Source organism: Arachis hypogaea, chromosome 5, assembly GCF_003086295.3.
Source record: "Arachis hypogaea cultivar Tifrunner chromosome 5, arahy.Tifrunner.gnm2.J5K5, whole genome shotgun sequence".
Taxonomy (NCBI): Eukaryota; Viridiplantae; Streptophyta; class Magnoliopsida; order Fabales; family Fabaceae; genus Arachis; species Arachis hypogaea.
The window spans coordinates 114,747,222-114,882,346 of NC_092040.1; the positions used below are offsets into that span (position 1 = coordinate 114,747,222).

At 30.3% G+C, this 135,125-nt stretch overlaps 11 protein-coding genes, 2 non-coding genes and 1 pseudogene across 19 annotated transcripts in view; 6 read left to right on the top strand and 8 right to left on the bottom strand.

Annotated features, from left to right (window-relative positions):
- Positions 1-9,613: 9,613 nt before the first annotated feature.
- On the bottom strand, positions 9,614-12,624 carry LOC112803013 (uncharacterized). Of its 2 annotated transcripts, none has more exons than XM_025846459.3 (2): positions 11,469-12,624; positions 9,614-10,684 (listed from the first exon to the last, which is right to left on the bottom strand). In XM_025846459.3, exons 1-2 carry the CDS (start codon positions 12,067-12,069, stop codon positions 9,843-9,845), a joined length of 1,443 nt encoding a protein of 480 aa, XP_025702244.1. In that variant the 5' UTR covers positions 12,070-12,624; the 3' UTR covers positions 9,614-9,842. The 2 variants fall into 2 exon arrangements, with proteins under 2 accessions (XP_025702244.1, XP_025702243.1); XM_025846458.3 differs by having other exon boundaries at positions 9,614-10,687; positions 11,469-12,488.
- Positions 12,625-34,235: 21,611 nt separating this feature from the next.
- Positions 34,236-37,330, bottom strand: LOC112803014 (5-formyltetrahydrofolate cyclo-ligase-like protein COG0212). 2 transcript variants are annotated; one of them, XM_025846460.3, is made up of 6 exons: positions 36,738-37,330; positions 36,393-36,483; positions 35,886-36,112; positions 35,653-35,728; positions 35,002-35,127; positions 34,236-34,782 (listed from the first exon to the last, which is right to left on the bottom strand). In XM_025846460.3, exons 1-6 carry the CDS (start codon positions 37,122-37,124, stop codon positions 34,628-34,630), a joined length of 1,062 nt encoding a protein of 353 aa, XP_025702245.1. In that variant the 5' UTR covers positions 37,125-37,330; the 3' UTR covers positions 34,236-34,627. The 2 variants fall into 2 exon arrangements, with proteins under 2 accessions (XP_025702245.1, XP_025702247.1); XM_025846462.3 differs by having other exon boundaries at positions 34,236-34,801.
- Positions 37,331-38,987: 1,657 nt separating this feature from the next.
- Positions 38,988-43,301, bottom strand: LOC112803016 (polypyrimidine tract-binding protein homolog 3). 3 transcript variants are annotated; one of them, XM_025846463.3, is made up of 15 exons: positions 43,106-43,301; positions 42,626-42,692; positions 42,228-42,299; positions 42,057-42,133; positions 41,804-41,882; positions 41,355-41,478; positions 41,014-41,078; positions 40,865-40,914; positions 40,728-40,769; positions 40,568-40,619; positions 40,399-40,456; positions 40,270-40,286; positions 39,874-39,981; positions 39,627-39,770; positions 38,988-39,550 (listed from the first exon to the last, which is right to left on the bottom strand). In XM_025846463.3, the coding sequence occupies exons 2-15, from the start codon at positions 42,680-42,682 to the stop codon at positions 39,161-39,163; spliced, it is 1,335 nt and encodes a 444-aa protein (XP_025702248.1). In that variant the 5' UTR covers positions 42,683-42,692; positions 43,106-43,301; the 3' UTR covers positions 38,988-39,160. The 3 variants fall into 3 exon arrangements, with proteins under 3 accessions (XP_025702248.1, XP_025702249.1, XP_072092577.1); XM_025846464.3 differs by having other exon boundaries at positions 40,408-40,456; positions 43,106-43,299; XM_072236476.1 differs by lacking the exon at positions 43,106-43,301 and adding an exon at positions 42,978-43,001.
- An 11,492-nt stretch (positions 43,302-54,793) lies between these two features.
- Positions 54,794-58,399, top strand: LOC112803020 (SPX domain-containing membrane protein At4g22990-like; annotated as a pseudogene).
- Positions 58,400-64,119: 5,720 nt separating this feature from the next.
- On the top strand, positions 64,120-66,278 carry LOC112803019 (uncharacterized). Its single transcript, XM_025846468.3, has 2 exons — positions 64,120-65,503; positions 65,610-66,278. Exons 1-2 carry the CDS (start codon positions 64,462-64,464, stop codon positions 66,155-66,157), a joined length of 1,590 nt encoding a protein of 529 aa, XP_025702253.2. The 5' UTR covers positions 64,120-64,461; the 3' UTR covers positions 66,158-66,278.
- Positions 66,279-72,057: 5,779 nt separating this feature from the next.
- LOC112803018 (uncharacterized) lies at positions 72,058-73,835 on the top strand. The gene is made up of 2 exons (XM_025846467.2): positions 72,058-73,480; positions 73,579-73,835. Exons 1-2 carry the CDS (start codon positions 72,400-72,402, stop codon positions 73,659-73,661), a joined length of 1,164 nt encoding a protein of 387 aa, XP_025702252.1. The 5' UTR covers positions 72,058-72,399; the 3' UTR covers positions 73,662-73,835.
- Positions 73,836-76,771: 2,936 nt separating this feature from the next.
- On the top strand, positions 76,772-82,661 carry LOC112803017 (uncharacterized). The gene is made up of 5 exons (XM_072236477.1): positions 76,772-78,207; positions 78,307-79,227; positions 81,067-81,147; positions 81,307-81,408; positions 82,321-82,661. The coding sequence occupies exons 1-2, from the start codon at positions 77,088-77,090 to the stop codon at positions 78,870-78,872; spliced, it is 1,686 nt and encodes a 561-aa protein (XP_072092578.1). The 5' UTR covers positions 76,772-77,087; the 3' UTR covers positions 78,873-79,227; positions 81,067-81,147; positions 81,307-81,408; positions 82,321-82,661.
- Positions 82,662-88,333: 5,672 nt separating this feature from the next.
- On the top strand, positions 88,334-88,406 carry TRNAR-UCU (transfer RNA arginine (anticodon UCU)). The gene has a single exon. It is a non-coding gene; the product is annotated as a tRNA-Arg (tRNA).
- Positions 88,407-97,273: 8,867 nt separating this feature from the next.
- LOC112803023 (light-harvesting complex-like protein OHP2, chloroplastic) lies at positions 97,274-98,653 on the bottom strand. Its single transcript, XM_025846471.3, has 2 exons — positions 98,048-98,653; positions 97,274-97,515 (listed from the first exon to the last, which is right to left on the bottom strand). The coding sequence occupies exons 1-2, from the start codon at positions 98,458-98,460 to the stop codon at positions 97,401-97,403; spliced, it is 528 nt and encodes a 175-aa protein (XP_025702256.1). The 5' UTR covers positions 98,461-98,653; the 3' UTR covers positions 97,274-97,400.
- A 361-nt stretch (positions 98,654-99,014) lies between these two features.
- On the bottom strand, positions 99,015-102,305 carry LOC112803022 (uncharacterized). Its single transcript, XM_025846470.2, has 3 exons — positions 101,218-102,305; positions 99,637-100,262; positions 99,015-99,303 (listed from the first exon to the last, which is right to left on the bottom strand). Exons 2-3 carry the CDS (start codon positions 100,179-100,181, stop codon positions 99,234-99,236), a joined length of 615 nt encoding a protein of 204 aa, XP_025702255.1. The 5' UTR covers positions 100,182-100,262; positions 101,218-102,305; the 3' UTR covers positions 99,015-99,233.
- Positions 102,306-107,763: 5,458 nt separating this feature from the next.
- LOC112803025 (UDP-rhamnose/UDP-galactose transporter 6) lies at positions 107,764-111,722 on the top strand. The gene is made up of 6 exons (XM_025846472.3): positions 107,764-107,961; positions 109,415-109,660; positions 109,764-109,948; positions 110,024-110,224; positions 110,481-110,642; positions 111,055-111,722. Exons 2-6 carry the CDS (start codon positions 109,531-109,533, stop codon positions 111,343-111,345), a joined length of 969 nt encoding a protein of 322 aa, XP_025702257.1. The 5' UTR covers positions 107,764-107,961; positions 109,415-109,530; the 3' UTR covers positions 111,346-111,722.
- Positions 111,723-112,677: 955 nt separating this feature from the next.
- LOC112803026 (protein GIGANTEA) lies at positions 112,678-119,333 on the bottom strand. 3 transcript variants are annotated; one of them, XM_025846475.3, is made up of 15 exons: positions 118,975-119,333; positions 118,280-118,426; positions 117,876-117,947; positions 117,736-117,790; positions 117,467-117,609; positions 117,017-117,273; positions 116,722-116,780; positions 116,272-116,512; positions 116,036-116,186; positions 115,726-115,935; positions 114,081-115,616; positions 113,919-113,987; positions 113,561-113,779; positions 113,388-113,480; positions 112,678-113,157 (listed from the first exon to the last, which is right to left on the bottom strand). In XM_025846475.3, exons 2-15 carry the CDS (start codon positions 118,364-118,366, stop codon positions 112,867-112,869), a joined length of 3,483 nt encoding a protein of 1,160 aa, XP_025702260.1. In that variant the 5' UTR covers positions 118,367-118,426; positions 118,975-119,333; the 3' UTR covers positions 112,678-112,866. The 3 variants fall into 3 exon arrangements, with proteins under 3 accessions (XP_025702260.1, XP_025702258.1, XP_025702259.1); XM_025846473.3 differs by having other exon boundaries at positions 118,280-118,491; positions 118,975-119,253; XM_025846474.3 differs by having other exon boundaries at positions 118,280-118,533; positions 118,975-119,253.
- Positions 119,334-126,409: 7,076 nt separating this feature from the next.
- On the bottom strand, positions 126,410-131,881 carry LOC112803027 (uncharacterized). Its single transcript, XR_011882465.1, has 6 exons — positions 131,557-131,881; positions 131,332-131,477; positions 130,605-130,843; positions 129,617-129,914; positions 127,578-128,655; positions 126,410-126,810 (listed from the first exon to the last, which is right to left on the bottom strand). It is a non-coding gene; the product is annotated as an uncharacterized protein (transcript).
- Positions 131,882-132,284: 403 nt separating this feature from the next.
- LOC112799872 (tryptophan aminotransferase-related protein 4-like) overlaps positions 132,285-135,125 on the bottom strand; it is a 4,978-nt gene continuing 2,137 nt past the window's right edge. Inside the window, exons 3-5 of the mRNA XM_025841864.3 lie at positions 134,864-135,125; positions 133,668-133,951; positions 132,285-132,790 (exon numbers count right to left, since the gene is read on the bottom strand). The exon at positions 134,864-135,125 is cut by the window's right edge and continues 34 nt beyond it. Coding sequence (XP_025697649.3) covers positions 132,597-132,790; positions 133,668-133,951; positions 134,864-135,125 — 740 coding nt within the window. The 3' untranslated portion in view covers positions 132,285-132,596. The remainder of the gene's footprint in view (positions 132,791-133,667; positions 133,952-134,863) is intronic.

The following is a 135,125-nucleotide window of genomic DNA, read 5'->3' on the forward strand; positions in this document are numbered from 1 at the left end:
ATAACCGATTTTTTTAAACAAAATTTAGACAATTCAAATATTTCTTTTCGATTAAATTTCAGATAAATTTAATTTAATATAATTTACGTATTTGAAACAAATCTCATATAAAATAAAAAATATTTTCACACAAATTTTTTACAAATTTAATATAATATTTTAAATAATTTTCATACAAAATAATTTACTATTTAATATTTAAATATTTAAAAAAATAAATTGTATACAATTTGGTTTCTATATTAAGATCATTATAATAAACAAATTTTTTATATTATATCATTTAAATTATAAATACATAATAAAATCATAAAAAATTTATTCAATAAAAGATTTAAAAAATATTTATTATTAAAATACTATTGTCCATAAATGTAATCAAATTAAAATAAGAAAAAAATAATTAAACTAAAACGAAGAAAGTTTTTAAAAAGGTCGCAAATCATGAATAAATTAAAATATATTAACTAATTCACCTAAAAATTCCTTAATCTAAATATAAAAAAAAACATATACTCCAGACTTCAATCACTCATGCTATCATTCTTATCATCACTAAAATCTATTCCAAACTCATTTTTCGCAGGATCAGATAAGGTTGAAGAAGAAAGTGGGAGATTCAACTTTTTATATAAAGTATGAAGTGTCTTTTCATCGGTAAAACCAATTCTTTTCTGTTGAGCTTTTAGTTGACGTCCTTAATCTTTTAACTTGTGCGCCGCGTCATTAAACTTAGCATTTTGCTCTTCATTGATCATTTCTTGCTCATTTGCCTTTTCTTTTCGCATGTAAAGTTCTTGCTTAATATTTAGATCATCTTTGGATGTCTCTGAACAATCTTTAGAATATAACTTTAAAGAGAAATCTAAACTAAAAGAACCTAATTGATAACTAAATTAAACGTCCTTCTAAAATTCTGAGGAACCATGTGCTTTTGCTACATTTGACATAGAGTCGTTACTTCAAAACTAAATTAAATGAACACACGAGAATATTGAATAGAACAATATGGACAATGGACACTCCATATTATAAATTTCATCCCACCACCTCCCTCCTCCCCCACAACAACATCCCCAAACACAAATACAATGAGAAATGCAATGTTAAAAGTATTTTTGGGGTTTCCAATCTTGTTGAGTCTGCAGCGGAATTTAGACTTGTAATAGATATAAAGTAATATGAAATTGAACACTATCCACAATAATGCACTAATTATAATAAAGCCAATATGAGAAAATATGATGTAATTACTCTATATAATATGATGTGAATTAATCTTCTTTCTTATTTTTGATGATGTTTCAATTACAATGCTACAGAAAATATATATAGTATCATCTATGCTATAATTTCAATGAATAAGAATAAAATCCTCCTATAAAAATTTTCTACAAGTTCTCTCCTATTAAAACTCCTTGCAAACTTTATTTTACTTCCTAAGTTTGCTCTTATCCTTCTTGTATTCTCCCAATTCTCCAATTCGGTCACAATTTGAAAAACCGACTCAAATTTTGAACGAACAAATTGTAGTAGTCGTATTCGATTGCATCGTCTTAACAATGACTGCTTACATACCCTTTACCAGGATCAAACGAAATGTATTTCCTTTATTCGCCATGTAATACTTAACATGGAATAATGTTGAGCAAATCCAAGTAATGCTGGAATTTGTTTTCCGACACTACTTTAGTCAACATGTCTGTTGGATTTTCATTTGTGTATACCTTCACGAAAGAAATGTCACTTTTCTCTATAACATCACGCACAAAATGATACCTAATATCAATATGCTTGGTACGAGTATGATGAACCTGGTTTTTAGCCAAATGAATCACACTTTGGCTATCACAACTAAGATTCACACAATTTTGCTTAAAACCTAAATCATCTAGAAAACCTCTTAACCACAATATCTCCTTCACCCCTTCTGCTACTGCCATGTACTCAACCTCTGTAGTAGATAGTGCTTGTAACATCGATCGCCAACTAACCGGAGCACCATATATTTTATATACATAACTAGTTGTAGATCGTCTCTATCTAGATCACCAGCATAATTAGAATCAACAAAATTGCGAATTTGACATGATGATTTACCACCAAACCATAAACATGTGCCAATGGTACCCTTTAAGTATCTTAATATCTATTTGACTGCTTCCCAGTGTGTCTTCTCTGGATTTGCCATAAACCTGCTAATAACACTGACTGCTTGTGAAATGTCTGGGCGCGTGCATACCATAGCGTACATTAGGCTGTCTACAGCACTTGCGTAAGGTATATTGTCCATGTAAGTCTTATCTTCTGCTGTTGTAGGAGATTGTTTACCTGAGAACCTGAAATGTGGAGCCAATGGAGTCACCACCGACTTAGCATTTTTCATCTCAAACCTTTCGATAATGCGTTCAATGTAGCTTTTTTGGCTCAGGAACAATTTTCGACTTAATATCTATCTTCTAATCTCTATGCCTAAGATTTTTCTCGCAGCACCCAAATCACAAACTCTTCACCAAGTTAAATCTTGAACTTATCTATCTCCACCTTGCTCTTGGAAGCAATGAGCATCTCATCCACATACAATTACCTCCAAGAAGCTTATAAATGTATATACAACAATCTTAGTTACTTCTAAAGAAACCTTGTTTTAAAATAAAGAAATCAAATCACTTGTACCACTGTCAAAGAGATTGTTTCAATTCATAAAGTAATTTTTTCAAGCGACAAACCTGACTTTTTTTACCCTCAACTTTGAAACCCTTAGGTTGATACATATAAATTTCTTCTCTAAATCATCGTGTAAGAACGCTGTCTTCATATCTAGTTGTTCTAACTCAAGATCGCCATTAGCTATAAGACTTAAAAGCATTCGAATAGAAGTGTATTTTACTACAAGAGAAAATATCATCATTATAATCAACTCTTTCTTTCTATGCGAATCCCTTGGCCACTATCCTAGCCTTGAATCTTGTACCATCTGATTTAGTAGAATCTTCTTTTCTTTTATACACCCACTTATAACCAATAGCAGTCTTTTTCACGGACAATGGGACCACCTCCCATGTCTTGTTTTTACGAAGAGACTACATCTCTTCTTCCATAGCAACCAACCAGCTCTCACTATCCTTGTCCTTGATAGCTTGTTTGAAGGTGACTGGCTCATTTTTCTCCACCGAAAGTGCATACTCTACTAAATTTAACTGTCCATAATGCCTCAGAAGCTTGTCTGACCCAAGCTTCTGTACGAGTTTGTAATTCTTCTTTGGCTTAGTGGATACCAAAGAATCCTGTTGTTGCTGTTGTCATACATGTGTATTTTCCTGCTGAATCTTCTCATAATCAAGTTCATTGTCCTCCTCATCTTCGTGAGTAGCATTAAGATGCTCCACCTGGACATGACTAGAGTCTATTGGTTAGTTTTTAGACTCTATCTCTACCACTTGAGTGTTTATAATTTTTTCAACATCACCATCATCTGCCGTCATAAATTTTTGACAAAGCTACCATGGAGCTTTCATTAAAGGTTATATCCCTACTGATTACAAACTTAAAATCACTTACGCTCTAAAGACGATAGCCTTGAACCCCTCTTAAATACCCCAAGAAAATTCCCTTCTTAGCTCTTTCATCTAGTTTATTGTCTTTGATATGATAATAAATCGTGCATTCAAAGACTCTGTGTTTCTCGTAATCTCCATGTTTCTCTAACCACACCTTATAAGGTATATCTCCATCTAAAGAAGAATGTAAAAATCGATTTACTATGTAGCACGTTGTAGCAACTGAATCAACCCACAATTCTCTGTTTAACTTAGAATTAGAGTGCATACACCTAGCTTTCTTAAGTAGTGTACGATTCAGTCTTTTTGTGATTCTATTTTTTTGTGGTGTGTCTCTAACTATCTAGTGTCTCACAATCTCTTCCTGATCACAGAAATTATCTAACATGTGGTATTAGAATAAAATTATTTCTGTCTTGCCATTTCAAAATTTAATTACTGTGCATTATTTTGATTAATTATTTTCAAAGAGAAAATGTATAGTGCAAATTTAATATATAAAAAAATACTATATAAAAAAATAATATAAAAAATATAAAAAAATTAAATATACTTAAAAAAATAACATTATAATTTAATATTATATTTTTTATTAATTAACTAATTATTTATCTAAAAGTGATTTTAATTAATATTATCCAAATAATATTTATTTTATCAAAATTAATTTTAGTATAAAATTGCCAAACATAAATCATGTTGCCATAAATTTATATCTACTTACAATTAATTCTATAAAAATCACTTTTATTCAAATTTTAGTTTGACAAACATCAATCTAAATACATACTTAATGTCGTTACTAACGCTTAAATTTCGCCACTTATCCTAAATTATTACGAAACAACAAAAATAAAAAATTCTAAATTTTTGACTCAGTTTTTTTCACTCAAATTTCACTATTTATTCATGTACTCTATTATTGGAAATGTTTAAATTATATTCTTCAAATTATATTAAAATTTTTAATTTTAAATTATATATAATTTTATTTTATTATGTACTAATTTGAATGAGATGATTTAAAAAAAATGTAATGACAGTTTTAAATTACATAACTTTATCGTTAGAGTTTAAATAGAACATTTTAAATTATGTGTTTAAATTGACCATTTTAAATTATATCACTTGAGTTAAAATCCTCTATTAATACGAGCTGAGATAGTTAAATTGATTTTTGAAATTGTTGAATTTTGCTGGCAAATTCAATCGCCACATGTTTGAAAGATCACACGACCGAAAAGACTTGAAAAAGAGCTTAACCTCGACTAGATATCACTATAAGATAATAAAAGATGAATAATTTAAAAGTGTTTATTTAAATATATAATTTAAAATTATCAATTTAATATAGTAAATTATATAAATTTTGTATGTACTCTATTATTTAAAATATTTAAATTATATTGTTTAAATTATATTAAAATTTTTAAATTTAAATTATATATAATTTTATTTTATTGAGTACTAATTTGTTGAGAATTAATTTAAATCATGATGGTTTAATTTTGTTTAAGGTAATTTATATTTGACCATCTTTATATTAAAATGAATTATAGTAATATAAATATTGTTTGGATTACATTACTTAAAATCACTTTTAAATAAAAAAAATTAATAAAATAAATATCAACTTAAATAATTTTTTATATTATTCTTTCATTTTAATTTATATATTTAAATAAATCTTATTAATTAATTTTATAATATAATTAATATTTACTCACTAAAATAAAAAAAACATATAAGAATTAGCAAAATATATTTTTAATTGAAACTAAAAAATATAAATTATATATATATATATATATATATATATATATATATATATATATATATTACATTTTTCTTAAATTTTAAGTATTAACGTCAGAACATTAATTTAGTATTCTTTTTACATCATACTCTTATTCTAGTACTCTTACTAATCTTATTTTTAATATTATTTTGGAATCTAATATTTATGATTATTATTATTTATGATTAATTTTTTATTTAATTTGTCTTATTTAATGGGATCATAATTTATATTATAAAAAATTACACAAAAACATAGTATACGAGAATTACAATAATAAGAGAGTACTAAAAATAATTAACAATTACATATCTAAGTGACGAAAACAAATCTAAAAGTTTTTGACAATAGTTTTTATATAGATATTCTTAGTATTCTTTTTTAATACACTATAATTTTATTTTTATTATTCCATATAACAAAGATAACAGGTAAAAAAATCATATAAACAAAAAATAATAATATGCATGAGAGAGTATTAGAGAAAAAATATTATAAAAATAATAACAAAATTAATTATATAAACAATGAAGGACAAAATTAATAAATAGAAAATAAATTTCAATCTAACTTATGAAAGTGAATACAAAAATTAGAATTTCTATCTTTAAATAAACCTAGGTAGAATTACGTTTATTTTTAGAAGAAGAATAAATAGCCAAACAACAAATAAAGCTTTCAAAAAAGCTAAATGTAACTTGATGGTTCAAACGCTTAACTAAACATATCCTAAAACGTTTTCATATTAATTTGAAACGTTGCATATACAGAAATATAGGAATATACAGGAGTGGTTATAAATATTTTTTAGTTGAAAAAAATATTGAATTTAAGAGTTTGGTAATGGTTATGAGAAAAAAAATGACGAAAATTTAATTTCACTATATTTAAATAGACTTATTTAAAATACATTATCTTAATTATTATAAATTAAATAATATTTATACTTTTATCTTGAGACAATAAATTAAAATGAAATATTTTTTTTACAAAATTAATAAAAAGTTTGAGGACAAAAGAGTTCAATTGAATTTTGTTTGATTTTATTTTTATTTTATTTTATTTTATATTTTTATGTGCATTAAAAAATAATGTTACTAATATATGAATAATGTTAAAATATATTAAAACAATTTTTGTAAAGACAAAAAAAATTTAGTTGCTATAAAAGACGGGTGCATAAATAAGTACTAACATATCTATTAATCTAATTTTTAAAATATGTATAACAATAAATAAAATATTAATTAATATGATGATTATTTCGTATTTTGATCGATATTTTGATCGAGAGGTTTTGAAATTGAGTCTTAGAAACAAAAAATGTACCTTTTTATAAATTATATATAATTAAAGTTATTTTAGGAAAAAAATTATTTTGAAATAGTAAAAATATTTGGGATAAATTATAGACAAATTTAGATATAAACAATATTTTTATACTAAATGCTAAAATTTTCAATAAACATTTGAAAATTGATGCACTTTTAAACAGAATTTACAAATGATGTTATTTTCGTCTCAAATTTGTCGGAAAGAATTTTGGCTACTTCGAAGGGTTAGCTATAATAAAAATATTTAAGATTAATTATAGACAAATTTAGAATAGAATTCACATTTTTCAAAATGCGTGCCAAATCTGTATGAATACGGATGAATTATAGTTTTTGTCCAAAATGTATTGCTAATCTGTATGAAAATTTTAGCGCCATCCAAAAAAAATTTAGACAAATTTAGGACATAATATATTCTTTCATAACCTCCACTAAATGTTGTTCAACATTTGTCCCAAATTTGTCCAAAATTAAAAAGTCATTCAGACGGAATAAATTTCATTTGAAATTTTTGTCTAAAAAAAAGTCCTATTTCTAGTAATGTTTTACTTGGGGATGGCAAATTGACAATGGGTAAGGTAAGGTAGGGTTTGGATCTAACTCTAATCCTATTCGCGGGTTCAAAATGTCCCAACCCTAACTCTACTAGTTCTGAGTAGAGACTATATCCGCAGATTACTAAAAAAATGCAACATTATTATATAACTTAATAATAATTTAAAGTAGAACTGACTTTTATGTAAAAAAAAATGTATTATATTATTAATTAATAGAACTGATTTTTTTTAGTGGTTAAGAATTTTTTGCATTTAGTGAAAAGTTTTTAGTGCAACATCTATATTAACTCGTACCTATTCTATCTATTGTGAATCGAATTGACAATCCTATCCGACCAACGTTGGATTGAATTTTAGAATGAGAGTTGTATATAAGTGAAGATATTCATTAAGAGCCAATGAAAAATACTAGAGCCATAGAGTTAAGTTGGAAGGAATTTTTATAACGATATTTTGTTGCAATTTTAAACTTAGATCTATCATTTGAATGAGTATTTTTCTGTTGAATCTTCTTTTTTTAAACCAATTTCATACCCTGAAAAGTTTGTTCAAATTTGATAATTTCATAAAGAAACCTTGAAACCTAAGCTAACTTTAAATTTTAGATAAGCCTGCCTTTTGACAAGGTGATTGTTTGAACAAATAATAATAATGCATAAAGTCCTTCATGTTCTTAAACTAAATTTGGTTTGACTGGTCTGTATCTCTTGGACTTCTCATCTTAGAAATTAACACAAAAATCAGTTACATTTTCACACCATCAATCAGCCAAAGTTAATAACTAACTACCCACTTCAATGGTGGGGTGGTCTTGGATTATTTTAGCCAACTATTGAAATTCAAATTCCATGCATGCCTTTGGCAAGTGGAAGATGCATGTGTTGTGACAGAGAACTAGGAGTGGAAAAAGAAAAGTTGACCTAGTAGAAGCATACACCTGTATTTAATCTGATAATTAATTTAAGTTTAAAACTATTTTAAAAATTTAATAATGATTTGAATTTGTTTTTATGCTATTTAAATATTTTTATCATTATATTATGTATACATCAAAATCAACCATCAAAATTAGTTATCAGTATAAAATATATGTTAAAATATAAATATGCATTGAAAATAAATTATATCAAATATATATATACATAAATACATTGATGATTGATTTTAATAATTAATTTTAGTATACGAATAGTGTTTTTAATATTTTTATTCGTCAAACTACTTATTTCTTTATTATATAACATTTTTATGTTTTAATATCTTTAATTTTATTTATTTATTTATTTGTTTATTTTGCTATTTTAATTTTTTTAAATTATGAGACATTTTGTTAGGTTTAGTATTCTTTAAATAGTCTATTACAGAACCGTAGACTAAGCTTATATCAATTAACTTTATTGCAAATTTAGCATGTTAAATGCGAAGTTACCTGATTACTATTTCTACTCCTGTATTAAATAATTTACATATATTGCCTTCAATTTAATTAATATATACCAGAATTTCGTATTTATTAAATAATAAACAAGTTGGCGTTAAAAGATTAACTATTATTATCTGATAAAATCCATTCTCTCGTATAAGAATTAAAATTGTGAATATAAAAATATAATTACTTTTGTTAATATAACTTTTTAAACATCATATAATTATGCATTATAATATTAATAAACTATTATTCAATTTTACATTAATCATTATTTAATTCAATAGTAATCTTTTAGGAAATATCAATTAAATTACTTTTCATGAAAAATCTGAGTTAATCCAAACAGTATTGATTGTATCAAATGTATATAGTATCACTCTTAATCAGTAAGATTAGAATATATCAAATGTATCACTATAACACACAAAGATAAAGAATAATCATCGTGGAATAATCATCATGATGATAACTAAGTCATAACCAAATATATTACTAAACAAAAAAAGATTTAAAGTATACAAATAATTTTTTTTAATAAAATATCTATGGCTGTAGAGTGGATAGCAGACAAGGTTATATAAAAAGCTATGGGTTTCTACATCTTTCTACGGATAATTGAGAAAAAAAAATGTTAACATCATATATTCATATCCATCTTATACAATACACAGAATCAAATTAACACCTTTGAACCCAAGTGCTGCTTTGTCTTTTCCTTCAAACTCTTTATCATACAAATACAAATACCCAAGTACTTTAACAATAAGAAAATTTTTTTTTTTATACTTCTTATTTTTATTTTTTTACTTCTATATTTATTTATTGTTTTCTATATTATTTAATATACAAATCATATCTCTATCTCCAACCTAATTTGTAAAAGGTGGCAAACAACAAATATATTAAGAAAATAAAATTAAAAAAAAAACTCTTAATAACCTTATAATAATCCCATCTCATATTTTTTTCAATAAATTAAAAATTTTAAAAAAAAACTCTAAACCTAAAAGCAATTGTTCAAGGAATTTATGGTCAATTTTTTTTCTCAAAAATAAGAAAAGAAAAAGGAAAAAGGAAAACAAATACAAAGTTATATATTTTAATAAACAAAGTTTAAAATTAAAAATTAAAAAAAAAAAAGACAGAGTAACAAGAGATTCTATATCAACCAGGTGGTGGTGGATAGCCACTGGTATCTGACCAAGTTGAAGGGAGAAAGTTTAACCCGCCGGCACCGTCTCCGCCGCCGTGAGGTTGGTTTCCCGGTGGCCGGAAAAACACCATTTGCTGACTAGGAAACAGGGGAAGTGAAGCAGAGGACGGTTGAGCAGAAGCTGAAAACACCGAAGCTGGTGGCACAACTGAAGAAGAAGAAGATGATGATGAAGAAGATTGAAGCGCCGCCAATTGTGAATTATAGTACAACTGTTGTAACAAATTCGAAGGTTGTTGATTAATTTGTTGTTGTTGATGTTGTTGAAAATCACCAGAACTCTGAAGAAGCAGAGAATATTCCAAATAGTCTCTGATCTCATTGTTTCCCTGAAACTGTGGCTGCTGTTGTTGAACCAATGGTGGTGGTGGTGGTGGTTCTGGATGGTACATCTGCGGCGGAGGGTGGCGGAAATGTGTGGTGGCGGTGGTTGTGGCGGCGGCGGCAGAGAAAGGTGGTTGAATTGGGCGTGGCACTGCTCTTACATTCTCTGGAAAATTGAGTTTTGCTCTGTTTCCTCTGAATCTCAATGCGGCTTCGTCGTAGGCTCTTGCGGCGGCTTCCGCCGTGTCGAATGTTCCGAGCCACACTCTTGCCGCCTTGTGTGGATCTCGAATCTCCGCTGCCCATTTTCCCCATGGCCTTTGCCTAACTCCTCTGTACCTTCTCCTTCTCTCCCCTGTTTCTTCATATGATGCGGCTTCGCTGGACGGCGTTGCCGGTGTCATGGTGGTTACGGTGGCTGCCGTGGCTGCCGTGGCCGCCGTGGTGATGGAGGAAGCTTCTTCTGTCACTGCTTTATAAGAAAAAAATATATATAAGATTATCCAATTTTTTCCTTAAAATTAATTTTTTTTAGAATTATTAATTAATAATTTAGTAAAATTATTTATGAATTGGCTCGAGTTTAAGTTTAATAAAGTGATCATGAAATTGCACCACTATACGTTTAAGTTAATGCTTTATTATATTTTTAATAAAACGTGTATGAAATGAATTAATGAAATAAGGTAAGTGTGAAAGGTGATTAACATGCAGCACCACTAACTTCATTAGCAACTAATGTTAATCTTAACGGAATTTATCAGAAAATGCCATTGTTCAATTAGTTGCATAATCATGTTCTATAGTTCATTAATCTATTCCCAGTATTAAAAAATGGAAGAAAACAACAATTCATGAGAAAAGTGTTTATGCATGCAATATAAACCATGACCTAAATGAGAGAGAGAATTGCAATATATATAACCCAGTGTTATCCTTCAAGTATCCGTAATATTAAATAATAGACAATATCTAAAATTACATAATATTAAATTAAACAAGTATTCTAATGCTAATTAATAAATATTAGATAAAATAACTTTAAACGGTGCAAGCTAATTTTTTATTATTTCCAAACATTATTGTTCATATATATATACTCATTAATGGTGCAATAATTTTTTTGAACAAGTTGCCAAGTCTTTTAATTTCCTTTAAATATTAAAAAATGATAAAAATATAAACTGAAAGAGAGAGAGAAAAAAAGATTTTTTAGTTTTGATAAGAAAAGAAGTGAAGGAAGTGAATTGCACCTGAAGATGATTCTGGTTGATGAGAAGGTAGCACCTTGAAGTCACCAAGATTGGTTCCAAAGAATCTAGGAACAGGATGTTGAACCAAATTCTGATGATGTTGATGTTGATATTGATAAGATTGAGAAGAGGAAGAAGAAGATGAAGATGAAGCACCAATCATGTGGTGTTGTTCTTCACGCCCTCTCTTTTGGCCAACCCATGAAGAGGAAGCAGAAGCAGAAGAAGAAGATGAAGAAGTAAAAGAAGACAAAGATGACACGTGTCCAAAATCTGACGTCATCATAGGATGATGCTGAGAAGCAGCAGCAAACCAGTCGGTGCCGCTTTGATGAGATTGAGAAGAAGAAGAACCTGATGACACAACATTATTTGTCAGCGCCGAAAGCATGATCTCACTCAATTCCATTGAACCTTGCATTGTTATTCTTTCCACCTCATCTTCTTTCTTGTTACCTACTTCTTGTTCATATGATCTGCTTCTTCTTCCACCACCGCCGCCGCCGTGTTCCTCATCTCCGCCGTCACAGCCACGCTGCGCCGTGAACCGGATGAACTCACCTGACCCCCTTTGATGCGCCACCGTTGTTACTAAGCACATGTAAACAATAATATGTTCTTATTTTTTTGGTCTACTTTTCTTTTTTTTTTTTTTCTATTTTTGGTGATGAATATTTACCCTAATAAGGTCCACCAAGAAATTTATGATTTTGATTAGTTTCTCGGAGACCCTTTGAGATGTTTTGAAGAATGAAACGGTTTTTATATAAATAAGGTGTGCTAAGCTAAGAGAAAATCAAACGTGGGAGTTATATAGCCCCCAATTAAATAGTACTATACGTACTACTAGTTACATGGCATCCAATTAATTCTTTTCTTTTCTTTTTTAATTAATTTAATAATATATTTCGCGGCTCATCAAATTCTCTTTGCTATTCTAAAATACAAAAAAAGGAAAAGATATCTATTGGGGTACTATTACAAATACATGAACCCAAGCTTTTATATTTAATTTAAAAACAAAAAAAACAAAAAAGGGGAAGAGAGTAGTAGTATATAAGGTTGCTTAGCTAATTAGCTTCCTTGGTATGTATGTGTATGTTCACACCTAAACAATGGATTTTAATTTGACTGAAATAATAAAAAGATTGAAGATATGCAAATTAAAATGGAAGTAACTAGTTAACACCTATAGCGGCAGTCTTTTCATTTTTGCATCTCCTAGAGCATTGTCGGCGTACTTTTTAGAGAGAGAGAGAGAAACATAAAAGACATAAGAGTTCATGTTTGAATTTGATTACTAAGAATTTTGATTACTATACTAGTCTATAGTATAAGCAGTCAAATTTTATTTTCTTGCGTATAAAAAGCTAGTTTTAACCGACTTGGCTACTTAGGAATGGGTTAATGCTTAATAGTATTATTTTGGGCTTAGGCATGTTGATTAGCCCATGATTAAGATTAATGGGTCCGGCATGTGTAGTTTCAACTTACATTATTATTATTATTATTATTACAACTAACACAAGTTGATTATATTGAGTTTATATTACAACTTACATTGATGGGATTTAATTTAATTGATATCTAAAAGGCATAAGCTATGAAGCAATTGTGGGTTAGGCTTGGAATCATTCATGAGGAGGTGTAAAGGTGTAAATTCATATACTATCTAATAAAGGAAATTTGCCTAATTATTTTCTAGAAACATGCATCATATACCTTTTTCATTTAGAAATGCTACATTATATTATGATATGAACTTGGAAGAGAATAGAATAGAATAGTTTGATTTGGAATTTATTTCGGAATATTATTATTATTATTATTATTATTATTATTATTATTATTAGATGGGTGAGAAAAATTAAAAACGAATTCATGTGAATGTATATGGTCAAAGCACGTCTCTGATATAGGTATGTAGTTGCCAAATTGAGAAGAGTGTGTTTTTTGTGCTCATCACGAACAAGAACACTAGACCCATAAATGTAAAATGATTTTGAATTCTTCAAATTCAGTGGAATGTTAATGTTGATTATTTTGTACACTTGATAGTTTTTTAGTTACGCCTATTCTGAATTTTGACTCTTCTAAAATGTACAAAATAATAAAATATCATATGCAATTAAATCAAGTTATTATATGTGAATTTTATTAAACAATTTAATGGTACTTTAATATTATTAATCTCTCATTTTCGCATTTTTTACAATTTTATATATGTGAATATTATTATTCACCCTTTGAAGACTATCACATAGGTCAAATAGTTTACTGGGTCACCCTTTCAGTCGCCACCTTCCATAATAATGAACGTGGGGGTGATTCCTTTCACATTGTTGAATAATATTCTATTTTTTCATAATAAGGTATAAATAACATTGATCTTATTTAACTCGTTCATATAAAAACAACGGAAATGGATAAAACGATTATGGTTAAATAATAATTTTCACTTGTGTTTGTTTGTACCGTGCCCTAATTATTAGTAGGGTAAAGTGTATGTGTTCTTGAATTTTATCAATGATCTTTAAAATATTTTTAAATTTTATTTTGTTTTAATTTTATTTTTAAAAATTTTTATTTACATTAAATATATATCTAATAATTAAATTTTTAAAAAAATTAAGATTAATTCATTAATAATATATAACAATTATGTCTAATTTATTTACATTGAAAGTTGTTATTATAAAATTATCATTAAATTGTTTTTAAATTTGTTAAAAAATTAACTGTCAAAAATATATGTGATATAATTTAAAATTTTTTAACAAATTTTAAAATAAAAAAACGTTATTTCTATTATTATTATTATTATTATTATTATTATTATTATTATAGCCTCAGCATCCAAATTTTTTGTAAGTAGAAACTAGATAGAGAGAGATTAAGAAAAAAAGTGAAGAGAGGCTCAAGCATGATGAGATAATGACAACGCAAATCATAGAAACTTTAAAAGAATGAAAATGTCAACGTGGCCGTGAGTCAGATCATGAAATGATACACGTGTGGTTAGAAGACAAATGACAAATAACAATATTATACATAGACTTTATTAATACAAATTAAATTTTGAAAAAGAAAATCAAAATTTCTTTTTTTTTAAAAAATTATTATACACATACGAAATATATTTCCCGAAGTAGAATTTGATTTTTATTTTTTATGTTATAATGACTTCTCATAATTTTTTAAAGATACTATAATTACTTAGTGATGTTATATTTATAAAAGTGTATTAATTGTTAAATTTATAAAATTTAAATTATTGTGTTTCTAACTTCCACTACAAGAAAATAGAGTTATTTTAACACTTTATTTTTTAACATCATAATTAAATGTCAAAATTAATATATATTTTTGATAAATATCACAAATGTCAAATTTTTTATGTTTTTTTGATGAATAATTTGACCGTAAAAAATTACTCTTCAATTTTGACACTCATTTGTTTTCAATTTACTCCACTATTTTTCTTCTTCTTTGCCTCTGTTAATTTTGACATCACACTACTCTTAGTTTAGGATTATACTACTCATTCTTTATCTTCAAAATCTCAATTTATTCTTTAGTTTCAAGATCTCATCTCACTCTTTGTTAAAATTTTTTGTTGAGAATATTTTATAGTCAATAAGTATCAAAATAAATAGTATTTTTGACAATTAATAAGTATCACAGAAAATATGTTCTCAAAATTTTCTAACAAATTATTTTTGACAGCCAATATTTATTAAAATAAGATTTAAATTTTTTTCACAATCACTTATATGTTAAAAATACTATTTTTAACAAAATTTTTATTAACATATTTTTATAGTTAAAATAGTGTCAAAATTTTTTTTTGATAAATTTTAATTTTCTTTTACACATTATAACCCTCAAAAATAATCTATATTGTTGCAGTGTTCTTTGGTGAAAATGAAGACGAAGAAGAATTTTAAAAGTATAGGTCCACTTAATTAACATCCGTTAATGAATTTCGAGTGGGATCCCATCCGTTATTAATTGTGCCAATTAACCTTTTTAATGAATAAAACAATATGATTTGTGTATAATAATTATATGAATTATTAGGTTAAATTTAACAAGAACAATGTTATATGTATGTTAAAATCAGTTATTAAAATTAATTATTAATATATAATATATATAGAAATATAAATTATATATTAAAAATAAATTAAATTACGTATATATTTATATATAAATATATAATATTTAATTTTAATAATTAATTTTATTATATAAATAATATTTTTTATAAATCTAATTAATTTAACTGTTATATTATGTTTAGAGTTATGGAAAATAAAAAAGAGCTAGCTCATCATCTTCATCATCATTAAATAATAAGATTGTAACTTAAAATTAAAGTTTTAATTAATTGATTAGATCTAAAAATAATACAATATTTGACTGATTAATATAGTTATGACTTGGATTTAAAAACGTTGGCATAGTGAAAAATCAAGGTCAATATTATAATTTTCAAAGACATTTTTCACAAATAATTAATAAGTCTAATAAATGGTGTGGAAATATATATATATATATATATATATATATATATATATATATATATATATATATATATAATAAAATAATAAATTTAATCTTAAATATGAAGGGATAAAATCATATGGAGTATATAGTTACTTGCTGCTTGGGGATATTAGATTTTTCATTGTTATACGTAAACATTAAAACAATATATAATAGATTGGTTAGCGCGCCATAAAAAATTCAATTACTTGTAGTTATAGATTTCCTTTCCTTTTCTTTCTTTTTCTCCAATCTATATCTCTCCTTTTAATTAAATGAGTAAAAAAAGTTGTTTTCATAAATCATAACCAATATCCAGCCACTTTAATTTGCCTCTCTTCGAGTTTTGTTTCAAAATAATTTGAATTTAGAATTACGATCATTTGATGGCAAAGAAAATGGTATTTGAATTGTTATACTACTAAAAAAATACTTTAAGTGATTATTTATTTTGTTTTTAATGATAATAAAAAATAACTGCTAATAAATTTATTCAATAATTAAATATTAGTCATTTTATATTTTGTCATTAAATTTTTTTAATAAAAATTATATAATTATTAATAAAAATATTTTAATAACCATAAAAAATATATAATTACCAGGCCAGTCATAACATATAATAATATATAATATATAATAAACATATAACTATCGTAAAAAATATAAGTTAAATAAAATATATTATAACTATTATATTATTAGCACTCAAATTTTGTCATTAAATAATTTTTATTGTAGTATTATTAAGATAACTTGAACATAATCTCAAATATTTATCAAAAAACAAATTTAAAAGTTAAAATTTTAAAAATTTTTTTAATATATTTAAAATATTAATATTATAATAATTTTAACGGTTAATTTTAATTAATATATATTATATATATTTTTTATAATTAAAATTAACTATTAAAATTATTAAAATATTGATATATTTGACGCACTTAAAATTCTTCCAAAACTTTATTATTATATAGCAAAATATGTTGGGGACAATAGGTTTGGTATGTAGCTATGTACGTAGAGGCGTAGAGCTATTCTATTGTCATATTTCAAAGCATAGGTTGGCATAGTAGAAGGGAAGTACTTCCTATTAAACCCTAAACATATCATAGGATTTATTGGGAAGTGTGTCACCTTTTTTTTTTACTTTTTAAAAAAATGGAAGTATAATATGATAAAATCTAAGGGCATGTTTAAACTTAGTTGATGTTTTTGTTTTTATTTTTATTTTTTGTTTTCATGAAAATTTTATGAGAGAAAGAAAAACTAGTGAAAACAAAAAATATTTCTGTTTTTATCTTTTATTTTTTTTATAAAATTTTAAAAATAAAAAATATAAAAAACAAAAATAGAAAATAAAAACTTAAAATAAACGCATCTTAAATATTTAAAAATGGGGCTTAACATTTGTAAGTTTCATCAAAGGTCGAAAACATATAACACCAAAATTTAAGAATATATAGTAGAATGGTGTTGACATATAGAATGGATCAATTGTTTGATTTAAATGTTCATAAAATATTTTTGATAAGGGAAATAGTGTAACGTATTTGCATCGATTAAGGCCGCGTTTATTTATAAAGATAGAATAAAGTTATGTTTAATAAATGAGACATAAATAAAGATATTATGTTTAGAGATGTTAAATTAATATATTTTATATTTATTATGACAGAAATGACATAAAGACATTAACAATAATAAGGGATATGATTTATTTTTATTTTTTTATTATTATTTTTATTAAATTTTTATAATTATATATATTTTTAATTTTTTAATAAAAAAATAAAAATAAATTAAATTTTTATAATTTATTTTAATTTATCACTAAACATAATATAAAAACATAAAATTTTGTATTTCTATTTTTTATATTTTATTTTCAATATCTTATCTTATCCTATTTTAAAAAAACAAACCCGCCATAAGAGAACAAACAATTAGGTTATGGCAAGGTACATTATATATTATTGTTAGTCTGCCAACCTGCATGCCTTCTATATATGAATTAAGACAAGGATATCTAATTTCTATTGGAATGATGTTGTCTAAGGAGTTAGAGGTATATATTTTGGAACCAAAATTGATCATAATAACTATTTGTATCTAACTTCTTGTTGTAATTAATTATAATTGATTAAATACAAAAATAAATTAAACTAATTATTTATCTTCATATAACATATCAGTTATTAAAAATGTGAATATTTGTTTTTATATGTCTCTTTATGAAGTAACTTTTTGCAGTATTTGGTTTTTAAAAAATACTTTCTCTTCAACTGATGATAAAAACAGTCATATTTTTTAAATTTTTTAAATAAAAGATAATTTAACATAATTTTTAATTAAAAATGATCCCAAGTAAGATAATTATCTTCATATGTTCTTCAAATTATCTTTTAACCAAGCTCTATTAAAAATATTTAAAATATTGTTTGAATTGACACAAATTAAAAATTAAATGAACTAAAACTAAAACTATATGAATATTTGAAAATAAATGTACATAAAGTGAAATTGTGATTTAAATACTTAAAAAATAAAATAATAAAAGCACACTTAAAAATTATTATGCAAAGCACAAAGTTAGTCATCCTTCACAAACATTTCAATTTTAGTTAGAGGTTATAAATTAATATTTATTTTCATATACAGAAAAATGAACTTTTTTTTCATATATTATATGTCACATGCTATCACATCCATGGATGGACACACTTTACTCTTCAAATTACATGGAAAAAACATTCCTTCTTCCAACCAATTCTTGAAAAAAAAAATATATAAATATATAAATATAAAACTAATTTTAGAGAATGCTTTCCACTTAAGGTATCTCTCTTTCAAAAAGAATTCTGACCAGCATTTGTTCTTAAATTTCAAAATATATATCATTGACTCCAAAATATATACATTCAAACCATCACTTTAATGGCACCTACGCTCCCATATTGTATTTAATTTAGCTATATAGTCATGGAACATATATATTATATTATTCAACATTCCACACCACTAAAGTTGGTAAAAGAAATAAATTTCTCAAATTAATTTCTTGATATATGTTACATGTGGGCTAGGTGAGAACTGAGAAGTGTGATCTAGATGGTTTGTCACAAATATAGTTAAAGGATAATATATATAATGCTTCTAGGGTTGATAAGTCGATTGACATACACCAACCTAATAAAACATACTTTTTAGAGGAAAAAAAAAACATAAATTCCTAATTTTTTTAATTCGAAGGCTCATAACTCTTTAATTAATTGAAAATATAAAAATATTTTTAATTTTTTTATTCAAAATATATAAGGATAAATTAGTCTTTCAAAGAGATTTAGATGTCTCGCATTTTAGTAACTAAGATTGCGTTTGTTTATAGAGACAGGACACTGAGACAGTGATACAGAGATACAAAATTAAATCGTATTTGACAGAAAAGACATACACAGAAATAATATATGTCTAGAAATACTGAATTAGTGTATTTTGTATCCATCCTAATAGAAAAGACATAGAGACACTAACAACAGACACAACTTATGTTTTTCGTCTCAAAATTTCTGAATGAAACAAATGAGAATGAATTAAATCTTCATAATTTATTTTTAGTTTATCACCAAACAGAATATAAGAGCACAAAATTTTGTGTCTTTATCTTTTATGTTTTGTTCTCAATATCTTGTTTTAATCCAATCTAAGAGATGCTTTTGTATTTTTAATTAATTAATGACTTATTTATTATTTATTGTTTACTCTAGCTAGTTTCTATAATTATATGTGTATGTTATTTTTTAAATTTGCCAAGACTTTAGTGTATGTCTCAATATATATAGCTTATTAAAAATTATAGTGTAAATAAAACCATATATATAATAATAAAATTAAGCTCAAAATCTAATTGCTAAAACAACAATAATAGAGATCCTGGCACAAAAGAGTTTTAATAATTTATAATAAGTCCATGCATAATTCTTGCTATATAAAGATTGAGACATACACTAAGATAGAGAATTAGAGGTCAACCTCAAACATGATCATCACAGTCAACTTTTTTAAAAGGTAGAAGAGTTGGGTTGGTGTATGTTCATTCAAACACATGCATTCTAAGAGATCACTTTGTTGGTTACTATTACAATTTGAAGAAAATTAAAGTATCGTGACCTAATTTATGTATAGATCCTATATTATTTTTAACTAACTAGGTCATTATTGTTTTATTATAGCTAATGTATAGCTACTAAGTACTAATAAGTAGTGAAGCAGAAAGCAAGGGATTTAAGTTACAATTAAATATATATTAGGGTAAAGTATATTTTTTGTCTCTAAATAAAGTTTGACAACAATTTTAAAAATATTTTTAAATGTTATTTTATTTTAATTTTGTTCTAAAAATTTTTTATTTGTATCAAATATATCCTTGACAGCTAATTTTTCAAAAAATTTAAAACTAATTCAACAATAATTTTATATGAACAACCCTCAACATAAGCAAATCAAACATAATTTTCATACATTATATCGGTCTTAAATTTTTTGAAAATTTACCCATCAAAAACATATTTGATGCAAATCAAAAACTTTTGAAACAAAATTCAAACAAAATAAAACTTAGAAGTATTTTTAAAATTTTTATTAAACTCCAAAAACAAAAAATATACTTTACCCTATATATTATTATAATTGTTATCCAGAAAAACTTGAACCATTGAAGCATTTCCAAATTTGTTGAGTCAATAACTTCTTTGAAAGACGGTAGCCAAACTATCCTATCCAAATTGAAATAAAGAGGAAACAAAGCATTTGGTATAACTACCATCAAAATTATTGAAACACTCGCTGTCTATGGTCATGCATGCATTACTATATTATTTACATCAACCATACTAATATAGCATATATATTAAAATACATATTAAAATATAAAATAAATTATTAAATATATCATATATATTTATACATAAATATATATATGATTAATTTATTAATTGACTTTTTATAATACATAATATTTTTATATTTACATACATATAATGGAAAATAATTAAAGTAGTTTAATTATATATATATATATATATATATATATTATTAATTATTTTTGGTTGAAATTTGAAACTCAGGTGCAGTTAACTTCATATAAAATTAATAGCTGAGAGTCGTTTAATAATTTGACAGGTCTGACTAAATTGTCATCTAACGACTCTCAACTATCAACTTTACATGAAGTTAATAAGTGCAGTTGAATTATTTTAATTTAATTATTTTATTATAAAAATATTTTCTAATCCATACTTTTTGAAAAATTTAAAATTTGTGGTTAAAATTTAAAATAAAAAATAATTTAAAAAAATTGACTAAAAATAAGTTAGTTCTTTATTATATTATTCTATATGCGGACTAATACCTACATACACAAATAAATTAAATAAGGTCAATATCTCTTGACTCTGACCTTTGGAGGCATTAGGGGTTGCCATTTGAACCATCAATAGTTTCACACATTCATACACATTGCCATTAATCCATTATGGTCTTCTCTATGGCCCTACACAAAAAAATTCCAATGCTTAATTTAAATTATCTTTCCTTTTATTTGCATGTTACTTATCGAGTTTGAATTGAACTCGTGCATTATGCATGTTTGGAATCCTTCTTCATATTGTCAAGTACTCTTTGCAAAAACCTAATAGTAATCAAAGTAATTAATTAAGTGAGTAGTGCATGTTTTGAAATATTAATTAGAATAATATGTCAAAAAATATATTAGGAATTTAATTAGAAACAAATTAAAATACCATACTCGTTAAAACACGTATTATTAAGATTTTGTGATGCGATTTTATTTCCGCTGAACAAAGTATTAAAGTATGCCTGTAGCTAGGAGTAGTAGTGAAATCAAACTAGTTGTTACACCTACCTAACCTAATTTTTTTTTTACGAAAAAATTAAACAAGAAAGAAAGAAAGAAATTTAAAAAAAAATCAAGGTAAAGAGAATCAATATGATTGCCTGAAAATGTTTTTTTTTTTAATTTTTTTTATTTTTTACGGTATTCCCAATCTAGCATGTTAAGAACTAATTCGTTGCGAACCTAAACTTTATTTATAGGTTTGTCGTTGGCTAATATATTGCTACATGCATAAAATGAAATTCAAATACTAACACTTGTTTAAGCGGACAAAAAAATTAAATTAATAAATTAACTAATAAACCAATCAAAATTAGTTTCTGAAAATATAATAATTCAAATAATGGGTGAGTAGTTTTTAATTAAGAGTTTATTAATACACCAAACTTTTGACATTGTATTAGTTTTTGAATAATTACTCTGTTATTTTCCGAAAAATAAACGATAATAAATTATTCTCTCTCTCATATATATATATATATATATATATATATATATATATATATATATATATATATATATATTATTTGAGTTTAGAATATTGTGTTTGAATTAAATAATGGATAACTAATGTATTGTATCATTTACATTCTCATAAAACTATATATAAAATTTAGAAAATATTTGTGTAATTTTAGAATATATTTAATACATATTCTAAAAGAATATTTTCAGCTAAATTATAACTATTTGAATTAGTTAAATGTGTCACTATTTTATATTAAATACATGAAAAACAACCCTATTACTATATACAATAATAATATATGAGAGAAGCAACAAAAAAATATTTTAAAACTTTTAATTATTTTAGAATTTTTATTACTGACCGTCTACAATTAGCACAATCCTTTAGAATTATTTTCTTCTCTCATGTTAATTAAGAGATCTAATCGTTTAATCCTTATTTTAATTCAATCATCACTAGGTGGATAAAAGAGGCTACTAACAACATCTATAATTTGATTATCTTTTTGACATTATAAGTTTTATTCATGAATGATTAACTATCACACTTATCTTAAAAGAAATATAGAAGAGAACATAACTTATTTTTTTATTTTTAAAAGATATCAGAATAATTATTTAATTTTACACACATAAATAAATATGTATAATAATTTACATACATATTATACAAAATCTATACATATATTAATAAAAAAAATACACATATGAAATATTTTTTTACAACTCTTTTATAAGGTAAAAACTAAATGCAGTCGACTTTACGTAAAGTTGATAATAGAAAGCCGTTAGATAATTTGGCTGATTTGACTAAATTTTTATTTAACGATTTTCAACTATCAATTTCAGGTAAAATCGACTGTATATAAATTTTCCTCTAAATATGAATATTGGATAAGTATTGACTAAAATCCCGTACGATTAAAGCTTCAGTCCAAGGCTCCACCTTTGATGTCATCAAACTTCTTTGATCCATAAATCGTTGCTTTTTAATATTTAATTTCTATCATGAAACATGTTTGTGTTTGCATTTATTTTTTTAATTCATTCATTCTCTTAAAGATACATTGTTATTTTTGTTTTGGATAACTCTATTATATATAAATAATAATGTTTTTCTTTTTTTTTTTTTGTCGGCTGCTTTGATTAGTGGAGGAAATTTTTAAATCTCACACGTGCAGTTGCTAATTAATTAGGGCTTAATATTACATTAATCGTTCCCACCAGAATATTTTATAGTAGTATAGTATGGCATGACCTAAGCAATTGCCATTAGAATATAAATTGTTACACATTGAAAATTGATATAAACATTATGGCTCCAAATTGTAACGTGAATATGTAGGAAAAAACTATGCGTGCATTTGAGTTAAATAATTTTATTTTTTATGTAACAAAGAAAAAGAATTAAATTCATAATAGATTTTTGTTATTGAAAGAGACTTTTTATATATTTTGATAAAATAATTTTAAGTCAATATTATTAATTTTAGTCAAATATTTTAAAACTATTTTTTTAACTATTTTTTTCTCTTAACACTAATTTTAACACCACCATATTAATTTTAGTCAATTATTTTAAAATTATTATTTTTTATCTATTTTACTTTTTTTCTTCTTAATACTAATTTTAACCCCATCATAATTTTATCATTCACCATAATCACCATAACTATCGATCGCTATTTTTAGTTATTCAGTCAACGCTTTCAATCATTCTAAATTTTAAATTTTATACCATAAATTTAAGCTTCTAAATTTTAAATTTTAAATTATTTAATTTATTTTTCTCTTAACCTATTTTAAACTTATGAAAGACAAAAGATTAAACATGTACACATTAAATCTTTCTTCCAAGTTTCCTTTAATTTATTCTGTTTTAAAATAGTCTATTTTATTTTCCATACAACTTGTAAATAGACAATAAGTACTAGAGTATAGGACAACATATAAAATAATTAAAAATTTCAATATATAGCAAACAAAATTGTATACAAACAAAAAAATCCAAAAAGAAGAAAATGAGAATGGGGGGATATAGAGATGTAGGTTTGGTGGCTAGAAAGAGAGAGATTGAGGTCAGGTTCAATGCCTTATTATGGCTACTAGATTTGAAAGGGCCCCAAAATACACCGTTGAAAAGTGAAAGAACATAAAAAAAAAAAAAAACAATTCATGGTTCATACTCATCGACAGTGATTAAGAATTTAAGATCTTTCTTGGCTCCGATTTTGACGATCTCGAAGTGTTTGGACTATTAAATACTTTTAATAATAAAATATATTTTAAAATTTTTTTAATAATCATCAAATAATATTTTTTTAATAATTTTTATATGTTATTTAATTTTAAAATTTATTATATATTTTAAAAATTATTATTTTATTATTCATCATTTATCTTATTTTCATAATTTTATTATTAATAATTTGATATTTTATTAATATTTATTTTTAATTTTTTTTATGTTTAAAATTTTAGTCTTATTTTTTTATTTTTAAAATTAATAATTTCATAATCTATCATCATGCAATATCTTTTTCAGTTGTCAAATTTTATAATTGTAATTGTTTATATTTCACTGTGATTAACAATTTGTTTTTAGCGATAGATCCTGATAATCGATTATCAATTGTTAGGTATGCATTCTTTTGTAATAAGAAAAACTATAATTTACAAAATATATATATATATATATCGATTTTTTTATTTAAATAATCAATTGGTTAGCGAATAAGAATCCTTTCTTTTTTTTAAATTTACAGAAAAATAATTAATTTTTTTATTTAAATAATCGATTGGTTAGTGAATTATTTTTCTTTTTACAATAATCAATTGTTTTACGAGCAAAAATTGAATTTTTTTTTCTAGTCGATTAATTTTATTATCTATCTAATTGATTAATTAAAAAATCTAATTAATTGGTTGAATTATCCAATTAATTTGCCGGAAAAAATAATTAATTAAATATCTCCAAAAACGTGGCGGCGTGCCAATCACCCAATTCCAAGAAAATGTGAGAAAGAGAGTGATCTGATGAGTGTGAGTGATTTATTTATTTTCCTAAGCAAACTTGATCAGACTTTTTTTTTTTTTTGCGGCGGTGGACATGGAATTATAGGAAAATAATCATAATTTCCATGTAGGAAGAAATGTTGAACAAACGTAGAGTTATTTATGCAATAATATTATGGTAAATTCTAGCCTACCCTTCTTATAATAACATGTAATTTACCCTCTGTGATATGTCATCTTTTAATTGGTTGCTATGTTAACTATGGTTAAATTATTAGTAATTAAATTATAGCCCAAAGTGGGTGATTATGTAATTAAATACCTCCAAATTTAATTTCAATGCCATCCAGAAATCCCATATCATCATCACCATCACTATCATTATCATCATCATCATCATCATTATTTTCATCTTCTTTTTCGTCTTTCCCTTCTACACTATCATCATAAAAAGCCATCATAATCGATTTCACGTTCTTAAATTTTAAGATTTTCTGAATTTTGCAAACGTAAACTTAGTCTCACCTGAGCTAGGTTCACAAAACAAAAGCAGTTTTTATAACTAAACACAAAGAACACAAAACACATAACACGACCTTATATAAAAATATAACTTTATTTTTTAATGTTTATAGAAATTATATATTTATCCCTCTTATAAAAATATTTAATTACAAAATTACCCTACTTTAGTTAACATATTAACTCTTATCGAGTTAAATTAACTCAAACTAAAACTAAGTATCCAATTAAAACATGTCACGTTACGAGAGATAATTTACATGTTGAAATAGAGAGGGTTGGGTAGAACTCACCATTATTATTTATACGACAAATATTTCTGATCCCTGTATAAAAATATAATTATTATTAATTGATTATATATTTTAATTAAATTAATTTTGAATTAATAAAGCAAAAAAGTATGATGATTATTAAAAAAGATATTGATATCAAAATAGTAGTGTCTATTATAAAAATAATTAGGTAGATGTAGTAGGTTTGATTATTTATTATTTGTTGTCTTTTGTGTAACTAACGTTAATCTTGATATCTTCAATTAATATAAGATTTTGAATACATTCGTTTTATGTTAGAACTAAATAAGTAAATATTTGTCATTATGTTATATATATAACTAATAAGTTGTTGTATAGAAATATATACATTTAGTATTTGTAAAAAGAAAATTGATTATAATATGGTTAAAAGTTTAATTTTTCTAATAATTGATTATTTTATTAAAAATAATATAAAATAATATAAATATATTATATATATGTAGTTAATTTGTTGACTAATTTTTTATATTTATAGAATATTTTTAAAATATTTGATGATATAAAATTCATTTGACTACATACATGGGGACAGTCGAACAAACAAATATAAATTTAAGAAAATTTGATTTAAATTAACTTCAAAAACTAACTAAAAAATAATGAGAAATGCCTAGTTAATATTCAAAGACCAATTGTTAATATAATTAAGTGAATTATATATATGGATAATGGGTCCCTCATAGGCTCATACCCAACGCAGGATCCAATTTTGATCCTCAAGTGGGTTATGTCATTCTTGTTGGGATTGATCTAAAAAGTGTGCAATTGTTCTGAATAAAAAACAAAGCAAATATGGAAGGAATCACTTAGCTTTTTCTCTTCTCTCTTTGTCTCAGGCGAAAAATTATAAAAAACTAAATAAAAGAATCAAATTAACAACACATGTTTTTTAACTAAGTCAGATTAGTTTAGTAATTAGTTTATTAGTTTATTTAAATAAATGTCGGTGATTCAAATTTCATTTTATGCATACAGCAACTCATCGACCAATTGTAAATCTTTAAATAAAATTCAATTCTGTGAAGAATTAGTCATTGATTTACCGGACTGAAAGCAAAAAAACAACACATATTTTTTAATTTATTATTATTCAAATATTTTTTAATATTTTTTTGTGTTCATTTTGTTTGGTGAATTTCTTGAATTCTTATTATTTTGAGCTTATTTGATTCCTTTCCCTCTCAGTAAACTTGATAGAATACAAAGTAAGATAAGAAAGCCATATTACAAAAGATAATGGCTACACTTGGTACATCCACTTTATTCCAATCCTCTCCACATAATTTAAGGATTAAAAAAATAAAAAAGAAATATCCAAAACTATAATATAGGCTTTTAGGATAAAACAAAACTACTACACCCCCCAAAATATAAGATATATATCTTAGTTTATAATTCATATAGAAAAGAAAAAGAATCATATAGGATTATTTTAGTACTATTACTACTGTTATATATATATATATATATATATATATAGATGCATCTAAAGTAGAGAAAATCGAAAATTTTAACAAGATTTAAATTATAAAATCGTTATTTCTAGTAAAATTTTTATAAAATTGATTGACTCATTTAAAATAATAATATCTGAGTTAAATTGAAATTCTAACTATTATGTTGCATCCCATTCTCATGTGGTGGTGGAGAAAGAGCCTCAGCCCTCAAGTAATAATCACTATAAAAATTAAATTAATAATATTATCATTTAATTTCCATGAAAGAGAAAATGCAATGCATGATACGATAAGATACTTTGAAGAAGAAAAATAAGATTTTTTTTCCCAATGATGGAATGAAAGGTAATAAAATAAGGTACACGAGTGTGAACTAATAATAGTGCACGCGAGAGCATATAACACCATTGAAGAAGCATGCTTGTGTTTGTGTGTGCCTTTTTTGAGAATAATGAGGAAATAAAATCTTTAGGGATACATACATATCTATATATCTTAGTATTGACTTGAATGTAGCCGTTGTGTACCACTTTCTACAAAGAAAATGTTCTCTCTTCATTCACTTTAAGATCTTTATCTAGAACAAAATCATAGCAATGGTGAAAGTAAGGTTATATGGATAGATATTAATCAATTTGATGGTATATATGACCCTACGTACGATATTGTTAGTAAGGAAAATTCTTAAATTCAATTCCTTCATTTATCGGAAAATTCTTAATTTATATTTTTTAACCTCCATTATTTTATCTATCTACCTTTAACTATGTTCGCTTATAGAAAAAATGTTCTACACACTAAAAAATAAAAATCGGTTACTAAATTAATTACTATATATTTATTTATAAATATATTTACAGTAATTAATAAATATTAAATACGATAAATTTTAATTAATTTTTACTAATTTTTTTTGTTATTAAACATTTTCGATTAATAATTAGTCGATCTTATTAATTAAGGTCAAATTAAATTGGAATAATCTAATTGTTTGTTTCGGATACCATTAATTTAAACTAAAATGAAAAAAGAAAATTTTAAGATAAATTAAATACAAACAACAAACACATGGATATAGAGTTCAGTTAATCAAGCGTGAAAGTACACTTAAAGAAAGTTAAAAGCAATGTGAATGGAGAACCAAATGTTAATCGATAGTGAGGCTGCAACACATGCATGAACCAAAAAAAAGTGTGAGACAGATTAATAAAGAATGGTGATAATGGATACCAATGCAATTATGCTAACGTAAGTCATATTTGGATGGAGATTAGAGAATAAAATATAGTTATAGTTATTAGAGTTAAGTTAAGGACTAATTTATCACGAATCAGAATTTTATTTAAAAATAAAATTTGTCGTTGATCAATGAATTATTATATACATAAAACTAGATTCGAACATCTGACACTTGTTTAAGCAGACTAATAAACTAACAAAAAGGCCATTATCATTATTTACTTATATATATTCATGGGCCCTATGAAAAGTACTTGGCATAAAGGGCAAACATGATGTTAGAACTTGGAAACTACACTCCAAATTTTTGCTGCACAAATTTCCTAATTTTCGAAGAATGATCTACTTCATATTGGGGCTAAAAAATTTATTTATGAATAATTTTAATGTGAAATATAAAAATATTTTATTATTTTAGTGTTTTACATAGTTGTGGTGGTAGCACAAAACGTCATTGACATTTTGTAATAAAAAAAATTTTTTAATTATAAAAAAACAAAATATTACTGACGTTTTGTAATAAAAAATATTATTTTAATTATTAAAACACAAAACGTCACTTAAAAATATATTGTTTTAATTGAAGAAACACAAAACGTCACTAATATTTTGTAAATGACAATAGTTGTATTTAACACACAGTTTGATTCATGATAAAGAATTTCACCTTTAATAATACAATATTAAAAAAAAAGGTTCTCATATTCGAGTTGTCTTAATTATAACCTTATTACTTTTATTTTCTTTTTTTGGCATCACGTGGAAGACTGAGCATTAATAATACATGATTTATGATTCGAAGGCACGTGTTATTTGTTCCGGTTTTCCGGGGACCTTGATTAGTGCTACACTATGTACTGGCAACATTAATCATTAGAACAAATAATGCCATAGTAATAAATCTTTTTATATTTAGATTTTCTAATATTTTTTTTCGTGTATATTTTCATAAGTTTAATTTTAATTCCTACATTCATATATAAAAGAGTGAAAAGATCACAAATTTATACTGATAGTTCTTATATAAATGGTTAAAATTATAACAAAAGATTAATGAGATTTCTTCTTAGAATGATCATAAAATTAAAAGTTTTTTTCACAGAAAAATATAAATAGACAACGAAAATACTAAATAATATAAACAATGAATATATTGAATATTCATTTCACTAGGTGTACAAATAATTATTCTAATATTAAGATTTAGATAAATAATTTAAAAGTGTAATATATTTTAATTTAATTAGTGATTGTTTATATTGTTAAAAAAATTATTGATTAGCTAACATTATCCTTCTTCATATAAGCACAATTTTTTCACTGAATATATCCACTAAACACACACTCAAAGGTATAATGATTTACTCAAAGTCTAAGCATATATGTGTATTACTAAATTTTGATATTCAAATAAGATCGATCTTATGCATATCTTTGAAATCTTTTCATGATATAATAGTCCCTTTTTTTTTTGTGGGTATAATGGTGTTTTCATTTTCCTTTTTTAAATGGCTAGTAGCCTCGTCTAGAAGGAGCTCCTTTCAATTAAGCTCACTCTTTTTTCACTCGTGAGTCGTGATCTTCAAATTCTAGCCTTTTCTATTTTAAATAGCCAAATAACTATCATTCTCCCTCATGTTATGCTAAGCTAATGTGGCCCATGTCTACTTCCACCTAGACCACTAAACACCATATTAAAATCGATTGCATATTCAAACCAAAAAAAAGATGATTGCATATGCATCCAAAGAACTTAATCATGCCACTTAATTATAAGAGTAAAGTCACAAATAAATCCTAAAGATTTATATTTCAAACAGATTAATACTTAAAAAAAATACCAATAAAATCTACCAAGATAATAAATGACTAAATATAAACAAGTTAGATGAAATTAAGTTCTTTAATCCTAATCATAGAAACTAATTTGAAGGTAGTATATTCACATCTACTATCTTAAAAGATTTTATCGGTACTTTTTTTTTAGAGACTAATCTGTCGCAAATATAATAATTCTTCAAGAATTTATTTATTACTTTAATTATATTCTTATAACGTAACCAAACCCCCTCCCCCTCCCGGCCTCCCCCCAAAAAACCTTTTTTTTTTCTCTATGATAATAATAAAGAAAAAAAAAGAAATCATACCCCTTATAGTTCAAAAGTCCACAAAATGGGCTAGAATGTGACAAATATTGTACAAAATTTGAGTGGAAACCAACCTCGTACACAATAAGAGTCTACTAAGTAATAAATTTACCACTATGATTAGACTAGAGCATACATAATTATATGAAGGTTTCATTTTGTTATATTTAGAAGCGTGCTTTTGGGGATTTTTTATTATGTTTGTCTCATTTCTTTTTCTCATTCAAAGTATCTATCCCTTTTTTTTCTAGAAAGGAGAAAAAAATGTATGTACTATAGTTAACTGTTCTGTCCTATATGTAGAAATGTGCACAAGATAAGGTCAAGCATGAACAAATACAACAAAGATAACAATAATAGTATAAAATATCACGAGATCCTGTCGTGAGACAATTCATATTTTGTTCAAAAGTTGTGAGTTTGTACATACCAAGTTATTTAATCATAACATTTAATAAATAAACTATCATATTAAGTTGTTCTTAGAACTTTAAGTGCATTTAACCAATCTTAACAGAAAAAAACAGAAGGTTTTGGCACCATAAACAGAAAATGGAAGATCACAGTGACAGCAATTCAAGATATGCTTCAAAGTAGTGGTGGGGTATCCACAAAACTAGAGAGCCAGAAAACAAAACAAGGAGGACAAAAATCAAGTAGCTTTCAAGTTTCAAGTGATCAACCAATACAATGCAAAAGCTCAAATTGAACACTTCAACATCCATGAAAATTCAGTCCACATTATAAAGTCATTCAACTTGTCCTTTTCTGTGTTTTCTTCACATTTTATCAACTATTCTAACCCTATTTTAAATCCACTTCAAACAAGTACTACAGTAACTACGTTACCCGTTATTATATAATTGAAGGATCACATTCTTCCAATGGAGCATACTTTATCATATTCAGAAGTACAAACCTAGTTCGGGGTAAAATATATTAATCCTCCTGTAAACTCAGCATTGAGTTTGAATGATGAAAGGAGATCTACGTGTAATAGTTTTACTATAGACATGATAGGACTTGATGCGTCGTTTGATCCATGTAACCAACTGCACCTAGTGGATAAGGCTTTGTTGTTGTTGTTGAAATAAAATCAAGCTATAATTGAAGTTGGTAGACAGTCACAAATGTAAATAAGGGCTATATTTTTAGTTTAATAGTGAGACGACATTTCATCTGAATAATGATGATGTTACTTGGACACTTCTGTGTAATTATGAATGCAAGGGTAGTTTAAATAGTATAATTCTTATTGACGGCTGTCCATGCGTTTGACCAATATACATGCAATTATTGGTCCCATGCACAGCTCAAGATAACTAATCTAACATCAGCAACAACGACGTTTATAAAAGTGAACAAAATAAAATGTAGAAGTAAAAAAACTAAAGCATAGAGACTCCTATCAGATGATAGTGTTAAATTTTCAGACGAGCAAGTTTCATGGAATATAGTTGAACATTTGACATAGATTTTGCATTTGACATAGATCTTGTATTATTTTGTCAAAAAAAAAGAAAAAAAAAAAAGAGAAAGAGAGAATTATATGAAGCAGTACGTATCATGATAAATACTTATATGGTGGCTGAGAATTCTCATATGCCCAACAAAATATATTTTGATGACCTACCAATGCTAGAAGTAAATCTTTCTAAAATAGCTTACTTAAATTTCAAAAGGAGCAATGGTGCAGGGTTAGCACAATTTATTATTTTTGGCCAGCAGTTAGCTAGCAATATTTAAAAGTATTGGGTAAAAGTATGGTGTTGGGCTACTGGGCTAAGAGTATTGAGCTAGTGGCTAAAAGTGTTGGCTAATATAAATTAAAATTGCTGGTCCTTGAGACTTTCTCATTCAAAAATATGAGTGTTTCACATCAGACTATTGTTACTTCTAACAAATGAAAGATGATATCTGAAAAGGACTTGAAGAAGGACCCTCAAGCTTTTGAACTCACAATGTGAAAACATTTAAATGATTCTCAAGCTCACATGCACACTACATTTGACTACAGCAATAAGAATTTAGAAATCAGATTCCTTGAAAATAAACTAGACAATACTTCGGAGTGGACGTCGGAGGAGAAAAAAGTCATCATGTTGAAAGAAGTTCCTGTCATTATCAAATCTTGACGATGGTTGAACCCACCACATGTCTATTTGGACCCCCCCCCCCTCCCCAAAAAAAAAAAACCAAAAGAAGCTAGCAACAAAAAAAAAGCAATTAAAATGAAGGGAAAAGCAACATTTGAAAAAAGCAAAATAGAAAATGGAATATAACATACCTTTCACAGGGGAGAAAGGAACCAAGGAAGAATAGAATTTAATGCATAACTGCCCTCATTTGCGTTCTTGACAAAGCCGCATTCTTCACCAACTGTTCTTGTCCCCCCAACTGAAGTTGGGACAGAAATAAATCATGAATTTTTGGCTGCTCTAATTTAAGTCTAAAGCATTCACACTAACCAAATTATTATGATAACCACTATTTCAAGGATAGATTTAGAAAGCTCACTTCTTGAAAACAAAGGCTCAGTTATATATCTCATAGCACGCATATAAAGCACAATGAAAAGAAAAACGAAAGAGACAAATAACAAGACAGAAGTAACCAATTAGATGAGATAATAGATACATGATCATGTCTAGGTTACCATTAAAAACTAATAACCACAAATATTAGTTCAAGACATATTAAAGAAGAGAAATAGATGAATCTTTAAGAGGTAAAAAGAAAAAAAGAATCCTTGTAAAAGAACTGCTATTAGTTATTAGACTGATAACATGACTAAGTATAAAAAAAATTGGTCTGAAAGCTACATATCCAACAAAGAAGCATAGTGAACATCATTAACCATGTTACTGTCATATGACATTGACAAGTGACAACTAACTCTTGAGCAGAAAAGGGAATTTGCATTTAGCGTCTTGTTCTAAGAAAAAGTCAGTACAAAATTTCTTTAATTCCCCCTGAATAAAATACAGCAGAGTTTGCCTTTGCTTTAAAAACATATTAACTCCCACAAACTTAGGTTCTAAATGAGCAGTTCGCTGGTACCATATCATCCCTATGCTACAAACGCAGATACATGCATCAAATATTGCATTTTATATAACAGTAAGATCTGAGTATGGATGGAAACAATATAAACAAAATAATATATATCATCATACAAAACACCAAAAGGCGTACAAGTCATCATATCATAAACTAAATATGACAGTTGGGGAATTTCAATATTAAGCTAGAAAGAAGAGGAGAAAGTGGTGTTTTGACTTTTGAGTTACCACCTATGAAATAAAAATACAAAGAGGTTTCATATTTGTGATCCCTCTTGCACGTTAATAAGCAACATTTACTAGTAGTTCTTTCTCCCCAAACATCATCAATGATAGAAAACAATAATTTCAGAATAATGTATTGAACATTTCTTTTTCTTTTCTTTTTTTTCCCCCCTTTATTTATATATAACTTATTGAAAAAATTTCTTATATACATATCCATCAAAAACTCACAATCCCAGTTAACCCCGTTGCCCTCTTCGTGCAGTAGGGGGCAATTTCTCTGAAGGGCCAGTAGGAAGCTTTTGTCCAGTCTCTCTTTCAATCCTCTTCTTGAGCTCTCTTAGTATACGGATTTGTCCCAACTTCTCAGGAGACAATTTATCCCAATAAATTCCTGTAGTGAACATTTTAGTCTGTCTCTTTGAGAAAACGAAAAATTTAAGTTATGCATCCAATAGATAGGAGGAGAAAAAGAAAAAAAGAAAAACTACGTTGTTCAAGGTTGAACACTAGTACAGATATTACATGTTTTCAATGGCATTACAATGATTAAAAACAAGGCACGGTTAGCAAAATGACAATACTAAATCTGGATGGCACTGTTCTAACCAACCTTGAGGCTTTGGAATAGATGTGTTCGTGAAGATGACTTGGGTTGGTGTGCAAATGATATCCACCGGCACATCATGGATTAACAGCTTTTCAACTGGAATATCATCCACTAATTGGCAATCATGCACTGCAAGGGTAGTTATCACTGATGTTATATCCAAGTATACATTATATTTTAACAAAGAGAAATTGTAATCCATAAGTCTTAAGACATCAAGAATAAACTGGTAATGCATACCACTAGACATTATGATATCATTATCGTAGAACTGAAAAGATTGCATCATAGGGTGAATATAATCTACTTAGCAGTTCAGTGTTTGTGCAATCAAATGACTTCACTAATCAAAGGTGCTTCACCTTCCTTAATGTAACTTCCTCAAAACAATAGGATATCATAGAGGTTAGACAACTATTTAAAAAAATACAAATAATATGCAATTATGTAAATTAGCTCTTATAAAGTAGAGAAATGTTTCCTTTTGTAAAAACAAAAATTTGAGGTTTTACAAACAAGTTTTTGTCATATTCATGCTTGAATCATGAATATGAGCTAAGGATATACATTAATTTACTCTTGTCCTCAATTCGTTTTAGTTTCACAAAATCATATTATGGCAAAGGAAAGTTGAGTAGTAAGAATCAAAATTACCAGAGGTGACAACTGGGGTTGAATCATCAATAGCTCCCATATACCGCAGCATACCATATTCAAGTTCTGCAAATCCCTGCACTTCATACCTTTCCCATTGGAATTCACAATCATATATGTTGCCAAGGAAATATACTTTACTTTTATAGCTCTAGCCTTTAATGGATAAGCAACCCAAATACATGGAAGAATAAACATGACATAATAAGAAAGTTAAAAGACATGAGCCGAACCTCTCCTTTCCCCAGTCGAGCACCTGTCTTTGGATCAACAGCAACGGATCCAATAACAATAACATCTACTTTTATCTTTTCATCTAACCCAATTGGCCGTCCGTGCTTGGCAACCCCAACAGAAGTGCAGGCTTCCTTGATGGTACCCGGAGGTAACATATTGGATTCAAGTATAGAGAAAAATCCTGTCCTTAAGCGTGGCTGAGGAGTTAACAACTTCTTTCCATCTGCAAGTGAAGATCCAATTTTAACTTTGAACTGCTCAATGTCCAACATGACAAGTTCTAAGCTGAGCCATTTTATGCAATCATGTATAGTTGAACATACAACTGATGATGCAAGCATCACACTTCCACTAACGATGACCCTATATAATTTTAAAATCCATTGTGCTTTATCACCATTTCTCAGCACCCTATAATATATACCAAGACATCTCAAGCTGTGAAATTAAGCAACAAAGTAAAGAAGACACCCATGAAGCAACTTCTTCTTATGGTATCAAACCTGAGAGAGTGAGAAACCTGACTTGTTTCTGAGGAGAATCTGGATTAACCTTGACACACTGCGCAGCTTGAAACACATCTAGCAACCTCATCTGTCAAAATTGACAATTCAGCTCAACTCATAAGAACACATTCAGTTCTCAATCACTCTAAACGGAAAGCACTTATGAAAAGTTTAGAAATTAACCACTACTTCACTTAACTACTCAAAAAAAATATAATTTTGGAACTATAAACTAAATGCCAAACAATTGTTATTATCACAATAGGATGATATAGAACACTAAAATTAACATAATTTACCTTACAACAACAAAGTATAAACGGAAAAGAGAAAACATTAAACCTTATCAGCAGCAGAGGAAGCGCCAACGAAATTGGGAATGCGGTGATGAACAGGCCTTGGATTCTGAGCAAAGTTGTGAGCTTCCATGGAATCCCAAATCCTCTTTCGGATGATCCATTTCCAAGCCTTGGGATCGTTGCTGTCAGAGATGGAAGCTTGGCCTTGTTGAGCCATGGCGGAGCGAGCTTCAGCGTCGAGGGCCAACCTCTCCGCCTCGAAAGCAGCTTCGTCCAAAGCGGCGCCGTTTGTGTTGGTGGCTTCCAGCTTCAACCACCGGCGACTGCGACGATTAAACCCTAAAATTGTGTTGCGGAGAGAGAGAGCGTTGGTGTTGGTGTTGTTGAGAATGAGGAAGGGATGCGATAAACGGAGTGCATGTAAATCCATGTTTGTAAGCTTCTTCACCTTACAGAGCTACACGTTACAAGTTACAACTTTCTATTCTTAGATTTTCATTTTTATCTTCTTTTTCTTTTTTGGTTTATTATATACTTTATTTATTTTATTATTGAATTGTGTTAGGCGAATATGTTTTAATTCTTTTTTTCAGTGGGTTAAAGTTTGAATTCTGAGTATATCAAAAAAAAAAAAAACTTATGTCACTATATTTTCTCAATGTGTACTCATTAATCAACATTATAACCAAATTGAATTGGTTAAGTGATTAGCTTATTCGCTATTTAAGTAACTGTTGAGAGATTCAAATTCCATTTGTGTATACAACTATACATCAAATAATTGTTGAGAGATTCAAATTCTATTTGTGTATACAACTATACATCATTAACATTAGTCCTTGGTTTGTTTGGCTATAAATACTTTGAGAAATAAAAAAAATCATTAAGCCCGGTCCGACCGGAAGATCCGGCCCGACCCCAAACACTTTAGAGGTTATTTTGGTGTGATTTTACCGGGTCTAGGGTTGGGTAAGGGTCTCAAAAATAGATCCGTTCATTATTTTGGGTCGGCTTTGCGCCATGTTTTGGGTCACCCGAAGTCGGCCCGGTAACCGAATCATCATACACAATTAATATTTTGTGTTATTAGTGATGGATGATGGCTATTCTTATGTGGAAGTTAAGTATTGTAAACATTAATATTTTGTGTTATTAGTTATTATAAGACTATAAGTTAATATTTTATGTTTAAAATGCATAAAATTTTAGACTAATGCATAATATTGTATTATTTATATTGATTTAAATATTTGGTGTTATTAGACAATATTAGTATTGATTAGGGTTATGCTTTAATTTTAAGAAGAGTTGGTTCTTGTTATATTTTTCTAAGTAAATTTTACCATGTCAAATAATGGTTGGAGTCTTGGAAATTTGGATATTTTCACATACTAGCTTATAAGAAGGTATCAAGGTAATGTAATGTTAACGGCTCGATTTTCACCCGGTATAATCGTGACTCGAAATTATATAGATTTCATCAGGTTTAGAGTCGGGTTCGAGTCTAATAAATATGTCCAGTATATATTTTGGGCCGGGTCTGAGTCACATCAAACCCGGTTTCACCCGGCCCATGCACACTCCTAGTGGCGAGATGTTCAAGTGTTTAATATCAAATATTGTAATAAGCTTGTTTTCATATAATCCTAAGTTGAAATGATAGTACATCCATTCCTATTGTATTTCATCATATTTGGAGTTCTTATGACCCAATTCACTTTCTTTTTCTTCTAGTTTTAACAATTATTCACATAATTTAAGATAAAAATGATGATTGAATACCCATTTTCGAAGATGACAAACCAACATCAAAAGTCAAAACTATTGAATTGCATGAAAAAAAGGAGCAAAGATACAGGGTCCAAGCAAAGATTCATTCCTAAATGCTGCTACGTTCTTCATTCTTTAAATGGAGGTTGAGACCTGAGGGTGAGGGAAGATCAGAATATCACACAGAACATAAGATGATATTTGAACATGATCTCAATCCATGTGCATCTAAGGAAGAAAGATGTGGCGGGAAAAGGTAGGAGGAGAAGGAGGAAGAGAGGAAAAGGTTTGTTTCTTTTTCAGTTGTTGGAGAAGGAAAATTGACATGGATTGAGAATACAAAAGGAAGAGGCCTACTTAACATAAATTAAGAACATGTACAACAATAATTTCATAAACATAAGGTAGTAGATTTGCCCCTCTCTATGTAATCACAAATCTATCCCCACTCCCATTATGTCAGAACCTAAAGATCTAGTATTAGAGGGAATGAAGATGAGAAGAGAAATGATTAAAAGTGAAATGAGAAGTGAGAACAGGTTTTATCTGTATATTAATAAGCAATTCAACCATTACAAGACAATGAAAGTGGCATCATCTGCATAAATATTATCCTTCCCAAGTTCAGAATCCTTGTCCCAAATAAGCTTAAGAACCGTAAGACGGTAGCGCTCGAGTCGGTAGCAAAAGTCTCGATCAAATGTTCTGCAGCTGAGAAAAGGAGATTCGAATCACCGAGCCAGAAAGTGGGCTTGCATGCTTGCAGACAAGGGCCTCGGTAGCCTGCTCCTCAGTTTCAAACTGAACAAGAGCCTGCTTTTTTCCATTCATCTCAAAGACCTTGCTGTTGACAATGGTTCCGTGCTCCTCCACAAGGCTTACAATGTCCTCTTCAGTGATGTCTTGTGGGAGGGTTGACAAATGGATCATCTTGGTTGGCGAGCAGCAATACCGGTAGTTTTTAGCAGCATTGCGATTGAACCGGTTGAGATTTGAATTCACATACTCGTGTGTTTCGGCACCTTGGGTTATATTCGGATGCTTCGAGAAGTTGACCTCCAATCGCTTCCCGAACAACATAGCTCCCTACATTGGAGAGATAGTATTAACCATAAAAATCACAAGTACCTCTAGTAAAGATATAAGCACCTAAGTAACAAACCTTGAGAAAATGTACTGCCAATTCGGCTTGGAAACCATCCCCCATTTGGATAAGCGCATGATCTGGTTTGTTCCTAAGAAGTTTGATTCTGACAATGTTCCCATAAATGGAGAACAAGTTGAACAGTTTATCTTCATCTATTCTCTGAAATAAACAGAGTTTGAGCCAACTTTAAATAAAAAAGGAGGAAAAGAGGAGAGAGAGAACTTTATAGCAGAACGCAGAAATTCCAGGACAACATGCTTACATCAGGATTGAGATTTGCAACAAGAATTGTACACCTGTCGTTTGTTCCGGTTATCCCAGGAGGCAAGCCTCCCCCAAAGGCAGCTGCAATTGCTGCAGCATTGGCCATCTATAAAATTAAAAACAAATTGGTAAAAACTCAAATTAATAATAGTTTCAAGATCAGAAAACTCAATCTCCAAAATCAGTTACGAATAATCCAGCAAGCCTGGTGTTTAGTACATTCACCAATGTTTCTTCAAATGCAAAAAATAAATAAAAAAAGGAGACATAAACCATTAGGCATTTCAAATGCTACTTTGCATGAAATGCCAAAAGGATAATGACTTCCTATATATTCAATAGTGCATCAAAATTAGCAAATAGTGACTTCGACTTGGCTTGAAAGGTACCCCACCTGTGAATATCCTCCAGCTGTGAAAAAAGAGAAAAAGAAAAGAAAAATTTTAGCGCATAATATTTAATAAAAACTAGCACATAATACAAACACGACAAACCAATCAAAGCAACTTAAAAGGTTTAGCACCTCCTCTACCTCCAGAACCTTGAACACCATACATGCTTCCTGCATCACCATATCCAGGCTATTTCGTAGAAGATGAAGGAAGAAAAATATATTAGAATGGGCTATCCAAAAGATCAACAAGAAATTTTGGTTGATAAATAGATAAAGAAAAGAGTCACGCAGAGCATACTTGTGAAGATCGGCCTTTCTGCTCTGTTGGAAGATTTGGGTTTGTGAAGTCCCTGCGGAACATTATTAAAAAACACAGAAACAATGAATACGAAATGTAAATAAAAGATATTGAAGTAGGAAAAATTAAATGTTAAAAAAGAAAGAACCAACAAAATCACCTTGATCGATCATTGTTGTAGTTCACTTGTAATTCATCAAGGCTGCAATTAACAATGAATTTAACATCCAAAAGTAGTAAGTTTTAGAACCCAGAAACCAATTAATGATGAAATTGCTTGAGATAAATTTAACCTACTTCGAGAACTGAATGTCCAGTTGACAGCAACCATCATATATGTTGCGTCCCTAGAATTTTTCAGAAATATAACCATAATATTAGCAAGCCAATATCAGAATTAACAAGCCAATTAATTAGTGCCTAGCTCCTAGTAAATTGTAAACAACCTGAAGTGTACTTCTAGCGGTAACAGCACTTTGACGTGATTGATACTGGATGAGAGCCTGAAAGCCTACACAGTTTTGCAAATACATGATGAAATTTACAGTAGAATACACAAAAATGCTAAAAATAAAAATAAATTTGCAGAAGCATAAAAAATTTGCTAATATTAATGAACAATCTTCCATCATTTTCCAATGACCTACAAAAAAGAACAACCAAAGTATTCATCTATTCCAAAATACCATTCCCTCATCCACCGAGTTAAAGCCCAAGGCAAAAGAAAAGAGTGGAAAAGCGAATAGGTAAAAGAAAGAAAGAGAGGGAGAATCCAAGAGAATCTAACCAGCTGACTTCTGAAATGTTACAATCTTTTCAACATATCCGTGGGGGGAAAACACTTGATGTAGCACATCCACTGTTATAGGATACAGCATGTGGTGAATTGTAACTAAGAGAATTCGATTTGGCTGTGCATCCAGCAGTTCCCAACAGCAGAGAGCATAGAGAAAGAAAGAGAGATAGAGAGAAAGGAGAATAAATAGAGAAGTACATTGAATACAGAAGAAGCCAACCAAAAAAAAAAAAAAAGAACGAGAAACTACAGAAGATACTAACTTAACAGAACCCACTTCAATGGAACTATATAAATAGTATAGAGGAAAGTCTCGCATTAAAAACTAAAAAATGTGACTGCCAAAATAAAAAAGAAGCTTACTGATGTTTCATATTTTACATAATCAACAAGCCCGGGCATATTTTATCATGTTTAAGAAAATATTATAAAATGCCAACCTCATCTTCACGTCCTTGATTTTGATCCATTGTAGTTAGTTCTTGATGTGAGGAAAACTGGACATAAACATTTCTCCCCCTGGAATGAAACAAAAAGACAATTAGATTATTACGGCAATATTCTAGAACTCAATGCGAACAAGGAGCACCCTTCCGAATCTCTAAACATGATGTCCAAGGTCAAGCTATCAAAATACCATTCAATGAAATACCATAAAGGATTTAAAAGAGATGTGACATAATATATTTATACCTAATGCTAGGCTGAACATTTGCATAAAATTGTAAAGCACTAATTGCGGACGGAACATCTTGCATTTGGAGAAGAGCCTACAAGGATGATAGATAGTGCGATATAACTAATTCAGCTGAAATTTCAAAAAGCAAGGAAAACACATGGTCTAATTTGAAGGCATAAAGAAACCTGATTTTTAGCACGCAACATAACAAGCTTTGTGATGACTCCAAAAGGCTGAAATAGCTGAAGTAAATCATTCTGCAATCAACAGAGTAACAATACAATATACATAAATCATTTGAGAGAAATTCAAAACACAGCTTAGAATGAAGTGACTATAATTAGAATCCACAGTTCCACATTAGAGCTAAAGAAAAAACTGTCACTATAAATAACAGAAAATGGAATGTAGAACTGAATCAACTGATTACAAGATGGTCTTAAGAAAAGTTACTTCCTTTCAGAAAAAAAGTGAATATCACAATATAGATATGATGATCATGTTACAAAACAATGGAATAATATACACCAAACAAAGTAGCAAGAGAGAGAGAGAGAGAGAGAGAGAGGGAGAAAGAATATACTTCAGATATCTCATGCCCCACATTTCGAACGTGAATGACCTTGGAAGGTTCAGCCATTGCAAATTACCTATAAAAACAATGAAAAAGGGAATATTTTTTGTTAACATTCTTCCCAATTTAAGGATAGCAACAAACCCCAAAAAGTTCTTTAGTAAAATTTGGGCATGCATTGAATTGAAATGCTAACTCTCTAACTCAACAAAGGTACAAAATATTCACCCATTACAATTTCTTTGCAAAACTCAATTGACAATATTCCAGATTCGAATTCCAAATTTTGTAGATCGCTTTAAAAAAAAAAAAAAAACCAGACTTTCTGTTGCTCAAGCGAATTAAACAGAAGACCAGACACCCAATTCAAGTCCTGAATCTAGGAAGCAAAAGGGCTTCTCCAATTTCCAACAAAGATCACAAAAAGTTCATCGAAATCGTAGCATGTCAGCTCAGAGTACAAATCGTTCAGAGAGAGAGAGAACTTGCCTGAAGAGAGTGAGTGAGAGGAGAGAGAAAGGAGAAGAGAGAGAGAGAGAGCGACGCACTAAGCTGTGAATTTCATGCCCTATTGCTTACGAACATAGACGTTCAGCTACGCAACTGGCTCAACAATGAGTTTTTTTTTTCTGGACAAAAAAATAAATTATTTCGGCTAAGAAAATATTTTAATTGGAGTAAAACTGTAAAATTTAATATTTTTCAGAAAAATATATGTGTATAAGGTTTTTCTGTATATATAATCTTTTTTAAGTTTTAAGTTATATATCTAAAAGATAATATATTTTTATAGTTTTTACTTATTTACTATAGTTTAGTCTTTTAAGTTATACATTTAATATAAAACACACAGCATTTTTAGGGTAAAATACTATTATAAGCCAATGCCATTTAGAATTGACGTATATAAGCCAAACTGAAAATCATTTCAGTAATGCGCCAGATGCTATATTTATATAATTCGAACCAGTATGGTTCGAACTGCATATGATAATAATTCGAACCTGAGCAGTTCGAATTACCAGTTGATTGTTCTTCATAAATCGAACCAGGTTGGTTCGAACTAAGAATGCACTTAATTCGAACAAGGTTAGTTCGAATTACACACAGCACGCGTTTCCAAATAATTCAAATTTGACTATTAAAAAATTAATAATTTATTTAAAAAAATTTATTAAAAAATTTATTAAAAAAATTAATAATTAAAAAATAAAAAAATATATATTTTATTTCATACATTAAAAAAAAGCTAACAAAATATTTAATTACGAGACTTCTTTAAAATATTTGTGATCTATCAATACTCTTTTGTCCAATTTTAATAGCTCATGAATATTTTTTAATAAATTTTTTAATAAATTTATTTAAATTATACTGCAAAAAATATTTTATCCTATGCAAAATAATTTAAAAATAATGGCTTAAAAATGTTAGGAGTACTATAAAAATTTGCAATGTTCTAATAACTTAGGTAAATACATGCATGTACTCAAATTTTAAATAAAATACTCTACATAGTTAATAATAATTTAAAAATGAAAGAAATTATTTTATTCTATACAAAAAATTAAAAAATATATTTTATGAGAATAAAATATATTTCATAACATCTTTTAAGCCATTTTTTTAAAAATGGCTTAAAAGATGTTATGAAATATTTTGTATTAGAATAAAATATATCTTTTAAGCCATTTTTATAATATCTTTTAAGCCATTTTTTAAAAAAATGGCTTAAAAATGGCTTAAAAAATGGCATAAAATTATTTTGTATTAGAATAAAATATATTTTTTTAAAAAATAGCTTAAAAGATGTTATGAAATATATTTTATTCTCCTAACATCTTTTAAGCCATTTTTTTAAAAAAATGGCTTAAAAATGACTTAAAAGATGTTATGAAATATTTTGTATTAGAATAAAATATATCTTTTAAGTCATTTTCATAAGATCTTTTAAAAAAATGGCTTAAAATATGTTATGAAATATATTTTATTCTTATAAAATATATTTTTTAATTGTTTTGTATGGAATAAAATAGTTTCTTTCATTTCTAAATTATTATTGACTATGTAGAGTATTTTATTTAAAATTTGAGTACATGCATGTATTTACCTAAGTTATTAGAACATTACAAATTACATTTTTAAGCCATTCTTTTTAAATTATTTTGCATAGGATAAAATATTTTTTGCAGTATAATTTAAATAAATTTATTAAAAAATTTATTAAAAAATATTCATGAGCTATTAAAAATGGACAAAAGAGTATTGATAGATCACAAATATTTTAAAGAAGTCTCGTAATTAAATATTTTGTTAGCTTTTTTTTAATGTATGAAATAAAAAATATATTTTTTTAATTTTTTAATTATTAATTTTTTTAATAAATTTTTTAATAAATTTTTTTTAATAAATTATTAATTTTTTAATAGTCAAATTTGAATTACTTGAAAACGCGTGCTGTGTGTAATTCGAACTAACCTTGTTCGAATTAGGTGCATTCTTAGTTCGAACCAACTTGGTTCGATTTATAAAGAACAATCAACTGGTAATTCGAACTGCCCAGGTTCGAATTACTATCACATGCAGTTCGAACCATACTGGTTCGAATTATATAAATATAGCATCTGGCGCATTACTGAAACGATTTTCAGTTTGGCTTATATACGTCAATTCTAAATGGCATTGGCTTATAATAGTTTTTTACCCGCATTTTTATATGTAACTCATTTTATTTATCATTTTTAGAAATTAGCGAAAGAGATAAACTCATATAAATAATAAATAATTAAATACATATCATATCATCTACTTCTGTTATATACGTGATTTATTTTTTATACATTGATGATAGAAAAAAATTACATTGACATCTAATTATTTAATGACATATTAAAAAAAGTCAATTTTATATTACTTATGAATTGATGTCTAAATTTTGTCTAACTTATTTTTTGTAGTAAGTTTTGATATCTTTAAAAATTATTTATTGTTATATCTTTTAAATTAAATATTATTTTTTAATTTTTTGTATTAAATAAATAATATCTTTTAAGCACCATAATATTTATCATTAAAAAATATGAAATTAATATTAATTGATACGATATATGACCCGGTGTTCAGTCATATAATCCCAAGGAAGGAAATAGAAAAGAGTCCATATAAATAGTCTTTGGGCCCCAAAAAAATGGTCCAATAGAAATCTAAATAGAACAAAAAAATGTTCGACCAAAGTAAAGAAAGCAAAATAAATAAACTAACTAAGATTAAAAAGGGAGAGGAGTCCTTCAGATAATTCAAAGTGTGCCAAAGTTTCTCAAAACACCCGAAACCCATTAACCCACCCAATCCCTTCGAGCCTAACGCCGTCCTCTTTCCTTTCAACCCTAATTTCCTCAACGAGCTGAAGGCTGAAGCCAAAAAGAACGCCTCCACTCCACCGTCCTTACCACTATCAGCACCGGCAGTGGCCACCAGCCGTTGCCACCATCGCCACTCGAAGCTTCTGTCGCGTCGTCGTCGTCGTCGTCGGGTGGTCCGTTTGAAGCTTCTGTCGCTGTCGTTATCGTTGGGTGGTCCGTTTGAAGGTCGGGTCGTAGCTTCTGTCGTTGGTCGCCTCTGTCCTGCCGAGCATCTCTCTGCCACTCTAGGCCGTCTCTGCTCTCTCTTTCTCGGTGAGTTTCTTAGTGTTTTAGTTTTTTTTAATCTGTTAATGATATGAATTGCCGGCTTGCTGGAGTTGCTGTAGAGTTCTTCACTTTTTCAATTAATATTTTTATTCTGTTAATTATATGAATTACTGGCTTGCTAGAGTTGTTGCAGAGTTCTTCATTTTTTCAATTAATATTTTTTATTCTGTTAATTCTGCTGCAGAATTGCTGTAATGCTGAATGCTGAATAGAATTTTGAAACTGTTTTTCAATTAATTATTCTAAATTGATATAATGTTGAATAGAAAACTTGTATGTTCAATTTTAGTTGAAAGCAAGTTTTTTAGTTCTGAAAATTGAACCGGACTGACCGGTTCAACCGAGTTAACCAGTCATGACAGTGGTTCAATCAGCCTGAAAAACCGTGCAGCAAAAAATCGATCAAATTAGCGGTTAACCGATGAACCGGCAAAATCGGTCGATTTTTTAGAGATCTTCCGGTTTGGACCCTCCCTTCCAAACGTCGCCGTTTTGACCTTTAAAAAAAAACCTAAAATTTTCTAATTTATACCCGACGCAGCCCAGTCCCCCGTCTCAGTGTCCCGCTCATCTCATCTCCTCTCTCAAAATTGAAAGAACAAAGAACGAAAGAAAAGATGCGAAGAACCCTAGCGGCGTAGCCCCCCACCCCCCACAGCCCCGCAGAACCACAGCCACCGCATCTCCTCAGCTCTGTTCGAGCGTTCTCTCTCTCTCTCTCTGTTTTCGCCGTTTGTCGCGCCGTCTCCTCTGTCGTCGCCGTCACTCTCCTTCCTCTTCGCCGCCGGTAAGCACTGTGTCCCCTTTCTCGTCTATGGCCCTGTGTCCCTTTACTCCAACTAATAATTGTGTTGCTGGTTTTACTGTGGAGTTTTGTTACTTATAATTGAGCTCCCTATGAATTATTTTTTATTTTGCTGATTTTAGTACTTCATATGTTATATTCGTCGGCTTCTGTCAACTTCGTCGTCTGGCCTTCTGCTCTCCTGCTGTTTTTGAGTTCTTGGATTTTTGTTTTTTTCAATTAATTTTTTATTCTGTGAGGAATTTAGGGCAGATTTGAGTTCATAACTTCAGATGCAGAGTTCTTGTTTTGAGTTCTTCTTTTCAAATTTTTTTTATTTTGTTAATTATACGGATTAATCATTTTGTAATTTTGAATTTTATCGAATATAAATTTGATAAAAGTTCAATTTGGGACTCTGGTTTTTTGAATTTTGTGATATTGAATTTTGGTGAATTAACTGTATGAAATGCTGAATTTAATTATATTGAATGTTATGAATTGATATAATCGTCTGTATTCTGAATTGTCATTCTGAATTTTGCTATAATTTAATCACTTCATTGCGGTATCATCTGAATTTATCAAGTTTGAATTTTATCTAATTTTGGTGCATTTTATGTGCTTGATTTTTGTTATATTGTGTTTGCGGTGGAACATTTTGTGTTTGTCATTTATGTACGTTTTGATTTTCTTTGGTTATAAACTTTGATATTTGAAAGTTTACGAGTTTTTAATGATAAATTATGGATCATTTAATGGGTAAAATTGTTAAATTGTTAAATTTTATTAGTTTAGAAATTATTTAATTTAAATATTTAAAATTATATATATTTTTTATAATTTTATTGTATATTTAAGTAAACCGGTTTAGCTATGATTTGACTTCGGTTGAATCATTGAACCAGTCACTTGACTGGTTTAATAACCTGTCCAGTTCTCGCAACCTTGATTCTGAGTTAATTTTATGGTTATTGGATTCAAAATGTTTGCTGTTGATGCAACCAGTGTCGATCACCCCATTCCTTTGTCTCCGGTTTGTCTACTTCACGGTTCGTCTACTTCGTCTCTGTCTACTTCACGGCTCCTCTGCTTCTCGTATGAGGATCCTCGGCATTCTGAGTGGATGTATGATTCTAGTCGAAAGCCCTAATCCATTAATCACAAAAGAAGCGCATCAGTACAAGAAAAGAAGGCTTATATGGATCCTGCAAGTGGCTCTCCATACTCGTTGTCGCTGCTTGCTTCTTCGATGGTAAGCTCTTCGACTCTAACCTGGGGCCTAATTAATTTTTAAGATTCTGAGTTGAATTTGTGTTCTGAGTTTGGAATTGGATTATTTATTTAATTTGTTGAATGTTGATTTTGAATTCAAATTAATTTGGATTTTGAGTTTGAAACTGGATTCAATTTAAATTTTTTTGCTGTGATATATATATGATAAATTCTAATATCCTTATGTAGTTGTGTTTGTGGTGGTTAGTGGTCACAGTAATTATATAATATTATTAAAATTCATATTATATTATTTTATATTTTAATAATATTTTTCAATAATATTTTTTAAAAATTACTATTAAATAATAAAAAAATATTATTTTAATTTTAACAATATTTTTTATTAGAATTACTATATATATATATATTTCCAAAAATAAATCATCAGTCTCATCATTTAAATTTATTCCCACTATAATACAACTTTCTGCCCTATGTATATGTGCATGCATGTATAGTATTTTAAAATTTGAAGCTCACAACTTATTGTATCATGTCTTTAATACATTAAATTTTTATATATATATATATATATATGAAAAATATTAAAAAATTATTAAAATTTATTATTTTTAGTTATTATTTAATTATTAATATTTAAAAATATGAGATAAAATATAAAATTAAATTATTAAATTAAAAAATTAAACTAAAAAATTAAATTAATATTTAAATAATAACTAAAAATAATAAATTTTGATGATCTTTTAATATTTTTTAAAGTATATATTATAAACGTGTTGCTATTAAAACATTTTTATTACTTGTAAAAATATATAAGCTTCTACTAAAGAATCACCGGTGATGATTGGTTTTATTATTTTTATGCCAAGTTATTTCACTTTAATTATTTCATAGCATTCCTAGATTTTTTATTGAATTAGAATAAATTCGATAGTGGATCACGATCGAAGAACTATTAACTAATAATAAATTTAATTTTTTTTAGTCGTCATGTGTACTCATACACGTACTCTCTCCTATAAATATTAAATAAAACTAACAAACTAAACTAACAAACTACGATACTATAAGACTGTATTATAATTTTATAGTAACCTTGAAGAGCTATATATTTAGGTCTAAATTATCTTACAAATTAAATAGGTTTTTTATTACATTGTAATTTATTGAATTGAATTCGAGCAATGTTAATGAGTATGAATTTGATAAAAAATTAAGAGATTTGAGAATGAATTTGATAAGAAATTAAAAGATATGAAAAAAGTACAAATTATATATAGAGACATTTATTTCTAGCAAACTAATTACTAGAACTAAATTGATTTGCATATAGCCTAAATGTTTACGTGTGGATTCTGCCTATGGTATAAATAGGGTTGGTAACTTGCACGTCTAGTTAAGGTCTCTATATGGTTATTTAATTTAATTTGATCTAAGATCAGATATAATAAATAATAAATAAGCTAAAAGCGAAGTTAACTTAATGGGGCGGACAATACCTTTCTTTTGGGGCAATTAAAAATGATTTTGTGATGCTAAAATCAAATTCCTAATGTATATATGTAGATTCGCATTTCACCTTAATTCATTTATTATATTTAAGTGAAATAATTTGCTCTAACTTTACTGAAAGAGAATCAAACCAATAATATGACTCTTAGTTTAATCTTCTTCTTGAAGAAAAAAAAAATCTATTACTCTACGCACTACAACATCATCACCTTTAATTTAGAAATAGAATAACAACTTTACAAAAATATCTTGGTAGTTGAATTTTTTTGGTAGTTGATAATAACCAAAAAAATTCAACTACCAAAAAAATTCAACTACCAAGATATTTTTGTAAAGTTGTTATTTTATTTCTAAATTAAAGGTGATGATGTTGTAGTGCGTAGAGTAATAGATTTTTTTTCTTCAAGAAGAAGATTAAACTAAGAGTCCTATTATTGGTTTGATTCTCTTTCAGTAAAGTTAGAGCCAATTATTTCACTTAAATATAATAAATGAATTAAGGTGAAATGCGAATCTACATATATACATTAGGAATTTGATTTTAGCATTACAAAATCATTTTTAATTGCCCCAAAAGAAAGGTATTGTCCGCCCCATTAAGTTAACTTCGCTTTTAGCTTATTTATTATTTATTATATCTGATTTTAGATCAAATTAAATTAAATAACCATATAGAGACCTTAACTAGACGTGCAAGTTACCAACCCTATTTATACCATAGGCAGAATCCACACGTAAACATTTAGGCTATATGCAAATCAATTTAGTTCTAGTAATTAGTTTGCTAGAAATAAATGTCTCTATATATAATTTGTACTTTTTTCATATCTTTTAATTTCTTATCAAATTCATTCTCAAATCTCTTAATTTTTTATCAAATTCATACTCATTAACATTGCTCGAATTCAATTCAATAAATTACAATGTAATAAAAAACCTATTTAATTTGTAAGATAATTTAGACCTAAATATATAGCTCTTCAAGGTTACTATAAAATTATAATACAGTCTTATAGTATCGTAGTTTGTTAGTTTTATTTAATATTTATAGGAGAGAGTACGTGTATGAGTACACATGACGACTAAAAAAAATTAAATTTATTATTAGTTAATAGTTCTTCGATCGTGATCCACTATCGAATTTATTCTAATTCAATAAAAAATCTAGGAATGCTATGAAATAATTAAAGTGAAATAACTTGGCATAAAAATAATAAAACCAATCATCACCGGTGATTCTTTAGTAGAAGCTTATATATTTTTACAAGTAATAAAAATGTTTTAATAGCAACACGTTTATAATATATACTTTAAAAAATATTAAAAGATCATCAAAATTTATTATTTTTAGTTATTATTTAAATATTAATTTAATTTTTTTAGTTTAATTTTTTAATTTAATAATTTAATTTTATATTTTATCTCATATTTTTAAATATTAATAATTAAATAATAACTAAAAATAATAAATTTTAATAATTTTTTAATATTTTTCATATATATATATATATATATATATATAAGAATTTAATGTATTAAAGACATGATACAATAAGTTGTGAGCTTCAAATTTTAAAATACTATACATGCATGCACATATACATAGGGCAGAAAGTTGTATTATAGTGGGAATAAATTTAAATGATGAGACTGATGATTTATTTTTGGAAATATATATATATATATAGTAATTCTAATAAAAAATATTGTTAAAATTAAAATAATATTTTTTTATTATTTAATAGTAATTTTTGAAAAATATTATTAAAATATAAAATAATATAATATTAATTTTAATAATATTATATAATTACTGTGACTACTAACCACCACAAACACAACTACATAAGGATACTAGAATTTATCATATATATATATCACATTTAAATTTTTTTGCTGTGTTTTTAGTTTATTTTGGATGTTAGAATCAGTTGTTGATTAATTGATTAGAATTCAAACTAAATATAATTATATGCTTTGACTTTTTTATATTCAACAGGCTTAGAAATTTATATGGTCTGGTTCACCGTTATATGATTTTTGGTTTAAGAATTTTCACTATTCAGAGTTTATGTGACATGGAAGTAATGTTCTTATGTTGATTAATTGTTTATTAGAAGTTATTGTTGAATATTTTTGTATGATTGAGTTTTTTCATTTTGTTTTAGTGTAACTATGATTCACGGAGAAACATCACGTTTAGTTTTGGACGAACCAACTGAAGTGAAATAATCTTAATTATAAGAATAATCGATTAAGAGGGTCATAATACAAAATACAAATTTTGTACGGTGATATCATATTTTCAGCTTTTGAAACAAAGGTAAAAGTCTATCATGCATTAAAGTATACAATTCTTTATAACAAAAAATTGTTGTTTTTTATCTACATGTAAACGAATAAATTAAAAATTGAAAACGACTTGCAAATTAAATTGTTTTGAATGGAACTAAAAAGAAATGATAACAAATTTAAGAATGTAATTTGACTAAACTTAAATGTGCTAGAAAAATAAACTGTATTAAAGTAAAGTGTAGAATTTAAAAAGAAAAAGAAATAAACAGTGAAAAAGAAATATGCTTTATCTATATAATTTAACTAAAATATTTTTCACTTGAGCTTTGTGTGACGTACCACCTCATATACAATACGAATATGGTATATAGTTTCGGAAATGCTCGTGGCACTAATCTGGTATAATAAAAATTACATAAAATAAAATTTAATTTAAAAAAAAGAAAATATAAAAAAATCAAAAATAAAAAATAACAAAATCTAACCTCATTGTTTTTTACTCCATGAATCAAAAAATTATAAAAAACCTAATTAAGAGCATATTATCCTTTGTATAACTTTGAAACTTAAAAACACTAATCAGAGTGTGTACTATGGTCGAACAACCAAACTTTGATTAGTGTGTTTCAAAATTATACAAAGAATAATGACATTGATTAGGTTTTTCAGACATTTTTGGGTCCACGGAGTAAAAAATAGTCAGTTTAGATTTTTTTATATTTTTTTAAAATTGAATTTTATTTTAATTATCTAATTTTTTTATTATAACAAATTAGAGTCGCGAACTCTTTTGAAGTTATATACAATATGTTCGAGAATCTTTTTTATGGATTCGTATTGTATTTGAGGTGGCAACTTCACACGAACCTCGGAGAAAAAATATTTTAGTTAAATTATATGGATAAAACATGTTTCTTTTTTCTTATTTTTTCTCTTTTTAAATTTTACAATTTATTTTAATATAGTTTATTTTTCCAGCACATCTAAGTTTAGTCCAATTACATTCCTAAATTTTTAATATTTCCTTTTAGTTACATTCAAAGTATATTAATTTGCAAGTTATTTTCAATCTTTAATTTATTCCTTTAAATGTAGATAAAAATTAATATTTTTTATAGTGATAAAGAATGATAGACTTTGATGCATGGTAAACTTACACCTTTATTTCAAAAGTTAAAAATCGGATGACACCGTCCAAAATTTGTATTGTGACCCTCCTAATTTGCCTAAGATTATTTCTATAAATCAGATTTTTTCACTACGGCTAGTTCGTCCAGAATTAAATGTGAAGTTTCAGAAGACTCAATCATACAAATATATTCAACAATAACTTCTAATAATCAATTAATTAAAATAAGAATATTACTTTCGTTTCACATACTAAATAGTGGAGATCCTTAAACTAAGATTCATATAATCGTGATCTAAAGCATATAAATTTCTAAATCTCTTGAATATAAAAGACCCAAAGCATATAATAATATTTAGTTTAAATTCTAATCAATTAATCAACAACTGATAATAACTTCTAGTCCAAAATAAACTAAAAACACACCAGCATTCAACAAACTTTAATGGATATGCGTAATTTTTACTCTTTAATAACATTTTTTATAAATTCTGCCCTTTATTTTAGTTAAATTCAAAGCAAGCGATTATGTTTCTGTCAAGTCTATTTACATTCAAAGCATTTTAATTTGCAAATCGTTTTTAATCTTTAATTTACTTGTTGATGTGTAAATAAAAAACAGTAAAAATTTCTTCTTAGTGATAAAGAATAGTAGACTTTGATACATAGTAAACTGTTGATAGCATAAGGGAATATGTTTTGCTCCTAGACATTAGACTTCGAACCAACCTAAAACCTTCCTGCAAATTTTTTTAATTTTAATTTGCAGAAGATCTGTTAAACAGCTGTATGTTAATTAGAATTGTATTTATACACAAAAAAAAATGGAGAAATAAGGTACTTGGGTTGTTATCAACCACTATATATAGCGATACCTGGACTACAGTATTAACACTTGTAATTTTCCATTGTTGTTTCATTGAGGACCACAATCACGAGGGTCTACTTTGTTTCAAGATTCTCGTTCAAGCCACATATATGTTGTGGTTGACGATGTCGTAGTACTTGCATCATGCGAACTATGTTTCTGCTGAAATTTGGTGCAAAGACGAGAAGCTTGCACTCCTCGACTTCAAGTCAGGTATTAAACAATCATATATAGATTATTGCAGTTAAGATGATATAGCTAGTTAGTAGACTATTTTTTTAATTATTGGAGCTGAATTCAAACATGTTCTATGAACTTTGGCTTTTGCAAGTGATTGATAGTTAATACTTGTTTACTTAAATCAAGTTGTTTCTCGTGAAGAACTTTTTTTTTTCCAAAAAAAAAAAATACACACACACACTAGTCTTTTGAGAGCTTTGTAATTGAATTAGCTTGTCCAAAATCGATTCCAATTAGTTAGATTCTATTGAATTATCGATATTTACGGTTTTATGACTTTTATCTCAAAGTTAAATATATGATGCATTCGTTGTGGTTAGTCTTGTTGCAATTTATAGTGTTGGATGAACCAAGCCAGACTCTTATAAAATTTGTAAGTTTCACTCTCATTGAATACAATGTCTTCTATTGCAGAGAAAGATGGTTGCCTTTGGAAAGAAGTTGGAAAGACAGATAAATTCAAGAATGGCGGTGGGGGTATGTATGACTCTGCCTATATGATACATTGGAAAGAAGTATGTATGTCCCTGCCTATAGTTGGAAAGAAGTTGAAAGGCAGATGGTTGAGGGTTAAGTTTTTTCAACTTGGATATCTGTTCTGCTCTATAATGATATTTTTGGGTTCATAAGTTTGATAATCTTGTTGCAGATATTATATAAACTACAAACTCATGAAGAAACGAGTAAGGCACTCTGCTCAGCAAATTCAACTCGGAACACAAGATTGACGCCATGTGCTCAAGGATTTCTCCAGAATGCCAGATAAACAGGTTTTTGTTGTTTTCAATTTTTATTACTGCCAATGGTCAACTTAGATTCTAGTTGCGAATGTGATGATTCTAGTTGTTTGTTAACATTGGTTTCAGTCACTCTCTAAATGTTACAAATCAGATTGAGAAGATTGTCCTTTTCCTTCTGGAACAAGGGTTTTTGGCAAGCAGGATATCGAAGCTTGGAGAGCAACATGATGCTATTCTGCAGGAACCTGAAATTCACAAAATGTCTGAACTGCGAGAAGCTTATAGAGAAGTGGGACAAGACCTACTAAAGCTTCTTTTCTTTGTTGAGATGAATGCTATTGGTTTGCGCAAGATATTGAAGAAGTTTGACAAGTGTTCAAGCATGTGGTAATATGTTTGATTCAAAATGAGTCTTCACTTGGACTGTCACATAAATAAATACAGAACTTTGTGAATGACCATTGACTGATGGATTTGAAATTTGTAGGGAATAGGAGCTGTTGTGGGATTATCTCGCAATCTTCATGAACTTCAGAACCGTCAAGGGAGCTATTTATCAATTTATGATCAACCTACCCTACCTCTGCAGGTTCCACATCTAATTTTCTTCAAACACTTACTTTGTTTTATCGTAGCTGGCTTCGGACCATCATAAGATTGGTGTTGATTATCATATTTCCTCGGTCATTTCATGCAGGATCCTGTAATTGATTCAATAAAAGCAGTGGTTGACAGGTTAACTAACTCAACAAACTTCCTTAACTTTTTGGGGCAACATGCTCTGATTATGCAAGAAGAGCTGCCAACCCCCACGGAGGAACCTGTTGATGATGAAAGATACCATTTCATGTCTCTTATCCTGAACTTGGCAAACACGTTTTTGTATATGGTCAATACATATATTATTGTCCCTACAGCAGATGACTACTCTATGAGCCTTGGGGATGCTCGAACAGTTTGTGGTATCGTAATTGGGGCAATGGCTGTTGCTCAGGTGTTCTCTTTGGTATATTTTAGTGCCTGCTCAAATAGATCTTACTTCCGACCTCTTGTCTTCAGTAGCATAACTCTCTTTCTTGGAAATACCTGTGTGCATTGGCATATGATGCTCGTTCGTTATGGAATCTCTTGATTGGTCATGTGTTCTGTGGGCAAGTAGTCTTCTATTCCCGAATTTTCGCATGCCATGATTTTGATGGTACTTGCAAATAATGTTGTCAGTGGCAGCGCCCTTGGCTTGGCTTGTGGTCCTGCATTAGCTGGCATATTGCAGACTGATTTTAAGATTTACAAGCTTACACTTAATCAAAATACGATTCCCGGTTGTGTTATGGGTGTTGCTTGGCTGATATATCTTATATCATTGTGGATCACGCGAATAATCATCAACCAAATGATGGTACTAACTGAACTTATACTGCACCAATTTGTTGCTGCTTGTTCAGAATGAATGAAAGTAGTCTTGCACATTTTTCTTTGCAAATATGGATTTTTCTCTCGTTTTGTTGAGCCTCAACATGTGAATATAACATGACACATTTTTCTCGTGTAGAGGTGAATGATGCACTTGAACAAGGCCTAAAACAGCCATTGCTGATTACTTCGGATGATAAGGGAGATGAAGAAGCTGATCAAGATTATGATGATAGTGAAGAAGCTTCAGAAGAATCTCGTCTACCAGCAACTTCGATTTGGTCTGCATACAGACTCCTTACGCCATCTGTAAGGATTTGTGCACAACTCACTGTCTCCCGCAGAGTATGGATTTTCTATCAAGTGCTGAGAATTTTGTTACATGTAGAAGTTTGAGAACACTGATAATGTTAAGATGGAAAAAACTAATTCATTCACCTGAGTGCTCTGAACTGAATATGATATTGCATTGCTTATTTCATTCAATTTGCACTTTCTCCTGTTTTTTGTAGTAAATTCCAAGGGCAAATGATCATTTAGATAAAATATTGGAAAATCAGACATTTAACCTACCGAATTTGTTTGACATTTTCTGGTTCAGTTATTGATATATTTTATGCTTAAATATGTAATGGAGATTTTACTATCGGAATCTAGTGTCATCACAACATACTACTTTAACTGGTCAACAAGCAGAGCTGCACTTTTTCTCGCTTGCCTCGGATTGACTGTTCTTCCTGTAAACGTTGTTGTTGGAAGCTATATAAGCAACATGTTTGAGGACAGGTATTGATAATTTATGCTCTAGTTAGATTAAGAAAGATGCATGTAAGTTGATAGTAACACATATTTCTTCTTCATGCTGAACAAAAGTGAAGGGAATTGTAACCATCTTATATACTAGATTGAGATCCTCACTTACTCCATCTTTTGTGAGATCATTCAGAACCATGATATTGTTCAAATATTCTCCTCTTGCATCTAAGTGATTGGATTCGAATTTTATTTATCTGTTTCAGGCAAATTCTGTTGGTATCGGAAATTATGGTTTGCATCGGTGTCCTCTTTAGCTTCCATTTGATTATTCCATACTCCGTGCCACAATACATATGTTCGGTTCGGGCCTCCTTTTGTTTGTTTCGGCAGAACTGCTTGAAGGTAAGATAATAAGATCTGATATTTTGCTGCACTATTTATGATTGTCGAAAGTCGACAAAATTATATTTCTTCTTACCCCATGCTGATGTGGGATGCTTGTGTACTAGGCTATCCTTTATGATGCACATGGAGTATGTCAAATAATTCATGTGTTTAGACATAATTTGTATCAAGATACATTTACATTTCGGATGCACCAGTTTTCTCAATGCAACAATTATTATTGGCTGGAGGGAGTAATAGTTATCTTAATGTATTGGTTTAATTTAGTATTAAAACACGCTTGATGCTTGATGCTTGATTTAAGCTGGTGTAAATTGTTTTTAGTTTTTGTTTCTCCTGACAATTACATAATTGTCTTACTATCATTTGTTGCAGGTGTCAACTTGTCACTGCTTTCGCGAGTTATGTCCTCGAGGTGGAACCTACGATGGAGGGCTCTTGTAAACCGAGGCTGGAACAATTGCGAGAATCATAGCGGACGCAACCATCACCCTGGCTGGTTACTTGGGTCACATTAATCTCCTTAATGTCACACTGCTTCCTTCACTCTTCATTTCCATAGCCTCCATCTTAGCAACATGCTATACCTACAATTCATTATATTCATGAGTTTCTCTCAGGCTGAGATGGTAAGAGTATAATGCTCTTCAGCATGACCTCACTTATTATCTGTCATTCTTTGTCTCCATTCCATAATTTTGATCAGTTAAGTGATTGTGGCTTCATAAAGTAGTAGTAGTAGCTAATCCTTCGTTGCGTGTAGGGTGGCAAAATGTGAATTATTGGCCGAATAGATTCCTTAATTGTCATTAATTTTGTGATAATTAACTTGGTTTAATTTTCTTAGATGTTTTAAATTAAATATGTTGCGCAATGGTGTGCCTTTTTTAACAAATTTAGTTTATTAGACTAAACTAACATCTTTATTGCATTCGACTAATTTTCACTGAATTAAGAAAGTTCATTTATGTATGTATATATGTTTATACATCTTTTATACATTCACTAATTTTTTTTTTATCTCATCTATAAAATAAATGATGAGAGATTACACTTTATCCTCCAAAGTGAAATTTAAAATTCAAAAGATTGTTTAAAACAACATTGGTGTGGAATTTAGGGACACATGATTTGGTAATCCAAAGTCATATGGAGTTTTAGTATTCCCTAACTAAAAAAGAAAAAAAAAAGTTCGTATATGAAGTTTAAATACTTTGTAAATAAGAAGAGAGAGAAAAAAGCATTAAAATTCTGTTTGGGTTAAAAAATTTTTATTTTATTATTTTAATTTTAATTTAATTTATTTTTTAATTGATATTAAATTATTATAAAATTACAAAAAAATAAAGATTTAAAAAGCTAAAAAATATTCTTTTGGGATTAATTTAAAAGATTAAAATATCTTTCAACATTAAGTTTATTTAATTTGAGTTAAAAATTTAATTTAATTACAAAAAAGTAAATCAAGTTTGTAGTTAATTTTTCAAGGATAAAAATTTCCTTTTAAATCAAATCTATTTTGTGTAAGCATATATTTATAAAACGACATTAGAAAATTTGTATATAAATAAAATAGAATAAAATACAAATTTTGTTAATTATATTTAATTATAAATTTAATATAATTTTATAAATTTATTTAAATTATATTATTTTGTTAATTTTATTTTTTTATAGCACAAAAAGATAAAAAGAAATAAAGAATGAAAGAAAAAAAAAGAAAGAGAAAGGTAAAAAGAAATAAAGAATGAAAGAAAAAAAGAAAGAGAAAAAAAGGAGTGAATTTTTTAATTTTGGTAAAAAAAATTATTTTAATTGTAATAAAAAAATATCTAATTGACACATGTTGGTTTGTTAAATTAATAATATAAAATATAAGTTACATATAGAGTTGAAAGGATAAAGAGAAATAGAGAATGAGAGAAAGGTAAATAAAAAAATAGAAGGGAGTTTATTAATTTTGAAGAATAATATTTTATTTCAATTTTAATGAGAGTGTCATGTGATACATTTTGATTGTTAAATTGGTAATATAATAATATAATTATATTTTAATTTTAATTTTAATTATAATAAAAGAATGTCATGTTGCACATTTTAATTATCAAATTTATAATTAATTATTGATAATGATATACAAGAGAGGTAGAATTAGTGAAAAATGAGAGAGATTAAGAAAAGGTGAGAGAGGAGATGAAAACTTTTTAATTTCAAAGAGAAATATTTTATTTCAATGAAAGAGTGATATGTGACACATTTTGATTGTAAAATTAGTAATATATAATAGATCTTTTGAATTTTTCGAACAATTGATTGAAATTTTAAGACTTTTAATTTTTTTAAAAAAATATAAGTAATAATAAATATGAATGTTCAAAACTAAATAGAATTGACTACGAAAATGAAAAAAATTAAATTATTACACGGGATTTGCATACAATCTTCTATAACCGAAACTCTAGCCTACGTCTCCCTTCTATTTCCTAGCCTTCTACATAACAAATAAATAAGGACAATTTTATGATGTTGGCAGTGTAAATCACAATGTGATATTGATGGTAGGTGTCACACAATAAGAATGTATATTCGTAAGATGACAGAATTGAGTGTTGTTTATTTATCCGTTATGATGAAGGATCATGATTTTTGTTTGAACTTAGTGTCCATATTTATTTAAGGAATTGTGTAATAAAAAATAATTAGGCTCTAGAAAAAGTATGGTTATTGTGCCATTTTTTTGTCTGGTAGAGATAGATCATATTGTATTAAAATAATGGTAATTAGATCTCATTGAAAGATAGAATAATATTAAAATATATTGTGTCAAAAATACGTCAAGAAAAAAAATGACCATTTAAAAAAAAAAGAAAAAGAAAAAAACCATTTTCAATTATTGATTTAGGATCATCAGTGAAGTTCGTTGTAACTGAGAAGTAGTGCGTGTAGCACTGTTGGCGTGATGTATCTTCAACAGTTCGATTCCGTCAGACAAGTGTTGAGAAATAGTTAAACACAACATCTCAAAACTGGCTAACGTAACTTTGAGACTGGTAACAGATAACAGTCGTCTTCGGTAAGAGATAGAGAGAAGATTGAGATTGAGAGGATCTGCCATAACCTAATTGAAAGAGAAGATAGTGCAATTTTTATTTTATACTTGTTAGCAACACTATGCATTTTTCTATTTGTGTCTCACAAAAACTTACGATTTCACCTTCCTGCTATTTCGCTGTCCTCTTCCAAGAACACAACGCCTAATACTCACCTTAAAGCGAGGAATTTATTTCCATTGTTTGGCAGTGCAGAGTTATCTATCTTAATTTGTATCCTACCAAAAAAACAAAAATATTTTGCCCCCAAAACCTTTAATCTATCCTATTTCTTAATCTAAATGCTTCATTATCACTAATTAATAATTAAATGTATGAAACAACAAAAGAAAAAATGAAATAAACCTAAAGCTCTGTCAAATGATAATCAGCACCGCGTCTTGTTAAATCTTAATTTAACTACTGAAATTTGATCCAATGTTCAAAATAACCCTCATAATTGCGTTGTCTTCAATTAGAACCCCTAAATTTGCAATCATAGTTTTGTTCTGTCTCTGCAATCATTTTTGTCACCAGAATGTTGATCTGGCGCAATTGCATGACATAGTAGATATTACTTAAATAACGGCGTATTGGTTTCGCATCCAAATCCTTGGAAAACTAGTAAGGGTTTTTTTTATGTTTTGCATTTTATGGTCGTCGAGTGGAAAGAAAGAGAGTTTTAACCAAAAAACAAGTGAAACAACGGGTTTTGCAAATTGAGAGTTTTTCATAGGGTTTGGACATGAAACCAATGTTCTGTTGCATATGATCCTATTTGGGGCCGACGAAATTGTGGAATCATTCTAAGTATCGGATTAAATTTCAGGGGTCAAATTGAGATTTAACTCTCCCAGCAAATAAATCCTTTTTTCTCAGTGTTCATATTGTTGATGACGGAGTCGGCGGAAAGAAGCATGCCTGTGGTTGGTGACAGACCAAAAAATCTTTGGCATCCCCATTGAGAAGTTAGAAAAATTGGGGAAGAATGAGGTTAGGAATTGGAAATCCCATCTTGAGCTGGCTCCCTTTGATTTGCATTTGGAGCTTCCAGAGAACAGCATGTTGTATCCCTTTATTTTTCACTCGAAACTTTTCTTATTCGGTGGTCCAACCGATTCTGGCACCAAGATCTACCAAATCTCCTATGTCAGCGGCGACACGTTGGACATATCTACCGCGGCCACCACAATTACATTGCAAACATTCAAGATGAAGTTACTTGGTGGTGCATGATCAGGCACCGGGAGAAAGTGGGACGGGGTTATGGGTTTTACGTTCCCGTTCCGGTAAATGGCATTCCTTGTCCATTCATCCTTCTTGGCCTTCCTGTTCGATGCTGAATGATAAGCTCTTCTTGCATTGCTCGTCCGCACCATGCATTGACTATGCCTACGACCCCAGAATTGCCACGTGGCATAAACTGGAACGCGCATTTTCTTCTTCTGATCGTCAGTTTCACCGACCCCTTGTGCTCGTGTCGTCCCTTGGGGATGTAGGTGATTGCAGGGTGGTGCTGACATGTACGTATAGGCTTTACTGGTGGATAATCAAGATTATTGTGTTCGCCATCAAATTCCTTAATGAGTTGTGTAAGGCGATCCAACCATCCTACTATAATAATATGTGCACAGGAATGAACGTGGTTGACCTTGGCAACAGCAAAGTATGCGTTATTATCGGTGGTCTCGCAGAACGCATTCCATCCCTTTGCATTTTATTTTAGTAGTTGAATTAGGGTTGGTACAAGAGGAGGAGGAGCAGAGGTTTTTATCTGTGCATGTACTCGTGAATTAACGTGAATCAAGCCTTACTTAGAGGACTGCCGTATTGAAGTGCTCAACACTTCCTTTATTTGGAAAAGTCTAGGGCCAGCAATTTTAATGAATTTTCGTCAGCATGTAATTAGTAGCAAAAGGTAAGGCATTAAATGAAATCTCACACCATCAGATCATCATTGATAGTTAATTGATGGCTAATAATCACAAAAGTTGCTGCGCCTAACATTACTTTCTTTTATTTTCTCGCTCAGCAAGGGAATGCCTCGCCAACGTCCTTACTCACAAGGTATAATGTTGCTTATTGTTAGGGATTTAGAGGATAAATTTTCTTTATTTTTTAAAAAATTTGTTGTTCTTAAGAACGGAGAACAAAAGTATTTACTATCTTGACTATTATATATGAATTTTGTTAGGGAGACGGTGATTTTTGTGAACAATATAAATAATGGACTCTAAAATTGATTCAATAAAGTAAAAAAAAACACTCTACTCTTAAAGTACCTTATAAACTTTAATATTAGAATAATGATCCACACACCTAATAAATTGAACATTCTAACATATTTATTGTTCACATTATTTAATATTATCATTATTTACCTATATTTGTTCATTATGACATTCTTCCAATTTAAGGATAACAACAAACCCCAAAAAGTTCTTTAGTAAAATTTGGGTATGCATTGATATGAATTGAAATGATAACTCTGTAATTCAACAAAGGTACAAAATATTCACCCATTACAATTTTTTTACAAAACTCAATTGACAATATTTCAAATTCGAATTCCAAGTTGTGTAGATGGCTTTAAAAAAATCAAATTTTATCTGGCTCAAGCTCAACAATGAGTTTTTTTTTCAAATAAATTATTTCAGTTTAGAAAATATTTTAATTGGACTAGAAGTCATTCCATATGCAATATTTTTCAGAAAAATATATGTGCATATGGTTTTTCTGTATATATAATCTTCTTAAGTTTTAAGTTATACATCTAAAATCCAATGTATTTTTATAGTTTTTACTTATTTATTATAGTTTAGTCTTTTAAGTTATACATTTAATATAAAACAGTAAAACACACAGCATTTTTATATGTAACTTATTTTATTTATCGTTTTTAGAAATTAGAAAAAGAGAAAAATACTTATAAATACATATCATATCATCTACTTCTGTTATATATAGGAAAAGTCTATGGGGCAGCAGTTTTATTGAATTTTGGCCAGCATATAACCAGCAGAGTAAGGTGAGCCATTGGATGAAATCTCACACCAATTTCACACAAATCTCACACCATCAAATCCTCATTGATGACTAGTTGATGGCTAACAATCACAAAAATTGCTACCCCTAACATTACTCTCATATATATACATTGACATCAAATTATTTATTGACATATTAAAAAATATTAAATTAATATTAATATTAATTGATATATTAATTTATAACATATGGACCCGTTCAGTCATATAAACCCAAGAAAGGAAATGGAAGAAAGTCCATATGCCCATAAAACCCCCCTCCCCCTAAGAGTCCAATAAAAATATTAACAGAAAAGAAAATGTTCGACCAAAGTAAAGAAAGCAAAATAAATGAACGAACATTAACAAGGGAGAGGAGTCCTTCAAAGAATTCAAAGTGTGCCCAAGTTTCCCACAGTTTCATAGATCACATTAGCTTTAAGGGCAGGTTTATATCCTCTAATTCCAAAGGATAAGTAGAAATCATGATGTATCAAGGTTTTACGGGAGGGGTTCTAAATTTATTGTTTACAAAACAAATATAGGAGTAGTTGAATTAGGGGATTCTACTGTGCAATGCATTGTATGATATCAAATATGGACAGAATTTTCAGACAGTAGAATTTATACTGCATTGTTTACAAATTTGTTGAATGAATGATTTATGACAATTTTTCAGGAAATTTGGGGAACAATCAGGATAGGGATTGGAAATCCCTTCTTGAGCCGGCTCCGTTTGATTTCCGTTTGGATCTTCCAGAGTCCTGCTCGTTGCATCAATACTTTATCTTCGACTCGAAGCTTTTCATAGTCGGTGATCAAACCAATTCTGGCGCCAAGATCTACCAAATCTCCTATGTCGGCGGCGACACGTTGGACATATCTGAGGCAGTAGCGACGGGCGCAATCCCTCCGCTACCGACCGGCGACTTCAGTTTCCTTAGAAACATTAAAGATGACGTTTACTTGGTGGAAGATGATGCGACACCACCGATAGGGTTATACGTTTTACGTTCCCGTTCCCCGAACTGGCATTCCGTGCCCGCTCCTCCAACCGAACTCAACTCTGATAATTATAATTTGCTTTTTGGTTTCGTGCTGAATGATAAGCTCTTCTTGCATCTCCCGTTCGCACCAGGAATTGCTTATGTATACGACCCCCAACCTAACGCATGGATTAAACTGGAGCGGGCACTTTCTCATCCTGATTATGTTTCTTTCTTGAGTGTGTCGTTCCTTGGGGATGTACGCCATCGCAGTGTTGTGCTGACATGGACCGTGGAGGGTCTTTGCGGACCTGGTGTGAAATATGACATACACGCTTTGCTGGTGGATAATCAAGATTATTGTATTCTTCGCCATCAACGCCTTGATGAGTTGTGTGAGGCGATCCAACCATCCTTCTTTGAGCCCGCAGATCTCAACTTGGTTGACCTTGGCAACAGCAAAGTATGCGTTATCATCGGTGGTGCTGCAGAAGTCATTCCATCCGTTTGCATTTTAGTAGTTGAATTAGGGTTGGTACAAGAGGAGGAGCAGCAAAGGTTCTTATCTGTGCGTGTACTCGTCAATCGAGTCTTCGATATGAGGCCTTATATCTCAAAGTACGGCGGTCTTCAAGGGCTCTGCACCTCCTTTCTTTTCTCGCTCAGCAAGGGAACGTCGGACATAGACAGGGATGCGGTGAAGGATCATATAGGTGAGAAGATTGATAGGGTGTAGTGTAGTCTTTGTTTTTGTTTTCTTTTTTTTTTTTGTTATTTTGTGTGCTTATAGTCTCATGGTTGTTTGATTTATATTGGTAGGTGAGAAAGTTCCCACCCGGACTTCGGCATCTCTGGAGGCCTTTTCCAGGAAGAGGTCATCCGGGAAGGACGACCTTTCGACAGAAGGTGATAAAGATAATATGGTCAAGGTTGCTCAATCTAAGGAGATTAGTTTAAGGAGAAGAAAGCTAGAGTCAGCTGTTGTAGGTCTTGATAAGTACCTGGAGGTTTCTCAGTTGAAGGATAAGGCTAGAGAATTGGGTATGGAGGACATGACCGAGGCTTTGAAGCCAAAGGAAAAAGAGTCAGGGGAAATGGTAAAACAGATAACTACTTTGCAGTCTCAATTGAAGGAACGCGATGAGAAGATTGAGGCATTAACTCTAAAGGTCGGTGAGATGTTTTGGAAAGGGTTTGATCGTGGATTTGATCGTGCTACAAGTCAAATTAAGGCTCTTGCGCCGGATGTTAATGTGGATGATATGGATGTATCCAAGATTGTGGTGAATGGAGTATTAGTGGATGCTGACATCTTGGAGGATGGTTGTGATGAATATGCTGCGGATGTTGAGAAGAAAGACCCATAGTGTGGTGGTTATCATATGTATTTTAATTATTTGCTGTTAGTATGGATGATGATGTAGTATGTTGGATTCTAAGTATTTTGCTTCTGGATTTTTGATGAATACCAGTTCGGCTATTGTTTTACTTTTTCATTTGTTTGCATGATTTGCTTCACTGAGCTATTGCCGTTAGAAATCAAATTTGAGGTCCGACTTGTTCGTGTTGTTTTCCAACTTTTTGTTTGTTGGTTTGATAAGAGATCATATGTAATGTAATACCAAATATAAATGGCGACGACTCTGGTGGCTTTGTTTACGGTGACTATAGATGGCTAGGTGTTGACCTGCCAATAAAGATACGACCGTTGTAAGGTTTCACAAGGTCATTATCTATGTACTTATAAGGTAAACTATATTATGTACAGTCCAAGGATAATAATAAACAATTTTTACTGCAAAAATAAATAAAGAATTTTAAAAAATGGGTAAGGCTAAAACAGTAATTGCATGTTGGATTAAATGCTTCCACAATACCAGTGGTGTGGAAGCAATTGTTCATTGTCGGCGGCAGTTTTGAGGTGCACGAACACAAGCCACAAATACAGGAAAATTGATGTAATATACTATATGATGTTGCAAATTGTTTTGGTTCTCTACCTCAAACTTGAAATTCCATGTGTTGGAGGTGCAGGTGAAATTGTGTAGGAAAGAGGGTGTGAAATTTTGCAGCCATGGAAAATTCTCAGCGACAAAATTGCTGGGACAATTTTATTGAAGGGGGTTAGTTGTTAATTTCATACAAGTGTGAGACTCGTTATTGTGGCCGAAAATGAGCATGGATTTGGCATTGTAGTTGGACGAGAGTAGAGATCATTGCTAGGATAAGGAGCGGAGAAATGACGGAAGAGAGGACCAGCGGAAAGTTATCAGGTGGCGGCGATGGAGGAAGAGACGACCAGTTTAGGTTGCCAATAAGCAGAGTGGACTAGTGTGGTTGGTTCCATATTATTGGGGCCGCTGCTTGCGGCGATTCCACTCTCAACGAGCCGCCAAGAGTTTCAAACCAAAGCCACCAAAGCCTTCCAAGTGTGGCAGTGACAACAAATGGAACCCAAAAAATGATTTTCTTAATTTTTATTTTTATTTTGAAATTTTTTCAATTTGTCTTTTCTAATGTTTATTACTTAACCACAGCAAAACTAAACAATTACTGTATCGTGTTAATAATTTCACTGCATCTTAACCCAGTCAAGGAATAGTCAACAGTAAAACTAGCTTCCACGTGTCTCTTTCTCATAGATGTATTTAATGTAGCCAGCTTAGCCACCGTAAACTCAATGCTACCAGAGAACGCACCAATATAAATTACTTCTACTGGAGACCATTCCCTTTGTGTAATTGTTGTTTAATTCGGTTGATTTTACTGAAGACTGCAAATCTGCTGATGGATACAGCAATGTAAGAATTTATGGAAACTAATAATTATATTCCGTAAACAGCACTAATAATCCATATGCATGCAATTATCTTTCAGTTAGATGAATTCCTTTGTAAAGGCAAGTAAGGGTATGAATGGGCCGGATGAAATCGGGTTTGATGTGATCCAGATTCGACCCAAAATATATACCGGGTCTATTTATTAGACTCGAACCGGCCTTAGACCCGATGGAACCTATACACTTTCGGGCCACGATTATATCGGGTAAAAACTGGATGGAAACCGGGTCATTAACATTGCATTACCTTGATACCTTCTTATAAGTTAGCATGTGAAAATATCCAAATTTCCAAAACTCCAACTATTATTTGACATGGTAAAATTCACTTAGAAAAACAAGAATCAACTCTTCTCTAAAATTAAAGCATAATCATAATCAAATACTAATATTGTATAATAATACCAAATATTTAAATCAATACAAATAATACAACATTATGTATTAGTTTAAAATTTTATGCATTTTAAACATAAAACATTAACTTATAGTTTTATAATAACTAATAACACAAAATATTAAGGTTTACAATACTTAAATTCCACATAAGAATAGCCATCATCCATCACTAATAACACAAGATATTAATTGTGTATGATGACCGGGCCACCGGGGCGACTTCAGGTGACCCGAGCCATGGCCCGGACTCGACCCGAAATAATGACCGGCTCTATTTTTGAAACCCTTACCCGACCCTAGACCCAATGAAATCACACCAAATTAGACCCTAAAATGCTCGGGACCGGACCGGGTCTTCGGGCCGGGCCGGGCCACGAAAGGCAAGGCTCAATGTCTACTTACCTCATCAATAATAGTCATAGATTTGCTTAATTTTGAGCCTGTTCAAGAGCTGGTGCGGTCATGCGTTTTGCAAAAATGTGACAATACAGTAACAGAATTCATCCTATCTTTTAGGCCCTCATTAGGATTAATACGGTAAACTACTGTGATATATTTGAGAATAATTATATGCCAAGTATTCTAACTTATGTGGTGATAAACTAATCTTTGGTAGAATGTTTAGGAATTTTCTCTAATTTTAAAGCTTTTTTGTGCCAGCCTTGTTTGTCTCTTGGTTTAACTGCACCCTTTGTAGTACTTTCACGGGATTCATTTACTAGCATTCTAGTTACTTGGATTTTTGGGGCCAATTAAGCTTATAGAAACAGTGTCCTCTCTTACATGCAATTTTGAAATTTTATTGTTGTGCTTGTTTTTGTGTATTTACTATCAAATTATTTTATTAAATATACTTGTTTTTCTTATTAGGTTGTTAAAGTAGCAGATTTTGGCGTTGCTCGTTTCCTCAAACAGCAGAAACTGGGACATATATAGATGGATGGCACCAGAGGTTTGTCATATGAATAATAATAATAATAAAGCCACAGAATTTTGAAGGTTCTTGTGCATGGATGCGTAAGTTTGATCAAGTACATATTTACATAAGCAGGATATTGGTGTATTTATGTGCATTTTCCTTCCTTTGTTCTGCCTTTGCTGTTTTGTTTGATTAAAAGATGTTTCATGAGGTGCCTTGGGTGTCACACAGGTTTGCTTTCCTCGTAGGGAGACTTTATTGTTTAAGCAAAATGATCATACTCTAAAATTGAAAACCCCATAAATTAGAGCCATAAGGTACATGTCAATTTAGCAGTCTGCATCTCCACCGTTTCTTTGCAACATGGCATTTTATTTCTCCACTTATTTCTTCAAAATTCTTGAATCGGGTTTTCTTATTCAAAATCAAATCAACCAAAATGTTAATCAGCAATTGATATTTTATTTATGCCCTCAAATTAATCGTGTCATAGAAATTTCATACTACCTGTTCTCTTTTGTATTTCTATAAATTAAACTGAGGGTATTTGTTTTTTGTTTCCAATTGAAAACCCAAAATTTTAAAAACACAAACTGAAAATATCTCCTTTTGTTTCCATCTTCTTGCACAATAAAATAGTTACCTTATTGATTGTTTATGGATTCTGTCTTACAGACAATTTGAATAACATTACAAGTGATGATCAATTCGATGAATGTTCCTTCCAAAAAAAAGTTCATTGGAGGTAATTCTCCATTATAAATAAATTGGATCTTCTAATTTTTCTCTCTTCTTATATTCATATCTGCAGTGCAGGCTTTTTATGCCAATATATTGCTGCCTGCTCTGTGTGGCATGCTTACTAGGCTGCTGCTTTTTGTTGGTTTTAGATTATTGTGTTAAAATTTTATTTATGTAGTTGGTGACTTGGTGGGATATTAATTATTTTAGATGTTTTTTTTGTTTCTCACGGTATCCTCCGATCTGGCAATTCAAAGACTAATCCGTGGCAGTACTGAACTCCATTTAAAGATTTGCCATTAACTTTTAAATGTTACTTATTACAAAATATGTCTCTTGTCTTGTGTGCATCTTGCAGGTGAAATGCAGTAATCTGTAACGAGTCAAAAGTGGCCCAAGGCCCAACTAAGATGAGTTTTACTAGTAATTGAACTATTATAAATAGATATAGGAAGAATGTAAATGGTAATGATAAGTAGAGTTTCACATTTCTTAGAAAAAAATTTTTTTGTTTGTTATGTTCAAAAAATGAAAAATAGTTGGAACTTGGAATTAAAATTTATTTATGTACATTAAAAAAAAAATTTTTGAAGGGGAGCCTCGGAGCAGCGGATGAGTTGTCTCCACGTGACCTCAAGGTCACGGATTCAAGCCGTGGAAACAGCCACTGATATAATTATCAGGTTAGGCTGCGTACATTACAACCTTGGTTGCGGCCCTTTCCCGGACCCTGCGTTAAACGCGGGACGCTTGTGCACCGGGTTGCCCTTTTTACATTAAAATTTTTATATTTTGAATGGTTTTGTCTCTCCTATTCAATAAAAAAAAACACAATAAAATATGCATGATACCCAGATATTTGTGTTACGGGTCTTTCTATGATGATTTTACTTGCTATTGTTCTAAACTTCTAAAGGCTTTATTATTTCACTTTTGAAAGCATTAGTGGTATGTTATTCACTTATATATTTTGGATCTAAACTTTCTTATTTAATTTATCCAATTTTGCATATAGAGCAAGATGTTGACATGTTTATTCGTGATCGTGATCCTAATCAGCAGTAGCTTAAATTTCAGCAGCTCCCAACATTCTATATATATTATTGATGGCTCAATATTATTGTTCATTACGGTTAGTGGTTTTAATGGATAATAGCTTACCTAATAGGCTTTAGCCAGGACTAATTAACCTTGAAAATGAGGTTGACTATTCATTTACAAGGCATTTTTTGAGTTCCTCGAACAATTGATTGAAATTTTAAGACTTTTAATTTCTTTTAAAAAATATAAATAATAATAAATAGGGGTGTTCAAAACTAAATAAAATTGTCTATCGAAATAAAAAATTAAATTATTACACGTGCATCCAATTATATAACGTTACATTAGTAAAAATAACTACATTTTATATTACTTGCGCAAATGATAATTTAAAAGAATGTATGTGATTGTATGATTATGTAAAATGTAAAAAATAAATTATTTCAGTTTAGAAAATTAATCTAATTGGAGTAAAAGTAATTCCATATGCAATATTTTTCAGAAAATATGTGTATATGGTTTTTCTGTATATATAATCTTTTGAGTTTTAAGTTATACATCTAAAACACAATATATTTCTATAAGTTTTACTTATTTATTATAGTTAGTCTTTTAAGTTATACATTTAATATAAAACACAACATTTTTATATTTAACTTATTTATTTATCTTTTTTAATTTGCAAAAGAAAAAAAAACTCAAATAAATATCATATCATCTACTTTTGTTATATATGTGATTTAATTTTTATACACTGATAATAGAAAAAAAAATTACATTAACATCTAATTATTTATTGACATATTAAAAATATTAAATTAATATGAATATTAATTGATATATTTTTATAACACATGGACCCGTTCAGTCATATAATGATTATAATCCCAATAAAGGAAATGGAAGAGTCCTTCAAAGAATTCAAAATGTGCCCAAATTTTCCACGGTTCATAAATCATAAGCTAAGATCACATTAGCTTTAAGGGCAGATTATATATCCTCCAATTCCAAAGGATATGTAGAAATCATGATGCATCAAGGGTTTAGGGGAGGGGTTCTAAATTTATTAGTTTGGATTATTCACAAAACAAATCTAGAACTAGTTGAATTAGGGGATTCTACTGTCATGAGTGATTTGGAAGATGCAATGGATTTTTGGAAAGTAGGATTAATCTACATCAAATTCAAACCCCCTCTTTTAATAAAATAGAAAGAGTACGCAAGGATAATAAAATTGTGAAAAAATAATAATAAAAAAAAGGATAAAAAATTTTATTGATTGTTGATTGATTAAATGATATACTATAAAGATAAAACTAAGTATATATAAAATATTGGTCTATAAAAAATAAAAATAAATAAAGACAAGATAAAGATAAGATAGAGATAAAGATAAAGATAAATTATAAGATAAAATAAAGACTAAAATTATAATTAAATTTGTGTGTTGGGTTGAATTTGTGGGTTGTGATGGACTAAGGTAAAAAAGTGATTTAATATCTTTTAGATACGCATTGTTGAATGAATGATTTATGTCAATTTTTCTTGGATTCATATAAACGGGGTCTCTGCATCCAATCTTCTATAACCGAAAGTCCGAAACCCTAGCCTACGTCTGCCTTCTATATAACAAACAAATAAATCCTTTGTTCTGTGTGTTCATATTGTTGATGATGGAGTCGGCGGAAACAGGAGAATGCCTGTGGATGGTGACAGACAACAAAATCTTTGGCATCCGCATTGAGAAGTTAGAAAAATTGGGGAAGAATGAGGTTAGGGATTGGAAATCCCATCTTGAGCGGGCTCCCTTTGATTTCCATTTGGAGCTTCCAGAGGTCAACATGTCTCCCTTTATCTTCGCCTCGAAACTTTTCTTAACCACTGAGCCAAACGATTCTGGCACGAAGATCTACCAAATCTCCTATGTCGGCGGCGATACGGTGGAAATATCTGAGGCGGTAGCGACGGGCGCAATCCCTCCGCTACCGACCGGCTTCCCGAATTACATTGCAAACATTAAAGGTGACGTTTACTTCGTGGGGCAGCTTGACGCACAGGGATTATGTGGTACGGGGTTATGGGTTTTACGTTCCAATTCCAGGGAATGGGTTTCTGTGTCCGCTCCTCCAACCGAATACGACTCTGATAATCTTGGTTGTCCTTTTGGTTTCGTTCTGAAAGACAAGCTGTTCCTGTGTCCCTTGCCCGCACGAGGAATTAGCTATGTTTACGACCCCCCAGCCAACAAATGGACTAGACTGGAGTCCACATTTTCTCCTTCTGATCATCATTCTCTCCCATCCTTTGTGTTAGTGTCGCCCCCTGGGGATGTAGGCGATCGCAGCGTGGTGCTGACAGGGAGAATGAAGAGTCTTCACGGCGGATCTCGTGTGAAATATGACATACACGCTTTGCTGGTGGATAATCAAGATTATCGTGTTCATCGCCGTCAACGCCTTGATGAGGTGTGTGAGGCGATCCAACCATCCTTCTTTAAAGCTTCGGACTCAGACCTCAGCTTGGTTGACCTTGGCAACAGCAAAGTATGCGTTATGATCGGTGGTCTCGCAGAACGCATTCCATCCGTTTGCATTTTAGTAGTTGAATTAGGGTTGGTACAAGAGGAGGAGCAGCAAAGGTTCTTATCTGTGCGTGTACTCGTCAATCGAGTCTTCGATATGGTGCCTGATAACTTAGAGGACCGCAGTCTTCAAGTGCCCTGCACCTCTTTTATTTTCTCGCTCAGCAAAGGTATAATGTTGCTTTTGTTAGAGATTTGGTGAATAAATTTTCTTTATTTTTTAAAAGACTTGTTATTCTTAAGACCTCACAACAAAATTATGTTACAGATTGCATCTCTCCAAGGAAAGTCCCCAAGCTAGCTGGTGGGACCAATCCAAGCAACCCAACAACATCATTTGAACAAGAATGACTAACTTCACCTTGTTCATGTATGCTTTATTTTATCAGATCTCTCAGTTAGACATTTCTATGTTTGGAGCTTTACTGGTAATTGAACTACTGTAAATAGATATTAGGAAGAATGCAAATGCCTAAATGGTAATGGATAATTTTAATAATGGATTCCTTTCCCCTTTGTCCATAATTGGGATTCTCTCTACTCTCTCTTCTCTCTACTTGCTTTTAATTAGAAAAATTCTTATTCTATCCTATCTCTCAAATCTTCCTCCCAACATAATCCTAATTGCGTATCATAGTGGTTTTCATATTTTCATATGTTAGGATATACACAAGATCATTGTAGTTAACCTCAATTTTCTACAAAAGCTAAAAATATCAAAGCTTTCTATATTTCCTTTTTTTTATTTGGTGATTAGTTCTTTTCTTTATTAACTATAAATCCTAATTTAAAAGAATTGTTGAATCACATATTTTTGTCATTATTGCCAAAGGAGTCAACATGTTTTTTTAGAAGATTTTAAGATTGTGGAGTAGCTATTAGCTAATTAGTGTTTATATGAAAGAAATGTTGAATTTGAATGAGACAGGAACCTACAAGAAGAGACTACATTTGGTAATAATTAAGATGCTAACACTCAAGCCTGAAGATACATAACATTATCTTCAACTCCTTCGCTTGCGTTGTATATTGGGTGAGATTGAAATTGAGTTGAAAAAAAAGAAAAAGAATTGAGCTCCTTCATTATTTCTCATTATATTTCAAATAATGTTCTCTTCTGTTCAGCTTCTTTGCTTCTATGAGCAGTCACCAGTATGTGAACACTTAGTGCACACTGAGCATAATAATGTCATATTATTGAAAGATAAGAAGCTAATATCAAACCCTTCTAATTGTTGCATAGTTCATGCAGTGAGGGAGGATTCACTGCAACAATTCTATGTTAATATGTTATGTTTTGGTTCAAGTGAACTTTGTAGATAAAAAAATTTACTTTATTTGCAAATTAGCTACTTGAAATTTAGCTTATTACTCTTTAAAGCTTTTGTATCTATTGTAGAATATTAATATTTGTTAGTATCTAATAACTGAAAAAAAGAGCTTATGTTTCTATGAATTTCCTTAGATTTTATATTTGATCGGTTGGTAGTGGTTTGAGTAAAGATGCTTGGTGGACTTTGACTCATTTCAAGTATTGATGTATAATATTGCGATGATGGAATAGCCCTTCCATCTTAGAATGTGTATTAACAAACTTTCACAAGGGTGCTTAACAGCTTAACTAATAACTAACACCTCAACTAACTACACTATCTATATGTCTATACAGGGGTGAAGCTAGGTTGAAGTTGAGGGAGGGGCCAAAAATTAATCTTGTAATAGAAAAAGAGTAAAATAAAATTTTTAAGGGGGGCTAAAATAAAATTTGTACACAATTTATAAAGAAAATTTAAAGTTTGGGAGGGGCCATTGCCCCCCTTTGGTTATATGTGGCTCTGCCCCTGTGTCTATACACAAAAAAGTTTCATTATGTATTCCACAAGATATATCAGTGTTATGGTTCAAAAAGATTTAAAAGTTTATGACTCGATTATATTCATTATTTTTAAAAATTTACATTTAATAGTATGTAATTAAATAATCTTATAAAACTGTTTCACGAAGAAAATAATCTCTTTAAAGTTATTGTAATTTAGTGATACAGATAGTCAGATACTTATTTTATTCTTTTAAAAGGATAAAATGTATTTCTACTATATATATATATATATACATGAGGCTTTTCAGCCCAAAGAACAAAACAAACTAAATCTGAAAAAAGAAACATCACTACTACCAGTTTACAAATTTAAAGAAATCTCAGAAGGAAGATGCTCAAAGCAAAGGTATTCTGGTTGGATTCAAGAACCAAGTTTGCCAACTTATCAGCCACATGATGTACTTCTCTATATAAGTTGCCCATATACTTGAATCAGTAACTTTGATAGGACATGTTAAAATATAATGAACCACGAGTAATGCGTTAAATGCAATATAATCAATCTTACCTCATAGGTATATTTGCATTGCAAATAATCATCTAAAAAGTTTGTTATATGATGTTTTTCAATCACCATAAATCTTTGTAATTATTCTCTGCTTTGCAAGTCAAACTTTTTTATAAGATGTTTTGTAACCAAAATGATTCTCAACTGCTTTTTGGAGAACTCTTATATTGATCGTAGGATCTGTCTTCACCATAGAGAGTACGTGTTCAGCTATCACCTTCGAATCCAACCTTCCATGATCTTGGCCTAGTGTAGTTTGCATGCAAGAATGAGGACCACTGCATCTCCTAATCTCCCATTTTTCTTGTTTTTGACGACATGCAATGCATATGTTCTATTGACATCTCGACCTAATCTGAGTATAGTATATATCATACTTCAAACTGGTTACTTTCTACTATCTTATACTCCACAGCTCGCTTGATGCTATACATCTTTACCGCCATTACAACTTCTTTGTTGTCGAATTGTTGCCCAATCTCAAAATCATGCGTTGGATTATCCTCGGACCCTCCTTGACCAAAAGACCAATCTCCATTCATTGCGTCAAGGTTCAACGTCGAATAGTGAGTAAGATGATCATATGGTCTGGAAATAGCAGGCTAAGTTAGCGAAACTTGTGACATTGTGAAGTCGTTTAACTCCTCATGTTCCTCCTCAGGTATGTCCACTAGTTTAGCATCTACATCTTTATCATCAGACATAAGATGAATTTGATAATGATCTTGCATTGGGTCTCCAATAGTAGAACCATCACGACTTTCATGATCTACTTCCAACACACATCATTATAATCATTAGGATTTGACTCGCCTTGATTCCCCTCTAGTGTCATGTTCAAATCAACCATCAACTTTCTAATGTTTGTTCTTATTGCTGCAAATGATGCATTCTTATCACCAATTTTTGACGATATAGCTGCACACATATCAACAGAAAACAAAAATAACTCTACCAAATGGACATTTGGAAAACAATTATGCCAACCCCTAATATTTTTGTCATCACGTGTTCGATACCTTAGTCAAATGAAACATTATTAAAAGTCATGTGTACAAATACCGAGCAAAAATAAGAATAAAATATTGAAGTTTATAATAATAAACAAGTTCGTTATTGTAGTTACTTCAAATTCTAAAAAAATATATATTCTAAAAATTATAGATAAAATTATTTCTTTTCAAAAATAAATAATTTTTAAATTTATTTCAGAAAATTTTCCGGAACATATTTAATAAAGTTTATCTTAATTTTTTTAAAGACATATCTGAAACCAAAGGATTGGCTGTGAGAAAAAACGGGGTTTGCATCCAATCTTCTATAACCGAAACGGGATTTATATGAACATAACAAACAAATAAATCCTTTGTTCTGTGTGTTGATATTGTTGATGATGGAGTCGGCGGAAACAGGAGAATGCCTGTGGATGGTGACAGACGACTACATCTTTGGCATCCGCGTTGACAAGTTAGAAAATTTGGGGAAGAATCAGGATAGGGATTGGAAATCCCATCTTGAGCAGGCTCCGATTGATTTCCGTTTGAATCTTCCAGAGTCCAACACGGTGCCTTACTACTTTATCTTCGACTCGAAACTTTTCTTAGTCGGTAATCAAACCGATTCTGGCACCAGGATCTACCAAATCTCCTATGTCGGCGGCAACACGTTGGACATATCTGAGGCAGTAGCGACGGGCGCAATCCCTCCGCTACCGACCGGCTTCTTCACTTTCCTTGCAAACATTAAAGATGACGTTTACTTGCTGGAGCATGGTGCGGCACCAGAGGTAGCAAGAAAGACGGGGTTATGGGTTTTAAGTCCCCGTCTCGGTTCCCCGAACTGGCATTCCATGCCTGCTCCTCCAACCGAAGTCGAGTCTCATAATGATTTGCCTTATGGTTTCGTGCTGAATGACAAGCTCCTCCTGTATCCTTGGACCGGACCAGGAGTTGCCTTTGTCTACGACCCCGAACCTAAAAATTGGATTAAACTGGAGGATGCACTTTCTCTTCCTTCTTATATTGTTTTCTTGGGTGTGTCGTCCCTTGGGGATGTAGACGATCGCAGTGTGGTGCTGACATGGAACCTGGAGGCTCTTTACGGACATGGTGTGAAATATGACATACACGCTTTGCTGGTGGATAATCAATATTGTATTCTTCGCGATCAACGCCTTGATGAGTTGAATGAGGCGATCCAACCATCCTACTTTGATGATGGGTGCTCAAATCTCAACGTGGTTGACCTTGGCAACAGCAAAGTATGCGTTATGATCGTTGGTCTCGCAGAACGCATTCCATCCCTTTGCATTGTAGTAGTTGAATTAGGGTTGGTACAAGAGGAGCAGCAGCAAAGGTTCTTATCTCTGCGTGTACTCGTCAATCGAGTCTTCAATATGAGGCCTTATTTCTTAGAGGACATCGGTGTTCAAGTGCTCTGCACCTCCTTTCTTTTCTCGCTCAGCAAGGGAACGTCGGACATAGACAGGGATTCCTTGAAGGATCATATAGGTAAGAAGATTGATAGGGTGTAGTCTTTGTTTTTTTTTTTTTTTTTTTTTTTTACTTTGTGTGCTTATGTTCTCATGGTTGTTTGATTTATATTGCCAGGTGAGGAAGTTCCCACCCTGACTTCGGCATCTCTGGAGGCCTTTTCCAGGAAGAGGTCATCCGGGAAGGACGGCCCTTCGACAGAAGGTGATAATGTGGTCAAGGTTGCTCAATCTAAGGAGATTAGTTTACAGAGAACAAAGCTAGAGTCAGCTGTTGTAGGTCTTGATAAGTACCTGGAGGTTTCTCAATTGAAGGATAAGGCTAGAGAATTGGATATGAAGGACATGACTGAGGCTTTGAAGGCGAAGGAAAAAGAGTCAGAGGAAATGGTAAAACAGATAGCTACTTTGCAGTCTCAATTGAAGGGACGCGATGAGAAGATTGAGGCATTAACTCTAAAGGTGGGTGAGCTGGAGAATGCATTAAAGGATGCTAAAAATTCAAAGGAGCCAATGGCTTTTGAGATGTTTGGGAAAGGGTTTGATCGTGCTATAAGTCAAATTAAGGCTCGTGCGCCGGAGGTTAACGTGGTTGATATGGATGTATCCAAGATTGTGGTAAATGGAGTATTAGTGGATGCTGACATCCCGGAGGAAGGTTGTGATGTCAAAGAGAATGAATGAATGATATCAAAGTGGGTGCCTCCCTGACTAGTAAAAAGGAAAAAAAATTCTTACATTAGATTCCCATTTAAATGCTGCTTCTGTCGAACTACAACAATTAAAGAACTTGTTGAGATCGAACAGAATGAAAATCTCCTTCAAGGTCCTTTTCAAAAACTTAAACACAGGAAACAACTGCTTGACAAAGAAGTTCTATCTTTGTCAAAAGAAAAAATTAATCTTGAAGCTCGAACCAGACAACTTCATGCTGTAGAGTTGAAACAATTTCAAAAGCTCCAAACACTTGCGCAGGAGCGATCACAGCTGAAGGAACAACTGGACCAACTTTTGCAGCCTTATGAAAATTGAAGGCTTGGTATGTCAAGTGATTATATAACTGAACATCTCCTTTCTTGTTGTCACTTGTCTTTATATTTTTAGAACTGAGTATTTTGCACTATGACTCAATGCTTCAAATATTTACCATTAACAAGGCAGAGGAGTCCTTCAGAGAATTCAAAGTGTGCCCAAGTTTCCCACAGTTCATAGATCATAAGCTAAGATCACATTAGCTTTAAGGGCAGATTATATATCCTCCAATTCCAAAGGATATGTAGAAATCATGATGCATCAAGGTTTTAGGGGAGGGGTTCTAAATTTATTGTTTGGATTGTTTACAAAACAAATCTAGGACTAGTTGAATTAGGGGATTCTACTGTCATGAGTGGTTTGGAAGATGCAATGGATTTTTGGGAAGTAGGATTAATCTACATCAAACCCTCTTTTAGGTATGCATTGCATTGTATGATATCATATATGGACAGAATTTTCAGATAGTAGAATTTATACTGCATTGCTTAGAATTTGTTGAATGAATGATTTATGTCAATTTTTCTTGGATTCATAAAACTTCTCATCTTTCTTTTTAATGAAATGTTTAGGTGAATGCTAACATGAACTAAGAAAAATGCTGAAAGGATGTCTATAATTTGAGTTAGAAACTGTATACATCATTGTTGACACATTAAGCTTTAAAGTTTAATGAGAAACTTTAAGAATGCTTTCACTAGAGTCAAGCTAATCAAATACCATACTTTTTAGAGCAATTTATAATCAAGTTGAGGTATTATTCATCATTAATTTTTACTAATTCTAAACTCTGTTTATATGCATATTATACTTTTATTAAACTTAATGCTTCTGGTGTATGCTACTGACTCAACCAACACCACTTTCGGTTTCTTTCTCTCCCAAATTCCAACTCAAAAATCTTCCATTTATTGTTGCTGCATTGTTGAGAGTTCTATTACAGTTTTAACACTTCTAGCGTCTTAATTATATATATACAAGACTTTATTTATTACAAAACACAAGTTTAATTTCCAACAAGCTAAGAAAAATGAAAGTACATGAAAAATTTTTAAGTTACATAATACATTACAAGATCTAATGCAGCCCTCATCAGTCATCATAGCCTAGCTTCAAGCTTAGAAAACATGCCTTGCACAGGAGACTAACATGTTTAAGCGTTCCCAACTAAGACTGAAAGAGAGAAGAAACAAATAAGTTAAGAAATTAGTTAAGTCTCCATAGTAAAATTACATATAAAATATAAAATTAAGACGTATAATTATACATAGTAGTCGATTTAATGATCGAGTTTTTATAAAATACTAGAATGAGACCCGCGCGATGCGCAGGGCGGTAAACTTCTTCATGTTGATCAGTTCTGTTTAGGATTTTTTTATATTTGTTAAATTTAATAATTAAATAAATTAATTAATTTTTGAGAGGCTTATTAGTTATGAAATACCCATAAGTCAACTGTGCAAATTTTTCAGTTTGTGGATTGATGTAGATTTTTGTACTTTGTGCTAATCGAATAATCGCCTAAAATATTATAATATAATAGGTTATATAAAATAAAATTGTGTTGTATTTGTCTCATTTAATGTATTATATAAAATATAATTCTTTGAACTAAGGAAAACAATAGATTTAAATTTTTTTGAAAAAGATCGTACCTTTGTATTCAGTAACCAATGTTGATATGAGTGCAACAATTTTTTTGCCCTTTATTTGTGTTGTAATTTATTTGTTTATCTGACTTGAGAGATTTCTCTCCAATGTGACTTTTAACACGATGTTTCTAAAATTATTAGTATTTTGTTAATAACTATATATGTATTTTGTTAATAACTATATAATCTCTCAGAGGACTGCTGTCAAGTGCCCTGGACCTCCTTTGTTTTCTCGCTCAGAAAGGGAATACCTCGCAAACATCCATACTCCCAAGGTATAATGTTGCTTTTGTGAGCATGCATCTTGTTATTCTGTAAGAGTTACCCTTAAATTATATCCATCAAAAACATTGTTAGGGATTTGGTGAATAAATTTTCTTTATTTTTTAAAAGAGTTGTTATTCTTAAGATCTGAGAACAAAATTACGTTACAGATTGCATCTCTCCAAGGAAAGAGCCCAAGCTATCTGGTGGGACCAATCCAAGCAACCCAACAACACCATTCGAACAAGAATGACTAACTTCAACCTGTTCATGTATGCTTTATTTTATCAGATTTTGAATACTGATGTGTTTATTCCGCTATTAAATAAAGTTAGACATGTTAGTAGGATTTCAATGTTCATATATCATTTTGTACTTTTTTAGGTTATAATCTTTTTCATTCACAAAATTGAGAAAATATCAAGTTTTAGTGAGAATAGGTGAATCAATAAGAGCATATGAGTCAAGAGGAATAAGTGATGTATCTATTTAACTTGTGGCTTATTCCTATTTCTCTTTCTTCCACTCTTCTTTCTTTTTGATATTTTAATATTTTACTTTTCTGAATTTTATATTTTAACTTTTTTTTTTTAAGTTAAGAATTTTCACATAAGGTGTTTGGAATTTGAGATAGATTTTACCTTTGTTGATGTCTTGATCTTTTCTTAATTTTATTGTGGCATTTATAAAATGATATATGATCCACAAACATTCAAATTTGTTTCTGTATAATTTTTAAATTTCATAAATTTTTGGTACCATGTTGATTATAATTTATATAAGCCTTTATTGATAGAGAAAATATGCGATTCCAAATTTCCAACGCAGTTGACACTTTTGCTCTTTTTAAGCCTTTGATAGTCTTTTTCCTTGGTTTTAGAATTTCTTTTGGTTAAATTGCTATTAGTTATTGAATCATTATTTCAAAGCTATGGTTAAAGGAAGATTGAAAGCCAAGGTTACAGTAGGGGCCTGTTGACACTTAAAGGGTGAATGCTAAGATATGGTAGGGTCTTGTGGGGAAGGAGATGTTGCTGTTGTCTAATTTTCTCATTTGTTTTTTGGTGATTTGTATATATGTCATGATATTTATTGTTTATGTTATTTCTAAATCTAAATTAATGGATAATAGTTAACGAAGATCACAGCAAAATTTGACACAGGAGGTTATTTTTGGTGTGCAGATTAAGTGTTAAATGAAGCAATTGTTGTCCATTCTCGGACATTGTCCTTCTAGGGGTGTGATGTACTGGGATATCAAGGGATCAAATCTTCTGGTGAATAATGAAGGGATACTGAAGGCGTGGTTGAATATAATAGTACATTGAAATTTTCTTAGTGCGGTATTGGTTGGATTTGATGATTTTTATGAAGAACAGTTCTGGTGGTAGTAGCTTCTACATGTCAAATCTATGGATATAAGACTTTTAAAAAGAAAATTAGTTATAGAGATGTCCACTATTTTACATGACATCCTTTTCAGCAATAATTTTTATATTATCAATGGTTGGAATTGTTCTGTTAACCTACAACATTTTCCAGGTTAGACAAATGGTGATTGCGATAATGTCAGAATGTGACATAAGGTAAAGATCTGCTAGCTGGGGTCCATTATATTTTCTCAGGTTTTGGTTTGGGTTTAGTAATCTCAGGAGTCAGGAGTAATTCGAGTGCATGATAATATGCTTATGATTGAATTTCATCTGTGATTTCATTGATTTGTGAATTGCAGCTCCTTAGTTATTGCTGCAGATTATATATATCCTACCTAGGACATTTGTTAGTTAAGCATTAAAAAGAGAGGTCCTACGTTGCATGAGATTTCAATCCTTAAGTAGAGTTTCACATTTCTTTGGAAAATTCTTTTTGTTTGTTAGGTTCGAAATGAAAAATAGTTGGAACTTGGAATTAATTAAGTGCATACTTGCCCTATCTGGCTATAAATCTCGGATTTTTGACGAAAATGTGCAGAAATTTATTTATGTACATTAAAATTTTTATATTTTGAATGGTTTTGTCTCTCCTATTCAATAAAAAAAAACAAAGTAAAATATTCATGATACGAGATATCTCTGTGTTACGGTCTTTCTATGATGATTTTACTTGCTATTGTTCTAAACTTGTAAAGGCTTTATTATTTCACTTATGAAAGCATTAGTGGTATGTTATTCACTTATATATTTTGGATCTAAACTTTCTCATTTAATTTATCCAATTTTGCATATAGAGCAAGATGTTGACATGTTTATTCGAGATCGTAATCGCAGTAGCTTAAATTTCAGCAGCTCCCAACATCCTATATATATTGTTGATGGCTCAATATTATTGTTCATTACGGTCAGTGGTTTTAATGGATAATAGCTTACCTAATAGTCTTTAGCCAGAACTAATGAACCTTGAAAATGAGGTTGACTATATTCATTTAGAAGGCATTTTTTGAGTTCCTCGATCAATTTGATTGAAATTTTAAGAATTTTAATTTCTTTTAAAAAATACAGTGTTCAAAAGTCAAAACTAAATTAAATAGATGATGGAAATCAAAAAATTAAATTATTACACGTGCATCCAATTATATAATACTACATCAGTAAAAATAACTATTTTTTACATTTACTGTATGATTGTAGGATTGTGAAAAACACAAAAAATAAATTATTTCAGTTTAAAAAATTAAACTAATTGGAATAAAAGTCATTCCATATGCAATATTTTTAGAAAATATATGTGCATATGGTTTTTCTGTATATATAGTCTTTTGAGTTTTAAGTTATACTTATACACCTAAAACACAATATAATTTTTTACACTTGAGGCTTTTCAGCCCAAAGAACAAAACAAACTAAATCTGAAAAGAGAAACCCCACTACTATCGGCTTGCAAATTTAAAGAAATCTCAGAAGGAAGATGCTCAAAGCAAAAGGTATCCTGGTTGGATTCAAGAACCAAGTTCGCCAACTTATCAGCCACATGATGTACTTCTCTATATAAGTTGCCCATGTACTTGAATCAGTTACTTCTTTAGGACATGTTAAAATATAATGAATCACAAGTGATGCGTTAAATGCAATATAATCATTCTTACCTGGTAGGTACTTGTGAATCCCAAATAACCACCTAAAAAGCTTGATATAAGTAAGAAGATTGATAGGGTGTAGTGTTTGTTTGTTTGGTTGATATGGATGTATCCAAGATTGTGGTAAATGGAGTATTAGTGGATGCTGACATCCCGGAGGATGGTTGTGATGAAAATGCTGCAGATGTTGAGAACAAAGACCCATAGTGTGGTTATCATATGTATTTTGACTCCAATAATATCAAAGAAGCAAAAAATAACTCCAATAAATGGACATTTGAAAATTGATTATGCCAATCTCTAATTAGTCGTATATCTTTTTCATTATGTATTCAATATTTGTTCAAATGAAACATTGTTAAAAATTATGTTTACATATAAAAATAATATAAACAAAATATCGAGCAAAAAATAAGAAAATAAAAGAATAAATACCTTTTGTATATTAAAGTGCCATTCACTTCCATCTAATGTGTGTAATAGTATTTTGTAATTTTTCAGAGTTACCACAATACTACCTCTCTCACTTCAAAGGACAAGTATACAAATATTGGTTGTACAAAAATAAATATAACAGATCTATTTTCATCAAAAGTAATTTTACCATTATAATAAATTGATAATAATGGTATTTCAAATATTATAAAAAATATAGTAACCAAAAATGTAGAAGAGAAAAGATGAATATAAATACGAATAGAGAGCAATCAGTGTATGTGGATATATACTATGTACGTGCGGAAAAAAATTTACCGTTGATTAACATAAAGTTTGCCGTTTCAATGAGCGAATTTTATAAAAGTATTAAAGTTCGTCATTACAGTGGACGACCTTGTTTCAAATTCTAAAAAGAATGTATTCTAAAGATTATTGCATTCTTCGCCATCAATGCCTTAATGAGTTGTGTGAGGTGATCCAACCATCCTATTTTGATAATTTGTTGGTTGACATTGGCAACAGCAAAGTATGTGTTACCAACTTACCATCTTTTATTGATTTTTGGCCAGCATGTAACCAGTAGAAAAAAATGAGCCATTAGATGAAATCTAACACCAATCTCACACCATTAAATCATCATTGATGACTATTTGATGGCTACCAATCACAAAAGTTGCTGACCCCTTAGCATTGCTCTTTGCATTTTAGTAGTTGAATTAGGGTTGGTACAAGAGGAGCAGCAGCAAAGGTTCTTATCTATGCGTGTACTCGTGAATCGAGTCTTCGATATGATGCCTTATTTCTTAGAGGACCGCGGTCTTCAACGGCTCTACACTTTTTTTTCGATGAGTGTTAGGGACCAGTAACTTTTGGAATTTGTAGCCATCAAATAGCCATCAATGATAATTTTAATGGTATAAGATTGATGTGAGATTTCATCCGATGACTCACTTTTCTTTGCTGGTTACATGCCGGCTTAGACTTTTCCCTTCCTATCTTTTCTCGCTCAGCAAGGGAATGCCTCGCAAACATCCATACTCCCAAGGTATAGTGTTGCTTTTGTCAGCATGCTTCTTGTTATTCTGTAATACTCCATCGAAAACATTGTTATTGATTTGGTGAATAATTTTTTTTTTTAAGAGTTGTTATTCTTAAGACCTGAGAACAAAATTACGTTACAGATTGCATCCCTCCAAGAAAAGAGCCCAAGCTAGCTGGTGGGACGAATCCAAGCAACCCAACAACAACAGCATTCGAACAAGAATGACCAACTTCAACCTGTTCATGTATGCTTTATTTTATCAAATTTTGAATACTGATGTGTTTATTCCGCTGTTAAATAAAGTTAGACATAGTAGGATTTTAATGTTCATATATCATTATGTACTTTTTTAGGTTATACTTTTTCTAATCGGAGAATGCCAGGGAGACAATTTTTTTGTTGAACAATATGAACAACCACCAATCAAATAAAAACACACTACACCTTCAAATTAACTTTCTAAATTTTAATACTAAAATAACTATCCGTACACTAGTAAAATGAACATTCGATATATCTATTATTTACATTGATTAATATTTTCATTGTTTACTTATACTGTTCCTAATTTTTTCATTCACAAAATTGAGACAATATCAAGTTTTAGTCAAAGAGAATAGATGAATAATAAGAGCATATGAGTCAATTAAAAAAAAAAAAAACACAATAAAATATTCATGATACTAGATATTTGTGTTACGGATCTTTCTATGATAATTTTACTTGCTATTGTTCTGTATGTTAGTCACTTATATATTTTGGATCTAAACTTTCTCATTTAATTTATCCAATTTTGCATATAGAGCAAGATGTTGACAAATTTATTCGTGATCCTAATCAGCAGTAGCTTAAATTTCAGCAGCTCCCAACATCCTATATATATTGTTGATGGCTCAATATTATTGTTCATTACGGTCAGTGGTTTTAATGGATATATTACCTAATAGGCTTTAGCCAGAACTAATTAACCTTGAAAATGAGGTTGACTAATATTCATTTAGAAGTCACTAGTGTTTTTATCCGAAATAATATTACGAAAATATGAATTTTAAAATTACGTTGTCTTTGTCATAACATTATATATTATAGCACAAAATATTTATAGAATTAAACTATTTTTACAAAAAAATTGTAAGAGATAAAAGTTTTCGTCAATTAAGAAGAATATGATTTCTATAGATAAAACGAATTACATAATATACTATATATTTAGTTATTATTTTTATGTGAAAGAGTTTAATTTTTTATTAATAATTAATTTTAATATTCATTATGAAAGAACTTAATGTATATACTTTACATTTGATTAAGTGTTAAGTCTATTGCATAAATAAAAATAAATAATTTTATTCTTATTATTTAAAAAAAAAATTTTTCTTTATATATAATTTTAATGAAAGAATATCTAATAATATATTTTGATTTGTCAAATTAATAATATAAATATAAAATATAAAATATAAATTACATATAGAGTTGGAAGGATAAGAAAAAATAGAGAAAGAAAGAAAGGTAGATAAGAAAATAGAAGAAGGGAGTTTATTAATTTTGAAGGAAAATATTTTATTTTAATTTTAATGAGAGTGTCATATAGTACATTTTGATTGTTAATATAATAATATAATTATATTTCAATTTCAATTTTAATTATAATTAAAAAATATCATGTTGCACATTTTAATTATCAAATTTATAATTAATCATTGATAATACTATATAAGAGAGATAGAGTGAGTGAAAAAATGAGAGAGATTGAAAAAGGGAAGAGAGGAGATAAGAACTCTTTAATTTTAGAGGAAAAGATTTGATTTCAATTGTAATGAAAAAGTGACATGTGGCATATTTTGATTGTAAAATTAGTAATACAAGTGTAATAACTCGTGTTATGCAGGTGATAAAATTGAAATTATAATTTTAAATTATTCTATTAAAATTAATTTGAATTGTAATAATTTAATTAATAAATAAATAATATGATGTGCATTGTTCATTTTTTTAATATAGTATTAAATGTATTAACTCGAATGTAGCTATTAAGTGTATAAAAATTATGTTTGAATTATGAATTCTCTAAAAAGTTATCTCATTTAAAATATTTAAATTATGACTTCAATCATAAATTACAATTGTAATTTAAAAAAGTTTAATTATTTATTGACATTGACAATAGAAAACAAATTACATTGACATCTAATTACTTATTGACATATTAAATTAGTAAAGTGAGAGGTTATTACACTTGAATTTGTAGAGAAAAAAATGAACAAAATGATAAGATGAGAGATTAATCACCATTAAATTTATAATTTTTATCATATATAAATTTTACTATTTTAGTTTAAAAATGATTAATCTCTTATTTTATCGCTTTATTAACTCTCATATTTTAGAAGATCTTATTCTATTACATTTATAGATTTAGGGCTCAACTAAGTTTTTACTACCCAAATTATATTATTAAATAAAATTACTAAATATTGATGATTATTCACTTAAAAATAATAAATAAAAATTACTAAATAATCATACATATTTTATTAAATTACTTAACATAATAAGGGTAAATATCACGTGTTATATTTATGTGAACACATTTTTATATCAATCAGTCTGATAAACATTTTCTGAAAGCCAGCATCGTAGGGCGCCCATGGCCTAATGGATAAGGCGTCTGACTTCTAATCAGGCGATTGTGGGTTCGAGTCCCACTGGGCGTGTGCTTTTATTTGTTCTTTTTCTTATTGGGCCAAAAAGGGCCGTAATGGGCTTTACATGGATAAAAAAGATATTTGTACTACACTTGTTAATTATTTTTTTTTTACAAAGATAAGGAGACCCGGGTTATACCCATCTGACCAAAAAGAAGAAGAAGACTATACCCATCATTTTGCTTTGTTAATTAATTATAATAAAAAAGGGACTGTTCGATTTTTAGTGGTACACAAATCGGTAAAAAAAAATTAAAAAATTTGAGGTACAGAAATCGGACCTTCTAATTTGTGTACTTTTCACAGTTTTGAAAAATACCAAAAATTATAATGTTAAGGTATATCACCACTTTTATTTCCATAACAAAAAAAATTAGCCTCTTTTCTCTTATCTCATGTAAAGAAAAAGTCCTATAAAATGCATATTAAAATATAAATATACATTAAAAATAAATTAAATTATATATATATTTATATATAAATATATTAATAGCTAATTTTAATATATAAATGATATTTTTAATAATTTTAATGTACGAATAATATTTTTGGTAAGGATTGTAATTTGTAAAAATTAAAGAAAATGAAAGACATGATTGCAGAGTGCATAGCCTATTCACTTTACAACATATGAACCGCGTAGTGTCTCAAAAAGTTTTCACCAACTCAAGAAAGAAGCAGCATAATATAAACTATTGCTCCCCATGGATCACAACAGGAAATAAATAAATTCAACCAACCAACAAAGGACATTCAATTGAGTAATTGGAATGAGGAATCATTGTTATGAATATAAGCATGAAAGATATATATCATTATTTAACAAGGTTTTTATTATTATTCCAAGTGCATGCTGATCATATATGTGCCTAACTAGTAGCTACTAGCTAGGTGTGATTCTTATTATGGTCTTATGTAAAATTATGATGTCTCCCTTTTGCATTAAAAAAACTATGTATGTGTTTAGCATGTTTAATATCCCTTTATTGAGCACCTAACCATCTTTTTTTTTTAATTTTCAAAAGCAAAACAAGATTACTAGATGGTTACATGGCAGCTTTAAATTTCTGCATGTGAAATAAATAAATAAAAACAAAAACAATTTTCACACATTAGGGTAAAGTATATGTTATGTTGATTCTATACTTTCCCCATTTTACCACAATATTCCCTATATTTCTTTTTCTTTTTATAACCAACTTAAATTACACAATAAAATCTTCCATGACCATGAGTAATATACACCAAAGTGAAATTAATAAGTACATACAAATTATATAGATCATAAACCATGAGCTATATGGTACACAAATCCAATACTTAGCATGTCCTTTATATTGAGTATTTTTCTGATGCATGCAAGTAGGGCTGGCAATGAGTAAGGTAGGGTAGGGTTTGGACCTTACTCTAACTTTATCTGCGGGTTAAAAATTTTATTAAAATTCTATTTTATTCTATTCTATTTGCGGGTTGAAAATCTCTCAATTCTAACTCTAACCGCACCCTAAAATTTTAAATATTACCCTATCCTATCCTACTCGCAGAAATATCAAATTTTTTTAAAGTAAATATAAAATTCAATTATTTCGAATTTTATACATATTAATAACATAAAAAATAAAAAACTAATGTTCTAAATAAATTAACTAACTAATTTGGTGGTTATTCACTTATTGTATGTCATTACATAAGAGAAGTTGTGGGTTCAACTCTCACTTCTTTTACTATATACCTAATTTTTAAAAAATATGTGTTATATATAAGATGTAGATAGAATAAGATAGAATACACTCTAAATCCATATTCTACCCTACTCGCAGCAGGTCGGATAACCTATCCTACTCGAACAGATTAGACTGAGTTAAATACCTACGAATAAGGTATGAATTACCAACCCTACATGCAAAAAATCTTTTCCAGATTTTGGGATTAATAGGCTAAAAAGATTGATGAAGTTGAGAAGATTCATGAAAGTTGAGGGTACCTAACCGACCAAGTGATCCAATTAGAAGTTGAACATATTTTTGGAGCCTTTAGGAAAAAGGAAAGAATATATAACAAAAGGTGTATTAGTTAAGTTTGGTTGGTTTATTAGTTAATTTACTAATCTGCTTTAAGCGTCTAAAATTCGAATTTCGTCTTATGTATACAACAATTTTTTGATCAACAATAAATTTTTAAATTAAACTTCGATTCGTGATATATTAGTCCAATGGACCGGGAGAAATCGTAAGAAAAAAAAAAACAAAAGGTGTTATTAGAGCAACTCCAACGGTTTAAAAACTATGAGCCTCATTTACTGTGTGTCAGTAAAAAGAGAGGCTTTATCGTTGGAGCAAATATCAAACGAGGACCTTCACAAATTTCAAAGCAGGTGAAGCCCTGCTCAGAGGGACTCGGTCTCTCTAAAAAAAAAATAATATTTTATTAATAAAATTAAAAATTTAAAACTTTATATATATATATATATATATATATATGTATTGAACCGTTATTTCATATATATATATATATATAGTATACTTTATATAATTAGTTAATTATTATAATTATTAATAAATTAAATATGATTTAATTATTATATTAAATAATTAAATCATATTTAATTTATTAATAATTATAATAATTAATTAATTAAATAATTAAATTTTTATTTAATTAATAATTTATATTATTAAATTAAATTAGCCGTTGTAAAATTAGCTGTTGGAAACTAGCCGTTACTATGTTACTGTTATTATTAATAAATTAATATTTTGTTACTCTATATATACCACTTAGATACACTTCTATTCTCACACTCTCTACTACTCTTCCTCATTTTCTTCCAAGTTTACAAAATCAAAGTTCTACTACTATTATTTTTTTCGAAAAAATGGATCCAAACCAACTCAACTCTTTCTTCAATTACTTACAAAACTTTTCTCAAATTCCAAATACCCAACAATCTCAAACCTCAAACACTCAAGTTCCAAATCAAAACATGACACTACCAAATACATTTCAAAATCCAAATCCACAAAATCTTTCTAATTTCAATTTTCAAGCTCCTTATAATAATCAGTTTCCTATATTCCAACCGCAAAATCAAAATTCACAAACACCTCATTTTCCATTTTCACCCATATTTAACCCTTCTATCGGAAATGTTACTCCAACTTCCTTGCCGTTTCCAACTCAATTCAGTGCATCAAGACATAACTCATCTGGTGTTGGTGGCTCTTCTAACCCATCTTCTCAGACTCCTATACAATCTAGTCCAAATTCGCAATATTCCAATTTTGGCAACCCTCGTGGATTAGATGCTATCGACCTCAATGATGATGATATTGAAGATCGGAGGCAAGATAGTATTCAACACTGGCATTGGGAAGAGGATGAGATGTTGATCAGTGCGTGGTTAAATGTTTCAACTGACCCTGTAGTTGGTACCGATCAAAAGGGAGAAACATTTTGGAGTCGAATTCATAGCTACTGTGTAGAATTTTGCACCGACATGACAAGGGGGGTAGTTGCATGTAAGAAACGATGGTATAAGATCAACAAGGTTGTTGCACAATTTGCTGGTTGCTACGATCAAGCTAGTCGAAACATAAGGAGTGGTTCGAACGCTGATGATATAAAGGAGTTGGCTTATAAACTTTATTCCACAAATTATGGTCAAAAGTTCACTTTTGAGAGGCATTGGAACATGCTTCGGTTGGAGCAAAAATGGAGAAGCCAACTACCTACACAAAGTGGCGGCTCAAAGAGAACCAAAGTTAGTGCAACTGGAGCATACTCATCTTCATCAAACCCAGAAACACCGTTGGCTGACGAACCCGGTGTGGACTCTCCCGTTCGCCCACAAGGATCAAAGAAGAGCAAGCGAAGAGGTAAGGGAAAAGCACAGATGTCTGAAGATTTTAGCGAAAGAAAATCATCGGTTGTCAAAAAATTATCTCTCATGGAAGATATTAAGAATGTTAGAGAAAAGGAACTAATGGAAAGGGAAAAAGAAAGAGAAGAGGAGAAGGAACATAGAGCAAAGATGATGGCAATCAAAGAGAAGAAGATACAAATTCAAGCGGCAATGAAAGAACAGGAATTACAAACTCAGAGGTATATTAAAGAAATGGAGATAAAAGCAAACGAAAGGGAAATGGATATGCAAATACTTAATGCTGACACGTCTACAATGAGTGAGAAACGACGAGCTCTTCATGAGATTGCATAGGCGAGAGCACTACAATTGAATGCTTGGAAAAATTTGTTGAAGGTGTCATTTCTGTGTTCCAGGATGAATACTTGCGAAAACCCAATCCAAATGACGTACACCGCCTGCTACAAATGGCGGAGGGTCGTGGCTTCCCTGGCATGTTGGGTAGTATTGACTGCATGCATTGGCAATGGAAAAATTGTCCAAAGGCGTGGAAAGGTATGTACATGAGTGGTTATCGTGGGGTTGCAACCATTGTACTTGAGGTTGTAGCATCTTCAGACCTTTGGATATGGCATGCGTTCTTTGGAGTTTCTGGTTCAAACAACGATATCAACGTGTTAGATCGTTCTCCAGTATTTGATGACATTCTAAATGATCGTGCTCCGGAGGTAAATTATACTATTAATGGTAATAATTATACAATGGGATACTACTTAGCAGATGGTATTTATCCTGAATGGGCCACATTTGTCAAATCAATCTCAAAGCCACAAGGGGAGAAACGCAAGTTATTTGCACAATACCAAGAAGGGCAAAGAAAAGATGTGGAACGAGCATTCGGAGTGTTGCAAGCACGCTTTGCAATTATATGTGGTCCAGCTCGTTTTTGGGAAAAGAAGAAGCTTGCCAACATAATGAGAGCTTGTATTATATTGCATAATATGATTGTTGAGGATGAAAGAGACACTTATGCAGGAAATTTTGCTCAAGGCTTAGAGTATGATGATGTTGAAAATGGATTATCACAACCTCAGCTGGGAGAAGAAGATTTTGCACCATACCATCAATTTCTCCAAAGAAATGCCCAACTTCGAAATAGGCAGCAGCATAGACAATTGAAAGAGGACTTGATTGAACACATATGGCAATTTCATAATGCTTGTCGTCAACTGTAGAATTTAATTATGTTTTTTTGTATTAAGTAATTTTACAAATTTGTGTAACCCCGAATTATATATTGTGTATTGTTGTTATGTATAAATTTATTTAATATTAATATCTTTTAATAGTGAATTATTTTTAAATTTAAATATTTAAATTATATTATTAAAAAAATTAATTACATTAATTTCAAGTATTTTAATTAATTAATTAATTAGGTGTGACCACAACAGGGACTAAAGTTAGTTCCTCCTAATGGAGAAGAGAGAGATGCTATGAGTTCCTATTTACTGTTTATGACGCAAAAGCTGATGTGGAGTTACTTTTTATGACAGGTGGGCCATAAACAGGAACTGGGATGAGTTCCCTACTGAAGATGGTCTTAGGCCAATTACACTGTGCCCTTGCTGGTTGCTGCCGTACATGTGGGATCCACATGTATCTTTGAGAATCACTACACTTCTCATTTTCCTTGAGATTTTAGAATTTAGACTATATATTTTTTTTCTGGAGAAAAAGTTTAGATGAACCAAGGTTTTTTAGTTTAAGTTTTCATTAATTTTTTTAAAAAATATGTCTTTTAAATAATAGAAATACAGAAATTTATTAAATCAAACAAAGAAAATTTTTATAACCAACTCTAAAATTTTTAGAAGGAAATACATAAATTTTTGGAGAAAAATACCAATAGAATATAAAAATAAAAAAGGGAAAAAATTCAGTAAGAGTGGGAATAAAATAAGAAAAAAATGTAGCAACAATAAGAAAAAAAGAAAGAAGAGAAGAGAAATAAGAAAAAAGAGAATGAAGAGGAAAGAAGAAACAAAAACAAATTAGAAAAGAAAAAGATGAAAAAAATGTTGATTTTTTAATTTTTTTAAAATATTTAATTAAAAGCTTGGTTAAATAATAACTTATTCACTTAACACTCTTCTTTAATGTGATTTTAAAAATTAAAAGATTTTCCAAGTCACTTACATGTGATTGTGTTTTGTTTTGTTTTGTTTTGTTTTTTTTTTTTTTTTGTGATTGGCTTTACTTGGAGATGGAAGTTTCTAAAAAAAATTATTTGTGACTTTCATTCTCCCGACATCTCCTAAGAAATGCAAAGAATATTTAGCTTTTTTTTTTCCCCTTTATTATTGTTGTCTCATTTTCACTACATACTAACAATTATATGAATTTTGTCAAACGTATAAACTTGTAGCATCTTAAGTCATGGATGGTGATCAAGGTAATCGTTTAAATCTTTGATCTGAAATTCTGAATAGAGAATCCATGACCCACAGTGCACTGAGCCACCAACTTTGAAATAAAATAAAAGTGGGAGATGATGACACCCATTTTTGCTTTCCATAAAGAAATTATGTTTGGGACACTATTTAATTAAATCAACATAAATGTGCATGAATTAAAATTTGCAAATGGCAAATTGTCATTAGTTCAAATCAAAGCCTGAGGAATATAATACTAATCTTAATGATTTTATGTAAGAAAAAAGCAAAAAGTTGCACCGAGTTATTTAAGATTAAGAGTTATATCATTTGTACTTATTTTAACTCATAAGAAACTAATACATCTATTTAGTATTAAATAAATTGTAAAATTAAATACACAACATTTCTTTCGCAAAAGTCAATACTTCATGTCTTTAGCAATTGTGGAACATTCTTATTTCTTACTTTAAACCATGAATATAGATGAGCAGATCTTGTTCACATAACACCTAAGACTAAGAAATCCCTAGCTTAGTAGTGCCTTATCTTTGGTCAACTATTTTTGTCCATGATAAATTTGACACTAGTTATTTTACTAAAACTAACATATATTTTTAAACTCTTACAAAATATTTATAAAAATTAAATTAAATTTTCTATAAAATTAAAATTTAATTTTTATTAACTATATCAACCATCTTTAGTTAATTTTGCATATCCTCAGCACCAAAAAAGGTTGGACCCACATCAATGTCATGTGAATCAACGTTTATTATTTTTTTTTTATGCTGCATGATAATGTGTACACAAAAGGATGAGTCAAGATATGTGTTTTTCAATAATATAAGAGAAAAGAAATTGGTGCTTTCGATTTCTTATTTAGTTATTCAGTAATCTCTAAAATTTAGACCTACTAATTTATTTTATTTAATTTTTTTAAAAAAATACAAAATTTACATTTTTAAAACTAAAAAAAATTAATATTAAAATCAAACTGTCTAATTTTTATTTTTAAAAATAAAAAATTTTAAAAATATAAATTAAATATTTTAATTTAATTTTTTTTAAACAAATCGAACCGATTTAATTAATATCAATTTTTAAAAAAATAACTCTATATCAAACAAAAACACTCAAACTTCCACCAATAAGCCAACAACATTTAACTTGCGTATTTAATCAAATATAAAAAGGAAAAAATTTAGCCGTGAATCAACAATGTGGGCCCTATCTCCTTCATTACCACCAATGACACTCATCATTCACACAACATCACACATGGATGCCACCGCAACTGAATCACAATGCATTTGTTTGTGTGTCTCATGCACATAAATACTTATTGCTCTTCAATCTTCATGCACTCAAAATACCAAAACAAAGAGACTGTTTTTTTTCTTTTGTTTTGTCTATGGAGAAAAGCAAGTCATACCCTGAATACTCTGAATTTGGATTCAGAGAGAGATCAAATTCCTACAACTTCAATGGGCCATGTCAAAAGGGAAGTGGATTTTATGCAGCAAGTGATGCAGAGATCAAGAGGAAGAAGAGAATCAAGTCATATAATGTTTATGCTGTGGAGAGGAAGCTTAAAACAAGTGTGAGGAACAGCTTCAAGTGGATCAAGAACAAGTTTGGTGAGTGGTAATAATAATGAAATAATGTGTGAGTTATTAGTTTTTTTTTTTAAGGGTATGAATATGATGTTGAAGAAAACAAAATAGCTTTAACTTGTAAAAAACAAAATGATGAAATGAAATGAAATGAGAGTTTTCTTGTTTGATTATTTTTGTTTAATTTGTCTTCAGAAGTGCAATGATTATCAGAGAAGATAATTTTATCGAGAAACTAAAATCAAGAGGTGAGACATTTAAAGAGCAGATATATATCATTTTGCAAATTATCAAACTCTCGAGTCTATGAATTTAGGTCTCAAATTGAATCTACGAGTTAAGTTTTATTATTCAAGTTTGCATGTCTAATAATATGTTTATATTTTTGTAATCAATTCTAACTTTAGCTTTCAACCTTTTTTATCTATCTTATTATAGACTTATTGTAACTAACACCAACTTTTATATCTTTTATTTTAATTTCTTTTATTCTCTATTTCAGTTTCTAGTGATCCTTTTTATTCTCCTGGATATGCAATGGAAAAAAAAATCTTTGATTCATTAAACATCTTTTTTAGGTGAAAACTCAGGTGAAGTCGACTTTACGTGAAGTTGATATCTGAGATGATTTGACTAATTTGACTAAATTTTCATCCAACAACTCTCAGATATCAACTTCACGTGAAGTCAAATTCACCTGAGTTTCTACCTATTTTTTAACTATATAGCTATCGAGTAAATTTTATGCAAATATTTAATTAAAAAATAATTTTTTGTTGGATTAAGTGCTTACATGTCTCTTGTTACTTGAACCTATTGACCATTATTAGCCTATTGTATTAATTGTACATTTAAATTTGTATAACCCTACTATCATTCACCATAACAGCAACAATAAAGGTTAGTGAAAGCTATAACTGGATCAGATTATGGAAATTGGTGTCAGATATAAAACCAAAACCATAATACAAAAATTAAACTAATTGCTATAAATGAATATGAACACTGAAATGTATAACTCAACATTGTTACATCAAGGATATAAGAAACCACATGCAGAATCTTTTATATATTTAAGAGAATTATTATGTCATTCCAAATCCAATATCCCAAAATTCGAGAGTAGGATCTTTACTTGATCAACAAAGTTTGATCCTGTTGCATACTCTGTTAGCAACCCTACAGCAAAACCAAACATTGCCCATCTGTACAAAACAAGTAAAATTCCGCATTAAAAGTCAAAATGTTTGGAGAAGGATATTGATATAAAAGGTAGTTTGATGCACAAGCATTTCGCATTAAAGCAGGATCCGGAGAAGAGATCCGGAGAAGAGTCGCATCCGAAGAGTGTAATGTAGGCAGTCTAACCTGATAATTATATCGGTTGTGGATCTCATGGCTTGAACCCGAAAGATATTGATATAGAAACAGGAAAAATATATTTATCTTAAGACAGAATTTATAATCTTATGTTCACTGAAGAATGAGACAAACAAAACTTATTTTTATTTTATTTTATCTCACTTTCAATAATATCGGTATCTCTGTTATTTCTAAGGTTTAATCAAGAGGATTTCATGAAACTAAATTAGTATTTCCTCAATTCATACAATTCAATTATGGCAAGACAATTGTAAAAAGATTCTAAGCTAAAACCCCTGGAATAATGCAATTAATATAAAGCAGAAACATAGATTAACTCCAGTTTTATTTGTGTCAAAAAGTAAAAGACTTTACCTTCCATTGTTGATCTCATTCTTGCCAATGAAGCCAAAAGCATGACCCTGGTCTGCATCATCAAGCTTCTTCTGTTTGAAATATTCCTGCAACTCCTTAGCCTTTTGCCTCTGAAACTCTAATGTAACAACATTGTTATCATCAACAACGACATAAGAAGAAGCCGGTTTATTTGGGGAAGGAGGTGATGGCTTCAAGGGCTGCGGAGGAGAACCACCACCAGAAGGTTCTTCTCTCACAGGTGGAGCCACTGGTCTTCTTAGAGGACCTTCAGCCTGAGAATTCCTTATGGTAAAAACATTATAGTAAGGCTTATACCTCAAAGAATGTGATGAAGTTGTTGGAGAACTGCAACATGGAGAGGAGGAACATGTGGAGATTTTGATGCTTGGAATTGTGGTTGTCACAGACATAATATTTCTTTCTTTCTTTTTCTTTTATTTTTTTTTCTTTTTCTTGATGCTACCAACTATGAAGAGAATTTTATATTTTGTTTTCTCTTAGTTTCTTGTATTGAGTTTTGTTTGGACATTGTGGTGTGGTGTGATCAAAATCAGGAAACAAGGTAGGTGTGTGGATAAGGTATGGCCAAGTTTCAAATTGAAAGTGGTTCCAGTTAAGTGAAGTTGTGTAAGTGTCTTAACCACTTGAAACTGACCAACAATGTCTTTTATGCTTACTTCACCATCAACCATTGGATTTTGGCTGCTTTATATCAACTAGAATAAAAGGGATAATCCTCAATCTTATTATTTTTTTAAATTTTTGGTTGGGAGAACTCTGGGTACGGATATTATTTTTGGACCACAATTTCAAACTTAGTATGTTCGGATCAAGGACTAACCTAGCATTAAATATATAGATTTAATGAATATCCAAAAAAAAAATATCAGATTGAATTTTGTTAATCCATATAAAAATATGATTATAAAAACAGCACAAAAATAATTAATCAAAAGGAAATGAATTCACACAACAAAGATTATTATATAATAAATTGATGGAAAGCAGAGGAACAAAATTGAAGGCTGCAAGGCAATCACAGGCACAAAAGGTAAGGTCGCTAAGGTGAGAGATGGTGGTGTGAATGAGAATGACCAAAAAATCTTTGCTCCTTTGACCTCAGATTGAGTGATGCAAAGTGTTAGGAATGAATGACTTGATGCTTCATTCACGGGATCCCAATTTACATGATAGCACAGGAACAAGTTCTTTCATTCCCATCATCATATTCATCAATTGATCCATCCACTTCACTGCAGGTGAATAAAACAAGGGACAGATACACATACAAGGAAAGAAGATTAGAAACTTCCATTGCACCAGCTCATACAACACTTGACAAAAAGAATTTATGATGGCTATGATAATTTGTAGTGAGATACTCAATAGCAATTTGTAAATATCAATTGGGAAGATGTAACTTCGTTAAAAACTCCAAAGCTTCAGGAGTTTCTAATGGAAAAGTCTAATACACATCATAAAAAACCTTCTAATTCTTATTATTGAACATGGATATCGAGAACCAACCAAGAATACATTAGCAAGAAACAGAAATGGTTGATAAAGAAAATAAAAGATTCAAATACCTGGGCTCAAATTCCCGTATTTCGACAAGCTCACTGCCACAAACATCTGTCCACTGGACTTTCCTTCCCTCTGTTTGATCAGGAGCATCACTCCCCTTTCCACCTAATGCCTCATGTTCATTAGCAGTCTCAAGAGGATCTGGTTTATGATTCTGTGGCCTTCGTAAGCTACTTTTAAGTGCAACCTTTCTATTGTCATTATCTACATTAGCAGAAGGATCTGTGCCATCGTCAGGAACCAGTGGCCCTGGTGACACATTATGTTGTTGGGCAGGGCCAACTTTAAGATGAGATGGAGTGTCAAGTCCTGCGGAAGCGCGACCAAAGCAAACAAAGGAAGCGTAACCGCGGGAAAGGCGGTTCTTTTTGGAAGCCAGCTGGAGCTCAGGTTCAGATTCTTGGTCTACCAACTGATACTGGTTCCACGGCAAAACTGTCCTAGATTTATCATCACTCCTCTGGCCCAAGAGGAGAAGGCTCAGGCCCTTACTATACCCCGAAGCTGAAGAAGAGAAGAATCCTCCTCCTTCTACTGCCAATAACATCAGTTCTTCTCATCAGCGCACTAGGACAATTTCTATATATGGCTCCCTACTCTCTGAAGAACCAAAATCACAATTCACAACCTTCCACACAAACAAGTGATTAAATGTCAGCATGATCATGACTTCCGATGCAGTCAAAAATTTTAATCTACTTATACTCTATAGCAAGTTATAATAATATTTTCCATTCCACATATCAATTTCAATTTTTAAAAGAGAATATGCCTTGTTGAACAAATTCAATGTTGGCATGACAACAAAGATGCATAACAGTGAAGACATAGCTTTGGAACAACTTAAGACAAAGACAAACACAGTATTAAAACCACTTTAAGACTTCCCCATGTTTCTTGATGCTCCAATAATGTTTTGAAACTGTTGAGCATAAGCTCAAATTAAATAGCTACAGCCACAAAGGAGTTAAGCATTTTGTCTTTGCCAAAATCATCAAAGCCCTTCAAAACCATTATCTAAAACAAATTCAGGCAAAATCTTAACTCAATCAATAATTCTAATCACTACAACTTCCACTGAATTATAAATCCAATAACATACACTAGAGAGGGGGAGGAGAATAAAATAAAAATACTTGTTTTTGGAATCTCTAACAATTCCTATTGATTCTCACAAAAGAGATGGCAAATAAAGAAGATCTCTGTTTCAAGGCAATTTTAGCATCCTAACATGCAACTTTTCTCTCTATACACATACAACACGAATTTCACTAAAAATAAATAAATTCGAAGCTAGATTAGCTAAAATTGAAAACGAAATCCGAAAAGAAAAATCAAAAGTTAAATGTAAATGCAGAGAGAAAAACAAAATCAGAAACACAGACACGAAGCACAAATCATAGAACTCAGATAACATCTCAAAGCAAATAATGATTTCGGTTACTTCGTCAAATTCCACACTCAAAGAGGCACCAACTAACAAGTGAGATTTCACAGTGCCGGTTTCCTTCAAATTTTCTCGAGAAACAAACGGAAAAATAAAATAAAATTTGAAAATGGAGGAAGAAGAAAACTGACAGTACCAAAAGGTGAAAGCAGTGTTGTCGGCGAATCAGAAACGACGGAGATAACCGGCTGCGGCGGCGCGTGGAATCGGCGGCTGAAGCATATCCGATCGGAAGAAAAGTTGTCGCAGCTCGCAAGTGATGCTACTGAAGAATGAAGAAAAGAGGAATAATATTAAATAAATAAATAAATAATGCTAAAAAGAAAAAGAAAAAAAAGAAAATGATAATTTAATTTATTTTATTTTAGTAAGGTCCGTATTATTTAAAAAGAGGATCGATATAAAGATAGTGACACAAGGGCGCATAATAGTGATGGGACCGCATAAATAATTAAATTATTAATACATTTTTTTAACGCACTCTGAGGAAAACAATAAAATATTAGGCATAAACTAAAATAGTAACAAATTCATTTGTATTTTCTCAGACTCAATTTTTTTTCTTATTAATATTTTCTCGTTATTAATTTTATTATAAAATTCTTACTCTTTTGGTGAATTTATAAAATGTTTACTTAGAAGAAATAACTAAAATTAATTATGAAAATTTTGAAATGACATATATCAAATAAGAATATGAAGAAGAGAATAGTTTGAGATATTTACACATCGTACTTAATAATGTCAAATAAAATTCCAAAGAATCACTCAAAATTTTTTCTTAAAATATAAAGAATGTTTGAAATAAAATACCAATTTAATTTTGAATAATATTAAGTAATTAATTTTTTTCAACTAATATTAGTTCATTTTTTAAAATTATTTTTTTATTTTAAATTTTAAATTTTAAATCATAATCTTTTAATTTTAAATTTTAAATTATAAACCTAAACAGTTAAAATAAGTTTTTTTTTTATATTTTTTATATAATTTTAAGGGAACCAGACAAATATGTAGGCAGCGGTCTGTCACGGCCTTGGACACACTCCAACGCTACCGTGCCGGCACTCGGACTTACTCAACCTCTTGAGCTAAGACCAAGTCAGCCTAACCCTCAATACTTAGCAAGAGAGCTAAGAACACAAGAGAACACAAGAGAAAGGAAACTTTGGTGGAAGAATACTTTATTGCTCAAGTGTGGTTACAAATGATTCACACCACCAAACTCTAACTCTCACCCCTATTTATAGCCATCCACCTCCTCAATGGATGGTTAGGATTAAATCTAATCAACGGTCCAGATTAATCATCCAGAACCTTCTTTACAAATATCTATCCTACCACAACTCTCTAAATGTTTCTAGATTATTCCATACCACTATTTATATTTCTATATACATCTATACTCTTCTAGAATACTCTATGACCTTCTAGAGTCTTCTAGAACCTTCTAGAGTATTTCGGAACCTTCTAGGACATTCTAGAACGTTCCGGAACCATCTAGAGTATTCTCAAACACTCCAGAAAACTATACAAACACTGTTAAATCTAACCTTCTAAAAATTTACCGTGACATTCTCCCCCACCTAATGCGCAGACGTCCTCGTCGCGTTCTGTTCATGATAGCGCTCTAGGTGTTCTTGGAATTGCCACAAATCTTCACGAGCTTCCCAACTAGCTTCGGTTATCGGGAGCCCTTTCCACTTGATCAAATATTGAATACTTGGTGGTACCCCTCTTCGTCTCATAACGCGATTAGCTAAGATCTCTTCGATTTCTTTATCGAAGGATCTAATCACCACAGGCGGAGCACGACTCGAGTCACCTCTACTCGGTTCGTCTTGGTCTCTATGATATGGTTTAAGCATACTCACATGGAAGACCGGGTGAATCTTCATAGAGGGAGGGAGTTGTACTTTGTAAGCAACCTCCCCAACACGTCCAATGATCTCAAATGGCCCTTCGTATTTGCGAATTAAGCCCTTATGAACCTTGCGAAAGGCTTTGAATTGTTGTGGAAGAAGTTTAATCATTACCTTGTCTCCCACTTGATAGCTTGCATGCCTCCTCTTCTTATCAGCCCATTTCTTCATCCTCTTTGCAGCTTTGTCAAGGTAAGAACGAGTGACATCTGCTTGTTCTTCCCAAGACTTAATCATATGATAAGCTCCAGGGCTCTTCCCTGAGTAGGAAGAAGAAAGAGAGTGAGGTGTAAGCGGCTGTTGTCCAGTCACAATCTCGAACGGGCTCTTCCCTGTGGACTCGCTCCTTTGAAAATTGTATGAGAACTGAGCAATGTCGAGGAGTTTTGTCCAGTCCTTCTGATTAGCGCTTACAAAATGCCTCAAGTAACACTCGAGTAAGGCATTCACTCTCTCAGTCTGCCCATCGGTTTGAGGATGGAAGCTTGTTGAGAAATGAAGCTCCGACCCAAGGAGTTTGAACAGCTCTGTCCATAGTCGTCCTGTGAAGCGTGGATCTCGATCACTAATGATGCTCTTAGGCAATCCCCAATATTTCACCACATTCTTGAAGAATAGTCGTGCTGCCTCCTCTGCAGTGCAGTCAGTAGGGGCAGGTATAAAGGTAGCATACTTCGAAAATCGATCCACTACCACGAGAATAGATCCAAACCCCTCAGACTTCGGTAAGGCAGAGATGAAATCTAGAGAGACACTTTCCCATGGTCGCTCTGATGGAGGCAAAGGTTCCAACAACCCACTTGGTGTCTTATTTTCAATCTTGTCTTGTTGGCACACAAGACAAGTCTTCACATAGCTCTCCACTTCATCTCTCATTTGAGGCCAATAATAAGAAGATTCAATGAGTGCCAAGGTCCTTCGCTGACCTTGGTGACCAGCCCACTTGGTGTCGTGGCATTCTCTTACCAACTTCCTTCTCAGATTTTCCCACTTAGGAACGTATAATCTTCTCCCTTTTGTGTAGAGAAGGTCATTTTCTAGCCAAAATCTTTTGGTCTTACCTTCTCTAGCCAACTCCACCAACTTCTTGGCTAATGGATCGTGATGCAACCCTTCCTTGATGGTATGCACAATATCTCCTTCAACCATAGAAATGGCCCCCATCCTGTATGGTTTTGAGATTGGCGGTTTTGCTCCTAACTCCAATTCAATGTTGTCATCCATCTTTCTTCTAGGTGGTAACTGCTTTGGTAACTCGAGAGGTATCACATCCTTATTTTCTTCAAGGACTTCCTTGATTTTATAGGGAACATCTTCTCCTTTGGCTGTTGACTCCTCTTGTAGTAAAGCCAAAGACATCATCTCCTCCTTCTTGAAACCTTTCTTGAGTTGCATGGTCGAGAGCATCGGGATTCCTCCCGCCTTTGAGATTGTAGGGACCATGCATGGAGACCCTTTCTCCATGACGCATACTATATTGTAGTATGGCATAGGTATTATATTTGCCTTCCTTTGCAAATCGAGCCCGATAACTATTTTAAAATCGTCCATGGGTGCTACTGAGAAATCCACAAGGCCCTTCCAAGAACCAAGAGTCATCTCAACCCCTTTTGCTATTCCCTTAAGGGGTTCACCCTTGGTATTCACGGGTTTGAACCAACCATTCTTTTCGGTGATCTTCAACCCAAGCCTCCTTGCTTCATCAGGTGTGATGAAGTTGTGTGTAGCACCAGTGTCGATCATAGCCATGACAGGTTTTTCATTGATAAAGGTTTTGACATACATCAAGCCTTTCTTTTCTGCAGTGCTTGCCTCTTTGGTCTTCACAGCATTTATGTGTTGGATAGATCCAACACACTCAGTTACTTGAGTTTGAACTTCTCGTTCCTCGGCGATAGATGCCAGAGTCCCTAGCTTGGGACAGTCCTTCATTTGGTGTGGCCCCTTGCACACGAAGCATCCTCCTTTGGGCACGAAAGTCTTCTTCTTTTCCTCGTACTCTTTCTTTGAAGAGTATTTTCCTTCCTTCTTGATTGAGAAACTCTTCCCCTTGTCTCCCCCACCTTTAGCAAAACTAGGCTTGGAGGAATACTTGGGTTTAGAGTCTCTCCTATGATACTGAGTGAGTGATTCGGCCACCACGATGGCCTCATCGACATCCTTAACATTCCTTCTTTGTAGTTCTTGCTTTGCCCAAGGTTGGAGTCCATCAATGAAGAAGAACAATGCATCCTCTGATGCTAAGTTAGGGATTTGAAGCGTGAGAGTAGTAAACTCCTTTACGTAGTCGCTAATCGTACTCTTGTGCTTCAACTCCCTCAACTTCTTCCTTGCTTCATAAACCACATTCTCAGGGAAGAATTGTCTTTTCAACTCCATTTTGAAATCTTCCCATGTGGTTATGTTGCAAGTACCCTTCTCCATATCTACGCACTTTCTCCTCCACCACAAAGTAGCATTATCAGAAAGGTAGAGAGCTGCAGTGCGTACCTTTATTGCTTCTTCGACCACCCCTTGGCCCTCGAAGTACCTCTCCATTTGCCATAGGAAGTTCTCCACCTCGCGAGCGTCCCTTACACCCTTGAACTCCTTTGGCTTGGGGAGATCAATCTTTGTCGTCTCCCTTATAATGGTTGGTCGAGATTTCACCTCCTCGAACCAAATTCGAACTTCCTCAAATAGCTTTAAGGAGTTCTCAAGCCTCTCTTCAATTTGGAGCATGCTTTCTTTGAAAGCATCTAGTTCTCCTAACACGTGAGCCTCGAGGGTCTCCTTGTCATGTTCTATCCTTTGGAACCGCTCATCCATAGAGGATAGAACATTTTCCAACATAGAAACTCTTTCTTCTAAGAAGTTAGAGTCCTTACCTCTAGGCTCACTTGAAGAACGTACCTTCTTGCCTCCCCATTGAGAAGGAATAGTATCCCTTCCCCTTTGTGATTCAACATGCTCCATGGTGATATTTGAAGCCATACCCACAAACCACTTGTGCTCCCTCTCGAACCTTGCTCGGATACCAAATTGTCACGGCCTTGGACACACTCCAACGCTACCGTGCCGGCACTCGGACTTACTCAACCTCTTGAGCTAAGACCAAGTCAGCCTAACCCTCAATACTTAGCAAGAGAGCTAAGAACACAAGAGAACACAAGAGAAAGGAAGCTTTGGTGGAAGAATACTTTATTGCTCAAGTGTGGTTACAAATGATTCACACCACCAAACTCTAACTCTCACCCCTATTTATAGCCATCCACCTCCTCAATGGATGGTTAGGATTAAATCTAATCAACGGTCCAGATTAATCATCCAGAACCTTCTTTACAAATATCTATCCTACCACAACTCTCTAAATGTTTCTAGATTATTCCATACCACTATTTATATTTCTATATACATCTATACTCTTCTAGAATACTCTATGACCTTCTAGAGTCTTCTAGAACCTTCTAGAGTATTTCGGAACCTTCTAGGATATTCTAGAACGTTCCGGAACCATCTAGAGTATTCTCAAACACTCCAGAAAACTATACAAACACTGTTAAATCTAACCTTCTAAAAATTTACCGTGACAGGTCGCTGAGGTTAAATCAATGTTCGTTTACTAAAAAGAAATTGAATGGTTTAAGAAATAAGATGTGATTGATGGCAAGTGTTTTGGTGGTAATTGGAAAGTTTATATCATAAACACAATTACACAAACGTTTACACCTCAAATTACTTTTTCTTAACCAAAAAAAGGCTTACAATCTTCTTTACCCACCATTTTGCTGTCGGTAAATAATCTCTATATGTTGATTAACGCAAATTGAAGATGGAAGGTAATTGTAAATTATAGGATTTGTAGAAAATATCTATTGAGTTAGTATAGTAATATTTTTGTTTGGTTAACTTGAAATTTTTGGGATGTTTTGACATTTTTTTTTATTAAGATTGAAGGTCTTGGAAGTTTAGTTTTTTTTTTCTTTTTTTTTAAGACAAAGAAATTTAAATTCATAATTTCTAATGAGTATGTAAAGACTATATAATTTAAATTATAGTTCGTTGACTTGAGAGTCCTTTAGAAATAAAACAAATAATAACATGTATTTAAAATTATATTTTCTTAGAAATGGAATCAATAGAGCACAAACAAAATAAATCTAAGCATTTTGATGAATATAAGAGTTAATATTCCTAATAGTAAATTACTTTGGAATTGTATTGGGAAAAAAAGCCATTTTAAATTCAAATAAAACATAATTAAAGATACTTTAAAATAAATTATCCATATAATATATACACATACATACAAAATCAGAGATTAAATTAATTATTTGTATTGAATAAATAAAAAATATACATTAAAAATTATATAAAATAATAAATAATTTATTAGTTAAATTTTTTGCATGCAAATAGCATTTTTCATATACATAAGAAAACAAATTAGGCATCTATGCTATTTTACTTGGAGACTTTTTCAATCTTCATGAAACTTCAGCCAAGTTACACCTAGTTAGTAAAGTTTTAGTAATAGAACTTCAACAAGGAAAAAAAAAAAACTAACTTTTATGTTATTTCTATAATTAATAAAATTATAAATTTATATTAAATGATTATCCAACATAATTTTCAATTTCCCTGAAAGCTCTACTATATTATTGAATTAAACTCTCAATGCTATTATTATTATTATTATTATTATTATATCACAAGAAAAATTAACTATTAATTAATTAATTAATTAATTAATTAATTAATTAATTAAATCACCAAAAAATGTTAGGTTCTGGTTATGGAAGTGGGTCATGTTGAAGAATGCAGAGCGCGTGCCACTCCTACTGCGGAAAAAAAAAAGTTTTAAACTTCCATTTTCATTCACGTTCTCAACTCATCACACAAACCTTAACCGGAATCAAAATCCACTCTCTTTTCTCTTCCATTTCATCATCGCTACCACACTGCTACTTCCATTCACAGTAAGTTCCTCTTTCCCTTTTAATCTTCCCTTTTTTGTAAAAAATTTCCTTTTTAGTTTTTGGCCATCATATTCGCATCCCCACCAAAAGGGTCACTTGAAGTTGTGATCTTTTTACTTACTGTTGTTATACTCGTTCAAATTGAGTTACAAGTTTCTCATTTGATGTTGGCGGAGAAATAAACTAATCTTGGTGTATACGAGGTTGCTCCTTCGCTGATCTCTTACTTTTGAGCTGGTTTTCAATGCTGTTCTTCTGGATCTGAGACCCCTTTTTGGATCTGTTTGTGATGGATGTGGAAAAAGTGTGTTTTTTTTTCCCCTTCTGGTGTGCAATAGAGTTCAAAGGTGTTTTGCATTGTGAAATCTCCTTATGGGGTTCTTTGATTGACTGGAATTTCAGTTCTCTTTGGACTGATACTGGTTGATGTCAATGCAGCCAAAAGTGATCAATGGATTTTATTTCTTTATTTGTTGCTTTTGCTTTTTGATATGCATCATTCACTTAGTACATGGAAGTTACAATTGTAGTTAAGATGGTTTAGTCTTCAAAGTTTCATGAATGAAATTGAATATATTGGTTTCTTGCAGATCTGATGGTAATTTTGAGTGATAAAGTTGCTTTTTTATGGAGTTTTGAATGTTGATCTAAATCAGAATATCATGATAGGCTGAACTGAAGGCCATACTATCTGGATTAGTTTTAAGGATATGGTTTATTTCGGCATTGACTTAGTCTTAGCTCATGCTATTCTTTTGGGAATCATAGGCTGGCTGATATATAAGTATAGTTTTTCTACATGGCATTCATTTATTGGGGTAGTGGCTGAAAGAAAGTCCCTTGAGCAAAAGAACACAGTTGAGAGATGAGAAAATGGATGTGTGATGTTAGCTAATGCAGTATGGCTGCATTTGGTAGACATCTCAGAAGGAATATAGAAATAGGCTAATCATATTTGTTCTGCGACAAAAGCCGGGGGGAATAGGAAGAGAGATGCAGTTTTCCTGTCTATCTCTGTCACCATTGTCTCGGTTCCATTTTTTGTGGAGACTCTAACCAAACACAGCCTAAAGGCGCTGAAAGAATATAAGCTTGGTTGTTTAGTTTTACTTTTAAACCCTAAAATAGCCGATGGTGGTTTTCAAGTCTTGATTGTATCAGATGCATATCATCATTGTAGTTTACAAATGTCAATTAATCCTGTATTCCTAGCACTTGCTTCTCATTCTTATTATCTACATTCAACTTTCCATGAAAATTTGCCTTTCCTCATGACTTGGACAAAGCAAATTGCACAGATGCTAGATGTATCCACGAATTGTTTGTTTCTAAATTCATAGATGCATGATACTGCCAGCATATCTATTATTTTGTTTCCGAGCTTATGATTGATGCAATTGCATTGGAATACTATATTAGGTCTGAGAATATCTTGACCTTCCTTTTTTACCAGGCTTCTTTGTTTGTTAAGTGACTTGACTGGGGCGATGCACATCATTTAATTTGGATGGTATGTTATGGAGATTAGTTAGAAAAGGCCAGTGATAAAGTTTTTAGATCAGAAAAAACATGGCTCCAACTAGCAAGGCTGAAAAAAAGGCTGCAGCAGATGCAGCTGCATGGATGTTCAATGTTGTCACTTCTGTTGGAGTTATCATTGTAAACAAAGCTTTGATGGCCACTTACGGATTCAGTTTTGGTAAATTATCTTCCACCCCCCCACAACAGATGACTGTGTATGTCATCATCTGCTTACGTCAACACTATTTTCTTCTAATACAATTTGTCTATGCTGCATACAGCTACTACGTTAACAGGTCTGCACTTTGTTACTACAACTTTGATGACGCTCGTACTAAGGATAATGGGATACGTCCAGCCCTCTCATTTACCCTTGCCAGAGCTTCTGAAATTTGTTCTATTTGCTAACTTCTCTATTGTCGGAATGAACGTTAGTTTAATGTGGAACTCGGTTGGATTCTATCAAGTGAGTTGGGCTGAGCTTTAGCTAGTGATCCATTAATGCCTTCAGAAGTTATATTTATTTTTTAACCATTGGCAGATTGCTAAGTTGAGTATGATCCCTGTATCCTGCCTATTGGAAGTTGTTTTTGACAAGATTCGGTATTCAAGACACACGAAACTGAGCATATGTGTTGTTCTTTTGGGAGTTGGTGTTTGCACTGTGACTGATGTGAGTGTGAACACAAAAGGATTCATTGCTGCCTTTATAGCAGTGTGGAGCACTTCTTTGCAACAATATGTACGTATGACATTCCTCTTTTTTATGTGAAGTCTATATTGAATTTTAATGGCATATTTAGCTAAATTGTTGTCTATGTTATGTTTCTGTTCCCTTACAAATTCTTTTTTCTTATCATTCTGTTATGGAGATCGTTTTCATGTTTCAACCAGCTTTTTACTCCTGTCTTCTATGTATTGTCATGTCGATATCTGAAGTTTCTTCCTAATATTTTGTTGCTTGGTACTCATGGAATTTCAAAATGTATTATGTGCAGTATGTTCATTTTCTTCAACGGAAGTATTCGCTAAGTTCTTTCAACCTATTGGGACACACAGCACCTGCACAGGCTGCATCTCTACTGTTAATAGGACCTATACTAGATTATTGGCTAACAAGCCAACGAGTCGATAAATATGACTACAACACTACTTCTTTGGTAAGTACTCAATAACAAACTAAATATTGAGCCTAAAGCTAAATCATGTTTAATTTTTTTTATGAGGAAGTGAGTGAATGAATTTATAGATTTACATTATGGTATGATATGAAAGGCTTTTGTTTGCATATGCGTCTCTAGCTCTCTGTAAATGACTTACTTAGACATTCTTCATTCCTTTAGATAGGTAATCGCCTTTTTTGTTATAATCACTTGTGCATAGAAAGTCTAACCAGAAGAGTATGTCATCAACCGAAGCAAAATTTGATTATTAATGGCAAAGCTGAAACACATTTTGGCAAATAAAATTAATTAGGGTGAAAATCGAAGAAACTTGTTAGTTGTTACTTTCACCATTGTTCTCATGTTGGTTAACATTTTTGTAACGCTTCTCTGGCTTTGTTTCTGGCAGATGTTCATAATTTTGTCATGCACTATTGCTGTTGGTACCAACCTCAGCCAATTCATCTGCATCGGAAGATTCACTGCCGTCTCTTTTCAAGTACTGGGACATATGAAGACAATACTTGTTCTAATCATGGGATTCTTCTTCTTTGGGAAGGAGGGTCTTAATCTCCAAGTTGTTCTTGGGATGATCATAGCTGTGGTTGGAATGATTTGGTATGGCAACGCGTCATCGAAGCCCGGCGGAAAGGAACGTAGGAGTCACTCCCTTCCTACCAGCAAAACAGAAACAAGATAGTTTGACATCATTCACTAATTTTGGTGTTTTAGTGGTTTCATATTCAAAAGTTGAGCATACAAAAGATTAGTCGATATTAGGAAAGTATTCTTAATTATTTGAAAGTATAAACTTCATTGGTTCCAATTGCCTCCAACCACATTGTAATTCTTAAATATTTGATTTCTTGTTTTGGATTCTGAGGTATATTGGGTGTCTCCTTATAGTTCTTGGTTCTTGGAAAAAGAATCTCATCTTTACCATAATTAGAAGAATATATTTATATTCTTTCATGACAAATCATTTGTAATATGTACTTTGATAGTGTGCATTTTTGAGATTGGTTTTGTGATTCATTTATGAAGAAGCACATGAAGGCATGTGAAGATATCATAAAAGCTTCTTATCTTTTGAAGAGCTGGATATGGTTTTGTTTACTCCTCAAAGTTGATGGAAGACTAAAATTGTGACTAAGGTGTTATTTGGTTACTCTCATAAAAATACATAGCTTATTTTAGGATATAAACAAGATTTTCATTTTAGGACAAATTTATTCAATTTATTTTTGTCTACTAAAAACTGAGAATAATAAGAGATAAGAACACTATTTTTATCTTGAATTTATTTTCTATGTATTTTTTGTCAACATTTATGCCACACTTAACTTAGGTGAATATTGACATAAGTTAAATGTGATGAAGAATATGCTTAGCGACTAAACACATATGAACAAAATAAAAAATAAGAATAGAAGAAAAGAAAAGTTAAGAGTAGCACCTATTATTAAGAAAAAAGAAAATGACAAATCAATCCCTAACTTTTTGGTTCGCGGACATTTAAATCTCTGGGGATTTAAAAATACATTTGAATCTCTGACCTCTTCAAAATCTAGACATATCAATTCCTGAATCTAATTTGTTCAATTTTAAAAACTCTCTCACGTGTGCATCCCGTATCAACCAAGTCAGCACAACAGGAGTCACAAAGATTAAGGACTTAAATATATTTTCAAATTCTTGAAAACTTAAATGTCTGCGGATCAAAAGTCAAAAACCTATTTATCCTTTTCTCTTAAGAAAATAATAAAACCTCATTTCAAGAAATTTGGACATGCAAGGATTAAATTGTGACGAAAAAATTAAAAAAAAAACCAAAAAGACCATGCACAAAATGGTTTAAAAAAATCTACATATAAACAATTTCCCAATAAGTATAATACATATCTCAATAACATCGTTTGATCTTTGTAATCAATCCTACCTATTGGGATAAGACTTTGTCGTTATTGTTGTAGTCTTGTTTCGTTATTGAATTTTTTTTGTCAACTGTCAATACCACCAAATAGAACAATAGTTTTGGACAATTATATGCAGATATTATTCCATGAAAGTTTGGCCGAAAGGAAAGGGGAATTAAAATAAGGTTCAATCATTTGGAAATCATTTTTTAAGTACCTAAAGAATAAATTGTTTGTTTCTACATGTAGTCACGATCAAAGGGGATAAAGAAAAAATTTCATATCCAAGATGGTTCCATTTCTTTTCATATGGAAATGGTACATCCAAGTTCTTTTGCAGCAAGATCAAGGAACTCAATAGACAATCCATGTGAAATTCTACTCTGAGCTTCCCATTTCAAGCACTTTTCTATGTCAGCATGCCAGTCAATGACATCTAAGTTGAAGTACTGATTGTGGATGCCATTTTTCCTTGGAGGGTTAGCAGTTGATCTGACTGAGCCATTGTGCAAGATGTCGCGAAGAACCGACGTGCTCAAAGCGCGGACATGCGCACTTGGATTAGACAGGCACCTGATTGTAGACGGTAAGCGACACTGCATGTGTATGTACAAAAATCTTGGTTAACCAGCAATCCATGCAACTTGAAATTGAGCATATAACAATGCAAAAAAAGCTTTATTGCCGAAAACTTGGACGAAACTTGATCGCGAAGCAACATGGTTTTGTCTTGTCTAGAACCAGATTTTTCCAATGTTTAAAACCAACAAAGCTTGTTCAATAGTACCTAATTAGAAGATCCAATGAGAGAGGGAAGTTTGTTTACCTTTAACAGGTTTGAAAGGCCATCAGCCACCACCAATCCGGTGTCTCCTAACTCGAGCACTGGCTGCAATGCTCTAGCTGTTGCTTCCAATAGCTGGCCAGTTTATCAAAACTTGGAAAGTGAGTTCAAATGACAATGGAAATGCACAAGAAGCATATGTTGCAACTTGTTACCTTCAATTGTGGTAATGTGCAATCTTCTCCATCCACCAGCATCCCATCTGTGGCTCGTAGCAGTAAATCCGATGCACTCGCCACAATTACCAAGGATTCTATGCTGTCATGGTTCCTCATGAGTTCCACTATCAACTTTACAATCCGCTGATTAACTCTCCACATCTTCTGACCTTGATCATCATCTTTCGCAATCCACGGCTGCAATTCCCTCTCCGCCTGACAAGAAACAAGTCCAGTAGGGAAGGGATCATACAAATGCAATATTAGAAGGTAACAACAACAATCTCCATAAATCAAGCTTATTTGGAAATGTAGGCAATAGAATACAAGTTTCACAAGAAGGATGAAATTGGACCTGAAGAACTATTGCTGTAGCCGCTTTCGTTGGAGATGCCGATACAACATTACATAATGCATCAACCACCTACATAACATAAAACCACATAATGGTTAATGTTAGACATTTTGAGTGGAAATTGGGAATACAATTTAGTCTTGTATGTGTAATATATAGTACCTGTCTCCATCCCTGTTGAGCAGAAGTGCTTTCGGCGCAAGGTTGAGTCTCGGGAGATGCAATCAACTTGTGCCATAGTAGTGACACCACAGAGAAACAAAATTGTTGTTCCTCTGCCAACATGGACCTCAGAAAAATTTGTGTACTGCAACTGAATCCTATATGCCTGTCCGTTGTAAGAAAGTTGGCAAGGTCAGAAGCATCTAATGGCAAACTTGCAACACCTTTTCCCAAGGTAGATCCTGATGATTCTTTTGGATATGATGTATTCTCGGATTTGTGTCGAAGTTCTGAAGGAGCTGAATCCACTGAAGAGGATATAGATGTCCTCCGCGGATCAAAGGAGCTACTAGTTTCGCAATGATTTTGCCTCTTAATATCAAGTGAATCTTTACAATTAGGAATATGAACTAAGGTTGCTCCCAATGGCTCTGCCTTGTTAACTATCGACGCGACGGCTTTGCTGTGAATATCTATGAGATTATACAATGATGATGCCCGGGAGTGAATTTCATGGTCCCATTTGCAACGCATCAAAACGGAAAGAGCATGCATGCAGGCTTTTGACCTTCTAAATAGTTCAGAAATATGTGCAGCAACCATTGCCGCCGCAACGATTTCATTGGAGCTGTAACTCCAAGGGGTGCCAACAGAAGATGGCTTCAATGAAAATAAGGCCTCTAGAATTGCTAAAATTCTGTGAGTATGGCGTATGGCCGAATCTATGCCGGTCTGAAACTCATCAGAAGATCCCTGCATTTTTGCCGGCTTGGCTATATCTTGCACATTATTTACAACCGAATTATCGCCCCCACGTGGAACCAAGGGGAACAACTGAAGCTCACAGGCAAGAGCACAAACTGCAGCCAGAACATAAGAATCAAAAGCTGCCACCGGACCTTGCTTCTTCTTTCTCCTATTCTTTGTTTCTTTCTGACTTTCAGATATTGCTTGTAAATCCTCAATGATTTCCTCAGCTGAATAATTATCTTCACCTCTTGGCTTCTTGCTACCATTGAATTGAGCTTCATGACTAACACAAACTGTTAACACAACAAATAATAGGCGCGAAGAAAGGTCTACCGACGCGCATGATTCCAAGAAAAGCGAATGAACCATAGTCCTTAGTTCAGCCACTGCAAGGTTCTTGGAGGCAGACCCCACACCAAAATGGTACCTACTTTTTCTGTTTTGTTCACCAGTGGACTCCATTGGAAATGTCCTCTGAAGAATAGCTTCAACTGTAGCAACAAATATTTTCATGAGACATGCTTCCGAAGGGCTTCCACGGGGAAGATACTCCAGAACCTTAAGTAGAGGTATGTACAAATTCCATGAGAGTATCGGAGGTTGCAGTGGGGATGCAACCACAATCTCTGGAAGATCAACTGCCGAAGAATTCAAGGGAATAAGGCCATAAGCTGCTTCCCAAATGGTGCAAATTCTCCATTCAACCTCTGGACCATGGGCACAAAGCATTGATGCAATGCCTTGGGCCGTAGCATCAACTGTAGCTTCAGCTGCAAGAGCTTCAATCTGATAAGCAATGCAAATTGAAGATCTTAATTATGCATAAAGAGTGTATTCTACACTCTATACCGAATGAGAAAAAGAAAAGGAGGTAACTTATGAAGATGAAAAGAACCTGCTTTCTGTAGGAAGAAATATATCCACCCATCGGTTCATGCTGAACTTCCACGCCGTCAACTTGCTGAAGTGGCGGAAAAAGTAATGCAGGCTGTGAAAGTATACGGAAAAGCAAAGCCGCAGCAGCATCAGCAGCTACACCAGCTCTCATGGACATTGCAGTCCCTATGGCGCGCAAGAAATGAAAATGCATCCAATTCCTTGGAAGCTAAGTTACCATTTACAGAGAGAAAGAACTGGTTAGTTCATTTCACAGCTTTCACATAGTTTTCAATTAGAACTCTGTGTGTCAACATTATAGAGCTTACCCTTATTCCAGAAGCAAAATCTTCAGCAGCTCGAAGAAGCTCTACAAGTTGAACAGCCGCATCTAGTGCATCTGGAGCCCATGACGGCGGTGCTTCTAGGAGCCCAAGAAGAAGCCTTTGCGTGGCACTTGGAGTGGCAATGGCATAATATCTACATAATCATAAAAATTTGCTAAGGCAGATGCTTCCATGAACAACAAAAAAGACGAGAAAGGTATCGAGTGAAGAATAATAACCTGTGAAATAATCGTGCATATGGTTCTAGTGCCGGTAATCCAGCAACAAGATGCTCATCCAAAGCTGTAGTAGGTGGAGGAAGTAGAAGTGCAGGGACAGCAACAGCAGTTAAAGTAGCAGTCTCGTAGCGAGCAACTTCATCATCACAAACACTTAATATAACACCGGCACCATTGGCAACCGCCCATCTTGGAGTCGAAGGCATGAGCTGAGGATGCTTCCCGGAACCACGGGAAGAAGCTACAATGAAGAGAAATCACAATTTAGAACAACACTTCTATGAAGTGAGAGATTCCTCTTCAAATTATAAGTTTCTTTTTTTGTTAGTGAATCAAAATCATAAACAAAGTTTATACTTGTTCAATGATAATTAGTTGGAAATGCAAGACCAAATTCTTAACTGTTATGTCGAATTCTAGATTAGAAATCAAGTGTAACATATAGCATACCACTTGTAGGCGGCTTGAGTTCACCTCCGGCAGCATATTTCCCCATTACACCACTGCACCTGTTAATACATGGCAATGATCCACTGACTTAAGCAAACATTAAATCGAGCTAAAGACAACCAACTTAGTTCAACTATATATGTCAACCAAGAGAAATAGTCACTTTTTTCATCATTATAAAGCCTCTTCCAATCGCAAAAGCTATTTTGTATACAGCAAAGTCAATTCAAACACAAATTTGGAGAAGAACAAAAAGAAACCACCTATGAATTTGTGCTTAAAATGTTATACTTACCATCGGAAATAGTCGCTTCTAATGCCTAAAGGCGCAGCCAGCAATATATCAGTTATCCAAGGGGACAAGGGCCTTATAGGTTTTCTCTCTTGCTGTGACAATGTATTATGACCAGTTTCCTTTCCAACAGAATCACTAGTTGATGCATAGCTGCTGCTAGCACCAATTCTTTCCGTTTTGTATATGGGGCGGTTATAATGAGTTAAGATACGCAAAATTTCGCCACATGCCAGAGCCCATTGTTCTGAGTATTCGTTCTGTAAAATTAGACAGTAAAAAAGAAACAAAAAGGTTGATGGTGAACATCTTTGCAAATACTGAAGCTGATTGAATAATATAGTAAGAAGCAGTTCGAAGATTCTAACATAACAGTTTCGTGACATGAATAATTTGCAGCTGCATTGTACAAACCAGAAACTTAGCTTGTGAGTATAAGCCAAGGGATTATACCTCACTTTTTGGGCAGACTAAAGATATGAAAGAAGCAAATGGAGGACTAGTCTTATCATAGACTAGCGTACCATCTATAATACATGAAATAATTGGAAGCACAACCGCGTGCCCATGCTCCGGATGATGAAGAACAAGTACAGCTGGATGCACATGTCAAAACATAAACAAGGAATTATTCATGCAAGAAATAATCATCTATTCATTGTAACCATATTGTTGTCAAGACAACCATAATTTTTAAAACCAATGAGTTAAAGGATAAATACCTAAAACATCATCAAAAAGGAGTGTTTCCTTAGACGGATAACGATTGCGGATCAACTGTCAAAGCAACACAGACCACTGAGTACTACACACACATCAAAGGTTTATCCATAAATATAGGCAGCAAGTGCATAAATTATACCTCAGCAATATCATCTGGAAATTGTTCCGAAGTAAATTGACAGAAATACTCTACATAAGCAGCAATTTGATCCTACGAAAAGCCAGATTAACATGTCAAAAAACTCTAGAAAATGGAAGAAAAATGATGAGCTATCATAAGCTATAATATTGTTTATATTGTTGATGACTTAAAATTGCTCACAACTAGATTCTAGAAATATTTTTAGTACTAAATATTCGAGATGAAAGTCGAGCTTAAATAGTCCCTACTTCCGAAATATCACTCATTTTAGAAACTTGGTACATTCATAATTCGTGTTCCTTGATATAACTTGTATATGGATACATTGAATTGGTAACATATCGAATTTCCAAAGCGACAGATATTTCGAAATGGAGGAGTAATAATTATTAAGATGGTACCTTTCGTTGTTGTTCATCTAAAGGGGGTGGCCAGAACAATGAGGAAAACTGAAGACGATCAATCCACCTTTCACTGGCACCAGCCATTGAAGTAGAAATCTATTCTCAAAGTATTTTGAAGGTATTCTCTTTCTGCTTCTATTATCACTAATACAAATTCCAGCCAAAATCGGCTACCAATCAAGAATTAAAATATCGTAATTCAACATCCCCTGTTTACCATGCCAACATATTTTCCCTTTAAGTGTCCATCACTGAGAATTCAGTGCAACATCAATATGATGAGCAAAAAGTAGAAGAAATAAAAACATAATAATTAAAAAAAAAACACTTTTTTATGTTTTTTCAAATTGAATGAGAGATTAAAATAATGAAAAACTAGAGAAAATTCTGAAACAGAGTAATGCCAAACAGAATAGAGCATTAATGAGACCGAAACTTTCAAGGTTTATCATTCAATTTCCTTTGACATCAAACTGTTCATCTAATTTCCATAATTTGGTCAAAAAAAATGAAAATCAAATTCAGAGAAAACTAATGCTCAAATATCTTAAAAAAAATATCAGATTCACACCAGATATTTTTTTCCTTAAAAAAAAAGCAGTTCAGGAATCAACACAGATACTAAGAACTGAAATGGAAGAAAACCCAAATTATTAAAAAAAAAGTGCAGAAAAGAAATTCAAATTATATACCTGATCACTTCTATGTACTGAACAGGACTGATTTCTTAAGAAACAGAGATTCGAATTCAGCAGGTGGAATTTTGCAGCTGCAAAAATTGGATTTTGGCTTTGATTTCTTGGACCCTTTTATGAAAATATTTCATGGAAGATAAAAAGGGAAATACTTGAGAAGTTGGTAATAGATGGCAGCATATGGTTTGTGTGTGGGAGGGAGAGAGATTGAAAACAGAGGCTGTGAGAAGAGAAGATCTTTTAAGAGTTCTTAGAAGCTTAGATTTTGTTGCACACGTGGCAATGATATTTTCCTCATGCCTCATACCCACTGTTTGCCACGTCATCTTTCTCCACAGTGCCATATATCATCCATCTTCTCTTTTACATGCATGCATGAATTCTTAACATCATCATGTGCCTCCAACATTTTTATTCATCTCTTCTAAAATTATAAAATATTACACGTATTCACATGTTTTCTTATTTAATTCTTTATGATATTTATATAACACTGCAATGTATTTTGTAAAAGTATTAGCACAAGACCTGTGCAATGCATGGATTAAAAATTTCTGTTTTTTGTTTTGATTTTTTTAAATCTTTTTGAATTGTTATTTTTTATGTTAGTGAAAATATTTTTGTTGTTTAATTTTTTAACTAAAGATAAAAAATTTATTTATTCTATTACTATTTAAAATATATAAATATTATTTCTTAATTTTTCATGGTTTACAAAAAAATTTTAATTAAAACTAAATTTATACTATTTTTTATTTTTTTAAATATTCACTTTGAATATCAACATACCATTTGATGAGCACATTTTAGAATTGGTTAAAAGATCCTGATTTATAATACATTGTATCTTGTTTAATTTTATAATTATGCAATAACAAATATAATTTAAAAAAAATGGTATTTTATAATATTATTGGAGTATGATGTATTTAATTTTGACGTAGAAAATATAAATTAGACCATTAAATTTATTATTTAAGTACATTTTAATTTTAGTTAGATTTGTATACTCACTTAAATCATACTTTTAGATTTTTTTTCTTCTTTAATAAATCTGAGTTTCAGATTTCTATAGAAATTTAAAAAAAAAGTCAAATCGAAAGCTTTGATTTGCTTTTTTAATTTTAAAAAAAATCATATAAATAAAAAATATATTCACCATTCCATAATGCTGGATAACACGTCAAAAGTTTTCATTACTAAAAAAACCAGACTTTATATGACACAACATTTAAAATTTTTAATTTCTTTTGTAAAAGTATAATATACTGAAGGAGCAAGTATATTAATAATTGTCTCGTGATGTTTATATTTAAATAATCATATAGCTTTTAAAATATCTATGAAGATCATTGAAATGTTAAGTAATAAAATAAAATTATCATGGTCTTTAAATTAAAAAAAAAAGGTTTATTTTTAAATTGATAAACTATTAACAAGATAATTATCCCTTTTAAAGTTTTAATATTTCGTAACATAGACAAATTTCGACGAAGGAATATTATTATATTCTTTTATTATTATTATTTTTTTTAATTTCAATTGTGTGAGGCGAGTTTTCTAGGTATTATATAATATATATGGAACAAACAATGCAAGCTATATTGAAAGTTTAGTGAAGTCTCATCCATTTGTGCTTTAAAAAAGGTTAAATGAATTAAGAATAAAAATCCAATTTTCTTTAATTATCTGAATATAAATAAATCGACCTTCAAATATTGTTTAAATTGAGGATTCAGAACGTGTTTTGTGGTTAAATTTTACCGAAATTTTTTGTTGCATTTAGAATTAGAACGTGCTTGCTGCTTTGGATTGATGTCACTGGATTTTAGAACTTGAGTACCACACTTGTATAAACTTTTCTTTTGGACCTCTTTTGGGCTAAAATAAAATCTTAATTTTAATTTTGCAATTCAGTATATAATAATCTGAAACACTTGAAGCTTTCTAAAAACTTAAATTTTATTTTAATTATTAATTAGCACCATAATCCCATGAAAATATTTAATAGAATTTCTAAAATTGATCATAACTAATATTTTTCCCTTGGTGTGAAATTGAATATATAATTTAATAATTAGCTATTAGTCAAACCATTTTAGTTTCGGATATTCTTTGTTATTTAACTTCCACTCTCTTTTTTCAAATACCACTCAAAAATAATTTAATCTTAAGTCTTAACGCCTCCAATAAAAAAGTGTTTTCATAAATGTTTTTTATTTATCACTTTTTCAAATTTTTTTCTCTATCCAAACCATAAGTGGTTAGGTTGACAGAAGTCAACAAGAATGTGAGCATGTCGAAAATATCTTGTGTGGTTTGGTATAAAATAGCATAGCCCAAGATACTTTCATGATGGCCAAATGGATCAGAGTTCAGTTAACTAGATCAGCCACTTGATATTAGGTGCTCCAATCACATGTTACCATCTGATCTTGTGTCTTTAATTAAACACCATTTCTTTTTTTTCTTTTTTTTTTCTCTTAAAAAATTATTGCCACCTACCACTTTGTTTAGATGTAAGATTAAAAAAAAAAATTTGTGTGTTATTTGGATGAAAGAAAAATAAATAAAGAAAGGAAAAAAAATTTTTACATTATCCATTAACAATTTGAAGTATAAAGATTTAATTTGTCCATTAATAATTTGTTTTCATCCACATCATCAACCAAAATAGACAGCTCAGTTTCTACCCTTTTAAGTCAGTATTTTCCGTTGCTATTTTGAGTTCCAATTCAACAGAAGGGTATAATTGTCATGCGTTCTATAAGGTGAGAGATTTAAATGTATTTTTTAATTTTGAGGAACAAAAATATCTACATTTAAAAAGGTCAAAAATCTATTCATCTTTTACTCTAGTTCTATTGATCTGAGCCAATAATACACTAAGATACATTCCCAAAAGCTATATATCCAATCCGTTTTCAGTCTATGCCAATTCAACTATGACATATATATTTACTACCAATTTAATTCAAATACTAAAAGATTTAATTTCTAAACATTTAACCTTATTTTTAAAGATACCCTGTATCTTAGCACCTTAATTCCCAAACTTTTACCTATGAATTAGGGGTGGGAACAGGACGGATATGGGTGGATTTTTGCTCTACCTGCTCCGTCCTGCTCCACCCTACAATAACATACATAGAACCCGCTCAATTCCTACATGCGTGTAGTAAAATGTTGAACCCTAACTCATCTCTAGGTACCTATCCTATCCTTATTCGTCCTTATAATTATTAAAATTCAATAAATTAAATTAAATTTTAAAATTTATATAACCATCATCACATACATAACATAATTAAGGTAAAAATTTAAATATGATATAATACTATTAATTATTTTACTAATGATTTTATATATATTACACATTATATATTAAAATTATATATATTATATATATATACCGAGGCGGGTATTACTTAAACACGGCTTTCCGCCCTACCCAAGAACTCGCCCCGGTGTAGGGCAGGTAATTACCCGCTCCGAACGAGTAGAGACGGGTGGGTATCCGCGAATTTAGGTGGTGTTGCCATCCTTACTAATTGTAACGTCTTTTGATTCAAAAGCAATCTTGCTAGCTAGTGTGGTAAACCCCTTTTGACTTTCTAGTAAAATCTCTAGCTAGCGTTTCGATCAAAATTATGAGATGGGTGAGACCGACTGCCAAACGAGACTTCGACAAAAGCCGAAATTTGCTAATGCATTAAAGACCCCTATAAAAGGTACTGGTTACCGCTAGATGTATATCCCCGCGTTTTTGCACGGCTCATTCTTCGAGCGCTACTTCAAGGTTCAAAGGTGACTCTGTCTTCTTCTACGGAAAGCGACAAAGAGACCTAAACCTGATTCTTATGGTCCATCGTGAATAGCCTCAAGACTCTACTAATTATGAATGCTTATGATAAAAAGTTTGAAATTAATTAATGCATTGATTTTTAACTCCAAAAAATAGATAGATTGTCTAAATTATTTTATAAAACCATGAGAAATGTTAAGATGGAATGAAGTGATATGAAAATAATTAAAATATAACATCTTAAGTTTGCAAAAGAAACATCAATTTAAACTCAATTATAATATCTAGTCTGTCAGTACTCAATTAAGTTAAAAAAACAATGTTTAAGTTTTTACCAAATATCAATTATATCTAAAAAAGAAAGTATAAAGAGTCAATGGAATATTTGTACAATGTGTATAATAAAGGTTTAGAAAGTATTAGAGATATAATCAATAGTATTATTTTTTCCCATCAGTTGAACCTTTTGGGATGAGTGGTATCATGACATGGTATTAGAGTTCTAGATTCAAAAAGTCAAGAACTCGATTATTGGTGAACCCAAAAATCAATTAAATACTGAAAAATATTTAATTCTTAAACATTTAATCTTTATCTGAGTATATAAATCTGCTTGTGAGTCAATCTTATTTTTGAACGCACCATGTTCTATCTTACAGTCTCAACATCAGATTATTTCCTTCGCGTCTCCAACAAGTACTAAAGACCTATCCATTTAAAAAAAAAATTGGAAGAAACATGAATTTATGCAATAAAACATAAATTTAAAGATCGTTGGATTTCTGGATACAAAGAAGGACTTGTTTAAAAACAGAGAAGAAAGAATAGATTTTTTTTTACTATAAATATAACAATCATCTAGGAAATATAAAATCATAATAACTTCTCAGTTGAAAAATGAAAGAAATTGACAAATTATGTGCAATGATAATTTTTTTTATTTTATTTTAGGATAAACTATAAAGTCTGAAAAATGACTCACCTTCATTTTAAAAAAGAAGAGATAAAGTTATGACAGAACTGTCACAATGATAATGATACTACGGTAGTATTGTAGACGACAATAGTAAAATTACCACATTGTTGACAACGATAATAAAACTAAAAGAAGAGGAGATGTATTTTGAAATTGAAAAGAAAATAAAATTAAAAATTTTGCTTTCTCTCTTAAACCAAAAATAAATTTATATTTTTATTATTGTTTGTACTTTTTCTATCAGTTTTCATCACCTCATGTCTGAGAAAAAAATTTTTGAATAGTTCTATACCACTTTTTTTTCTCAATTTTTTATCCTGATCCAAACAATAAAAAAGTTATTTTTTTATCTATTTTTCATCCCTATATATTTTTTTTCACTTAATTTCCTTTAAACCAAACAGTGTAAAAGAAAAGGCAATGCGTCTTATTACCAAGTACCTTCCCATATGTGGTCCCACTTGCATTCCAACGTGCCATTCATGTTAATGCAATTTCCCAAACTAACGAGTATTAATTTTTATTATTTTAGTTATTTAAATTTAAAATTTAGTCCCAGACATCATATTAATTTTTAGATTTTTTTGACGTTTAGTAATTAACAAATAAAATACTAAGTTAGTTTTAATTTGTTATATAGATATAAGATTAAATGATTTTATTTTATTTTAACATTTAATCAAAATAAAAATAAAAATCATTTTAAAAAATAAAATAATAGTACCATTATTTATACATCATATAAATTTTTATTCATTTTTTATTTTTTTATTTAAGTATCAAAACAATGCGATACCATTTAATTTTGTATCTAGTATAATAAGTTAGAGCTAATTTAATATTTTATTTGCTGATTTAATATTAAAAAATTATCCAAAAAATTAATATAATTTTTAGAATTAAATTTCAAAAATTAATATAATAAATTTTGAATTTAAGACTATAAATTTAAATGATTACTGTGAGAATTTAATCGTCTTAATTTATATGCACACTCTGCCTTAGTATAGACTTGTGATTGATTTTAGATATTATATTATTTTTAATACGTTTGAAAGTGTATTTTTATTTTTAATATGTTTATTTTTAAAATTTTATAAAAGAATGAAGTAAAAGAAAAAATAAAATAACAAACCTAACACATCATTAATTTTCTCTTACTAATTAAATATAGAGTAAAAAATATAATTCTTCTTGTTAAAATATTAAATATATTATTAGCTACACATATTTATTAACATATATATATATATTATTCCTTTTTAATATGTATAAAATCTTTGATGATGTTATGTGATGGCAAGCTAGAATGACTATGGATCATGGTTTGCATCATCAACCCCACTAATAAGATATTTTAAGAACTAATTACTCATCTTAATATGATGATTTTGATTGAGGAAATTTCTAGAGGGATTACAAGAATTTTTTGACTATCGATCGGAGCCACATAATAACCAAAAGCAAATAACATAATCGGGACACGTGTCAATTGCAATAATAATGTCACAGAACAAAGTAATAATTAACTTGCACGGTTTTAAGATGAAACAAAATAAGATAATGAGAAAGGTTGAATAATAATGTAGCATCGTGTTACAATCACATTGGTTCAAGTTCAACCAGTTAATGCACATCCATATCATGGTCACTTTATTTTTGTGGGTCGGTCGTTGATGCATATTATTGTTATTATATTATAAAATAATGGTTTTGGACGGTTCATACATCATACAAAAGTTATATAGAACAAAAACTTTTACGATGTTTATGTTTGACTTGCTTTCTATTTAATTTAATTAAATATATGCATATACGTTAATATATAATTATGTCCAAAACCAATCATTTTTGTTTTTACAACTTTGTTAGCCAGCTAAGCTCTTTTTACTTTTGTTCTATAAATTTATACATTAATATATAATTTGTTTTTATTGAGATTAAAAAAAAAACAAAGAAGTATCACATAAATATTAAAATTATTGCGTAATTCATTTTCTTATTTATTAATTTGTATAATAATAATAAAAAAGTATATTTTAAAAGTAAATAAGTTATATACTAAATATATATATATATATATTTCTATTATATATATTATATAAAAGAAAAGAAAAAATATAAAATTTAAGTCTTTAATATATTAAAAAAGATTTTAATTTGATAGTGATTATATTATAGAACAAATCCAACTAAGAGAAAAAGCGACATAGAGAGTTTAGAAACTACTATATATATATATAGAGGATTCAAGTAAAAGGAAAAGGTTTAACACCCAAAAGAAAGTGGATTAAAATCCAAAGATATTATGAAGGTAAAAAAAAAATCTAAAATCCTTCTAATTAAATTCTTAAAATAAATCCGTGATGGTAAACGTTATGTATTTAATTAGAATATTGAGAATATGTACAATAAATATAATAAATAGAATCACAATATTTATTAATATTGAATAAATACTGAAATTCACATAAATATCTAATACATAAATTAACTTAAGCATCAAATATATATATATATATATATATATATATATATATATATATATATATATTTGACATAGGAACGATTTGGGAGTTAACTTTACGTGAAATCGACTGCACTTTAGTTTTATTTTTTTATTGGTGAAAATTTAAGTGCAGTCAACTTCACGTGAAGTTGATACTTGAGAACCGTTAAATAAAAATTTATTCAAATTAGTCAAATTATCTAACAGCTCTTAAATATTAACTTTACGTGAAATCGACTGCACCTTCTTTATTACAGCAAGATGCATGGGAACAAAGTCGGACAATATTCCTAACATATCATTATTATTATTACTAATTAGTTATCTTGGATTATATACTATGGTTAATTCCATCCCTAGCAACAAGATATATGAGTTTGTTGAGTAGTATCTCAAAATCATCTTGGCTTCTAGAGATACTTACACGTGCCAAGCGATCATCTGCACTGAAATAATTGCCAGGGTGGCAACTGATTCCAGCAGCTTTCAGAGTTTCATAGCAATTCTTGTCTTCTTCTCTCTCACACTTCATCCATGCATAGGCTATATATGATTATGATCACCAAAATTGAAACATAAAATAGAATATTATTAGAATATTGTAAGGACATATATATTCATGTGTTAAGAAGTTTCAACTACTTTGATTATTAATTAACTAGCTCAAAATCTTCTACTATTTGGTGAAATAAATAAATAATAATTAAACTTCTAGCTAATATATAATGAGAAATTGACAATGCTAAAAATCAATACTTTTTCAAAATTTGCACCAGCAAATAACTAATATTTAAAAAGAAACGAGCGATAGAAATGAAGTTTTATATCGCGTGAGTGAGACATTTAAAAAAGAATGATACCTGCTAGTTGAATAATGACTAAATTTGATTAAAATTGTAGATCACTAAAACTTTTTGATAAAAAACTATTCGTGAATTTATTTATATGAAATTAAATTTTATGTGTAACATTATACTAGTAGACATAATTAAAATTGAAAAGGCAGGCTAGGTCACTAATATAAGACTAATGATAAAATGAATTTGATTATTAGCTAATGTATAAAGTATAGTTATGAAAACAAAATCGATAATTGACAAGTGAACTATTTACTATCAGTTTAATCAGTAAATTATTGATCGAACTGTTTAATTATTTTAAATTTATTGAAAAAATAGGTTTGATAATTAACATGATATACCTGGTGTAGGATATTTGAATGTTTTGTAAAATGAGCAATATTTACGAGATAATTTCTGTACGGTAAAACGATTAGACTTAGAACTTGTTTAAGCCTTGTCCATCGATACCTCATTGTCGCATATCCAAATTGAAAGAAGGGTTTAGCATTTCCTTCAAGAACCACATTGAGTAACTTTAATGCTCTTAGCTGAGCCTCTCGAGAAACTCCCATGGTGTTAATTTGTATATACTCTTCCATCTTTTTGTATACACCTTCATCCTTCACTATTGCCCATATGTAATGGCACCAATAATATATCATATATTTTAAAAATATAACACCTTTATACTACTAGAAAATTAGTTATTATAGACGGATATTTTTCGACTGATTTTATTCCAAAAAATACATACGAAATTTTAGAGAATTTTTTTGTCGAAAAATAAAAAAATGAATTAGCATAAATTACAGACGGAAAAAAAATCCGTCCATAATTTTGTCGAAAAAATTAATTTTTTTCGTGGGAAGCGGTTACAGATAGAAAATTCGTCTGTAATAAAGACTAAATCTGTCTGTATTAATCTATTTTCTAGTTGTGTTAATATATTGCGACGGTTTTTAATCCTAAACCCTAATTGCTCAAAAATCAAAATAAATGTAATAACTAATAAGGGTAGGTTTTGACACATTAAGAATTGTAGAAATTTTGAAACAATATATAGTTTGTTAGAGATATATTCATTCATATATTATATTCTATCAACTTAAATTTTTAGAAAAAGTAGTATCATAACATAGTTATTTAAAACCGCCACAAAAACATTAAAAACCGTCACTATATATATGTACTAGAATTATATTACTGTTATAAAATAATATATATAAGTTAGTATATATTAATAATGTTACCCAAATCTATTGCTACCATGGCCTGTGAGCTTGGAATTAGAAAATATCATGAGATCTTCATCAGCAGGAGAAGGAATAGGAGTGAAATGTGGCCAATAATAGACAAGATCATGAATGGTTTTAACATTAGGGCCTTTAAGAACAGCCTTAGTTAATAACCCATCTGGATTATTAGGTGAGACCACAAACTCAATGAACCTTGATGTCATGTTATGTAACTTTTTCTTCCACGGTCTTGTATCCCCTTCATATGTATAATATCTTGAGTTAAAGAACTCTGTTTGTTTTCTAAACAGCTGTGCCACAAAGGAATAAAAATAAATTGTCATCACATATTGACATATATATATAGGATCAGTTAGGATGTTACTTATTATTAATGAATTATATTATTTATTAGTTTGTTAGAACATTTTAGTTTATTTTTAAAATATTATTCTACTCGTTATTTTATAGGGTAAATTACACTTGTACCTCCCTTTTGAGGTTTATTAAATTTACGTATGTGACTCCTTTAATTTATTTGACTAGTATACATTTATTTCCTATGTATTATACCAACTGCACGTCTACATAATACACTTAGATTATTTTTGTATTAATGTAATTAACATATATATATTCTTATATGTGTGTTTGATAAACTTTTTATTTTATTTTATTTTATTTATATTTTTAAATGGAAAAAATATCATTCATATCAACGTTATTAATTAAAAAAAGTTTTTGTAATTATTATTTTGTCTTTGTGAATTTTCAATGCATAATTACTTTTTATCACCTATTTCTAATACAATTTCAATTTAATATTGCAATAGAACGGAGGTGAGCATACACTGGTCAAATAAAAAAGTGATGTATCATGTATGTATTTTTGATAAACTTAAAAAAAATGAATATAATTTATCCTATTTTATATAAAAAAAATTTACCGTGGGTTTCTAAGTTTTTTTAATCTCTTAATTTGTAGTGATTTATAATCGCCACAAAAATAATATGCCAAAATATTGTATAAGTCGCAATCGTTAAATATAAGAAAACTGACAAACCCTAAACATATAATAAAAAGTAAACATTTACGTGCAATTATTTTTATATGAAATTTATAATTAAAAATTATTATATGATAATTTAGTCAAACTTATCAAATTATCTAACAGTTCTCATCAAATATCAACTTCATACGAAAACAATTGCGTACGAATTTCTACCTATAACAAATAGAAGAAAAAAAAGAATATTAATAGATAAGCTTACAGGACAATATGGAGATGTGTTGAGTACTTTTGCTGGATCCAATAATGATGATTTGTGAGACAATGCATAAACTGCGGCATTGATAAGTTGTGTTGAACCACTTCCAAACACAATGTACCTTTCATTAGTGATTGCATTTCCAACAATCTCATGTAGTTTTCTTATATTCTTCACCAGCAATGGAGAAATTGATGATCCATCACTATAATTGTATCTCATTCTATGCCACCCTGATACCAACACTGAACTTTTTCTTGCATGCTCCCTCCAAAATGGCTCAAATATATTTAATTCCCCGCTGCAATATTATAATAAATAACATATATCATCATTAAATAATCATAATAAGATACATATATATGACTTGATCACTAATATTTAAGCTTATGTTGTTTATCCTCAATTCCAAAAGCAATAGGTTAAAAAAATAATAAAATAGGCGGTTTTTTTTATTAACTTAAAAAATGGCACATGAAGTTGAATTTTACCATTATAAAAATATATAAAAAGCATAAACAAGTTAGGAAACGAAAACTTAAGGTGCATTTGGTTTATTGTTTTTAGTAGTATTTTTGTTTTCAAAATTTTATAAAAAAAATATAAAATAGAAATAAAAATAAAATTTTATTATTTTTAATTTTTTCACAATACTAAAAATAAAAATACAAATAAAATTCAGTCCAAAAATTTGTCTTATTTTAAAAACAATAAAATAGAAAGAGTAAATTAAAGAATTAACCAATGATATAATATGTTATTAAACTATCAATATATAATATTTAAAAAATAATAAAAAATTAATCTAAACGGTCTAAATTTGTCTTATTTAACATTCATTAATTGTCGCTAGAATTAATAAATGCTAAATAAAACAAATTTAAACTGTTTTAGCTGATTTTTTTATTGTCTTCTTAACATTATATCAGTTATATATAAATAATGATAAATATTATACTTTTATATATATTAAATGAAAAAGGATCTTTACTCTTTAGCATCAGCAGGACAATGAGCTTCAAAAATGGAGCAATCGTGACCAGAATAGCATGCATTGCATTCACAAATAGGTCCATATATATAACTTATTATTGCCTTTAATAAAATCCAAACTATCTATGAATGCTCTTCCATGCCCTGAGCATGATACAATATCCACAATTTCAGCTTCCTCAGCAGCTGAGATACTCCAATCTAACTCATCACAATCTTCTTCTCCACTCACAAATGCTGGGTTAGAGGCAGATATTGATATCATTATTAGAGTCAATGCTAATAAATACATGTACACTACTAGGTTCTTCCTCTTTGCCATTGTGCCTTTTTTTTTTTTTTGTTAATTCTATTGGAAATTAAATTCTTCATGCAATTTAATTTGTATGTGGTGCATAGGTATATATTGAATTTTTTTTTCTTGGGCCAATGCATCTATGTAAAAATTAATATATTCTATTTGACTATAGGGTATTGCTATGCGGTAGGAATTTGTGTGAAGAAATGATCTTTTAAATTTAATTATTTTAGCCGATGGAATGTTGTATAGACACTAATAAATATTAGAATTTGTTGTAAAAGATGTCGGAGTAAAAAACTCTAACAAAAAAAAAAAAATCAAAGGACTGAATGTATTGACATATAGAAGATAAGGACAAATACATGTTCAGAACTTTGAACCAGTAATGAAAACCAGAAGAAAAGCTCAATGTGGAAGAACGAACCAGTGAAAGGGGGAAGCAGCGATGGCTAGGATTCGCGCACGGTGGAGGACGATGTCGCGATTTCACGCACTACCGATGAGATGCTCAACTTCGCAGCTCTGCTCCCGCTCGTGTTTGGCCCGCTACCAAAATCAAGTGACGGGTTTCTGCAAAATTGGGAGGAGGGGGTTTCAATTAATGGCAGTAAGGTAAAGGGGGCAATTGAATTAGGGAATTGAAACTCACCTAGCGGCGTTTCTGGGTGTACTCGCAGGTAGGTTCCGCCAGAGGGAGTTTGAGTGCTCTTCGCGCCTCTGCTGCAGCTTTTGTTCGCGCCAAGATTTTGGGTAAAGTCATGAGGGTTGAAGATATATACAACAAATTGGCAGCGGTTCTGACTGCACGGCCGCTATCCAATCACGTTTAGCGGTACCAATCCAGACCGCCGCTGACCTCAGCCGGGATCTCTTCAACTAGCGGCATTTTTTGCCACCGCCGCTGTTTAGCCACCGCTAGGCTCCGCCCCTGCTGTAGTGTGTGTATAAGTCTTTTGGGTAATTAAACAAACCATATACAAATAAATATATAGTGAATTTATTATTGAATTGTCTTTTGGTGTTTAGAGAAAGATGTATATTTAGAGGAGTGTTAGGAGTAAGTAAATTTCTGTGATTTGTAATTATCAATTAGTCATTATTAATATTTTTAATAATGTGGAATCGAATTACTCACTTTTCTTTTACTGGTTAAGTACGAGCCAAATTTTAATAAAGGTGTTGACTCTTTAAACTTTCTCATATATTTTTATCTCCAAAACTTCTTTTGATTTATTTACACAACATGTTGCAAAAATCTGATAGAATAATATTAGAAAATCGGCAAAATTTATTTTTATAAAGTAATTTGTGAATAATATTTAAAAGTATTGATTCAAAATATATTATTAGACTTTTAAACTAAATATATTAGACTCATGACCAAAAATATTAACCAATATAAAATAAAATTACTAATCTTTAAACTTTTTTCAGACTAATTATCTTTTGGAACTTCGTTTGAGCCGTACACTCACTAAGTCTTAACTTATTAATCTAATAATTGGATCTACTTAATTAATCCAAAAGGACTTTATTCACTTAGATAACACAATTTATTTATTAATGGCAAACTCTTTGATAGAGTAAAATTAAATGTTGAATTAACCTTACGATTATTCCAAATGATACAAAATTAAAGCTAGCTCGATATATATACATATATATGGAGATTGAATAAGATAATTATATCTAATCCTTAGCAACAAGAACAGTGAACTTGTTTATAAGAATATCAAAATCATCTTGGCTTCTTATGAGACTGAGACGCACGTAACGATCATCATCACTATACATACTTCCTTCATGGCCATTAATGCCAGCAGCTTTAAGAATCTCATAGCAATTCTTATCTTCTTCTCTCTCACACTTCAACCACGCGTATGCTGTCACCAAATTGAACAAGTTTTTTCATTTCAACGTAAAAAATAAATACCTCAAGACAAAGTATCAGAAGCTAATATTTATAACTAGTAAAGGAATCAATAATTGAATATTCCAAAGAAATATTCAAAATTGAAAACAATAAAAACATCTAAAATTTAAGTAAAAAATATATTTAAAAATAAAATAAAATAAAATTAATTTAAGATATAAAATTTATAATTTAAAATTTAGATATTAAAATTTAGAACTTAAAACTTGAAATGATCTATTAAAGTTTAGAGTTTAAAATTTAAGACAATCCAGATAAATGATTAGTAGGTGGTCAATATAATAAGTGACTGATCATAATTGTTAAAATTAATAAAATGATGATATTCTGAGAATTTATTCATTCAAAAGTTAATAACTTCTTTTGTAATAAGAGTCTGTTTGGAAAGCTTCAAAAGTAATTTTTTTGAGCTTTTGACTTATGAAAAGTAGTAGTATTAATGTTTAGTGTAATTTTTAAAATTAAATTGCAGTTTTTTAAGAAATTATTTAGAGTCTTATAGAGAAGTTAAAAAAATAAATTCTCTCATAATACTATTACTTTTTGACACATTTCTATAAATTAAAATAAACATTTTTAGAGTTAAAAATTTAAATACAAAATAACTTATTTATAAACTATTTTTAATATATTTATTTATTATTTAAACTATTTTATCAAAAGAAACTTAATTAAGCTGTGAACTTAAATTATATATATTTAATGTATCAAACACAATTTTTTATTAGTTCATAATTTTTTCTTTTTTCTTTTTAAAAATATATATCTAGGTACTTAGCATAGGCATTGCAATATTTAATAACTTCACAATGGACATCATCATCTACCTGGTGAAGGATCTCGAACTCTTTTGAAGAATGTGCAATATTGAGGAGATAGTTTCTGTAAAGAAAAACGTTTTGACTTTGATATAATTTGTTTGAGCCTTGACCAGCGATCTCTCATTGTTGAATATCCAAATTGGAATATTTCTTTTCTATCTCCTTCTTCAAGAATTACATTCAAAAGCTTCAAAGCTCTAAGCTGTGCCTCCCGAGAAATTCCCACCGTGTTTAATTCTAAGTATGTCAACATCTTTTCGTACACACCCTTATCCTTTATTATTGCCCATCTATAATTATAATTCAATCATAACAATAATATATAACACTTATATTAGGGTAATCAATCACAGTCATCCGGTAAAAAAAATTGAAGAAAAATTATTACTTTCAAATATATTATGCATGTAAAAAAATTGAAGAAAAATTATTACTTCCAACTCCAAACATTATATTAGTCTAAGATTCTTTCTAACATTGAGTCAGCAAATAAAGTATTAAATTTATTCTAACATGTTATGCTAGTCACAGATATATTTTATTTTGACGTTTGAATAAAATAAAATGAGAAGACAAAATATATATATATATATATATATATATATATATATAAAATGTATAAACTGTTATATCTATTCATTTTCTAAACGATTTTATTGCTTGATTTAAGCACCAAAATAAAATTAAAATGATTTTATTTTGTCTCATGTCTAACGTGACAGATTAGAATTAGTTCAACATTCTGTTCGTTTTATCAACTTCTAAAAAAATTAAAAAATTAATATAGTGGCCAATGCTAAATCTCGAAAATAAATATAATAAATTTTAAATTTAAAAGACTAAAATAATAAATATCGTAAATTCAGATATCAGTATATCACTATAAAAATACAATCTTGCTAATCGATTTAATAGTTAAATTTTATATACACGTAATATTTTTTTATATATCTAAAGATTTCTTACCAAATTTATCTTAAAAAAGGACCACATGACTTTGATTCCAAAATTTTAAAATTTGAATTTATAACTTTTTTAATTATTTTTTCATGGAAAAGAAAAAGGCCGTATGACTATGAATCAATATATTTAATTTTCAAATTTATTTATAAATAATATTTTAAGATATATATCATAAATTAATTAGTATTGTGAAATTGATAATAAATTTTTTCATGATGATAAATATATATGTATCTCACCCAAATCTAGTGCCAGCATGACCTGTGAGCTTAGAAATTGTAAAAGTTGTGAGATCATCATCAGCTGGAGAAGGAAGAGGTGTGAAATGTGGCCAATAATAAGCTCTATCATTAATGGTTTTAACGTTTGGTCCTTCAAGAACTGCCTTAGTTAATTTCCCATCTGGATTGTTTGGTGAAGTCACAAATTCAATGAATGTTGTGCCATTATTATCTGTGTTGTTCTTCCATAAAGATGTGTCCCCTTCATATCTATAATCCC

What these genes read in the sequence shown, in the direction of transcription:
- LOC112803013 (XM_025846458.3), bottom strand. Translation starts at nt 12,069, where the DNA reads ATGTGCTTAGTAACAACGGTGGCGCATCAAAGGGGGTCAGGTGAGTTC. An exon ending in TCAACCAGAATCATCTTCAG is followed by an intron (nt 10,688 to 11,468) that starts GTGCAATTCACT and finishes TTTCTTATAAAG; the next exon opens with CAGTGACAGAAGAAGCTTCC.
- LOC112803014 (XM_025846460.3), bottom strand. Translation starts at nt 37,124, where the DNA reads ATGGATTTACATGCACTCCGTTTATCGCATCCCTTCCTCATTCTCAAC. An exon ending in CTCGACTGGGGAAAGGAGAG is followed by an intron (nt 35,729 to 35,885) that starts GTTCGGCTCATG and finishes TATGAAGTGCAG; the next exon opens with GGATTTGCAGAACTTGAATA. An exon ending in AACCCCAGTTGTCACCTCTG is followed by an intron (nt 35,128 to 35,652) that starts GTAATTTTGATT and finishes CTACCCTTGCAG; the next exon opens with TGCATGATTGCCAATTAGTG.
- LOC112803016 (XM_025846463.3), bottom strand. Translation starts at nt 42,682, where the DNA reads ATGGCTGAACCTTCCAAGGTCATTCACGTTCGAAATGTGGGGCATGAG. An exon ending in AATGTTCAGCCTAGCATTAG is followed by an intron (nt 41,883 to 42,056) that starts GTATAAATATAT and finishes GTTTCATTCCAG; the next exon opens with GGGGAGAAATGTTTATGTCC. An exon ending in AGAAAGGCCGATCTTCACAA is followed by an intron (nt 40,457 to 40,567) that starts GTATGCTCTGCG and finishes TCTACGAAATAG; the next exon opens with CCTGGATATGGTGATGCAGG.
- LOC112803019 (XM_025846468.3), top strand. Translation starts at nt 64,462, where the DNA reads ATGATTTATGACAATTTTTCAGGAAATTTGGGGAACAATCAGGATAGG. An exon ending in TGCGGTGAAGGATCATATAG is followed by an intron (nt 65,504 to 65,609) that starts GTGAGAAGATTG and finishes TTATATTGGTAG; the next exon opens with GTGAGAAAGTTCCCACCCGG.
- LOC112803018 (XM_025846467.2), top strand. Translation starts at nt 72,400, where the DNA reads ATGATGGAGTCGGCGGAAACAGGAGAATGCCTGTGGATGGTGACAGAC. An exon ending in TATTTTCTCGCTCAGCAAAG is followed by an intron (nt 73,481 to 73,578) that starts GTATAATGTTGC and finishes ATTATGTTACAG; the next exon opens with ATTGCATCTCTCCAAGGAAA.
- LOC112803017 (XM_072236477.1), top strand. Translation starts at nt 77,088, where the DNA reads ATGATGGAGTCGGCGGAAACAGGAGAATGCCTGTGGATGGTGACAGAC. An exon ending in TTCCTTGAAGGATCATATAG is followed by an intron (nt 78,208 to 78,306) that starts GTAAGAAGATTG and finishes TTATATTGCCAG; the next exon opens with GTGAGGAAGTTCCCACCCTG.
- LOC112803023 (XM_025846471.3), bottom strand. Translation starts at nt 98,460, where the DNA reads ATGTCTGTGACAACCACAATTCCAAGCATCAAAATCTCCACATGTTCC. An exon ending in AATGAGATCAACAATGGAAG is followed by an intron (nt 97,516 to 98,047) that starts GTAAAGTCTTTT and finishes TGTTTTGTACAG; the next exon opens with ATGGGCAATGTTTGGTTTTG.
- LOC112803022 (XM_025846470.2), bottom strand. Translation starts at nt 100,181, where the DNA reads ATGTTATTGGCAGTAGAAGGAGGAGGATTCTTCTCTTCTTCAGCTTCG. An exon ending in ATACGGGAATTTGAGCCCAG is followed by an intron (nt 99,304 to 99,636) that starts GTATTTGAATCT and finishes ATTCACCTGCAG; the next exon opens with TGAAGTGGATGGATCAATTG.
- LOC112803025 (XM_025846472.3), top strand. Translation starts at nt 109,531, where the DNA reads ATGGCTCCAACTAGCAAGGCTGAAAAAAAGGCTGCAGCAGATGCAGCT. An exon ending in GCACTTCTTTGCAACAATAT is followed by an intron (nt 110,225 to 110,480) that starts GTACGTATGACA and finishes TATTATGTGCAG; the next exon opens with TATGTTCATTTTCTTCAACG. An exon ending in ACTACAACACTACTTCTTTG is followed by an intron (nt 110,643 to 111,054) that starts GTAAGTACTCAA and finishes TGTTTCTGGCAG; the next exon opens with ATGTTCATAATTTTGTCATG.
- LOC112803026 (XM_025846475.3), bottom strand. Translation starts at nt 118,366, where the DNA reads ATGGCTGGTGCCAGTGAAAGGTGGATTGATCGTCTTCAGTTTTCCTCA. An exon ending in TAGTCTGCCCAAAAAGTGAG is followed by an intron (nt 117,274 to 117,466) that starts GTATAATCCCTT and finishes CTAATTTTACAG; the next exon opens with AACGAATACTCAGAACAATG. An exon ending in TTTCTTCCTACAGAAAGCAG is followed by an intron (nt 115,617 to 115,725) that starts GTTCTTTTCATC and finishes ATTGCTTATCAG; the next exon opens with ATTGAAGCTCTTGCAGCTGA.